General features: G+C 37.1%; 1 protein-coding gene across 2 annotated transcripts; it reads right to left on the bottom strand.

Moving 5' to 3' along the window:
- Window positions 1–81,091: 81,091 nt before the first annotated feature.
- GABRG1 (gamma-aminobutyric acid type A receptor subunit gamma1) lies at window positions 81,092–124,331 on the bottom strand. Of its 2 annotated transcripts, XM_080677122.1 has the most exons (10): window positions 124,065–124,302; window positions 123,865–123,915; window positions 108,838–108,986; window positions 105,567–105,634; window positions 97,228–97,448; window positions 96,448–96,530; window positions 94,493–94,630; window positions 94,226–94,378; window positions 90,446–90,657; window positions 81,092–82,027 (listed from the first exon to the last, which is right to left on the bottom strand). In XM_080677122.1, exons 2-10 carry the CDS (start codon window positions 123,879–123,881, stop codon window positions 81,758–81,760), a joined length of 1,311 nt encoding a protein of 436 aa, XP_080533248.1. In that variant the 5' UTR covers window positions 123,882–123,915; window positions 124,065–124,302; the 3' UTR covers window positions 81,092–81,757. The 2 variants fall into 2 exon arrangements, with proteins under 2 accessions (XP_080533248.1, XP_080533247.1); XM_080677121.1 differs by lacking the exon at window positions 123,865–123,915 and having other exon boundaries at window positions 124,065–124,331.
- Window positions 124,332–144,179: the final 19,848 nt, after the last annotated feature.

Raw genomic sequence — 144,179 nt, 5'->3', positions numbered from 1 at the left:
TCCAACATCTGAATAAATATCTTTATTATAAGGTTTCAGTGAATCATACATCTTTCATTCAGAGCATTTACTTTAGCATATACTAAAATATTCACAAGTATGATTGCATTTATTGATGCTTTTTTTCCCCCAAGGTAATCTATAAAATTATTTAGTGCAGGGGTTCATTTGCTTCTCTACACCCTTTCATCTCTAGAACTTAGCATATTATCTAGCACATACTATGTGTTGAATAAATATGGCTCAAATTTCAGAAAAAATATGGATTTTCTATTTTCATTTTTAGAAGGTATTGGGAATTATTTATTCTTTTATATATGTTCCTGTGAATATTTTAATGGTATCAAGTTTACTGGGTACTCCTATATCTTGTCATGTTAAGCCATCAGTAAAAAAGGGATTTTTAAAGTAAATTGATCTGCAATAACCACAAATTCCTTACTTGCACTTAATCCACAAGAATCATAGGGTCAAATGAAATATTAAGTTGGCATCCAATCTAACTTGAGTCTTAAAGCACAATCTAATATAAAGTAAGTCATTGCAACTTGAACTATTCATAAAATCCAACCACTTTAGATGTAGAATGATGGTCATTTTAAAATCTTTATGGAATTAGCTATGGCCAACCTAGGTATAGTTCAGGGAAAGAATTAGATGGCTTAGATAAACATAAAACACTAAACAACAATTTCTGAAAACATTCACCATTGTTTATGCTTTTAGATCCTTCATTTGGTTTAGCAGCTTTCATCTTCTATGTTTCTCAGAGCACAAAACTAGATGGTTCAAACTGTTATCTGCTACATCCCATGAATTTTTTAATGTCCATTGTTATCTTTATGCCGCAAATGTGGGTGTGTTTATATTTTGACAAATAAAATGTTCATATTTTATTGTCATATAAACCTTAAGTAATTCTTACCAAGTAAAGAAGGAAATTGATAAAAGGCAAAATGAAAATATACATCACAGTGACTTAATGATTGATTATCAAAATTTAAGTGTAGTAATCTGGCTTTAACCTACTTTATTGTTCATGAATATTTAATCACCAATAAATGAGACTAGAAATGTGTGTGATACAAAATTTATGTTCAAAGTGGTGAGATGAAACAAGCTTCCTTTTATAATTTTAAATTCTGTTCATGGTGGGTATCATATAAATCAAGTTTTATATGTGATATATATATGCCTCAAGAGGGGAAATAAAGACAATATATAAGTAATCGTTTTGTGTCCTTATCCCCTGGGTACCATCTTACTCTCTTATTTCCTGTGCTCACAGCTTGATAGATATATAAATTCTAGATGTAGACTAAGAAGGAATAAATCTTTAAGTTAGATGTTGAGCAGATGACTAAGGAAATAACCAGGCATGTCTTTCCCATATCAAAACCTCTATTCAATGTTTATTTAGAAAGAAAATTAAATTTTAGGGTAATATGTTTCTCAAGCACATGTGGATCTCTGGATCAATAGTCAACATATTAAGACTTTTTTTCTCTCATGAGTATTATTCAACACATTTCAAATTGTTGCCTTGAACTGTTAGATTCAATTGTTTGTGATAAAGTGATGAATTCAAATTAGTTGAGATCATTACTTTCTTATAACAAGATGTCAGAGTAATTGAATTTCCATTCCAACATCACCACCAGGCTATGTTGCACATTATTCAAATATTTTTAAGAAGGTCAACTTGCAAACTCCCATCTACATCCACAACCTTAAAGAGCTAGATTTTAACTTCATTATTAAAGGGAACTTTGCTGGGTCTCACTCTATATTCCAAATGTTTTGCACAGTAGCTAGCATAATATAGGTTTAACAATTACTTGTTATATTAATCAGTAAAAATGACAGAGTAACAATTGGTATAACCAAAAGTGTGACTGAATGAGAAACTTAATAACTAAAGAAAAACAAAAGCTGCATTGAAGAGTAACACAAGTTATGGAAGGATTATGAAAATTTTTAGCAATTCCCCGACTTAAAATCCCTTTGGCAAAACATGAGTTTTGAACAAAAGATGTCAAAGAAAAAATTATCTCATGTTAATCATCCCCAAACAAGAGAAAGATTCTGAATTATTTCTTGAATCTAGGATAGATATCTAGCAATTTGATTTTATAATTAAAGGAAAAATAAACACAGAAATGTGGAAATTTGGAAAAATTTAGGTTACAGTGTCTTGGATTAAAGTATCACTCACTATTATTCTATCTATCCAGCTGCCATCTTTCCATCGGTCCAGGTAGTCAAACATATAACATAAATGAAGAAGAAAGCAAAATTATATGATGCTTGTCTCTGGGAGATGAGATTAGTTATTATTTATTTCATTATAGTATTGACTATTTTTCAAGGTGTATAAAATTAAAGTGTATTGCTTTAGAATCATAAGAAGTGCTCATGGTTTTCTCACATAAAAGAAATCAATAACAACATTCAAAACATCAGATTATTTTTATAATATAGAAAAAAGTAGGCATATGCTGAAGGGATAAACAACCCCAGGAAGAGTTGACAAAAGAAGAATCAAAATCCCACAAAATTTGACTAAAAAGTCACATTTCATCTTGTTATAAACGAATCAGCAGTGACATATTCTTTTCTAAGTTAAGAACATAAATATTTTCCAAGGTAGGCAGCCTGCATGCAAAAGGAAATTGTGATATGAACACCAGAACTCGTCATAGCTCACGGGCAAAATTTGATATGGGGAGATAAATTAGAAATGTATCTTATTCAACCACTATTTCATGCATTTAAATATTTTCATCCTGTGTATATGCCTCACACAAAGACAAGTAGTTTAGCTGAGTATGTCTGGTTCAGGGTCCCTCATGAGGTTGCAACATAGCTATTTTCTAGGGCTACAGTTTATGAACATTTGACTGGGATGAAAAATCCACCCCAATCTCACTCACCTGGATATTGTCAGGGGACTTGAGTGAATCATCATGTGAGCCTATCCACTGGGCTTATAGCAACATGGGAACTGGGTCTCCTCAGAGATAGTGACCTAAGAAAGAAAAAGAGAGTATAAGTAACAGAAACAGATGTCACAGTGTCTTTTATAACCTTAATAGAGGCCTGGTGCACGTATTCCTGTACTGGAAGGGTCCCTTAGCCTGGTCTGTGGGGATTGGGACAAAACCAGCTCTCTGACATCCCCTGAGGGGTCCCAGATTGTGAGAGGGTGCAGGCCAGGCTGAGGGGCCCCACCGGTGCACAATTGGGGCTGGGGAGGGACCACAGGAGGGCTCCAGGGCATGTCCGGCCCATCTCACCCAGTCCTGATCGGCCGGACCCCAGCAGCAAGCTAACCTACCAGTCGAAGCATTTGCCCCCTGGTGGTCAGTGTGCGTCATAGTGACTACTCGAATTGTCGAATGAACAGTCAGACACTTAGCATATTAGGCTTTTACTATATAGGATCTTTGAGGTTACATACTATCACTTCTACAAAAGTTTACTGGTCACACAGATCCACCCTGATACAATGAGGGAAGGGATCACACAGGGTCTGAAATATAAGAGGCAGGATCACCAGGACTATTTGGAGGCTGGCTACCTCACTGCTCAAGTGTTTTCTCCTTCTGTCCCTGCTTATGTTAAAAATCAGATGTAATTTAAGGGGTGGGAGGCAATGGGGAGATAAGGACACATATGTAATACCTTAATCAATAAAGAAAAAAAAGTAAAAAAATAGTTATTGAATTTAAACAAATCAGATGTAATTTAAAATGCTAAGCATGTATTTTCTTATGATTTTGTAGAATGTACAAGACTCATTTCATGATGAGTTTTGGATGTATGGTCATTTGTTGTCCCAAGGTCAGTCAAGCCATCTCTATCAGGAACAAGTAGTATATCAGGAGCTGACTTACTAAAGCATTGAATTTTCTGCAGCAGATGTATTGCACTTGCTTCGGAATCCTAATGTTCTCAATTATGATCCTCCAAGTAATCTTGTCTTACAATCTACATACTATCTGTTTTCACCACTGAAACCACCAAAGCTAACCTATCTGCCAGGTTCAGTGGTCCAAAGGGCCTCGCTGCTTGCATCACAGCCTAGACCTACTACAGAACAACTTTATACTCTAGGCTGCACTTACAGCTTTTGTAAGACCATTATCCAGGCCAGAGGATTTTTCTCTAGGTTTGTGATATACTTTCTTCAGAGCTCACAGAGGTCTTCCAGGAATTGAGCGTCTTTCCTCATGGTGGATGACACACAATGCAATGATCTGTCTTTTCATTTGGAGGAGACCTTCCACTATGCCCCTGACAACTTGCCCCCTAAATATGTTATGACTATAATATCTCCTACCATTGTATTTTTTCAGGGGAGAGGTATTCAGGTTGTCTCTTTAGTTCATAGGTTTCCAGATTGAAAAAATATATATATTTGTGAGCTGAACTTAAACAAACAAAATCTGAAGATGGACATCTGCACCTGAACCTGAAAAGACTCTAGACTTTGATAGGATTCTGTAATGAGATAGAACTTCTGTGGTCTGTGAGAGTGGATAAATTAATTTGCATATAGGGAAGAGCATGCATCATTTTGGGGGGTCTGAAGGCAGACTGTAGTGGTCAGAGTTTAACATGGCCCTTAATGATCCCACTCTCTTGCCTTTATTCTTTTGTGTAGTCCCTTGTCACATTAAATAAGGCTGACCTGTGTAACTACTAGGATACTGTACAAATGAAGATGTGTGTATTTTGAGGCTAGGCCATTGATAACAGTGTTTTTTTTCCCCTTGCCCTTTTGAATGTGAGACCTCCTGCCCACAGCCAGAGATGAACTGAAGCCTTATGCCAATAGCCACAGGAGTGACCCATCTTGAGTGCAGATGCTTCAGTCCCAGTCAGGCCTTCACAGGACAGTAACTCTGGCCAACATCCTAACTGTAACCTTTTGAGAGATGCTGAGACAGAACTATACAGCTATTACACTTCTGAATTCCTGATCCACAAAAACTTGAAAACAATACATTTGCTGTTTAAAGCTGCTAAGTTGTTAAACATCAGTAGTTAACTAATAGAGCCACCTAAACCCAGCCTGGAAAGAAAATCAATAGACTTTACATTCAGATAGACAATCTGTAATGCTTGGCAGCGCATCTAATTCTGAGAGTGATCTAGAATTCAGCAAAAGTCACTATATATCAATATATATTGATTGAAGACTCTCCAAGTAAGATTATAAACTATGTGATCTACTGCCATTATATGTTAATTAAATCAGATCTAAAGTTAGAATTGTTTTCTTGAGAGATTCCCCCCCCCCCCCCCGCCCCCCGCCATGGAATAGACATAAGCAATAAAGTTGCTTTTTACACATAGAATTTCTAGGGACTAGATACAAAGAGCAAGTTGAATTTCAAAGTTTCATTTTTCTTTCTTTCTTTCTTTCTTTCTTTCTTTCTTTCTTCTTTCTTTCTTTCTTTCTTTTTTCCAGGATAGAGAGAAAAAGTGAAAATCAACTCTCTAAACAGCTGGATATGAAAAATATAAGCTTAGACTATAAGGCCAACTTTTAAAAAAAATTTTATCAGGTCTACTAGCAATGCCATGAATACTACTGAAATACCATTAATTTTTGTCCAAATTTTCAGAAGAAAATTAATTTGAACATGTAATTATGCAGATTCTCCCATACTGGAGAGAATTTTGCTACATGATGTAATGGAGTCACAAAGTCTTATAATTTTTTATAGACAGATCCCTGAAGGTGAGTTCAAATCTTTCAAAATTCCTTTGTAGATTAAATCTGTACTTTGTATTTTTATTTTCTTTCTTTACAAAATGACACAGATCTTTTTTTTAAAAAAGAAAGACTTCTGTCTTTTGTTTAAAGGCAAAAGAAGTGATATAACTAAAATTTAATAGAAAGCCTTTGGGAAAGATTGGGGATTTTTAAATAAGCATTATCACCAGGCCTAGAACACAGTAGAGAGTCATCTGTTGTTTGTTTACATTTATACAACTAAAGCTCAATTTTCCCTCCCTTCCCTCATTTTCAGCTGAAGCAACAAAACCTGAGAAAAGAACACATATGACCTATAACCTACACATTCCAGAATGATGAGCTAGCCCAGTGGTTGGCAAACTCATTAGTCAACAGAGCCAAATATCAACAGTACAACGATTGAAATTTCTTTTGAGAGCCAGATTTTTTAAACTTAAACTTCTTCTAACGCCACTTCTTCAAAATAGACTCGCCCAGGCTGTGGTATTTTGTGGAAGAGCCACACTCAAGGGGCCAAAGAGCTGGATGTGGCTCGTGAACCACAGTTTGCCAACCACTGAGCTAGCACATCTGTGTGCTGAGGGTTAGGACTTCAACGTATCTTTTTGGTGGACACACTTCAACCCATAATAAGCACTCTACTTTTTTTTTTTCAGTTAAAGAAAAATAATTTAACCTGCAAATCTACACTAATAAAAGAAAAACATGCAAATTAACCATCACTCTGCTATACCCACAAGCCACTCCCACCAGCCAATCAGGAGCAACTATGCAAATTAACCTAATCAAGATGGCAACCGGCCATGGAGCAAACAGGAGGCTTGGGTTTCCCCAACAATGGAGGATGCCAAGCTTTCCGCCCTAGCTGGCCTTGGCCTCCACTCAAGGCTACAAAGTTTCAATTATAGAAAATAAATAAATCCCAACAAAAATGGCTGTGGCCATGGAGCGTGCAAGAGGCTTGGGTTTCCCCGGCGATGGAGGAAGCCAAACTTCTTGGCCTGCCCTGGCCTCTGCTCAAGGCTACAAAGTTTCTATTATAGAAGATAAATAAATCCCAGATCCCAGATCCTCCGCTTGGGTCGCCGGGGGGCATGGCCAGCCTGCAAACCACCACAGGCCCCTCGTCCAGGCCACCCCATGCCCCAAGAGAACCCCCACCCTTATCCGGGACACCCTTCAGGGCAAACCAGCCGGCCCCCACCCGTGCACCAAGCCTCTATCCTATCTAATAAAATAGTAATATGCAAATTGACCGTCACTACAACACACAAGATGGCTGCCCCTATGTGGTCAAAGATGGATGCCCCCATGTGGACACAAGATGGCCACCAAAAGATTGCCAGCAGGGGAGGGCAGTTGGGAGGGACCAGGCCTGCAAGGGAGGGAAGTTGGGGTTGATCAAGCCTGCAGGGGCGGGCAGTTAGGGGCAATCCGGCTGGCAGGGTAGCAGTTAGGCATCAATCAGGCTGTCAGGGGAGTGGTTAGGGGGTGATCAGCCTGGCAGGCAGAAGTGGTTAGGGGCAATCAGGCAGGCAGGCAGGCAAGCAGTTGGGAGCCAGCAGTCTTGGATTGTGAGAGGGATATTCCAGATTGGAGAGAGTGCAGGCTGGGCGGAGGGACACATCCCCCCATGCACGAATTTCATGCACTGGTCCTCTAGTCTATATATATAAAAGTCCAAGTGACCGAACGACTGAACAACCAAACAAACATTAGTCGCTATGTCCTGAACTGACCACCAGGGGGAAGATGCTTGATGCAGGAGCTGCCGCCTGGTGGTCAGTGCACTCCCACAGCGGAGTGGCGAGCTTACTGATCCATGGCAGTGGCAGGCCAGTGGGGCTAGGATAAGTGGGAGCAATGTGGTGCCCAGCCTGGGATGGGGCTCCACCCTGGCCGCCTGCCACTTCACACACTACTACATCCCACAAGGGGTCCTTGTTTGTGAAAGGGTGCAGGCCAGGCTGAATGACCCTACTGGTGCATGAATTCGTGCATCAGGCCTCTAGTAAGTCATATATTTGTACTGTATAATGGGTCCCTTCTCACAATAACACCAACAGCTAACTGTGATTTGTGAAAGAACATAAGTTATGGTTACATCCAACAGTAAGAATATACACAATTGGGCTGCATATGTGAACTTTAAATAGTCTTACCCAATGTTTTTATTTAATTATTTTACTTTTATGTAAAACTAAGTCTTCTAAAATTTCACAAATCACTCTCCTTACTACCTAGGCCCAGACTAGAGATGAAGTAGGTCTAACTTAAATAATGTTAATACATGTTTTGAAGACCATCATTTAACAATATGGAGACATTATTACTTTTCCTAAATCACATTTAATGTGGATGACATACTTAGTATATTGCCACGATCTATACTAATAATAACCTAGGTAGTCATCACGCCATCACAAGGAGGCTGCGTGTGCAGTGGGCGCGTGCGGGTGGGCAGGACCTGGGGGTCCCATGGCTGCACACACTGTGAAAGCATGACCCCCAGCTCTGGCCTACCTCTTTGGGGCAATCCATCGAGGAGCCCTGGGGGCCCGGGTCTCACACAATTTCGCGTGCCGGGTCACTAGTATATATATATATATATATATATATATATATATATATATATATATATATAAGCTTCTAATATTATGACAATATCTTCAAAGGTAATATGACAAATCAGAAACTTACATATACCAATCAACCTCACCATGCAGAAAGACAATAAATGAGTGCTTCTGCCCTTTTACATGAGTTTAGTGATAAAGTCTCATCTCTCCTTCCTGTCCAGTGATAATGTAAAGCGAGGTTTAGTCTACAGAATAAATGAGATTAAATGATTTGTCCAACACTCCATAACATGATTCTGTCAAAGTTTCCAGTTTTCTTATCAAGGTTGTCTTTATAATAATTCTTCCAATATTCTATTTCTTCCTGCCAGACTTGTCATAATTCAACTGGGATATATTGCCTACAAGGTAAATATAGAATTTGACATAAATAAAATCCTTCAAAGCAATTGACCTTTCACTTTACTTCAAATACCATCCTGTCTCTTTCCTAGTACTTTGAAAAACATGGATTATCAGCACAGGATTATTACATATGAGTGAAGTCTCAACCAGAGAACCTGGTTGAGTATTAGTTTCAACCAGAGAGCCTGGGGTTTAGTTCTGAGTTTTCCTCAACTAAGTACCTGTGTAACATTAAACAAGTCATGTAACTTTATGGATTTTTATTTTTTAAGTGTTACCTATGGACATTGATCAATAATCTCTAGAATGTCATTAAGTACCGACATTCTTTGTTAGGGGGAATGTTGATTTGCATAAGGGAATAAAAAACCTTTGGGGGTGATGGACATGTTATATTAATTGTTGTGATGGTTTCACAGTGTTTGTTTTTGTTTTGATTGGGAAAATTATGCTCAGAGACTAATTTGTGTTTGCCAGCCATTTATTTAACACTAGAGGCGCAGTGCATGAAAATTCATGCACTGGAGGGGGGTCCCTCAGCCCGGCCTGGCCCCTCGCACAGTCTGGGAGCCCTCAGGGGTGGGAGGCAACCTGGCGATCAGGGGAAGGTGACACCCCATCACACCTCTGCTGCTGCCACTGCCAGCAGAGCAAGCCTCGGCCGGCCCTGGTTACCTGAACCTCGGGAGGCCCTGGGCGGCTGGGCAGCCACCATCCAAGGCTTGCCTGCTCCTGGGGCCGGCCCTGGGCAGCCAGGGGGCTGAGGGGACTGGGGAACTCCTGAGGCAGGTGCACGGGATGGGCCTGGCCTTGTCACATGCCTGCCACCCTGGCATGGCTGAGGGGATCGGGCGCCGCCATCTTGTGGCTGTGGGAACCGCCATCTTTGAGGATGGGGCAGTCAATTAGCATATTCTCTCCTTATTGGCTGTGGGCACTGCCATCTTTGTGACAGCGTGAGGGTCAATTAGCATATCCCCTCTTTATTAGATAAGATTGGTTTTAAGAATAATTTTACAAGTCCATACTACATAGGATAATGTCTCTTAAGCCAACTTAATAACATGCTCCAAACAAATGACAGATTAATCACACTATTTTTCCAGGCAAGGGGAGATGAAAGGAACAAATTCAAAATTTATTTTTAAGTGCACTTTTTCAATGTGTTTGATTTCTCAGGAGAGTTGTCTTTACCAACCCAGAGCTGATTTTCAGCTGCCAGGGCATAAAGAAGTCCCTTGTTGCTAGAGCACACGTTGCTAGGGAACAAAGGTGCTGGTGTAGTGGGCAGGCTAAGCAGCTGGGAGGATGAACACTCCAGGGATTTTTGCATGGCTTGTGCCAATGCCTACAAGGGGTGCCTCCCCAAAGCAGAAACAGATGTCCCTTCTCTTCCTGTGACTGTAGCATAAGTCCAGAGTAGGAGCAAGTGTCTCAAGGTCTTCCAAGAGCTGTTTAGGTTAGCAAAGCATCACCTCGTCCAGACAAAAACTCGAATAGTTCTCACCAACTCTCAGGATTTATAGTTTAAATGCCCCATTGCCATAGTTACATCTTCACGTTATTATTCATCAACCGCCCGTGGGGCCTCAAAACAGCTGAGTTGCTGAGTGCTTATCAATGACAACAGATGAGATGACATCCTGATACAGCTTACTTCATTCTTATATCAGAACAACTGCACTTCCATAAATAACTTTTTTGTCTTTGTCATAAACAAGTAGATCAAATTTTTAAAAAATATATTTTCATTGATTTCAGAGAGGAAGGGAGAGTGGGAGAGAGAGATAGAAACATCAATGATGAGAGAGAATCATTGATCAGCTGCCTCCTGCACACCCCCTACTAGGGACTGAACCCAGAACACAGGCATGTGCCCTTGACTGGAATCGATCCCGGGACCTTTCAGTCCACAGGCTGATGATGCTCTATCCACTGAGCCAAACCAACTACAGATAAAGTTTTTACTTACGTCGTACACAAGTAGATTTGAAACAAAATTAAACCAACACTCAGCACACAGGAATATACATATGCCAAACACTATTACATTGTACATTTTAAACATAATGTGATTTGTTGTGCACACATTAGGCTTCACTGAAACTGTTTTTAAAAAGACTTAGAAAAATGGGCATGCTCTCAATGGATAGTTAGCAAACCCAAACCTGCCTGTGTTCAATGCTGAGGCAACATGTTAAGGAATGTGTTTCTGAGAGAGCCACCGGAACAAGGAGAAAGCCCGTTCCGATGGTAGGAGGCTTTATTACAGACTGAGCCCAGCTCCTTAATAGCTACGGAGATGACGGAAATCATAGAGGCGAAGTGGTGGCAGTTCATTATCAGAAGAAATACAGGTGTAAGGAGAGGCAAAGGTGGTAGCCACTAGAAAGTTCTCACTGACAGAGACTTATTGTAATAGTTAAAAGAAGAAAAACACATGTCATACATACGGTAGCCCCCTCAAAAGACCAGACTCATCAGCAACCAGGCAATGGAGACTTAAATACTATTTTGAGTAAAGAGAAGGGAGTAGGGTCTGGGTTTCAAAGGAAAAGACAATTCAAAGGAAGATAGAAGAGTAAATGTTTGGTATGCAAATGTGTGCCATGCCATGTAGATAAGTCTTTCCGATATAAAGAGTTATTTCTGGTAATAGCTCTCTTCCTGGTACAGATCCCTACTTAAATTCTTTTTAGGCTGTGAAAGGGGAGGTAAAAAGCTCTCTCTGAGTCTGCCGGGCCCTGATTGTCTTCAACTTAAAATCATCCACACGTCAAAGTGGCACATTCTGAGGTGAGGAATTCTGCTGCTCCTCAGCAAGTTAGACAACTGGAGAAAGCACCACAATAGAAACACTAAACAACAATTAGATGGAATGACTTTGCCAATGAACATAATCCAGTTACTGTCACTGGCCGCTCCAGGGCCAGCACAATGGGTTCAGGAAGCCATAGTGGCAGAGTTGGAGTAAGGCATAAATCCAACAGTACACAAGGCACATAACCATAGCAACTGATCCACGTGCTTTCCTTACTGAATGTCCAACCTGATAGCCAGAGAGACCAATATGGCACGATCCATCAAAGAAGCAAACTATTACTCTGTAGCAAATTGATTGCATTTTTCCCATCTACCTTGGAAGGGACAGTGATTTTATCTTGGCAAAAACTGGCTCTTTCTTTTCTTTCCAATAAGGCCTCAGACAGCACCACTCTTAGAGAATTACAGAGCGTTTAATGCAATGATATGGAATTAATACCTTAGAACAATGAACCCACTTTACAACAAGGGATATGTAGTGTCGGGCACAGGTCTATATGGGATCCATTGTTTCGACCATATATCACATCACCAGAAACCTGGGGAGAGATAAAGTGTTAAAAAAGCTGTTGAAAGGTACAAATAAGGTGCAATTTAGAGATGACATGATGCAAAGTTGTGACCCCATCCCCTAGAATGTAATGCACCTTAAATTAACGTTATATTGTCCTATTTCTGCAATAAATAGAATGAATGGGCCCAGAAACCACAGGTAGAAATGCAAGGGAATCTGCTTACCATCACTCCAGGGATCCACTTGGAGAATTTTTAATGCCTGTCTCCAAAACCCTGTCAGTTTAGAGGTTCTTGTCCTTAGAAGAAAGTGCTTCTACTAGGGCAGTGGTCGGCAAACTGCGGCTCGCGAGCCACATGCGGCTCTTTGGCCCCTTGAGTGTGGCTCTTCCACAAAATACCACGGCCTGGGCGAGTCTATTTTGAAGAAGTGGCGTTAGAAGAAGTTTAAGTTTAAAAAATTTGGCTCTCAAAAGAAATTTCAATCATTGTACTGTTGATATTTGGCTCTATTGACTAATGAGTTTGCCGACCACTGTACTAGGGGAATAGTTAATAACTTAAATTTTGAACTATTGCAACTGGTTTGTCACTTTAGTCTTTTGATATCAAGTGGCAAAAGGCAAGGAGAGAAGCCCCTTTCCTAGAAGAAGCAATTTACCCATTTCATTAGGAGGACTTTGGCTGAGCTTCATGTACAATGGAGAGAGATCAGCTTAAACTTGGCAACAGGTGATCCATCAAGTTCACCTTGGCACTCCCTTGACCTCCTATTTTGACATTAAATACACAAATACTGCCACCTTGGGCTGAGAAGCATGGAAACCAGGCATGTGGCAGACTACTTATGATATAGAACTGTAAGATAATAAATTTGTATTTCTTTAAGCCAATAAGCTTATGGTGATTTGTTACTGCATCAATAGTAAACTAACATACCACCTATTTCTAATTTATTCTGTAGAGATACTATAGAATGAAAGAACTGTCTTTGATGTTTTTAAAGTGTCTGCATTGTTTATGCTACCTAGGAGATGACTGAATAATGTTCATTTTTTATTTTAGTATAAAGAAAGCAGTGACAATGTATTCTGTGACTCTTCACTGCATACCTATGAAAAGTATCAGCGTCTAGGATAAGGATCATTGTTAGTAAAAAAATCCTTTCCTTTTCCTTTTTTAAAAAAATTACAACTTTGTTTATGACACACAATGGAACAATTATGTTTACTTTAGCATTGATCTTCCTTTAGATCCAAATATTATAATTATTGCTAAAATTTGCCCAGCAGCTTTGGCAAACCTCTACTATATGGCTTAGCAACCACACTTCTAGATATTTATTCAAGATACACAAATATATATGTTCATTAAAAGGCATATACAAGCATGTTAATAGCAATCATTTTTTAAATAATAGCTTAAAACTGGAAATAAACCAAATGTGCAACCAATGGAGACTGGATAAACAAATTGTATTGTATTTATACAATGCATTTCAGCAAGAAAAATGGAAAAAAATACTTACTCTTGCAACAAAATGGGTGAAATGAAAAAAGTAATTTGTTGAGCAAAAACCCACACTCTTACATACATGTATACATACACGCAAACATATACTGTTATTTAATTGATATACAATAGAAAACAAAAAAAAAAACTGATGATATAAATTAAGTGATTCCCTAAATGAAGAAGAGGTATATTGAAAAGTAGGGTGAGAGAACTTTTTGATTTGATTGAAATGTTCTATATTTGTTTGGGTAATGATTACACCATTACAATGGTATATAAAATAGCTGAATTTTGTGGAATTGAATGATTAAGACAATGAATTTTATCATATGTAAATTTTACCCCTCTTTAAATGATAAGTCTTGGGGACAGTGACTAGTAGGAGTCAAAGAATAGAGATTGAGGGACAGATAAGAATATTCTTTATCTTGGTTGGTAAAGGTTACACCTTGTGTTACTTTGTGTAAGTCTTTTTGTTTGTTTACTTTTGTACCATTTTCTATATATGTGTTACATCTCAACATATTCTCTTAAAAAAAATAAAATGTAGGCAGATGGTAACTAGAGATATTTTTTAATATTAAAATGTCTTGAAATAAAATGTAGACTCTTATTGTACTACTGAAAAGAAATTTAAAATAGTTACACATTTATAATAGGTACGTTGGTCAAGGATCTAAGATTTTGATTTTCATTGCAATGACAATATTTTAAGAAATAGTAAAAAGACACATAAACACCCAGATTCAGATTTCTCATGTGTTATAAAGAAAGATTGTAGAATGAACTGGTATGAATAAGTATAAGATTGGTAGGGTCAAAAGAGATCACACATATAAAAATTGTTTGAAAATTATAATGCACAATGTAAATGTAAGGTCTTTCTCATCAATGAAAATGGAAAGATTAGTGTTTAACAGTGAAGGTCACCAAATTTCCACCCAATGCCACTCAAGACAGTCAGTGAAAATAGCACTAACCATGCTGGCCTATTTCCCAGTCATCTGAGAAAAAGAAGGATTTGGGGCTCTGGGTATAGACTGAGACCAATGTGCAAATTAGACTGACATTGAGTATTGGGACTTCTGGGAACAATAACATTTGACAGCCAAATCATACCTGTCAACTGAAATTAGACTTACCCAGAATCTGTGATTAGGGACAAGGCTTTCTCTCAAATCACTGACTCTCTTTTTCACTCTCACATTTTATTCTTATGTATGTAAATTAATATTCATCATCATTATAAATATTGCCTTTTTATCACTATTATCATTCATCGAATACCTCATTTTACAGATGCTTTTCATGGATTATATAATTTCATTTGTATAATTTCATCCAGGGTGACAATAATCCATTTTTCTTAAATTTGCCTTATCCATTAGATTTAGACTGTGTCAATATTGTTACCAATGACATTTTGGGGTGGATAATTGTTGTTGGGGAGGCAAGTATCCTGTGCATTGTAGAATGTCTAGCAGCATCCCTAACCTGACCCACTAGATGTTAGTTGCATCTTACCCAGGTTATGACAAGCAGTAATGTTGTCACATTATTGCTAAATGTCTCCAGAGTAGAGAGGATGCAAATTAACATCTCACCCCCACCTTAGGAACTACCAATATTCATCAAAGTAACCACAACCTACTGCCAATTAGGTTTTATGAAAAGTCCATTTTACTTTTAGTCAAAAGATCTGGCCTTGATTCCCGACTTTGTCATTATAGAAGTTGAGTCACCAGGACAAATTACATAATTAGGTCCTTACTTCATTTGACTATAAAGTGATCATAAGAATTAATATATCATACCTTCCATGATTGACTGTTATTTTTCAGTCTTAATATAAAAATTTGTTCACATGTTTCCGTTCTACTTAAAGTAAACATTTACTTATAACTTTAAAATAAATCACAATATTTATTCTCTTTTTGAAACATTGCCCAATAACAATACACTTATTTCTTTGCTTGTTCACTTGTTATATTAACATCAAACTCACTATAATGTTAAATCCATGAGGAGAGAAACTTGTCTGCCTAGGTAAACACTTTTTGTCCAGTGTCTCCTTATAAGTGAAAAGGTAGCTACATGGGAAATGCTCAATATATATATTTAGTGTGTAATGGTTTATTGCAGTAATTTATGAGAAAGCTCCAGAATAGTTCTTATTGCATTACTGCTGTTCACTAAATTACATTTCCTTCTTCTCTTGTGTTATAAAGAAACACGTGTCCCAAAACTATTTCCCTGGTACAGGACCATTACGTTACAATCTGGAATAAGATGTATATTAGTCAAAATAATGGCTCCCTGAAGATACCCATATTCTTATCCTTGGAAGCTGTGGAAATATTCCCATACATGGCAAAAGGGACTTTGCAGATGTGATTAAATTAAGGGCCTTGATGTGGGAAGACTATCCTAGATTATTCACATAAATCAAATCTCACCACAAGGACCCTTAAAAAAGAAGAGGACAGCAGAAATGAAAGCCCAGACATATGGCAACATGGGAGGAACTCAATCCAAAATTTCTGGCTTTGAAAATGTAGGAAGGAGGCCAGTAGCAAAGGAGAGTGGGTGATCTTGAGAAGCTGGTGAGGCATGAGAATGTCTTCTCTTAGTGACACAGCCCTTCAGCTTGATTTTGTCCCACTGAGAGCCATTTTGGACTTCTGACCTCAAGAACTGTAATAATATAAATGTGTGTTATTTAAAGATGCCCAAACTGTGATAATTGGTTGTAGCAGTGAGATAAACCTAATAAAAGAAGATACCCTGCATATATGTTTGGTTAGCTTTACTTTTCTCTCCTGCCCTTTAACAGAAAACATATTTCTTCATTTATAACCTACTCGGATAGACTATTTTATCCATTTAGTCAATAAATATAATTGAGCAACTGTTTTGTACCATCATTCACTAAACAAAGAGAGTATCAAATGTATAAGACAGCCCTTTTTGTTTACACATTTTGACTAGGTGAAAAGAAAAAGGTACAGAAACAGGCACTAAAAGAGATAAGCACTGTCAGATACAATAACAGAAATGTTCATAAAGCTCTATAGGGACGTGTAACTCCTGTCTAGGACATTCTTTTAGAGAAAATAGATACAGACTGGCTCTCCTTTTAGTACATCCTTTTCAAGCTCATTGAAAAGCTGAGCAAAATCTATTCATAGAGTTTTAAATTGATTCACACCATACAAGGAAAAGAAACATCTCTTTTCAAGAGACATTAAATCTACTTTCCTTAATATAGAAACCAAGATTAAAAGAGGTGGAAAATGATGAGAATGACCTTTTTATTCTCAATCACACAAATAAATCAGTGCACTGGTGATGAATTCATTAATTTTGATTAAACACAGAAGTCATTTGAATTAATTCAGTAATCACCATCAAGAAGAGATGCTTTAGAGCTTGATATTGAGTAGTCCCTCTAATTTGCACTTTGACCCAGTCTCAAGGAAATCACAAGATCTTCAAGTGAGCAGATTTTATATGAGGAAGCATCAAGTTATGGAGTTGAACAAAAGACCTGTAGACAGTAATGAGGCCATGACCTGCCCCAATAATAAGGATAGCATCAAGGTTAGCCTAGTTTATGACAGGACCAATGGTTTCATATTGCAACTAACAGGGAGAGACAGAAACATCAATGATGAGAGAGAATCATTGATAGGCTGCTTCCTGCATGCCTTCCCATTGGGGATTGAGCTCACAACTTGGGCATGTACAATAACTTGGAATCAAACTGTGACCTACTGGTGCATAGATCGATGCTCAACTGCTGAACCACACTGGCCAGGCTAATATATTATATTCTTAATTAGAATTAGAATTAATTCAAAATTAAGTATTAAAATATTGGGTAAAACTCTCATATAAGATGTAAAAGGTTAAATGAAACTTAGAAAAAAGAAAAGCTATACTTAAGAAAAATAGAACTTTAATTAAAAAATATAAGCCTAACAAGACAGGGATGCCCTCTCTCACCACTCCTGTTCGACATAGTACTGGAAGTACTAGCCATTGCTATCAGACAAGAAGAAGGAATAAAAGGCATCCAAACTGGAAAAGAAGAAGTAAAACTGTCCTTATTCACAGATGACATGATACTGTACATAGAAAACCCTAAAGACTCCATCAAAAAATTATTAGACTTAGTAAATGAATTTGGCAAGGTAGCAGGATACAAAATTAACTCCAAGAAATCTATGGCATTTCTATACACCAATAGTGAACTTACAGAAAGAGATACTAAAAAAGCAATCCCATTTACCATCGTACCAAAAAAATTAAGATACCTAGGAATAAACTTAACTAAGGAGGTAAAAGACCTATATGCAAAAAAACTACAGGACACTGAAAAAAGAGATAGAGGAAGATATAAACAGATGGAAGAACATACCATGTTCATGGATTGGTAGAATCAACATCATCAAAATGTCCATTCTACCCAAAGCAATCTATAGATTCAATGCAATCCCCATTAAAATACTAATGGCATATTTCACAGACCTAGAATGAACTCTCCAAAAATTCATCTGGAATAAAAAAAGACCCCGAATAGCCGCAGTAATCCTGAGAAAGAAGAACAAAGTAGGTGGGATCTCAATACCAGATATCAAGCTGTATTAGAAAGCCACTGTTCTCAAAACAGCCTGGTACTGGCACAAGAACAGACATATAGATCAATGGAATAGAACAGAGAATCCAGAAATCGACTCAAACCACTATGCCCAATTAGTATTTGACAAAGGAGGCATGAACATAAAATGGAGTCAAGACAGTATCTTCAATAAAAGGTGTTGGGAAAAATTGGACAGATACATGAGAAAAAATGAAACTAGACCACCAACTTACACCATACACAAAAATAAACTCAAAATGGATACAGGACTTAAACATAAGGCAGGAAACCATAAAAATACTAGAGGAATCCACAGGCAGCAAAATCTCAGACACATGCCAAAGGAACTTCTTCACTGATACTGCTCCTAGGGCAATGGAAACTAAAGAAAAAATAAACAAATGGGACTACATCAAAATAAAAAGCTTTTGCACAGCAAAAGAAACCATCAACAAAATAACAAGAAAGACCACTACATGGGAAAACATATTTGCCAATCTTATCACTGATAAGGGTTTAATCTCCATTTACAGGGAACTCATACAACTCAACAAAAGGAAGATAAACAATCCAATCAAGAAATGGGCAACGAACCTAAATAGAAACTTTTTGAAAGAAGACAGAAGGAAGGCCAAGAAACATATGAAAACATGCTCAAAGTCACTAATTATCCGAGAGATGCAAATCAAAACGACAATGTGGTACCATCTCACACCTGTCAGAATGGCTATCATTAACAAATCAATAAATGACAAATCTGGGCAAGGATGCAGAAAAAAAGGAACCCTGGTGCACTGCTGGTGGGAATGCAGATTGGTGCAGCCACTGTGGAGAACAGTATGGAGTTTCCTCAAAAAACTAAAAATGGAACTTCCATTTGACCCAGTGATACCACTTCTAGGAATATATCCCAAGAAGCTAGAAACATCAATCAGAAAGGCTTTGTGCACCCCTATGTTCATAGCAGCACAATTTACCATAGCTAAGATTTGGAAACAGCCTAAGTGCCCATCAGCAGATGAGTGGATTAAAAAACTGTGGTATATCTACACAATGGATTACTATGCTACACTAAAAAAGAAGGAATTCCTACCATTTGCAACAACATGGATGGAACTGGAAAGCATTATGCTAAGTGAAATAAGCCAGTCAGAGAAAGATAAGTATCACATGATCTCACTCATTTGTGGAATATAATGAACAACATAAACTAATGAACAAAAACAGTTCCAGAGAGAGAGAAACATCGATCAGACTATCAAACCTCGGAGGGAAGGTAGGGGAGGATGGGGGTAAGGGAGAGAGATCAACCAAAGGACTTATATGCATGAATATGGGCCTAACCAATGGACATAGACAACAGGGGGGTGAGGGCATGTGTGGGGGAATGAGGGGGTAATGGGGGAAGAAGGACACATATGTAACACCTTAATCAATAAAGAAATTAAAAAATATATATATATGTAAGGCTATAGTAAAAAGGGGAAATATCTTAAAACAGAATTAAGCAAAAAGAGAATTAATGACTTGGAAATTCTATTCAAAGACATTTCTTGGAGTGTAAGGCATAAAGTCAAAAAGGATGAAAGTATAAAATAAAAGATAAATGACAAAAGATAGTACGAGGTTTAGTACACCTAAAATCATAATCCCAGAATAACAGAATACAGAGACTGTAAAAAAGGCAATATTTGAAGGGAGATGTTTCCATAAATGATGCTAGATTTTAATTTACAGTTTCAGGAAGTACAATAAGATCCAAAAAGTAAAAATAAAATTAAATCCATTGTAAGCCACATACCGTGTTTCCCAGAAAATAAGACATCCTCTGAAAATAAGACCTACTTACAGGTTTCCTTCTGAGTGAAATATAAGGCATCCATCAAAAATAATGCCCCCAGGCTCTGTCTCAGAATGAAAATTAATTTGCCGTAAACTGGTCGCTAGGGCCGCCCCGACTGGCGTCTAGCAACCAGTGACGTTACGCGGAGTCTTGAAGTCACTGCTGTGTGGAGGCGGAGCGGAGGTCAGAGTGAGCGGTGAGCGCTGGGCGGGAGAGAGGAGGAGACTTTCGCAGATGCGTGTAGAAGAACAGGAGGATTAGAGCGGACGGGACACGGCGAAGGTGGTGAGTGCTGGTCTGTCTCTGGTGACACTACCTGATGCTCGCGGCCGCCTTCATGATGACTGAAGGTTCTCAGTCAGTGGCAAACCCTGCTCCAGCCCAGATCCAGGCCCCAGCAAGCCCAGTGACAGTCCCCAGGCAGGCCCCAGGGGGTAAATTTCTGATAAAGGGGTAGGGGGGATGTCTGGTAAAGGTGTTCAGTGGCACAGGGGTGGGGGGAGGGGGATCACTTAAAATGACACAGGAGGATCAGAGGGGACAATCAAAATGACACAGGAGGATCAAAAGGGGTTACTAAAATGGTAATCGCCCCTCTGATTCTCCTGTGCCACTTTGATTCCCCACTCTGATCCCCCCTGTGTCATTTTGAGTGATCCCCCTCCCCCTACCTTGATACCCCAATTCCTTTTTTTTTTACCCCTACGGTAGAAATGAGCGCAAAAAGAAAAAGCTACTCAGTGGAGTACCAGAAAGGAATCGTGGAAGACTCTTGGGGCCAAAATCTTACTGCTTTCTGCAAAGAGAAGATGTTGAGTATCCGATTGGTCTGAAAATGGTGAGCAGAGTATGGTAACCTCATTGAACAAGTGGACAAGAGAAATGCTAAAAAGCGCAAGTGTGGATCAGGTCGGCAACCATTATTTTCCGAGCTGGAAGACCTGATCTGTGAATGGGTTGTTGACAGAAGAGCAAAGGCTTTGGTTGTGAATAGGGCTCAGATTCAAGAATTTGCCCTTGCAATGGCACCACAGTTTGACATAGCCCCCGAAGACTTCAAAGCATCACAACACTGGCTGGATAATTTCCTTCAGCGAAGTGAACTGTCTTTAAGAAGATCTACAACATTGTTTAGGTTGGAAGATACTCAAGTTATTAAGCGAGCACTTGCATTCAAGTCCTTTATTGATGATGCTGATTTCTCTAAATACAATCTTTCCAACATGATTGCTATGGATGAAACTGCAGTGTTTATGGGCCAATCAACTCAAACAACAATTGAACAGCTGGGTGCCTCCTTGGCGTACATTCCCTCCACTGCTTATGAAAGGGCACGTGTTTCCTGTATTTTGGCAATGCATCTGGATGGCACTAAAATCCCACCTTTAATCATTTCTAAGGGCAAGAAGGAAAAGATTGAACGTGTTTTGGGCGTTTTTATTCTTGAAACTGAAAAAGCCTGGGCCACACAAGCAGTTATAAGGAAGTGGGTCGATTTAATGCTGCCGCTTGTTATGCGAGGGAGCCAAAGAGGTCTGCTAGTCTGGGATGCAGCCAGCACTCACCGCGCTAAAGACATGAAGACATTTCTTCACGAAAGAAAAATAGATCAGATAATGATTCCCGCAGGAATGACGGCCTATCTCCAGACTCTTGATATTGCAATAAACAAGCCATTCAAAGACAATTTGCGCATGGAAATTAATGACTACATTGAAGATAGAATGGAGAGAAATCAGCGTGGAAACTTTGTGAAACCTAAACTGCAAGAAGTTGTGACTTGGGTGAAGAATTCATGGGAGAAAATCACTGACAGTTGCATTGCAAATGTACTGCGAGCAGGCTACCTTGACAAGAAGTACTCATTTAAAGACAGTGCTATTGCTAAACATGAGAGATTTGGTCCACTGATTCTGAAAGAAATGGAGTCACAAGAAATTCACCAGGAAATTTAGGAATTGGATATTTATGATGGTGTTCCAGAAGATGATGACATGATTGTCATTGAATAAATGAGTAAATTCTTGATACTGTAGGGTTCACAGTTTGTCTGGTTTGTGTTGACAACTACTGTACTACCGTACCGTATACAGGTAATAAATTTCCTTTATTTTCATTTAACAATAAATGTGTACCGTATTCTTCTTCATGGAAAAATAAGACATCCCCTGAAAATAAGACCTAGCGTGTCTTTGGGGGCAAAAATTAATATAAGACACTGTCTTATTTTTGGGGAAACACGGTAGTAATAAAACTACAGAATGCAAAATCAAAGATATCTTAAGATCAAGAATGTATAGACATTTTACCCATAAATAAGTCAATGAAAAAAATTAACAGCAACAGTGAAAGCTAGACGATAGTAGAATAATCCTATCTAATAAAAGAGTAATATGCAAATTAACCATCACCCCACTACACCCACAAGCCACGCCCACCAGCAAATCAGGAGCAAGTATGCAAATTAACCCAACCAAGATGGCTACAGCCACGGAGAGAGCAGGAGTGAGGCTTGGGTTTCTCTGGCAATGGAGGAAGCCAAGCTTTCTGCACACTCTGGCAAGCCCAGGCCTCCGCTTAAGGCTACAAAGTTTCAATTATAGAAGATAATTAAATCCCAACAGAAATGGCTGCCTCCACAGATCAAGTAGAAGGCTTGGCTCTGCTCCAGGCCACAAAGTTTCAATTGTAGAAGATAAATAAACCCCAGATACCAGGGCCTCTGCTTGGGTCACCAGGGGGCGTGGCCAGCCTGCAAACGACCACAGGCCCCTCACCCAGGCCGCCTCACGCCCCAAGGGAACCACCACCCTGATCTGGGACACCCTTCAAGACAAACCAGCTGACCTCCACCCGTGCACCAGGCCTCTATCCTATCTAATAAAAGAGTAATATGCAGATTGACCATCACTCCAACACACAAGATGGCTGCCCCCATGTGGTCAAAGATCCTGCCCCCATGTGGACACAAGATGGCCACCACAAGATGGCCAGCAGGGGAGGGAAGTTGGAAGGGACCAGGCCTGCAAGGGAGGGCAGTTGTGGGTGATCAGGCCAGTAGGGGAGGGCAGTTAGGGGTCACCAGGCCTGCAGAGGCGGCAAGTTGGGGGCAAACAGCTGGCAGGGGAGCAGTTAGACATCAATCGTGCTTGCAGGGAAGTGGTTAGGGGGTGATCAGTCTGGCAGGCAGAAGCGGTTAGGGGCAATCAAGAAGGCAGGCAGGCGAGCAGTTGGGAGCCAGCAGTCCTGGATTGTGAGAGGGATGTCCGACTGCCCGTTTAGGTCCAATCCCACCAGGATCAGGTCTAAACTGGCAGTCAGACTTCCCTCAAGGGGTCCCAGATTGGAGAGGGTGCAGGCTGGGCTGAGGAACACCCCCCCCTCGTGCATGAATTTCGTGCACCGGGCCTCTAGTATCATCATAAGTTTGAAAGAGAAGATAATTCTAACATTAAACATTAAAAGTCTGAAGTGATCTGTTGGTTAGGTGTAAATCATTTAATCCTTTAAAGAAAGGAGAATGAGAGAAAATTAAATGAGTCTTGACCTCAGTTATGTTACTAGTCTTTTTTCCTGTTCATAACAGACATCTTGATCTTGCCTAAATCCTATAATATAAATTGCTGGTTTTGATGGTGTACTAAATTTTCCCAATTTATATATTTAACCTTAAATCTTCCTTCAAAATAGATATCAGAATTTTCTCAATTATTTTATTCCATCCTCTTTTAAAAGGTGCCAAATAGAACATATTTGGTTAATTTTTGGCATAAGAGATCATACTTTTCAATGTAGATTAAGCTTCTTCAGAAATAGAGAAATGATTCATAGTGTTTTATGGACACATTTTTGTAGACAAGAACTACAAAAACACCATCAAAGAGTGTCAAATAAATAAACATGACTGCTTGTATACAGTGTCCTTTTTATTTAACATAATTATATATAAAGTTTTAATGCTGTAATATTTCTCATTTAGCCCCTTCCTAGTTCCACAAACTTGTCATATGGTTTGCCATTAACAAACACACATAATTTCTAGTATATGTATTTCATAATGACTTTTCAAGTTTGAAGGAGAAAAACATTTTTATTGGAATTTTTAAGTAGCTTTTTAAAAGTATCTCATGTTCTAAAAGTTAATTCAATAAATAAACCTAACAATAAAAAGTAAAATTATGTAAACTACATTTTAACAATGAATTATATATTCACAAAAGTGAAAGCTTCCAAATTAGCTAACATTAACAAATTAAGAGTATTTTTCCTATCAGTCAGCAATGAAATTTCAAACCTCTTAGCAAGATTCCATTATACACAGAATAAGTTTCAGCAATAATATTTTACCAGAATGTGCTTTTGAGCTCAAGATCACAAGATTTCTGGCCTTTAAAGAGCTCAAATCTCTGAGATAATTGAACATATGACGCCTTAGAATGCGCACAGATAGAGCCCTGTGGATGCAATGTTCCCAGGGTGCCTTCCTCTTAAGGTGGCCTATCTCCCTCTTGTTCGGCAAGATGATTGACACAGATGACACAACTGCAATTTCCTCCTTTAAATTGGATTTATACGGAAAAACTTTTTTCTATTCCCCAACAGAGATATTGCCAAGTAGTGAGCATGAAAATATTTTCTTTACACAGTTCAAGATAAAGACTAAAGATCATATTATACATTATTTTTTCCCTTTTAAAAATAGCCTAGTGAGAATAGATAATGGCTTTAGTCTGTCATGCTCTGACATATTTTAATTCTATCTTTTCAACTGACACATTTTAATTCTATTTGCACACAGATGAGAGAAGAAAATAGCAAATGCCCAAGGAATCTCCTTTAGCTGGGTTTATGGAACTTTCAACACTCACTACCCACATAATCCTTCTTCAGCAAAATGGCCAAACATAAAAATTTAGCTATAAACTTACTGATAGCCATAACAAAAAGGAAATGAATGTTATACATTTCTTATCAGAGAAATTAAATTGCTGGGGAAACATATTTTTAATAGGAGTTGTAATTTAATTTTCTTGTTGTCATTAACATTTTTAAAAAACTATTTTTATTGACTTTTTTATTTAGAGAGAGAAGAAGGGAGAGGGAGAGAGAGAAACATAGATGTGAGAGCTAAACATGTATTGGCTGCCTCCTGCATGCCCCTCCCTGCCCAGGGAATTGAGCTTCACAGACTGGGAATGCCCTGACTGGGAATCAAACCTGCAACCATTAGGAGCATGGAACAATACCCAACCAACTGAGCCACACTGGCCAGGGCATGGGAATATTTTCTTATGCTACTTTTGTAAGAATTTTTTTCCTTGGTAAGTTATAGAACTGTATGCTCTGTAAAGAAAACTGTGTAAATTTGACATTTTTCTATAAAAGCTACACATTTGTGTAGAGTTAGAAAAATAAGAGTTTAAACATAATATCAAAATATGTAACACATGAGGGTGTTTTGGGTTTAAAATTATTTTGGCAAGTGATCTGGAGCAGTTTTATCTTTGAAATTCCAATTAAAAAATTTGTAAGGACTGAGGAAAATGTGAATACAATTGACTATGGCACTAACAACTAAGAAAAATAAATAGATAACGAGTAAACATGACAAAAGGAAAGCAGGATTTAATTTTAATATCCACTGAAATAGGATTTAAGGAAAAAAATGGTCTGTGAAACAAGGATCACTTTACATTAATAAATGTTACAATCCAAAATGAAGACATAATGGTCATGGACATTTATACACTAAATAGCAGAGTAGTTATCTTTGGCACACTGCTATCAATCTGTTAGATCAAGTACATTAAGAAAAAATCAGTTAAGCCTTGCTTTGAAGGATTCAGATAAAAATTTAAATGAAAGAAAGCATACATGGCATATGTATTATTTTTAAATAGTTGAAGGATGAGATATGAAATCTGTATGGCCTTTGCACAGTTGAAGTACAGAGTGAGATAAAGACAGAGTTCTTCAGTTGTTGAAGATCATGTTAGAGGCTTCAAGACACTTAGCAGGCAAATTGACATTTGAGGGACATTCACACTGAGCTACATAGGATGGATAAGAGAAGACAAAGGAGGAAAGAAAATAAAGAAAGATTCTATGGCAATGGTGCTTTAATGAATAGTAAAGGCTGACACTGGGTTATAGAAGATCTGGAAGTTACTGTAAATAAATCAGTGATAGGTTGCCATGGACTACATAAGAGTAGGCAGAAAATCTTATAAATTAATGGGAAATTGAAATGTAATTTTGGTTCATAATTGGGAGATTATCTATATATATATAAAAGCCTAAGCGACCATTATGACCATTATGGCCAGAGTGACTGGAATGACCAGAATGACTGGTTGACCACTATGTTGCGCACTGACCAGCAGGGGGCAGACACTCAATGCAGGAGTTGTCCCCTGGTGGTCAGTGTGCTCCCACAGTGGGAGCACCACTCAGCCAGAAGCCAGGCTCATGGCTCGTAAGCGCAACCGTGGTGGCCGGAGCCTCTCCCGCCTCCATGGCAGCACTAAGGAGCAGCAATGTCGAGTGGCGAGCAGCGAGCGGCAGGAGCCTCTCCCACCTCTGCAGCAGCATTAAGGAGCGCTGAGCGCCAACCACCTGTGCCAAGCTGGGTGACACAGGGCCCGGCTCAGGCTCCTCCCCGGCCGCCTGCTGCTTCGTGCACTGCTACATCCCTCGGGGGATGTCGGACTGCTGGTTTTGGCCCAATTCCCCCAGGCTGGGGCCGGAACCATTAGTCCAACATCCCCCAAGGGGTCCCAGATTTCAAGAGGGCACAGTCCAGGCTGAGGGACCCCAACCCATGCACAAATCTGTGCACTGAGCCTCTAGTTTTATTATAATCAGCTCCAGCCAACCTCGGTTCTGATATCTGCAGATCTATCTTACCCAGATCCTGAAACATCTATGTCTGATTGATTTTTCCGTTAGAAATTATGCAAAAATGAGAAATGAATCTGGCTAGTAAATTCTTCAGGGTCCAGTTTATTTAGCTGTTAGAAAACCACATTATACATGATGAAAAGCATTTCTTATAACTTGCCATTGCTATTTTTCACCAATTATCCTGTAGACATTGACTGAAATTTATGTAGTTCTTCTAAATAAAAATATGAGATATGAGATGTTATTTTAATTATTTTAAACTATGAATTATTAATTATTATGCAAGCAAAAGCAAATATTCATGTAATTAAAATTAATTTCTTAGCTGAATTCAAACTTCTTTTGTGTTCTTGAATAATATTGTCTTACATAGTTTTTTTCCAAGCAGTTAAAATTTTTTATAAGGAAAAATAAACAAGTGTGAAAGCCACAATTTTCTGTCCTTGTGTTTAAAAACAAATCAGTTTCCAATATAATAAAATAAATTATGTATATAAATGTTCTTAACTATAATTTTTCTCCAAGCACTTATAAAATCTTTTTTTTTTTTTTAAGATTTATGTAATGACTAAAAGGTTAACTCTAGCTGTATGTGAGCTGTGTTCCTGGTTTTATTTTGTTTACTTTATTGGACTTTATTTTTCAGTTACTGAAACTGAGCACCTTGATATTCAGGACAAGCAGCCAACTTGTTTTTAATTTGATATGCTGATAACCCCTAAAATAAACACACATGAAAACAGCACATTACTAAATGATCTGATAAAAACATTGATTTAAAAATGTTACTTGTACCTGTTCAACAAAGAAGCATGTATCCAGGTACTATGACACAATAAACTTGTTTAAACCAAAAGACTCAAAGAATAGTTGTTTTTAATAGCTAAAAGTCATTTACCTCTAAGAATTTTTCAGACAATGTACTAAGTTCTTTTCAGTTATTTCCATATTGATTCTTCATAACAATCACATTAAAGTAGTGCTATTATAACAGCCATGTTACAGATAAGTAAAATGAAATTCAGAGGTCTTAAGTAAATGGCCCACAGTGGCACATTAGTTAAGGTGGAGCCAGAATTCAAACTGTGTTACTCCTGAGTCTGTACAGATACTTAAATCCAAAACAGGAAATCACAGATCCACCCAAGGAATTACTAAACCAATAGTAGTATTGGAATACCACAAATGTATGCTTATACAATGGTAATTATGGCTTTGGGATGTACTATGTTTACAGTGATAGTAGTAGATACTGGCCTTCAGCCATTCTTCTCAAACTGACATACCTAATACAAGTAAACCAGTAAGTACTTGATCCACTTCCATTTTTTAGAGTTGATTTCATGAGAGATTATTCAGAAGAGTTGTATTAAACTTTGATAATATCTAAAATGGCTTAAATTGCTAACCTTGTGAGCAGAAACAACTTATTGTACTGTCATTAGACCCTACATTCACACTTTTTAAACCAAAGTAAGAAAATCTGAGCTCTTTTACACATCACTTACATTTGTAAGTTAAGTGAAGAGTTATTATACATGCACATATACACAAAGAATATTCACTGCATACCAATTCTAATCAATGAGTAATTGACAAAATAAGATATAATTAGATTGGAAGGTATAGAAAGCAAAATATTTGCAAAGAGAAAAATTATTTGTTGAGGATTTAGGTTGTTTCATGCTTTCAATTTTGGAAATATTAAATATGTTTCCTTACTAAATACCCACCTTTCTCTGTAGTAATATGACAATACCACACACCATTTGTTCTTGTAATTTGCACTCAGTAATTATTTATCTGAGTAATTATCTACTATATGCAACATAGACATTTATCTCACAATATTCAGCTGTGCAGGATAATAAGGGCAGCTATTTTTGTGATTTTTGTATAAAACAATGATATTTACTAATGGGGATCACGGAGACCTCTGTCTCTACAGAAATAAAAATGATAGGAATTCAGGCTGCCAAGACACACTTCTCCAAAAGGAGGAGGATGTCAGCATTATTAATGACCAATCAATCTCCTGAAAGCAACCAAAAGAAAACATTTTAGGTGTGTACCATCATCTCTCTCCTGCCAGAGTCCAATGACCCCAGGGTGCAGGTGCTAGCTGACTGCTTTAATGCAGTCATGAAGAAGAAACAGTGGGGAGAGAGAACCAAGCCCTCCCAAATCAAATGTAGTTGGTCATCTTTTAATGAAGAGAGAGGCAGTTCACATGCAAGTGTTTATAATGACAAGATAATTAAGATGTAAGCAGGTATTTGTTTCATTCATTTTGAGCAAATGTAGATCAAATACTAAAGTAAAAATCAAATTCCCTCCCACTAGTAAAATGTGAGGCAAGATTTAGTCAAATCTGCTCATTATAAATTCCCTCTTTTGGGGAAGAGTTTAAAAAGAGGATGGAGACAAAGAAAAAAGCCAGGAGCTAATTCAGAATTTCCTCACACGGGATGAGGAATAAAACTTTTAATCTACAATAAACTGAGAAAGAAAAATAGGGGAAGAAGAAAAATAGAAAATTCTCCTAAATCTATGTAGTACACTAAGATTTATTTAAATCTCAGTAATTTTCTTTCAGGAAAACAAACTATTTGACCAATTTCACACATTCTATTGATTGGCTACTGATTTATTGCTTTCAAACATGTGATTTATAGTAATAGGTTATCATAAAATATACCTAAAAGTCAGGTTACCAAAATAAATTTTAATCTTGTATACTAAGAAAATATGTTTATGTTTTATTTATTGACTAGAGGCCCAAATGCACAAAGTTTGTGCAAGAGTAGGCCTTCCTTCCCCTGGCTACCAACATTGGCTTCCTTCTGGCACCTGGAACCCGGGCTTCCCTCCCAGCCCTGGATTCATCCAGAATGTTGTCCAGAAGGATGTCTGGAAGGACTTCTGGTCTAATTAGCATATTATGTCTTTATTATTATAGAGGCCCAGTGCACGGAATTCATGCATGAGGAGCCCTCAACCCAGCCTGCACCCTCTCCAATCTGGGACCCCTTGGAGGATGTCTGACTGCCGGTTTAGGCCCGATCCCTAGGATTGGGCCTAAACCGGCAGTCAGACATCCCTTTCACAATCTGGGACTGCTGGCTCCTAACTGCTCACCTGCCTGCCTGCCTGATCGCCCCTAACTGACCCCCCTGCCAGCCTGATCACCCCAACTGCCTCTGCCTGCCTGCCTGATTGCCCCTAACTGACCCCCCCCCCCCACCAGCCTGATCACCCCTAACTGCCTCTGCCTGCTGGCCTGATCACCCCAACTGCTCCCCCTCTGCTGGCCTGGTCACCCCCAACTGCCCCCCGGCAGGCCTGGTCACCCCTCACTGTCCCCCCTCTGCTGGCCTGGTCACCCCACTCAGCCTGCTGTTCAGTCATTTGATCATCCCTCACTAACCCCCCTGCTGGCCTGGTCATCCCATGCAGCCTGCTGTTCAGTCGTTACTGTGAGGGTGTCCTGACCAATTTGCATATTACACTTTTATTAGTATAGATATGTGAATATAAGGAAACTGAAGAGAAAATTAAAGAAATAATAATGCTAATGAATAATCAGGAAAAAGAAAAAAACTAGAAAATATTAATATTGAACTGATTGCCTAAATATAAGAAAAGTAGAGGTCAATGTGTCCTGAAATGTTTGCTTCAGAAATTCCCTCCAAAATCTTAAAATACTCATTGCTTCCTAGAAATTGTAGTGAACCTTCATCAAAAATACTTCAAAACTTATACGAAGACCAAAAAAGAATACTAAACAGATTTTATTGATAGAATAGGTTATAAGGGGAACTATTAAATTTCATTTTAATGAAAGGTAATCTCAGCAAGAAAGCAAAATGTGCTAAGAAGTGAATAAAAGGAAGTAGTAAGGAAAAAAGCTGTATTTGCATAATAATTGCCATCTATCTGCTTCTGCCTTAACATCAAAAAAGCAAAGCTCACTATTTAAGTATATAATGAGGGACATTTCAAACATATCAATTCAGTCAGTGTTTAAATTTCTTTTTCAGATAGCAAATCTTATCAGAAACTACTATTTTCCAAGATGATTTGGAAGATATGATGACTTTAAAGATGCTAAATCAGTTGCTGTATAAAAGTGGAAAATTAATGATACAGAAAGCAATGTTCAAAAAACATCTTCTCAAGGAAAAGGTATTTCATGGGTGTATGAATTCACTTTTACTGTGATATTTGTAAGGGGAAGATATGGAAATCAAGTGTCTATTAATAAATGTCCTGTTGAAGTAACCATAAAATACCTGCAGAAGGAAATTCTATTTTGGTATTTTTTTTGAGGAACATGTACTATTGTGAAAAGAAGTCCACAATACATTGCTAAATGAACACAGGAAATGGTTCAGCATATCTTTGCATTTAAATAAAAAAGAGTCAGAAAAGAAAGTAGCTAGATGATAGATGAATATGATAATGAGGATGAAGGTGAATTGATAGATCTATAGATACTAGTAGATTATAGGTAGATTGATAGAGTTAGAATTGTGTAGAGCAAGATTTGAAGCAATGGAGGTACTAATTTTGAAAGTATGAAGGAATGGGATTCATTCAAATATCATTAGAGGCTTCCACAGAAGAAATGATATTAAAGAGAAATTGGTTAGGGTTGAAGACTTTAATATATATCCTATCTAATAAAAGAGTAATATGCAAATTAATCATCACTCTGCTACACCCACAAGCAATGCCCACCAGCCAATAAGGAGCAAGAATGCAAATTAACCCCATCCAAGATAACTGCAGCCATGGAGCGAGCAGAAGGCTTGGGTTTCCCCAGCAATGGAGGAAGCCAAGCTTTCTACACACCCTGGCGTGCCCAGGCCTCCACTCAAGGCTCCAAAGTTTCAATTATAGAAGATAAATAAATCCCAACAGAAATGGCTGCAGCCATGGAGCGAACAGGAGGCTTGGATCCACTCCAGGCTACAAAGTTCCATTCATAGAAGATAAATAAATCCCAGATACCAGGGTCTCCACTTGGGTCACCGGGGGCATGGCTGGCCTGCAAACCACCACAGGCCCCTCGCTAAAACCACCCCACGCCCCAAGGGAACCCCTACCTTGATCCGGGACACCCTTCAGGGCAAACCAGCTGGCCCCCACCCATGCACCAGGCCTCTAGCCTATCTAATAAAAGAGTAATATGCAAATTGACCATCACTACAACACACAAGATGGCTGCCCCCATGTGGTCAAAGATTCCTGCCCCCATGTGGACACAAGATGGCCACCACAAGATGGCCAGCAGGGGAGGGCAGTAGGGAGGGACTAGGCCTGCAAGGGAGGGCAGTTGTGGGCGATCAGGCCAGGAGGGGAGAGCAGTTGGGGGGGACCGGGCCTGCAGGGAAAAGCAGTTGGGGGGGACCCAGGCCTGCAGGGGAGAGCAGTTGGGGGGAACCAGTCCTGCAGGGGAGGGCAGTTAGGGGTGACCATTGCTGTAGGGGAGGGCAGTTGGGGGCAATCAAGCCTGCAGGGGAGGGCAGTTAGAGGAGGGAAGTTGGGGGTGATCAGGCCTGCAAGGAAGGGCAGTTGGGGTGACCCAGGCCTACAGGAGAGAGCAGTTGGGGGAGACCAGGCCTGCAGTGCAGGGAAGTTAGGGTGACCAGGCCAGCAGGGGAGGGCAGTTAGGGGCAATCAGGCTAGCAGGGGAGCAGTTAGGCATCAATTAGTCTGGCAAGGGAGTGGTTAAGGGGTGATCAGGCTGGCAGACAGAAGTGGTTAGGGGCAATCAGGAGGGCAAGCAGGCCAGTGGTTGGGAGGCAGCAGTCCTGGATTGTGAGAGGGATGTCTGACTGCCCGTTTAGGCCCGATCCTACCAGGATCGGGCCTAAACGGGCAGTCAGATATCTCTTGAGGGGTCCCCGATTGGAGAGGGTTCAGGCTGGGCTGAGGAACACCCCTCCCCACCATGTATTAATATATATATACACACACTGAGTGGCCAGATTAGTATGACCACCTGACATTTGTAGGCAAATTAGCCATGCACTGCATCGTATGGGATATGGAAGCCAAAGGCCTGTTCGAACATGTTTGCTGTCTGCAGTTATCAAGATAAAACGTCTCCAATTCGCACAGGAATACAAGGATTAGACTGTTGAGCATTGGAAAAAAGTGAATCACGTTTCCAGTTGCATCATGCAGATGGCAGAGGGAGAATTTCAAAGAAGCAGCATGAAAGCATGCACCCCACAAGCAGGAGTACAACCCTTCAAGCTGGTGGGGGCAGTGTTATGGTTTGGGACATGTTTTCCTGGCATGATTTGGGCCCTTTAATTCGTGTGGAACAATGTCTGAGTAGCACAACATACCTAAGTATCGTTGCTGATCAAGTTCATCCTATCATGTTGATGGCGTGTCCCAATGGAGATGGCTTCTTCCAACAAGACAATGCGCCATGCCATGGTGCTCATATTGTGCAGGAGTGGTTTCAGGAACATGAGGGAGACTTTACCTTGCTTAGGTGGCCCCCACAATCACCAGATCTCAATCCAATTGAGCATTTGTGGGACGAAGTTAAAAAAAACCATCAGGCAGCTGGCTCCACAACCATCAACTCTCACAGAACTGGACAGTGCTATTCATCAGGCACGGTGTCAGATTCCTTGCATCACCTTTCAATATCTCGTGGAGTCAATGCCAAGAAGAATCGCCGCAGTATTGAAGGCAAAAGGTGGCCCAACGAAGTACTGATGGGTGGTCATAATAATCTGGCCACTCAGTATATATACATACATACACACACACACACACACACATATATATATATATGTGTGTGTGTGTGTATATATATGTATGTATATATATACATATATGTATGTGTGTGTGTATATATATATATATATATATATATATATATATATATATACATATACACACACACACACACACACTGAGTGGCTAATATGCAAATTGTCCCCTCGACCAGGAGTTCAACCAGCAGGCAGGCCAGCCAACCGCCCCTGTCCCCTCCCCCTGGCCAGGCAGGCCGGACCCCACCCATGCACAAATTCATGCACCGTGCCTCATATATATATTCAGATTATTATGCCAGATTATTATGCTTTCAGAGATCATATATATCTACACTAATAAAAGAGAAACATGCAAATTGACTGTCCCTTCTTTATGCCCACCAGCCAATCAGGAGTGAGTGTGCAAATTAACCCAACAAAGATGGTGGCGGCCATGGAGCTGGAGTGTGCAGGAGGCTTGACTTGCCCCTGGCAACGGAGGAAGCCAGGCTTCCCGCCTGCCCAGGTCTCCGCTGAAGGAGGGGCTGGAAAAAAAAAAGAAAAAAAAAGGAGGGGCTGGGAGCCTGGGTTGCCAGGGGGCGTGGCCAGCCTGAAAACGCTAGCCCCTTTCCCAGACTGGCCACACTCCCATGGGGTGAGGGTACCCACTGGGAGGCTTGGCCAGTCAGTAAACAGCCATCAGCCCCTCATCCAGGCTGGCCAGGCACTGCAGCGGGACCCCCCACCCTGAAGAGGGTGCGGCCAGCCTGAAAATGGCACTCAGCCCCTTACCTAGGCTGGTCACACTTCCATGGAGTAAGAGTCCCCACTGGGGGGCGGGGCCAGCCTGCAAACAGCCATCAGTCCTTCACCAGGCTGGCCACGCCCCGCAGTGGGGATCCTCACCCCATGGGGGCGTGGCCAGCCTGCAAACCACCACAGGCTCCATGCCTAGGCTGCCCCATGCCCCAAGGGTACCCCCACCCTGAACCAGGACACCCTTCAGGGCAAACCAGCCAGCTCCCACCCATGCACCAGGCCTCTATCTATACTAATAAAAGGGTAATATGCTAATTAGACTGGGATACCTTCTAGGAGACATTCTGGACAAAGCCATGGTGGCGGGGATGAGGTAGAGGTGGTTAGAGGCCAAAATGGGATGGCAGTTGTGGGTGATCAGGCCAGGATGGGATGTCAGTTGGGGGTGAGCAGACCAGCAGGGGGGCCAGTTGGGGGCGAGCAGGCCATCAGTGGGGGTCAGTTGGGGGTGATCAGGACAGCAGGGGGTCAGTTTAGGGTGAGCAGGCCAACAGGGGGCAGTTGGGGGAGAGCAGGCAAGTAGGGAGGGCAGGTGGGGACAAGCAGGCCAGCTTGGGGTGCGGGGGGAGTTCGGGGCGAGCAGGCCAGCAGGGGAGACAGTTGGGTGCAAGCACGCTGGCACAGGAGACAGTTGGGGGTGATCAGGCTGGTGAGGGGGGGGCAGTTGGGGGCCATCAGGCTGGCAGGCAGAGTGGTTAGGGGCAATCAGGCAGGCAGGCAGGCAGGCAGGTGAGCGGTTAGGAGCCAGCAGTCCCGGATTGCGAGAGGGATGTCCGATTGCTGGTTTAGGCCCAATCCCTGTAAACTGGCAATAGGACATCCTTTGAGAGGTCCCAGATTGGAGAAGGTGCAGGCCAGGCTAGGAACGCCCCCCCCCCCCCCCGCCCCGTTGCATGAATTTCATGCAGCAGGCCACTAATATATATCTATACTGAGTGGCCAGATTATTATGACCACCCATCAGTACTTCGTTGGGCCACCTTTTGCCTTCAATACTGCGGCGATTCTTCTTGGCATTGACTCCACGAGATATTGAAAGGTGATGCAAGGAATCTGACACCGTGCCTGATGAATAGCACTGTCCAGTTCTGTGAGAGTTGATGGTTGTGGAGCCAGCTGCCTGATGGTTTTTTTTAACTTCGTCCCACAAATGCTCAATTGGATTGAGATCTGGTGATTGTGGGGGCCACCTAAGCAAGGTAAAGTCTCCCTCATGTTCCTGAAACCACTCCTGCACAATATGAGCACCATGGCATGGCGCATTGTCTTGTTGGAAGAAGCCATTTCCATTGGGATACGCCAACATCATGATAGGATGAACTTGATCAGCAACGATACTTAGGTATGTTGTGCTATTCAGACATTGTTCCACACTAATTAAAGGGCCCAAATCATGCCAGGAAAACATGTCCCAAACCCTAACACTGCCCCCACCAGCATGAAGGGTTGTACTCCTGCTTGTGGGGTGCATGCTTTCATGCTGCTTCTTTGAAATTCTCACTCTGCCATCTGCATGATGCAACTGGAAACATGATTCATCGGACCACATGACTTTTTTCCAATGCTCGACTGTCTAATCCTTGTATTCCTGTGCGAATTGGAGACGTTTTATCTTGGTAACTGCAGACAGCAAACGTGTCCGAACAGGCCTTAGGCTTCCATATCCCATACGATGCAGTGCACGGCTAATTTGCCTACAAACGTCAGGTGGTCATACTAATCTGGCCACTCAGTGTGTGTGTGTGTGTGTGTGTGTGTGTGGTGTATACATATATATATACATACACACACACTGTATATTATTGATTTCAGAGAGGAATGAAGAGGAAGAGAGAGATAAAAACATCAATGATGAGACTCATTGATCAGCTGCCCCCTACATGTCCCATCCACCCTCAACTACTGAACCATACCAACCAGTCAAGACTTTAGCTTTTTATATGATACTAGAGGTCCGATGCACAAAATTTGTGCCTGAGTGGGGGTGGTCCCTCAGCCTGGCCTGCACCCTCTCACAATCCAGAACCCCTCACGGGATGTCTGACTGCTGGTTTAGGCCCAGGACCACTGGCTCCTAACCACTTGCCTGCCTGCCTGCCTGATCGCCCCTAACTACCTCTGTCTGCCTGCCTGATCACCCCTAACCACTCTGCCTGCCTGCCTGATGGCCCCTAACCGCTCGCCTGCCTGCCTGATCACCCTTAACTGCTTGCCTGCCTGATTGCCCCTAACTGCCTCTGTCTGCCAGCCTGATCCCCCTAACTGCTCTGCCCTGCCAGCTGGATCCCCCTAACTGCTCTCCCCTGCTGGCCTGATCACCCCTAACTGCCTCTGCCTCAGCCCCGCTACCATGGCTTTGTCCAGAAGGACGTCCAGAAGGTCGTCCAGAAGATACCCCGTCTAATTAGCATATTACCCTTTTATTAGTATAGATTTAACTTTGAGTCATTTACCTTTATTGCAGATGTCTTCACATTTCTGAAATTCAGGTACACATCATTCCCCTAATATTCATGCTTACAGTAGCATTCATACCTTACAGAGAGGCCATGTATGTAGGCAAATGTTTTTTCAGTGTAACTAAACTATGCATAAGGCAGCTGTTGCTCACTGACCTTCTGCTATCTTTTTCACTCCTACTGACACCTTCATCTCTCAAAATACATGCAAAATAGTAGCAAAAATGGCATGTGAATTTTGCCATTTGCCTTTTGGAGGTTGGATTTTTATATTCCTGACATGCTTTACATTTAAAAGAATTTATACATACAAACTAATCTTTCTCTTTCTCATGCTACTGCACATCTTAGCATCATAATGGCCAGATGAATTGCAGGATTTTCAGCAGACATGGGAATAAGGGGATAATAACTTCGTTCAATTAAATTCAAAAATAGATCCCAAGAACCTGCATATCATAATTGTTGAACCTGTTAGATGTATAATTATTTTGCCCTGCTGCATCAAATAGCATCCCACCAGTCCACTTGATTCTATATTATTACATGCCAATTTTTAGAGTGTGGTCCCACTGTCCTGTTAATGCATTTTTCATAACTATAAAACCCTTAATATATGCTGTCTGTTAATGAATCAACAGAATGGTTTCCATGGCAGCCTAGCTTCTAAAGCAAACCTTGTAAATACGTCTTTGGAAAATGTTTACTGGTATGCACTGCAATGTGTTTAAAATTTTTGACACACTGTCTATTGAACGATGTGAGAAGGAGTGGAAGAATTTATTTATTTGAGATTTAAATAAAGGCACTATTTCCAAATGGTTAGATTTTATTCATGGTTGAGTAGATGATTTGCAACTGTAACAGACAGAGGTTTTATAAAATATTTGTGTAATATGCCATCATAATCTGAATAAAAAATAGTTCAGATTTTTGTGGGATTGGGTTTATGAAGTAATTAATTTTTGTGGAGGATAAAATTGACCATTAGTCAAATTATATTTCTATTTATTTATCAGCCCCTGATCTTCCTGGCACCTTTGGTTTTGGTATGGCAATCAGGGGAAGATACTTCAGAATGCCTTATTTTTTTCACAGCAAGAGTATGAGTTATATATATTCTTGTCATCCATTTTATGAAAACTAGTTTCTAGCTGGAGTACACACAAAATCATGTATTTGATATTAACTATTTCTTAAGTTATGTTATGGTAGTACCTAGTCTTGTGCTATGATAATTGGTATGTTTGCCGGGTGAATGTTCAAGTGCATGCATACATTAAATTTTCATAAAACCAGCTGTTCATCCTCATTCTCCCCTCCAGCCAGGCTTATCAAAAGCACTTGGAATATGAAGAGGAACAAAAGTACATTATTTTGGCTTATTACCCAGACTACAGAGTTAATTCTGGGCTAATTCAAGCTTCTGCAATAAATCTTTAAGAATTCTCTAGATTGAACCACTTCTAGTCTTACTTATGTTTCAGCAAATCTATTTCACCAAAAAGTGAATATTAATATATTTATTTAATAAAATCATTACTGCTATGAATATACAGCAAAATTCATTGTAGGGATAACTTATAGATTAATACTAAAATATCCCATCAACTCCTATGTATTCCATTTGACTCATTCCATTATTCAGATTAAACTGAAGACCAAGTATCCTTAATATTCAGATAGCAATGCTTCATAAGACACAACACAGTGTGGAATCTGGCTATTTGAAAAGATAAGTGTGATTGCCAAAATCTAATATAGCCCAGAATTAACACTGTAGCTTTCTCTACATCAGCTTTCTTACATTGATACTAAAAAAAAAAGTATCAGACTTTACATGACTTACATGATCCATTATCCTTATAGTGACCAAGTAGAAAATAACATGAATGACCATAGTAAGGTAAGTATTGAGGTGTGTAATTTTATCCAATAACAATTTATGAACAGTCTTTAACTCATTCAAAATATTGAATTCAATTGAAGGAAAACCCCATTCGATTTATTTTCTGCACACTAATTTTTCACATGCAATTATCCTCTTATTTCTTTCTTAGAATCTTAACAAAATATTATAAAATCAGGGTGAGGGGAGTATCAAGTTGTGAGAGCATATAAATGCAGATGTGCTCTGATTCTCTAGTTGGTATTGGGTTCCTCATACCCGTACGCTAAAGAATTATGACATATACTACGATGACTAAATTGATGGCATTCAATCTCTTCGCTTCTTCAATAACTCTTATTGCTAAGAATGGAGAATATAAGCTGTGTTTAAGCATTTTGCAGTATTGTTTAAGCCAGACATATGATCAAGAATATGTATGTGATTAAGGTGCTTTTATTTCTATTATTTGCATTATAAACTACTTATAAAATATAAACTTGGGAAACATTTAATTGTTGCATTTCTTAAAGTAATGTTAGTTTCTTAGAATGACAAAGAACTGTATATTCACATCTACCCATGTATAAAAGAGTAAATGTTATATATAAGTGCTGAGTACTAATGAAAAGACCAATTGTGACCAGTGCTGTGTCAGAAATGATTGCCAGATGGAAGAGGGTAGGAGGACATAGAAGAGGGTAAAGCAGGGAGAAATGGTGATGGAAGGAAACTTGACTTGGGGTGGTGAGCACACAATACAATAGACACATGATATATGGTAGAATTGTATACCTGAAAGCTATATAATTTTATTAACCAAAGTCACCTCAATAGATTAAATTTTTAAAAGTGTTAAGGAAATCCCTGTCTTATGTAGTGACATTCTGTTTTCTAGACAGCTTTAGGAAATCTACTTGATCTTTTCATACTTACAGCACCAGGACATCTATAAACTCAATTTTCAAGCTTAAACAAAAGCACATTTTATGCGATATTACTATTCTTTGAATGGGGATTCTATAGTTATGTATCTAAAATAGCTCAAAACTGCAAGTCAGTGTTAACTGCGTTGTGTACCTCTGAGAAGATTTTCTGGCAAACCAGAAAAAAGGAAATGGTTTTCTAGATTGTCTATTCTGCTATCCAGATGTGAAAAGCTATAATAATAAGAGGGTAATATGCTAATTAGACCAGACGTTCTTCTGGACAAAGCTGGGGCCGGAGTGAAACCCGGGTCCTGCCCGAGTCCTGGGTGCCTGCCGGCAGCCGGAGGGGGGAAGCCTGGTCCCGGGTGCTAGAGGGAAGCCGGTGCAGGCAGCCAGGGGAAGGAAGGCCTACTCTTACACGAATTTCTGTGCATCGGGCCTCTAGTATAACTATATTTTACTAACCTGGGTTTATTCATGAGAATAGCAAATAAGATATTTTTCCGACTTTATGAAACATCATATTGAGAAAAGAACAGTCAGAGTAACTGATGGATATCACCTTTTGAATCATAATCAATGTCAGTGATTTTTAAATAATATTGTACATTTTAGAGAGCTTAAGCATTTTCTTTCAGCATATTTTTCTTTTTCTACAATAATATAATACTTTTTCCTCAATAATAGTCCCCTTTTTTCACCTGAAATAAAAAGAATGTGTGGGTAAACATTTTAAATATTTTGTTAAAACATCAGTGACCCAATCTTCTGAGGTAGCACAGAATAGAGCTTTCACATCCTGTGACAGATGTTTCAGAATACACCCCCAGCTCCCTAGCCCCCCAACACACACACACACACACACACACACACACACACACACACACACACACACACACTGTTGTCCACAAATTTAGTTTGTATATATTGCTTTTATCTTGTCCTTTACTTAAATCTTGCAAATTAGCCCTCATTGTTATATATAATGGACTAATTCTTTTCCAATGATACATTTTATTCCATTGTATAGAAGTAAACAATTCATTAGTCTTTCACTAATGAGTATATATTTATTCTGTACATGGGTGTTTCATGTATCTACAATTATGTCTGATAAATTCCTTCAGTTTAGTTTCAAAATACCCTCCAAAGAGATTGAATAATTTACTCCATCCTTAATAATGTCTGAGAATATAGGTTTCTCTCATTTGTGGTCTTATGTGATATCTAATATTTACTAAAGAAAAACATGTAAGAAAAAATATACTGTGGTTTCAAACAGTATTCTTATATAGGTGAAGTTCTACATCTTTTTACATGTGGAAAATTGTATTTCTTTTTTTACCAACTCTCTGATTATGTCCTTTGCTTATTTTTAAAATTGGGTTTGGGGTTCCAGATATCTATTCTTGTAAAAATGCTACTTGTAATGTACAGACTATAATGCTCAGTTTCATTCTTTTAGTTGAACAAAAAATTAAAGAGAACTGCAAAATGATCTGAATGCAGAATTTTGATTTAAAAAAACCCTCAAATACATACAGAGAAAGGATCAGTATAATTAAATCTATGTATCCCCCCCCTCATATAGTTTCAACAATTATTTATACTTTGCCAATCATTTATTCTTTCTCCAAAACACACACACATTGTAACCCCTATTCACATTTTTTGGAGGTTTTTTTTCTTCCTGTGTGTTTGTTGTTGTTGTTTTGTTTTGCTTATTAAAGGAAAATCCTAGCACCTATCATCACATCCTCAATATACATTGGTATGCTTAATAAAGACTAGTTCAAATAAACTAACAAGGCATTAAAATTTATTAAAATATACATGCTTAAATTTTTCCAGTTGTTTCAAAGATATATTTTAGTATTGATTTGTTCAGATCAGGATCCATAAAGAACTCTTGTTTGGTTTTTGTTGTTATTGTTATTGTTTTGGTATGCCACTTAATTTTTTAGCAATCCCCTAATTCTTTATTTTTGTGATGTATGAATTTTTAGAGACAAATACAGAATGCCCAATTGGCTGGATTTGGCTAATTCATTCTTATTATGATAATTAAATGATCTACTAAACATCACATGAATTCTTTCAGAGATCTTTACATAAGACTCAGTTTTTCCTCGGTTCTTTATTCTTAGTTTTGAAATCTAAAAAAAAATACATTATATCTACACTCCTGACAAATTTATAGCCAAATACTGATTGCCAAAAGCAAAAGAAACACACCCCTAAACTATTAGCTATAAATTTAACAGAAGATAATAAACACAATCTTAGGAAGAAAATTAATATGGTATCTCAATAAAGAATAACAATAAAAGGATATATCTTATGAATGAAATAACAAATATTATAAAAATGGTAATTATCCTGTCTAGTAAAAATTCTATTTAGATATTTTTCCCACATAAACTTGTTAAATTGATCCTAAAATTTATATGGAAGAATAAAGAACAACTAAATAGGCAAGATAATTGTGAAGAAAAGAATTTGCTTCAATAGTAAAACACATTATAAAGCTATAATAATTTCATCTGCTGATGGACATGGATTAGAAAACTGTGGTACATCTACACAATGGAATACCATGCTGCTGTAAAAAAGAAGGGATTCTTACCATTTGTAACAGCATGGATGGAACTGGAGAGCATTATGCTAAGTGAAATAAGCCAGTCAGTGGAAGACAAATACCACATGATCTCACTCATTTATGGAATTTAAAGAACATTATAAACTGTTGAACAAAAATAGATAGAGGCAAAGAAGCATTGAACAGACTGTCAAACTACAGGGGGAAGGTAGGGGAGGAGTGGAGGAGTGGGTAAGAGATCAACCGAAGGACTTGTATGCATGCATATAAGCACAACCAATAGATGCAAGACACTGCGGAGGGCTGAAGGCAAGTGCCAGGATGTAGGGGAGGTCGCGGGGAGGTCAATGGGGGGAAAAAAAGGAGACATAGGTACTACTATTTGTAATACCTTAAAAAATTAATTAATTAATTAATTAATTAATTAATTAAAAAAATAAAGCTATTATAATTTAACACATGGCATCTGATAATGGACTAATAGATAATCATGTAAACCTGAGCCATGGATAGCCACTTATATGGAACAACTGGAAAATTATTAATAAATAATTTTGGAGAATCTGTTATTTATGATGCAAGTATAAAAATTAGGACACTAGAAATTTAAAAACACTTCTACCCTTGACTTGGAATTTATACATAACTGAAAAATAATATACAAAAAGTACAAAAATTATAGTGCAATTTATATACAAAAGACATACAAGTATATTTGTGTATTGATGTATATTTACAAAAATATATTTGAAATGTAAGAAAAAGCTAACAAAATTTTTACCTCTTAAGAGATATAATATTTTAGTGAATAGAGGAATAGCATAGGATGACTGTCACTTTTATACATTTTTTATTGTTGACATTTTCACATCTACTTAATAAAAATTAACCAAATGAATATAAAATATTAGAAAATGCAGGAGGGATGTTTTAATACCCCTGGAAAGGAAATATTCTTAATCAAAACATATAAAGCTGAAATCAGAGAAATCTGTGTCTTAAGGAATAAATATGAAATTTACCTTAGTGATGGTTGGTGATTCTCTTAACTTGCAGTCACTGTGCTTAATACAATTATTCCCATATCTCTTCTTAATTAATAGTCCTTGGAAATATCCATTCAGCTTCATACTTTTGATTGCCTCTTTAAAGCACTACTTCAAAGTTTGATTGATTTCCATCAATTTTTAATTTACATTAACTTGAAGATTTGCAAATAAAGAAGAACCACATAAAATGCATCACGTACTCACAGGATTAGTACAGGTTAGTAATCCAGACCTGCTATATGAAACCTTCATTGCTGTGCCTTTTCTTAAATTTTCAACAAATTGTGTTTCATACAGAAAATTGCTTCAAAGTTAAGAATGATTTTTTAAGAATATGAAAGCATATTTTATGCACAACAGACCAGAAAATGTCTTAATCTGCCAACAGTGATAATTACCAGTATACAATCAGGAACCTATCTAAAAAAAGAGTAATATGCAAATTGACCGTCACACCGAGACACAAGATGGCTTCCACAAGATGGCCACCACAAGATGGCCTGCAGGGAAGGGCAGTTGTGAGAAGTTAGGGGTGACCAGGCCAGCAGAGGAGGGCAGTTGTGGGGGCCAGGCCTGCAGGGGAGGGCAGTTGGGGGGACCAGGCCTGCAGGAGAGGGTAGTTGGGAGCCAGCAGTCCTGGATTGTGAATTCTGCTGGCCAGTGGGATCGGGCCTAAACGGGCAGTCGGACATCCCTCAAGGGGTCCCAGATTAGAGAGGGTGCAAGCTGGGCTGAGGGACACCCCCCCCCATGCATGAATTTCATGCACTGGGTCTCTAGTTATCTATAAAACCCAAGAGCAGTGGTTGCAAGCCGCAGTTTGCCGCTCTGTTGACTAATGAGTTTGCCGACCACTACTGTAAGGCATTACCCTTACCCAGAAGTTTTTTTTAAATATATTTTATTGATTTTCTACAGAGAGGAAGGAAGAGGGATAGAGAGTTAGAAACATCGATGAGAGAGAAACATCAATCAGCTGCCTCTTGCACACCTCCTACTGGGGATGTGCCCACAACCAAGGTACGTGCCCTTGACCAGAATCGAACCTGGGACCTTTCAGTCCACAGGCTGACACTCTATCCACTGAGCCAAACCGGTTTCGGCTACCCAGAAGTTTTGACTTCAGGTTAAGACATTAGTGCATTATTAAAATGTTTTTTAAGTGTTTTTTCCCTAAGGCAGTGGTCGGCAAACTCATTAGTCAACAGAGTGGCAAACCGCGGCTCGCGAGCCACATGTGGCTTATGAGCCGCAGTTTGCTGACCCCTGCCCTAAAGCAATATTTCAGGTAATGAAGAACAACGATAGGACATTAGCACAATGAGGTTCATTTTTCAATGGAGCAGTAAAATATGTAACATGCATATATTCTAAGAAACTATAGTGTCAACAATCCTCTATTTTATGAGTGACAGTGATAGAAGTATATTACCTTTTCTGTTTTATGTGTCAGGGAGATCCCTGTAGTAAAACATTATTCTCAATTCCATATCTATGTATGTAAAAATTCTCTTTGTATAGAAAATTTCCAAAGAAGCTGTAAGATCTAAGCATTTCTGCACTTATTTAAGTCTTCAAATGATATTGGTAGGTTAGACAAGCATGATTTCCTTTGTAGGAAAAGTTCTGCAATCCTTCAAATAGCAGGCTTACTGAAGTGGACAGGGATCCAAATCTCATTATACATTCCACAGCCTGTCATTTAAGGACATGATGTGTACTGGGCTATAGTTCCCCAGGGCCTCTCTTCAGTTTTTCATTTAAAATAATTCAATTTACTCCAAAGCAATTTAATACATATTTATTAAATTTTAAACAAGTTTTAATGGCAATTTGTCTGACACTGCTCAAGTTGGTTTCTCTTGAGCCTATTATTGAGCAAGAACAAATGATGCAAAGGGTACATAGGGATAAGGATAGAAGTGAATAGAAATAATTCTCTGGTATCTCAAGAGGTCCTCAAGGATACAGAGTGGAAACCAGCCAAGTACTGAGGGCCACGTCAGTATTCAGTCTCAGAGATCTCCCTACAGATATGTGAGGCAACCCCAAAATAACTAATTTCCATTTTTTATTTCTACTATATGTGGGTTTCCACAATTTAGAAAAGAAATGCTCGTAAGTTCCTGATAAATCTAAAACCCTCTTTTATAGCAATACTAGAAGCCCAGTGCATGAAAATTCATGCACTGGAGAATGGGTCCCTCAGCCCGGCCTGCCTCCTCTCACAGTCCGGGAGCCCTCAAGGGCAGGAGGCGACCCAGCGATCAGGGGAAGGCAACGTCCCATCACACCTCTGCTTCTGCCACTGCCGACAGTGCAAGCCTCAGCCGGCCCTGGTTACCTGAGCCTCTGGTGGCCCTGGGTGGCTGTGGGGCTGAGGGGACTGGGGGACTCCGGAGGCAGGCTCCCAGCCTTGCTGAGCTCCTGCCACCCTGGCAGGGCAGAGGGGACTGGGTGCCACCATCTTGTGGCTGTGGGTGCCACCATCTTTGAGGGCAGGACAGTCAATTAGCATATTCCCTCCTTATTGGCTATAGGAGCTGCCATCTTTGAGGGCGGGGCAGTCAATTAGCATATTCTCTCCTTATTGGCTGTGGGTGCCGCCATCTTTATGACAGCATGAGGGTCAATTAGCATATTCCCTCTTTATTATATAGTATGGTAGAGTAAAAACTGCAGTTGCAAAATTCATAAAATTCTGGGTTCAGTTGCCAAATTAGTCACATTTGTTCACTGTAATCTTAGGTTAGATTTCTTAGGGTATTGTAGCACTTTCAGATTGGTGGGGTTTTTTAAAATCTATCTTTATTGTTGAAAGTATTAAAGTTGTCCTCTTTTTGTTCCCCATTGTCCCCCTTCACCTCACTCCCATTCCCCCCCCACCCCAGGTCTTGACTGCACTATTGTCTGTTTCAATGGGTTATGCATATATGTATATAAGTTCTTTGGTTATCAATAAGTTACATGCATTAAGTCCTCTGTCTTTTTGATAGCTCATTTCTTTTTATCACTGAGTAGTATTCATTTAATTAATATACCACAGTTTATCCACACACTTACTGGGGTATATCTTGCTTACTTCCTGTTTGGGGAAATTATGAATAAAACTGCTATAAACATTCACAAGTAGTCTTTTTTGTGGAGACACATTTTTAACTCCTTTGGGTAAATACCTCAGCGAGCACTTTTGAAACATATGCTAAGAATATGTATAGCTTTCTAAGGAACTGCCAAACTACCTTCCAAAGTGGCCACATCATTTTGCATTTCCACCAGGAATGAGTGTGAGTTCCAGTTGTTACACATCCTTGCCAGCATGCGGAATGTCCGAACATTTTTACACATGCTCATTTGCCATCTGTGTTTCTTAATTGGTGAGGTATATGTCTAAATATTCTCCCAATCTTTAATTGGATTGTTTGTTTTTGCATTGTTAAATATTAAGAGTCCTTTGTAGCCTGGCTGAAATGGCTCAGTGGTTGAGCATTGACCTATGAACCAGGAGGTTACAGTTCGATTCCAGGTTAGGGAACATGCCAAGGTTGTTGGCTGGATCCCTGTGTGGCAGCCGATCAGTGATTATCTCTCATCATTGATGTTTCTATTTCTCTCTCCTTTTCCCTTCCTGTCTGAAAGAAATAAAAAATATATCTAAAAAAAAAAGAGTTCTTTGTATATTTTGGAAACAAGTTTTTATTTAACCAGATATGTGCTTTGCAAAAATTCTTCCCCCCCCCCCGCCCCATTCTGTGGCTTATCATTTTATTCCCTTATCAGAATTGTTCCCACAGCAAAAGTTTTCACTTTAATATAGTCAACTTTATTTCTTTTATCGATCTTGCTTTTGGTGTTTTATCAAAAACACATTGCTAAATAGTGGTTCACCTAGATTTCTTCTCTTTCAAAAATGTTTACATTGCTACCAGCAGTGTATGAGAGTTCGCTTTTCTCCACATCCTTTCCAGAACTGGTTATTTCTTATTTCATTGCTTTCCATGTCTTGACAGGGAACACCTAGCATGGGTTTATGGAAGACAGAATAGTAGGAAGCCTAATTTCCTATTTCTATGCGTGAATATCTAGATCTTGTTCTACAGTTGTACCTCCCATAGAAACCTTGCATATCTTTGCATACATTTGCATTAAAAAGTGCCCAACATGGATAGATATAGATAGACTAGAGGCCTGGTGCATGAAATCTTGCACTCGGGGAAGGGGGGGACTATGGGGTCTTCAGCCCGGATTGCGAGAGGGTGCAGGCTAGGCCAAGGGACCCCATTGGTACATGATAGGGGCTGGGGAGGGATGTGGGAGGTTGGCCAGCTGAGGAGGGACCACGGGAGGGCTCCAGTGCATGTCTGGCCTGTCTTGCTCAGTCCCAATTGGCCGGACCCCAGCAGCAAGCTAATCTACCGGTTAGAGCGTCTTCTCCCTGGTGGCCAGTGCATGTCATTGCAACAGGTCGACCAGTTGACTATCTGCCCTCTGGTGGTCAGTGCACATCATAGTGAGTGGTTGAGTGGCCTTAGCATAACATTAGCATATTATGCTTTGATTGGTTGAACAGATGACCAGACAATGGACACTTAGCATATTAAGCTTTTATTACATAGGATGGATAGATTAGATGATAGATAGATAGATAGATAGATAGATAGATAGATAGATAGATGGATGATAGATAGATGAAGAAGATAGATTGATGATAAAAATAGATAGGTAGATGTATATCCTGTTTTCCCTAGTGTCATTTTGCCCACATCTATTTAACTGATTAAGTTCTATACATCCTGGGAGACTCAGAATAAAAACTTAAATATCTCATAAGCATTGCAATATATTCTAGAAACCTTCACTGTTACCCTTCTGACTCTGACACTGCCTCATTATTTCAACTGATGTTTGCAAAGCTCTATAATATTTTTTCATACATTAAAAACATTATCTTATATCTCTGTTTTATACTCTTCCCCACCAGAGTAATAGCTTTTTAATGACAATATTAAAAGGGACTGGCACCAAATAGGTACTCAACTTTTTCCAACCCATGCTACTCTCTACACTGAGTCATCTATTATGTTCACATCTGTTTTAGTACTTTCTTATATATAACGTTTTATTATTATCTAAACATTTTATATTTTAGTCTTTTTTTAAAAATATATTTTAGGAGAGACAAAATGGAGGCGGAATAGACGGACGTGTCCTGAGCCTTGTCCCGGAGCAAATAGAGTGAGCTGCTGAAACGAGTGGAATTCAGCCCAAATTGGTGAAGGAGACGCAGCTGCCCAGGGCACTGCAACCACATGAACAGCAGACACATGAGCAGCTGCTCCTGTCCAATGAGCAGCAGCCCTGCGAGCAGCCCACCAGAGGCCTAAGAGCAGCAGCTTCACGTGGCCTGCCCCTGTCCAAGAAGCAGCAGCTGTGTGAGCAGCCAGTTCCCCCGTCTGAGGAGCAGCAACCACGCGAGAAGCTCACTCACTACTGAGGAGCGGCAGCTGCGTGCAGCCCACACCCTGCACCTGTCCGAAGAGCAGCAGCTCTGCCGCATGAGCAGCCAGCCGCCTTCTAAGGAACATCAACCGCATGAACCACCTGCCCCCTTCCAAGGAGCAGCAGCTGTGTGAGTAGACCATCCCTTTCTGAGGAGCAGCAGCCACATGAACAACATGCCCCCATCCAAGGAGTAGCAGTTGTGCGAGCCACCTGCCCCCATCCGAGGAACAGCAACTGTGTGACCAGCCCACCCCCTTCTGAGGAGCGGCAGCCACATAAGCAGAATGACCACATCCAAGGAGCAGCAGCCTGTGCAGTCCGCACTGGTCTGAGGAGCAGCACCCACACGCAGCCTGCACCTGTCCTACGAGAAGGAGCCAGGTGAGCGGCCCGTCCCTGTCTGAGGAGCATCAATAGCATGAGCAGCTCACTCCCATGCGAGGAGCATCAGCCACATGAGCAGACCACCCCCAGTCCGAGGAGAAGCAGCTGCATGAGAAACCCGCACCTGTACAAGGAGCAGCAGCCCTGAAAGCAACCTGCCCCTGTCCAAGGAGCAGCAGCATCATGAGTAGCCCGTCCCATCTGAGGAATAGCAACAGCACGCAGCCAGCCCCCATCTAAAGAACTGCAGCCACGTGAGCAGTCCACCCCTGTCCGAGGAGCAGCAGCCATGTGAGCAGCTGGCCCCCGTCCAAGGAGCAGCGGACATAAGCAACCCGTCCCCATCCGAGGAGAAGCAACCTCATAATCAGCCCACCCCAGTCCAAGGAACAGCAGCTATATGAGCAGCCTCCCCCCCAACCAGAGGAGGCACCACTGCTGCGAACAGCACCCACCAGAGGAGCTGCTGCCAACTGAGAAGCAGCTGCTACCCATAACCACCCAAGGAGCAACCACAGCCAGAGAAGCCACTGCCACCCAAGGAGCAGCCCCTGCACAGCTCAACATCTAGATCAGTCAGTGAGACCAAAAATGGGTAGACAAAGATACCCCCAAAGGAAAGAAAAGGAGAAATCGCCAGAAAAGCAGCTAAGTGAAACAGAGGCATGCAATATGTCAGAAAAAGAATTCAGACTAAGGGTCAGAGTTCATAAACCAGATGGAAGAAAAAATCAACACCTTATGTAAGAATAAAGAAGAAAGGGATGAAAAAATCAACAACTTATATAAGAATCAAGAAGAAATGAAGAGTGATATAACTGCAATAAAAAACACCATGGAAAGTTTCAACAGTAGACTAGGGAAGCGGAGGACCAAATTAGTGAACTAGAAGACAGGGAAGCAAAACACAGCCAACTGAATTGCAACTGGAGAAAAAAATTAAAAGACAGGAGGAGAGCCTAAGGGAGCTATGGGACAACATGAAATGAAGCAACATATGAATAATAGGGGTGCCAGAACAACAGGAAGAGGAACAAGGGTAGAAGAACTATTTGAAGAAAAAATGTCAGAAAACTTCCCTAATGTGGCAAAGAAAAAAGTCACACAAGCATCGAGTCCCAAACAGGATGAACCCAAAAAGACCCACACCAAGACACATCATAATTATGATGGCAAATATTCAGGACAAAGAGAGAATCTTAAAGGCTGCAAGAGAGAGACAGAAAGTTACATACAAGGGAGCTCCCATTAGATCATCAAATGATTTCTCAACAGAAACACATCAGACCAGAAAGGAATGGAAGGAAATTTACAAAGTGATGCAAAGCAAGGGACTGAATCCAAGAATACTCTATCCAGCAAGGTTATTATTCAAAATTGAAGGGGAAATAAGGAGCTTCACAGACAAAAAAATGCTAAGGGTGTTTATCACTACCAAGCCATCAATGCAAGAAATGCTAAAGGGACTGGTGCAAAAAGAAGAAATAAAAAGGTAAGAAGGAACACAGTCACAAAAAATAAAAATGGCTATAAATAGGTTCCTTTCAATCATAACTTTAAATGTAAATGAACTAAATGCTCCAATCAAAAGACATCAAATGGCTGAATGGATAAAAAAAGACCCATATATATGCTGTCTACAAGAGACCCACCTCAGAAAAAGGGACTCATATGGACTGAAAGTGAAGAGATGGAAAAACATCTTTCAGGCAAATGGAAATAAAAAAAAGCTTGGGTAGCAGTACTTATTTCTGACAAAATAGACCTCAAAGTAAAGGCCATAGCAAGAGATAAGGAAGGCCACTTCATAATAATAAAGGGATCGATACAACAAGAGGATATAACCCTGATAAACATATATGCACCCAATGCAGGAGCACCCAAATATATAAAAAAACTCTTGGAAGATATCAAGGGAGAGATCAACAATAATACAATCATAGTAGGGGACTTTAATAAACCACTGACATCACTGGATAAATCCTCTAGACAAAAAAACAGCAAAGAAACAGCAATTCTAAATGACTCACTAGATCAGATGGACCTAATTGACATCTTCAGAGCATTTCACCCCAAAGCCACAGAATATACATTCTTCTCAAGTGCACATGGGACATTTTCAAAAATAGACCACATATTGGGTCAAAAACAAAGTCTCCCCAATTCAAAAAGATTTAAATCATATCAAGCATTTTCTCAGACCACAATGGCATGATATTAGAAATAAACTACAATAAAAACATTCCAAAAAATTCAAATACTTGGGAGCTGAATAGCACGCTAGTAAACAATGATGGGGTTATCAATGAGATCAAGGAAGAAATTAAAAACATCCTGGAGACTAATGACAATAAAAACACAACATTGCAAATACTATGGGACACAATGAAAGCAGTCCTGAGAGGGAAGTTTATAGCTCTCCAGGCCTACCTCAAAAAACAAGAAAAATGGTAATAAATCATCTAACTCAACAACTCAAAAAATTAGAAAGAGAGCAACAAGAAAAGCACAGAGTGAGCAGAAGGAAGGAAATATTAAAGATCAGAGCAGAAATGAATGACATAGAGACCAAAAAAACAAAAAACAAACAAAAAAAAACCCAAAAGATCAATGAAACCAAGAGCTGGTTCTTTGAAAGGATAAACAAGATTGATGAACCTCTAGCCAGGCTCACCAAGAAGCAAAGAGAGAGGACCCAAATAAACAAAATCAGAAATGAAAGAGGAGAAATAACAACAGACCCCACAGAAATACAAAGGATTGTTAAAAAATACTATGAACAACTCTATTCTAACAAACTAGACAACCTGGAGGAAATGGACATATTCCTAGAAAAATACAACCTTCCCAAACTTACTCAGGAAGATACTAAAAATCTCAATAGGCTGATAACCATGGAAGAAATTGAAGCAGTCATCAAAAAGCTTCCAGCAAACAAAAGCCTGGGGCCATATGGCTTCACAGGGGAGTTTTACCAAACATTCAAGGAAGAACTAAAACCTATCCTCCTCAGACTATTCCAGAAAATTCAAGAGCAAGGAACACTAACAAGCTCCTTCTATGAAGCCAGATATTTGGTATCACCCTAATACCAAAACCAGATAAAGATAACACAATGAAAGAGAATTACAGACCAATATCCCTCATGAATATAGATGCCAAAATCCTCAACAAAATTCTAGCAAATCGGATCCAGCAGTACATCAAAAAGATCATACACCATGACCAAGTAGGATTTATCCCAGGAATGCAAGGATGTACAATATCCGCAAATCAATTAACGTGATACATCACATAAACAAATTGAGAGATAAAAATCACATAGTCATATCAATTGATGCAGAAAAAGCATTTGACAAAATCCACCACCCTTTCTTGATAAAAACTCTCAGCAAGGTGGGAATAGAAGGATCATACCTGAACATAATAAAAGCCATATATGACAAACCCACAGCCAACATCATACTCAATGGGCAAAAACTAAAACCATTTCCCCTAAGAACAGGAACAATACAGGGATGCCCACTCTCACCACTCCTGTTCATCAAAGTACTAGCCATTGCAATCAGGCAAGAAGAAGAAATAAAAGGCATCCAAATTGGAAAAGAAGAAGTAAAACTGTCCTTATTTGCAGATGACATGATACTGTACATAGAAAACCCTAAAGACTGCATCAAAAAATTATTAGACTTAATACATGAATTCGGCAATGTAGCAGGATACAAAATAATGCCAACAAATCTATGGTATTTCTATACACCAATAATGAACTTACAGAAAGAGAGACTAAAAAAGCAATCCCATTTACCCTCGCAGCAAAAAAATTAAGATACCTAGGAATAAACTTAACTAAGGAGGTAAAAGACCTATATGCGGAAAACTATACGACACTGAAAAAAGAGATAGAGGAAGACATAAACAGATGGAAGAACATACCATGTTCATGGATTGGTAGAATCAATATCATCAAAATTTCCATACTACACAAAGCAATCTATAAATTCAATGCAATCCCCATTAAAATACCAACGGCATATTTCACAGACCTAGAACGAACCTTCCAAAAATTCATCTGGAATAAAAAACGACCCTGAATAGCCACAGCAATCCTGAGAAAGAAGAACAAAGTAAGTGGGATCACAATACCAGATATCAAGCTGTATTACAAAGCCATTGTTCTCAAAACTGCCTGGTATTGGCACAAGATCAGACATATAGATCAGTGGAATAGAATAGAGAACCCAGAAATCGACCCAAATCACTATGCTCAATTAATATTTGACAAAGGAGGCGTGAACATACAATGGCATCAAGACAGTCTCTTCAATAAAAGGTGTTGGGAAAATTGGACAGATACATGCAAAAAAATGAAACTACCACCAACTTACATGATACACAAAAATAAACTCAAAATGGATTAAGGGCTTAAAATAAGACAGGAAACCATAAAAATACTAGAGGAATCCATAGGCAGAAAAATCTCTGACATATGCCGAAGGAACTTCTTCACTGATACAGCTCCTAGGGCAATGGAAACTAAAGAGAAAATAAACAAATGGGACTACATCAAAATAAAAAAACTTTTGCACAGCAAAGGAAACCATCAACAAAACAACAAGAAAGCCCACTGCATGGGAGAACATATTTGCCAATGATATCAATGATAAGGGTTTAATCTCCAACATTTACAGGGAACTCATGCAGTTTAACAAAAAGAAGATAAACAACCCAATCAAAAAATGGGCAACTGATCTAAATAGACACTTTTCGAAAGAAGACAGAAGGAAGGCCAAGAGACATATGAAAACCTGCTCAAAGTCACTAATCATCAGAGAGATGCAAATCAAAACAACAATGCAGTACCATTTCACACCTGTCAGAATGGCTATTATCAACAAGTCAACAAATGACAAGTGCTGGTGAGGACATGGAGAAAAAGGAACCCTGGTGCACTGCTGGTGGGAATGCAGACTGGTGCAGCCACTGTGGAGAACAGTATGGAGTTTCCTCAAAAAACTAAAAATGGAACTCCCATTTGACCCAGTAATACCACTTCTAGGAATATATCCCAAGAAACTAGAAACATGAATCAGAAAAAGTATATGCACCCCTATGTTCATAGCAGCACAATTCACCATAGCTAAGATTTGGAAACAGCCTAAGTCCCCATCAGCAGATGAGTGGATTAAAAACTGTAGTACATCTACACAATAGAATACTACGCTTTGGTAAAAATAAGGAGTTCTTACCATTTGCAACAACATGGATGGAGATAGAGAGCATTATGCTAAGTGAAATAAGCCAGGCAGAGAAAGATAAGTATCACATGATCTCACTCATCTGTGGAATATAATGAACAACATAAACTGATGAACAAAAATAGATCCAGAGACAGAGAAACATCAATCAGAACCTCAAACCTCAGGGAAGGTAGGGGACAGTGGGGGTAAGGGGGAGAGATCAACCAAAGGACTTATATGCATGCATATAAGCCTAATCAACGGACACAGACAACAGGGGTGTGGGGGCATGAATGGGAGGTGGGGGCTAATGGGGGAATAAGGATGCATATGTAATACCTTAATCAATAAAGTAATTAAAAATATATATTTTATTGATTTCAGAGAGGAAGGGAGGGAGAGAGAGAGACAGAAACATCAATGATGAGAGAGAACCATTGATCAGACACCATTGGGGATTGAGCCCCCAACCCAGGCATGTGCCCCTAACTGGAATTAAACCTGAAACCTAGGACCCTTCAGGACCCTCTCTAGCCACTAAGCAAAACCAGCCAAGGCTATATTTTAGTCTTTTAAATAACAAGAATACAAGCTCTTGAGGTCAGGAATTTAACTCTTACTAGTATGTTCCACACAGATGTTCAGTGTGTAAATATTAATAGGAAAACTTTCAATTATTTCATATATATATATAGTTTAAATTAAAAAAACTATTACATTATAAAAAGGAAAATGAGCTATCTATTTAATCCATTACATGAACCAAGCATAAATACAGACATATTAAGTAGCTTTTAATTTTTGTTTTGTCTTTTGTTTCTTTGTTTTGTTTTAAATCTCATGGACTGGTTGTGTCTTTGATAGAGAAGGAAACAGGTTGATTAAAGGAGTGAACCTGATGTAGCAGATTAGTGTATGATTTTTCTCTTTACTCCTTCCTTGTTATAGAATTACATCCCACTCTCTTGCAAAGTGACTTTGCAGCCATTCCCCCAAGTGCAGGCAGGATATAGTTCCCCACATAATTGTTGTCGGACTCGCGCCTATCTGGAGGCAGTTCTTCAGCTTGAGTAATGGAGATTTTATCCTTTATTGCCAACTAGACACACATCTCCCAATTTTCTTTTCAAAGGCATGCTTCAATGATTTTTTCCTCCATCTCATACAGTATTGTGTGTGTTGCTCTTTATTTGATCATATCAAGCGATATACAAACACTAATCCTGTTAATTTGAAAAAAGATAAAAGGGATTTAAAACTTTTAAACTACTAATTTACAGAAAATGAAACCCTATGGATAAAATGATATGAAAAGACAATTCCTCTAGTAAATAGAAATAACACACATTCAGCCCAGAGTGACAAACCCTCAATCAGACTGACATAGATACATATCAAGGGTTGAGTTTTAGGTGACAAAACAGTAACCAGAATGAATTTGTGGGAATGAAAACTGGCACCACTATTTGGTAGAGCACTTTAATAGGATGTAGTAAATTTTATGAGCATACGAAGCATGACCCAACAAATCAGCTCCACATCCAAACATACAAACAGGTTCAAAATAGATTTTTTCAGAACGTTAATGGCAGAATTGTTTATAGAAGCAGAGAGTTTGAAATATTCTAGGTGTTTCTAATGAGAACAGTTAAATAATATGCAGTTAATATATACTATGAAATAGTATGCGGCAGTAGCAGTTTGAAACAATGAATAAATAAAATTTTTAGACTAATGTGGACAGATCTTTAAAATATAGTGTCAACTGAAAAGTTAACGTGGAAAACAATCTAGTGCACAATGCCATATATATATATATATATATATATATATATATATATATATATAGAGAGAGAGAGAGAGAGAGAGAGAGAGAAGAGGAGAGAGAGAGAGAGAGAGAGAGAGAGAGAGAGAGAAGCAGCATACATACCATCAGGTTAAAACTTACAGATTCTAGAGTCAGATAATATCTGGGTATGACTTCCTGCTAGCTGTGTGACCTTGGAAAAATCACATAACCTCTCTGTGCCTCAGTTTCCTCATTTGTAAACACCGGAAATACTACTGCTTACATCAAAACATTGTTGTAAGATTTAAATGAGTTAATATATAAAACACTTTTAAGAGTGCTTGACTCATATTAAGAGCTACATAATTCTAGAAATATTATTTATTTTAAAATGCATTTAAAACATATACATACATCCCAAATACTACATATTTTTAAGAAGACCTATGTATTTTTCTGATGATATATAAAAGTAAGAACATGTGTAAGGGCAGGAAAGCTGCAAAAAATAAAATGTGGAGAATAAATAAAAGATAAAATAAAATATGAGCAAGGACTTGCAAAAATTGATGGCAGTCTAATGAATGGAAGAGCATGATAAACAAAACTATCCTCAGTTGAGATTTAATCTAATCTAAAATTAGTCTATTTATCTTATGCACTGTTTTAACTTCAACTGTGGCCAGGCTTTTTCAGGACAACCTGGTACAATTCGTTGGAATTCAATTTTTGCACAAATCTTTAGCAGCAAAATTCACATTAGATTATGTGTATAGAAAATGGTATCTTAAAACCTTAAAGGAAATCATATAAAGAGACTCCATCAGAACTCAGTGTTCCTCAATCTCACCACAACAATATATACACACAAAACTTCTGATTGAAAATAAATTATTTTCTGGTTTGTATAAAAGGAAAGGGAAATTGACTTTGCCCTGCTAGAGTGTCAACATCTACTATTTTTTAATAGCTTTATCCCTCACACATATAAGCATGCCTGACATTTAGCCAATTCTCAATTATTTGTTTAGTTAATCAACCGATATTATAACCAGATATATTCACTCCTCTCTCACTGGTGAATTTTACTTGCAGATTTAAGATCTAAGTCTCTTGCAGTAAGTACTTCACCAATAATAAACGTAATCATAATGATTGACGATCTCTTTCTTTCCATGCCTGAACTTCGTTGCTCAATTAATGAGGCCTGACAGATGCAGATGCTCTGCTCTCTGTCCCCAGGCCCATGAAAATGACCCAAGGAGCATATTAGAAGCCTTTGGATGCAGTAGACAGAGCCAGCATTTTGTTTTCTGTTTTAAGCCCATTGTCTAAAATGAATTAAGAGAGGCCCCAGGCCTGAACTGCATTACTCCTCCCCCCCCGCCCCGCCCCACACCGCCCCGCCCTCTCCAATGTGTGTGAAGTCAGTGTAGCAAGAGTTCTGCAATAGCATTTTGATTTTGCCCTGATTTCATCCTGAATTTGTTAGGAGGTATAACAGCTTGTTCAACCCTCATCAACTTCTTCTTCATGATTCAGAAGACCCTACTCACTATGACCTCAGTAGGACTCAATTTTGCCACCCCCTCACTTGTACTTAGAGACTCCTATGGTGGGCACCACCTCCCAGGCCAGTGTCCTTAGATATTCAGTGGATGTAAATCAGACCAAAGCTTATTGCACGTCTGTGGTGCAGTGTTCTTGTTCCTTGTCCTGTCAGTTTCTCAAATCTTGGCCATGTCAATTCCCAAGCCACTTTCCGCTTCCTGCAGGCCTGACTCCCATACTGATTTGTGATTGGACATCTGCATGCTAACATGACAAATTGTGTAAATGTGTTTACTAAAGTTTTCTTTTCAATTATCCAAGAGGAGCAATATAAACAGAACTCTGGTTAATTAAAAGAGAACATATGTCAACGAATATGTTTATGTCTTGATCTATAATTTTAACAAGCAGCTTTTTTGTCCCCAGTATCTGAAGGAGATAAAACTTCAGAGATTCTTCCCACTAAAAGTAACTTCAATGATATATAGAAAAAAATGTTATTTTGTACTATGTAAAATATGTCAATATTCACAATATCTTTATTTCCTCTTACTCTTCCTATACATTTATTCAAATTTTTGAAAAATGATTTTGAAATTTTCTCATGGTATAAATTTGATTTAGTAATTAAATATACCACCTAATCCTTCAAAATATATCAGTTAATAATTGTGGAATGATAGCAATTGTGAAAATAAAATAGTAATAATAGGTTTTAATACTTAAATATTATATCTTAGGATCAATAGAAAGTATCTTAATTTCTCTCACAGTAGAGAGTAGCACCACAAACCACACTGAGTTGCTACGAGAATTGAATTTGGCACATATTAAGTGCTCAACACATGTTACATATGATTATCAATATATACTCTGCTACTATATAATCCTTTATCTAATGGAAGGGTAATATGCAAATTAACCATCACTCTATCACAAAGAAGGCGGTGCCCATAGCCACAAGATGGTGGCGCCCAGTCCTCTCATCCCTGCCAGAGTCCTGGGGGGGGGGGGGGGGGGCGGCTGCTGAGAGCGGGCAGCGTGAGCGGCCTGGCAGAATGCTTGGGTCTCTGGGCCGCAGAGAGCCTCTGGGAAGTGGGCACGGAACAGCCAGGTCCCACAGAGAGCTACTGGCGCACAGATTCATGTGCAGGGTTACTAGTGTAAAAGAAAATATTCAGCATAGCTTTATATTAAAATATCAGAGCAAAAGCGTGTAATGTACAGATAACTGTATTCAGGAATTACATTATTGATAAAAGTAGAGGAGAATATTTTTAGTTTCCTATGGGTTTTCCTTGAAGCTGGCTGATCTAAATAGTTCTTTTATCTTTAAAGACACTAATTAGGGCTTTAGAGTTGACATTTCTCCTGACATATCCTGTGGTGGAGATTACTGCTGCTCAGAAAACACAATGCCCATCATATTATGCCATGGAGGAAAATAGCGAGACACATCATTCCCCATGTTGATGGGTTAATGCAGTTAGACCCTTTATTCAAAACCAAGGTCAGCATTTTCAGTAATTAGGATAGATTTTGCATTAGTGTTTGTTTTTCTTTGACTTAGACAGCTATAAGTAGTCTCTTGTGTATTGACATTAGTTACATAGCTTTGTTTTGTGTACAAAAATTGAAGGTTTGTTTTATGCACCCCTGTTTATTTAATGTGTATTGTGAATTATTCTGCCACCATAATATCTCCTAAATCATACTGTTTGCTGTTTACAGAGTACTTGCTATCTCAAGATTAAAAATTCGTTCTCAGGCAACTCCTGGGAAATAGGAGAATCTCTATGAAATAATACACCCTATATTTATAAATGACATTTCAAAAAATACATAGTCTTTTTTAATTCCATTCTTGAGAGAATAAACATTAAATGAAAATTCAACAGGTTATTTGAATGGTTTTAGTTTCACTTTATCAAAGCCAGATCAGTATGTCTAGTTGGAGTGCATGGTGAATTTAGAAGAGATTATTTTATTCAGATCCCCAGTATTTAATAAAAGATTTTTGCTTTTCCATAGTCATTTAAATTGTTGCTGACATACAAATGCTTAGCAATTGTATATTGAGACTAATAGAAAGAGCTCTGAATTGGGAACTTGAGTGCATTTACCTTATATACTAATATACAATCATCTAGGTTGGTGAAACAACATAGTTCACTACTCAAAAAAAGTTAGATTTTTTTTTAGTAATATTAAGAATAGCAACAAGTTGTAAAACAAAGCATACCTCTTTAAAAATAATTACATTTTATAATTAATTTAGATCATACTGCCAAAGAGCATAGATTCTGCTGTCACATCATCTGTGTAATAACTCTTTTTTTAATGTATATTTTTATTGATTTCAGAGAGGATGGGAGAGGAAGAGAGATAGAATTGGTTGGCTGCTTTCTACATGACCCCTACTGGGGATCAAGCCCACAACCTGGGCATGTGCCCTTGACTGAAATTGAACCCGGGGCCCTTCAGTCAGCAGGCCTACACTCTATCCACTGAGCCAAATCACCTGGGAATAGTTTAGTATTCTAACTGCCACTGAAAATTATTTAACTTCCTTGAGCATTAGGTTCCATGTATTTAAAGCATGGATAATAACAGTAGCCGATTGGATGGGCGTTTATGAAGATTAAGTGTGTTAATATAGGTAAAGCATACGGAAGAGTGATAGTATGCAATAAACACTCAAATTATTATTAATTTTCTTAATATAAAAAGTCAATATAAAGAACAAAATAAGATACATATTTGCAATAAGTATGATATTTGGTTATACCATTTTTTTTATAAATATATTAGAAATAATTAAAATAGATCAACAGAGAAAAGACATAAATAGATCTTTTAAAAAGAAGGACATGTTATTTAGGAGAAGGGTAAACTTCATTGATAAACAAAATAATAGATATTAAAAACTGAAATATAACTTTAATATTTTAAATTTGCATGGATAATGGGGAAATAAGAATTCTAGAAGTCCGGTGCACTAAATCTGTGCACTCAGGGGGTCCCTCAGCCAGGCCTGAACCCTCTCGCAGTCTGCGAGCCCTTGGGGGGTGTCCAATTGCTGGCTTAGGTCCGCTTCCTGGGGGAGCGGGCCTAAGCTGGCAGTCAGACATCCTTAGCTGCCATGAAGGCAGGAGAGGCTCCCACCACCGCTTCTGCTCTCACCAGCCCTAAGACCAGCTCAGGGCTTCTGGCTGAGCGGCGCTCCCCCTGTGGGAGCACACTGACCAGCAGGGGACAGGTCCTGCATTGAGCATCTGCCCCCTAGTGGTCAGTGCACATCATAGTGACCAGTCATTCTGCCCTTTGGTCAATTTGCATATTAACCTTTTATTATATAGAATTATGCCAGAAATTCATACTTAAAGGACATTTTTGCATAATGCTATTGGTAGTGTAAATTTGTATATCCATTTTGAAAATGAATTTTGCAATATCTATAACTGAGTATTAAAATGATCTTATTATTTGACTTAAAAATTACATTTTGTAATTTTTCTTTTAGGTTAAAAAGCTTTAGGCAAAATTATACTACAACATACCCTGTAATTGTAAATTTTTGGAAAAAATAGGAAAGTACAAAATTAACTGTTAAGTATGTTAATTTAATTTTAATTATCAAAATACATTTTGTAAAATAGAACATACACTATGCTTCAGCTTAATTTTTAATTTAAAGAAGAATTCAATGTAGGATATGTGATATGATCACAGTTACGTAAAACAAGCAAAAAAAGTACACATAGATAAAAGGCTGAAAGAAATACATCAAAATATAATTAAAGGCTATTGTAGATAAATAAATACATATATATTATATATTTCTAAATGTCTTATGTTTTATAAATTGAGAAAATACTATTTACAAAATAAAAAAACAAAATTCAGAAACTTTAAAAATATTCCCTCTGTTTAAAAAATATATTTTATTTTGATTTCAGAGAGGAAGGGAGAGGGAAAGAGATAGAAACATCAATGATGAGAGAATCATTGATCAGCTGCCTTCTGCACACCCCACACTGGGCATAGAGCCCACAACCTAGGCATATGCCTTGACCTGGAATTGAACCATGACCTCCTGGTTTATAGGGTGACCACTGAGCCACCCCAGCCAAGCCTAAAATATTTTCAAATTAAAGAATAACTCATAAACATTTATATTACTAAAAAAAAAAACCACATCTGAAATAAAGTCAATGCTAGAGGAAATATTCAGATCTCATTTTAATTTTGTATATTTCTAACAATAAAATATAACACCAAAATATAATTTCACTGATTGAAAAACACTTTGTATTCAATTTTATCAGTCACCATGGATTCCATGTAAATATCTTAATTTTAACTTTATTTACTTATTCAATTATTTTTTTTCTATCATTTTATTGATCATAAAGTTGAAGTTAAGAATGGTAACATGATTTGCCTTTGGTAACTTTGCTCATAGGTAGTAAAGCTGGAACCATGGGTATCTGACATTTAATGTAGGTGTCTTACTTTATACTCTGCAGGGTGCCTCTCCTCTCTTATTTGTAGAAATTGAAAGGACAAGCAACAGGTAAAAATATCTAAGTAGTTTTGTTATTTATTTAACAAGTGTTTATTGAGCATAACTTGCACTATATTGTGTGATAAATACTGACACTAAAAAACAATTCATTCCTAAATCTATAAATCTTGAAGTAATTAGGGTGACAATCATATAAACAAATATGGAAAATGTCATCTTGGAACTATGTCACAAATATATCCAAGAAAACTCATCTTGGAAGTGTGTGCCAAGTACAATAAAATAATTTGCTAATCATGTATTTACTCAAAAATCCTAGCAACCAAATAAATTCAAGGACAAGTGAAAGCTCTTCCTTACAATAGGATGTTAACTAGTAATTATCAAAATAATGATGGAGTTAGAAAAATGACTATTCCACAAGAAACATAAAAATAAATTTAGGCAAGAATAATCTCTTCAAGAGTGTTTTAGTCTACATTACCTGTGCCTTAATACTTTGTAAATGAATAATAATTGTAATTTTTAACCTACACAAATATTAAAGAATAAGGTTTTATAGAAAAGTTTAATAAAAGTGTGAATATAATGCTGATTGTTTTCTTTTTCCCCAAACTATTTTTAATTTAGTGGTGTGACCGAAATAATCCTTAGCAACATTTTGACCCATTATCTAAGTTTGGTAGTTTTTTCTCCATTTCTGTTTCTAATCTTCACAGTCAATAACTCTTTTCTTGATGAATTCTAAAGTACCATATGTTCTTTTCCAATTTTCTTTTTCATATCATTTCAGCAAACTACAGTTAACATCAAAGTATAAGACTAATCATTTTAACTACACACTTTATATTTTTTCTTTTCTATAGTTGTTTTGTTTACATATTTTATTACTGACCATCCAATGTATAGTACTTTATAGTTACTTTAATTATTAAAAAACTAGAGGCCTGATGCACGAAATTCATGCATGGGTATGTGTGTGTGTGTGTGTGTGTGTGTGTGTCCCTCAGCCCAGCCTGCACCCTCTCAAATCTGGGACCCCTCTCACAATCCAGGACTGCTGGCTCCCAACCACTCACCTGCCTGCCTGATTTCCCCTAACCACTTCTGCCTGCCAGGCTGATCACCCCTAACCAATCCCCTGCCAGCCTGATCAACACCTAACTGCCCCCCTGCTGGCCCAATTGCCCCTAACTGCCCTCCCTTGCCAGCCTGATCACCCCTAACTGCCCTCTGCTGCCAGCCTGGTTGCCCCCGACTGCCCTCCCCTAAAGGCTTTGTCCCTTCCAATTGCCCTCCCCTGCAGGCCTGGTCACCCCTAACTGCCTTCCCCTGCAAGTCTGGTTCTCCCCAACTGCCCTCCCCTACAGGCCTGATCCCCCTCAACTGCCCTCCCTTGCAGGCCTGTTCCCTCCCAACTGCCCTCTCCTGCTGGCCTGATCGCCCACAACTGCCCTCCCTTGCTGGCCATCTTGTGGGGCCATCTTGTGTCCACATGGGGGCTGCCATCTTTGACCACATGGGGTGTCTATCTTGTGTTAGAGTGACGGTCAATTTGCATATTACTCTTTTATTAGATAGGATTTATATTGAGAAAAACTGGTAATGTTGATGGAGGCAAAAAAAAGAAAAGCTGAGTCCAATGTATGTGTTTGTTTGTTTGTTTGCAGGTTTTGGTGGCTTGTGAAAGAAATCATACTTAAGTTGCAATCAATTTGAATAGGAATTAAAACAAAACAAGATTCCTCAACACTCTGTGATCATCACAGACAGGTTGATTACTTATATTTTGTACAGTTTATTAGAAAAACGTAAGTTTGTTGTTACTTGTTTTTAAAATTTTTTTATTTTACTTTTTATTTATTTTCATTTTTTTAATGTGCTTGGGGGGAAGGAAAGGAGATAAGGATGGGGGAGAAGAGGAGAAGGGGAAAGGGGCTTGTATGCTCCCCAGAGAGAAAACACCTAATTTTTTCAGTCTTATTTTATTAGCACTGCTCTCTTTGATCCTGAGGACAATTTGGCTTCAATTTATTACTTTGTTAATTTACTTTTGAGAGTATGTTTAATTTGCGGAATTTTAATAATTTAGAAATAAGGTATTGTTCTAAAACAGTATCATTTGGAAAAATATCCACGATGTTTATAATATTTCACATTGAGATCCACCATTCCTAGTGTTGCTGTAACTTGATTGTCCATTTATTTTGCTTTGTTTGTTTGTTTTTGGTTAATCCTCATCTGAGGATATTTCCACTGTTTTTTAGAGAGAGTGGGAAGGAGTGAGACAGAGAGAGAAACATCAATGTGAGAGACACATGGATTGGTTGCCACTCCAACCAGGCCCTGGGATCGAGCCTGCAACTGAGGTACATGCCCTTAACCAGAATTAAACCCAGGACCGGGACCCTTCAGCCCATGGGCTGACACTCTATCCACGGAACCAAAGAGGGTAGGGCCATTTATTTTGCTTTTTGTAGAGGTAACCCATTTGTCTTATCCCTCTTCAAATCAAGCCATGAAAAAAGAAAGCACACGTTCACATGCGCAAGTGCATATGCGCGCACGCGCGCGCACACACACACACACACACACACACAAAATAGTCAGGCTAATCTAAGTTCAAATCTTACTCTGCCATTTACCAACAGAATGTCCTGAAAAAATAAGTCTCTTCTCCAAACCTTTAGTACCTCATTTAAAAATAACTACCACATAGGGAGACTGCAGGAATTAAATGAAATAATGTACCAAGCATTGTAACTATTTAAGCACATGTTGACCATGAATTTTCTTCCCTGACATGGCTCCATTTCCTAACCTTGCCTCTGTCCCTAGCCAGGAATTTTTCAAATAGCAGAACTGAAGCATCTTAAAGTCATTTAATATGCTTTTCAAGCTGATTGTGAATACAATGCGCTCTATTAAATTTTCTTGTGGAAAATAAGATTATAGAGGGAGATTGTGTAAGATTAAAGTATTCAACTTGATATTGGTTTTTGTAAATTGCAAAAGCACTATGTATGAAAACTCTTAGTACATGTTCTCATTACTTTACTTGGTTTGCAATTTCTTCAGTAATGTTAAAATTGCCTGAAGAAAAATAATTTATAAATTCTCTTCTGAAACTTATTTTTCTTGAAATATTAAAAGTATACTTGTATATGAGCACATCTATATTACTAAAATTCTTGAGCTTACAATATTGTTTGAAATTGTCCTGCTATGATTTGTCATACATTCAGCCTGCGGAAATGGAAATGTAGCTTCTAGAAAAAACTCTGTGAAGCTACAGCTTTGTGATCTCTGTGAAGTATTGCTGATCACAACCCTCCTACATTATCATTTCAAAAGATCTTGGCAATAAGCAGCCAGCAATATTCTGTGTCAGCCATGGCACTGTGATTGCTGAATTCGATTTGCTAGAATTTTATGTAAGATGTATTACCTACATCATTAAAATGTATTGCTTATACCTATGCAGCAGGTCTATAGTTTTCACAGTTCTCCTTTTTATTTTTCAGATTTTGAAATAACATTTTTTGAAAAGTCAAATTGAAACTCTTTCAAAACTTATTTCCAGTTTATTCCTTGAAATGTAAGATAATTCCTTTTTATATTTCTCTGGATCCAGTGTCTTTCTCCTTGATTCATATTGTTGTTATAATAGGGAAAGCTTTCTCATCAATCATGGATAGTCCATGCTGTCTTGTTACCATTGTGTAACTATACAAAGTATTCTCAGATGTCTCAAGTCTTTCTCTATTTCATGTTTTATCTTCCTTACATTTCCAACTTTGGTTACAAAAGCTATCTTTTTTTTCTCACTTGTTTTACCAGTGATTTTTCTCTTTTACTTTTTAATTGTTTGCCTGTGTTTAGCAATTCAACTCATGTCATGTATATCAATTTATATACTTCAGTATGTTGTTTTTCTTTTCTAGTTTTTCTTGCATTTGAGTGAATTTTAAATCACTCCATTTTCAGTTTTCTAATCAATAATGATTGTATTAAATGTTGCCCATTTTTCTGATTAAGTATATATTGTGCCCCATGCTTTAAATACATTTTTGTAAAATCGTTGTATTGTAATTATGGTATAATTATGATTTTTTTCTTTTGAACCATTATTTCAATGATTCTCTTAAATAATAGCTATTGATTTCCTCTTATGTGGTATCTATTTAGGCCCCTGACTTTCTGAGGTTCACGACAAAGAGGACAGACAATCAATCACATTAGCAATCAATCTGTATACATATATTATAGAAGTTACTAATATAAATGCTACCAAGTGAATAAACGGGGCTCAGATCAGTTAGATATGGAGAACAAAGAATACTTGTGGAGGTTCCACATTTAGAGAGTAGTCAGAGGATGCCTCCTTAGGCTACAAATAAGCTTAGATCTAAAGTAGAGAACGAAAGGACCAACGAACCAAACTGTAGGGGAAAGAGTAGTCTAAGGAGAAATAACAAATGCCAAGGTTCTTAGTTGTGAATACCCGAGAGTCTTTGAAGAGGCACTAGACAAACTTGTAGATGTTGGCAAGGCCTGATACTGCAGGACTTTCTAGGAAATGAGTAACTGAACTAATTTAAATTAACAAACAAACTTCAAACTTCTATGTAAGTTAGAAGTATAGATTTAATTTAGGAGTTCAGTAGAAATAATGAAGATGGCATTCTCTAGCTCACAGTGGAGCTGGACAGAAATAAATCCTGAAAGTAGAAACAATAGGTATGTAGCAGATACACGTTTTCCCAGAAAATTGAAATAGATATTGATTTAAATACCTTACTGAGAGTGTGTACTTCTCCATATCTACCAACCCACCAGTCTTAAGTAGGCTGCTTCAGAAATTGTATATTTAGATAATGTACTTGGCTTAGAAGGCATTTAAATTAAGGGATAAATATATATCCCTACATTCGTGTAGCTCACATTTATTCAGAATAATTGAAGGATGCTATAATAGACATATATAGGTTATAGTATTATTACCACTAAAGAATCTTGAGTTCCATCATTCAGAGCTCTGTAACTTCTAAAGAAGAAAAGCTGCAACAGTTAATATTATTGCATAAAGTACCCCAAAATTTACTGCATGAAATAATAATGTTAATATGTTCACACTGTTTGTAGATTTGACTTTGGGTTGTGCATACACTATGCGATATATAGATGATGTCTCATAAAATTACACCCTTGAAACAAAATTTAATTAACCAATGTCTCCCCAATAAATTTAATTTAAAAATGAATCTCAGTATGGCACAATAGGAATGGCTTGTCTTAACTCTGCCACATCCGGGGCTTCAGCAGGAAAAGAGTAGAGGGCTAGAAACGATTGAGTGCCTGAAGACTGAAATTTTCTGGGCTCATCTTCAGTCCCATGTTGAGTAGTTTGATACTGGTTGTCAGCTGTGACTTTAGCGATTCTAATAGCTAGAGACCAGTATATTATTTCTCCATGCGATTTCACTGCTTGGCTATAATAGGCTTACTCACAGCAAACAGGCTACGTTACAGGACCAAGGGCCCCAAGAGAGCCAGACAAAGGTTGTGTTACCTCATATGCTCTAACATTGGGTTGCTCACACTGCCTTGACTAGAATCACAAGCTAGCCCCTTTTAGAGGAATAACGTAAGTCCTACTTCTTACCTGGAGGAAGGTCAAAATCACATTGTAAAAAGATCATGTGTGTTGGGAAATGTTGCATCCATTTCTGGAAAACAATCTACCGTGCAACTGATTCAATAAATAATGGAACTCTGGAATTATGATTTGATTCATATACTTTCAAAGAGCCAGTCACATCTTTACTTCCTTGAAATGTATCACTTTAAATGTTATTTTAATTTTCATCTGGATCATTTAAGGAAAGCAGGTCATGGTTGAAAACGACACCATTTAAAGACCATTAGAAACATACATTTTTCCAAGATAGTAGAAAAACATTTCAACTTACTAGCTTTTCCTGTCATGAATCACAAACTGAATCGGCTTTACAGTAGGCAGTCCGCACGGCTCAATAAGCTAATCAATGAACTAAGGCTTGAGCATATGCTATACACATTCCCCTAAGATATTTTAAGCCCAACAAAATAGTTCTAGCAGATGCACATCAAATATTTTTAATGCAACAGTAAGATCCATAACAAAAAAACTTTTTTGCAAACCCTTTGGATTCTTGACTGTCTACTTTCATTGCTGTTAAACTAATCTATCGGGTTACATTGAAGACTAGATCTGAAAAAAATTGAGGACCCTGTAATACAATTGCCATTTCAAAGTTATTATGTATTATTGGCAAAGGTTACAAAATTGATAAAAATATTGAATTATGACCTCCATGTAGATTGACACCAATGCATTCTTTTTCTACCATATGCTCACCACTAGAGAATAAGAAAGAGAAGGTGTATGAGGTTCACATTCAACTAGGCATATATGTCTGCCAGTAATAATTTGCTGCCAGGAAGTCATGCAATTATTATTTTCTTCCCTTTGCTTCTTTTAATGTTTGCAATAAGCCTGTACAGTGCCTTAAGGAATAGAGTGTTATTGTTTTTAAAACCATAAATACATGAAAATTTGGAGTCCAAGGCTTATATGGAAAATTGACAATGATATAATAACTCTCATTGTTTCTATACATTAACTTTTGCATCTCCAGGTCTTATATCTGAATTCCAGAAAGAGGGGGAAGGCCAAAAGCTGACAGGTCTCAAGACCTATTGCACACAGCAGCCTAGTATAGTTCGTAAGAAGAAAAAGAAAAGCTTGCTGGAAAGAATACCCAGGCACTTTCTTACATCTAATTAATGGGAATTTAATCAAATGGTCAACCTTAAATTATAAGAAAGATTTGGAAGACAAATATTTATTTTCCTCTTTTGCTTCTATAGTAGAAAAAGGCTAGGGGATAAAGGGACTGCAAATAGATATATACATTTTTAAGCACCTTCTTCAGTGTCTGCTGAAGCAGCCGTGGGCAAACTACGGCCCGTGGGCCGGATCCGGCCCGTTCAGCTGTTCTATCCGGCCCACGGAGCTGAAAGAGCAGAGGGTTCTCTTGCTCTCCCCTCCGCTCCTTTACTTTGAATTTATATTTGTTCACACAAACACTCCATCCATGCTTTTGTTCCGGCCCTCCGGTCCAGTGTAAGAACCCATTGTGGCCCTCGAGTCAAAAAGTTTGCCCACCCCTGTGAGTCAGTGCATTTATTATCCTCCATATTTTACCATTGAGACAAATAAAGGTTGGGGATGGTTAAGTAGATTCCCCAGTGCCATATAGACCTGAGCAAAAAACTGGGCATCTGAATTCAGAGTCACATTTTCAACTGCTCTAAAATGCTGTTTTCTATAATAACCCTGGATCAAAAAGTCATTATTTCAAGAAATCTCTCTTTCATGAGCTTTTCCCTTCCCATAAATGTCAGAGGCCAATATAAACAGTTCGGGAGCATCTATAAGATGCTAAAACTTTATATAAAAGTTATCTTTGATAAATATTTTGAAGTATATATTAGCCCCAAGTTTTAAATTAAAAACAAAACAAAATACCAAGGCTTCTAAATTTAAGTAATTTATCTACAGCCACCCCAAAATAAGGGAGAGCTAGGATTTGATTCCAATTCTGCATAATTTTAAAACCTTTTTCTTTGTTTTTGCTGTACAAAGCTTGTAATTTTCATAAATATAATTGTTATTCCTCATGCCATCCTTCTATGCCCAGTCTGCAAAGAAGATTGTAGAGGTAATTATAGTAGATCCTTGAACAGCACAAGGGCTAGAGGTGTCAATCACCACATAGTTGAAATCTGTATATAACTTTTTTATTTTATTTCATTTCTTTATTGATTAAGGTATTACATATGTGTCCTTATCCCCTATTGCCCCCCACCACTGCACTGATGCCCTCACCCCCTGGTGTCTGTGTCAATTGATTAGGCTTATATGCATGCATACAAGTCCTTTGGTTGATCTCTCACCCTTATCCCCACCCTCCCCTACCTTCCCTCTGAGGTATGATGGTCTGATCGATGCTTCTCTGTTTCTGGATCCGTTTTTGTTCATCAGTTTATGTTGTTCATTATATTCCACAAATGAGTGAGATCATTGTGATAGTTATCTTTCTCTGACTGGCTTATTTCACTTAGTATAATGCTCTCCAGTTCCATCCATGCTGTTGCAAATGGTAAGAACTCCTTCTTTATTACCACAGTGTAGTATTCCATTGTGTAGATGTACCACAGTTTTTTATATAACTTTTACCTTCCCCAACACTCAGCCTTCCTTCAATCTCTCCCCCCCAACCCCCCATCCCTAACTTTCCTCTGAAATACATCAGTCTGTTCCATGCTTCTATGTCTCTGGATCTATTTTGTTCATCGGTTTATTTTGTTCAGTATCCATGGTAGGGCTATTTAGATATTTATAATATCACCAGAGGCCCGTTGCATGAAGATTCGTGCAGTATGCCTTCTTTCCCCTGGCTGCCGGCATCGGTTTTCCTCTGGCACTTGGGACCCAGGCCTTCGCTCTGGCCGCTGCCTTCCGTCTTCGCTCCGGCCAGAGCCTTCAGTCTTTGCTCCAGCCAGAGCACCGTTCCTGTAGCCTCCTCCGCCCCGTGCCCTCCCCCTCATAGCAGGTGTCCTGCCCCGCCCAGATGCTCTGTGCCTGCATGCATGCTGCCCAGAGGCCCGGGTGGCTGGGGGATGGGGCCACCACCATCTTTGTTGGGTTAATTTGCATACTCACTCATGATTGGCTGATGGGTGTCATGAAGAGATGGTCAATTTGCATATTTCCCTTTTATTAGTGTAGATTCGCAGGCCATACAAAATTATCAACTTAAAAATTAGCCTGCTATAATTGGTCAAACATTTAATTAACTCACCCCTAATGCCTTGGTGGGGGCCAGAGCAAATGATTTTGCAGACCTGATACAGACATTTCCCACCCCTGCTGTGGTGAGAATATATTTTCTTATCTTCATTACTCATCCTCGAGGAGACAAAGTAAGGGAAGATGAGAGGGATTAGTTATGCAGTAAAAAATATTTAAAATTTTTCATACATGCCCGAAGACCCAGAGTTTATGTTACAAACATGAAATTTATAAGCAAAAGGGTTGAACTTGAGATATGGTATGTTGTATAAATCACCCATGCTCTCTGCTGTCTTCTTATTTGTCAGATTGAATTGCTTACTATTGGTCACTTTTATACCACAGGTTTTGCTACTTGCCAGCTGAGATTATTAATATAAAAATGCTTGTATAGTTCAGCTATATGCTAATATTAATGATTACTATTAATGCAAAGTGAGGTTTTCATTGTTTCAAAAAATTTTAAGTCAGAATAGATAATTAAAATTTTAGCATAGTAATTTGAAGGTTAAAAGCTAAAAAATCAAAATTAAAATTCTAAATCTTAGTATTAATGTAAGAACATTGTAGTAGTATACTTGATTTAGATTTCAGAGACTTGATTATGTAAATGTTGAGTATCATTACAAAAGTTACCTATTGCATAATATTATCTTAAAGAACTTTCCTGTATTATTCAGTGTGAAATTTTTAACAAACTATGTTTTGTGACTATTTGAAATGTAATTTTAAAAAATTAAAGTGCATATACTGAGATGCAGAGGGAAAGTACATGAGTAATGTGCAAAGCAAATTAAATATTTATCCCAATAAAATTATTCAGGAAGCCCTGCTCGGATTTTAATACTGTGAAAAATTTTAAAAATAAGATTTCATATTGAAACAAACAAGTTTAATGAAAAAACATACTTTAGGCTGTCTCAAGGGGAAGAATATTAAAATATTTTTAAATTTGCATTTATTACTATTTTTGCTTAAAGTGTATGTCCATGTTAATGTTCATTCATAAAATAGATTTACAATAACTTTTTTTACAGATTCTAAAAAAATGAACCTAGGGTCAATTAATATCTCTTTGAGAGGAGTTGAGAATATAAAGTACAGTGTAGAGTAATTATTTATATTATTTCACATGAAACTCTTTTCAACTAAGATATTTTCCTTTATTTAAAATGTATCTTTATATATTGTTAAAAGTATTACAGATGTCCCTTTGTTTTAGTTTTTTTTTCCCCCACTGACCCCCTCCACCCTGCACCCGCCCCTCCCAGGACTTCACTAGACTATTGTCTGTGTCCATGGGCTATTCCTATATGCCTATAATTTCTCTGGTTAATCTCTCCCCTCCCAAATCCCTCACCCTACCTTTTCTCTGAAATCCATCAGTCTGTTCCATGCTTCTATGTCTCTGGATCTATTTTGTTCATCAGTTTATTTTGTTCATTAGATTCCATATATGAGTGATATCATGATTATCACAGAGATGCAAATTAAACGACAATGAGATATAACCTCACACCTGTCAGAATGGCTATCATCAACAAATGACAAGTGTTGGTGAGGATGTGGAGAAAAGTGAACTTTAGTACACTTTTGGTGGTGCATCCACTGTGGAAAACAGTATGGAATTTCCTCAAAGAATTAAAAATGGAATTCCCATTTGACCCAGTGATCCTACTTCTAGGAATATATCCCAAGAAACATGAAACACCAATCAGAAAGAATATATGTATCCCTATGGAAAGTGCCAGAAAGTAAATATTTAGGCTTGATTTATGTTGCACCTACTTAGCTCTAACATTGTAGTGCAAAAGCAGCAGACATATGCAAGTGAAAAGGTGTTCTTTTGTTCTGATAACCACTGCTGTGGCCATAGGGCATCAATTCTCTTTCTAAAAAAGTCAGTACTTAGCTTTTTCTGTCTGGCTTATTTTGCTTAGCATGATATAATCAAAATCCATCCATGTTGTAAAAAATGGAGTATTTCATCTTTTCTTATGTCTGACTAGTATTTCATAGTATATATGTACCACACCTTCTTTATCCAATCATCTATCAAAGGGCACTTTGGTTGTTTCCATTTCTTGGCCACAGTGAATAATACTTCAATGAACATAGGGGTGCGTATATCTTTGTGAATAAATGTTTTCAAATTTTCCAGGTAAATATTGAGCAAAAGGGTTTCTGGGTCATATGGTAACTATATTCTTAATTTTTTTGAGGAGATTCCATACTGTTTTCCATAGTGTCTGTACAGTCTACATTCCCACCAGCAATGAATGAGGGTTCCTTTTTCCTCATATCTCCAACACTTGTTATTACATGTATTGTTGATAATAGCCATTCTAACAAGTGTGAGGTGGTATGATTTCACTCATTCGAGGGATATAAAACTGAAAGCAACAAATAAACACACAAGAAAAACAAACAAAAACTGAGAGACACCGACAACAGTATGTGATTACCAGAGGGAAAGGGGTGGGGGTAGTAAATGTTAAAGATGATATGCTGAGACAAGATTTGACATTGGGTGGTGTGCACATAATACAATATGGAGATGATGTGTCATTGAATTGTATATGTTAAACCTATATAATTTTATGAACCAATGTCCTCCCAGTAAAATTAATTTTTAAAAGTCAATATTGTATTATATTTTATTGGACAGCAGGAGTAATTTTTCAGAACACTTTAAGTACATGTTTAAAATGTTTCAGCTGAAATTAAGTTTACATTGCAAATAAGGTGCTAAAGATTATGCTCTTACTGAATAATATAGTGTTTCTGTGCTTTACACAGAATTGAATAGGTCATTTATTTAGCCCTAAATTTCTATTTTGTGAAGGAAACCTGTTCTAGTGTTGGAATATGAAGAATCCCTTTGTCATCAGAGTACTTTCACGTAATTGAAAGAGAATGATCTCAACAGATAAAGGGACTTAAATTTAATTTCCAGTTACAGCTATATGAGCTTAAAGAATGTACCTAATATACTGTGTCTTGGTTTATCCATCTGTTAAATAGGGAACTTTGCTTTGAAGAGTAAATTATTAATACACTAGAGGCCCAGTGCACGAAATTCATGCACTCAAGGGGGTCCCTCAGCCCAGCCTGCACCCTCTCACAGTCTGGGAGCCCACAGGGAGTGGGCCTAAGTTGTCAGTAGGACATCCTTAGCACTGTGGTGGAGCTTCTCCCGCCACCGCAGCTGCACTCACCAGCCTGTGAGCGGCACTCCCCCTGTGGGAGTGCACTGACCACCATGAGGTACCTCCTGCATTGAGCATCTGCCCCCTGGTGGTCAGCACACAACATAGTGACCGGTTGTTTTGCCATTTGGTCAATTTGCATATTAGCCTTTTATTATATGGGATGATGCATTTAAAGCTCCAGACACATGGCAGGTACTCAAGAAACATTAAACTCTCCCTCCATATTCTTCAGCTTTCTATGAAAACAGTATTGGACTTGAAAAAAGTATCACTTTTTTTAGTACTGTGCTTTGGTGGCAGAGAAGGGAGACCTAAAGGGTTGAGGAAGAAGATAACCTTGATCCTGATTTTTTGGTTCTTAATTTTCCTTCACTAACTTTGTTCAAATGGAATAAGATATCTTCATAACACAGGAGATTTGGAATGGCCTGAGTATTAATCCTAGCAAATATATAGTGTCCTCAGCAACTCACCTGGGGAAGAGTATCTGACAGTTCAAATTAGGATAAAATCATAGATTGTTAGAAATCTATACATAGTCTTTGCAGTGAAAATCATTCATAAACTTAACTATCTTTACCTAACCTTTGATAGTTCAACTAGAGGCCCAGTGCATGAAATTCGTGCACAGGGGGAGGTGTCCCTCAGCCCAGCCTGCACCCTCTCCAATCTGGGACCCCTACCAAGATCGGGCCTAAACGAGCAGTCGGACATCTCTCTCACAATCCAGGACTGCTGGCTCCCAACTGCTCGCCTGCATGCCTTCCTGATTGCCCCTAACCACTTCTTCCTGCCAGCCTGATCACCTCCTAACCACTCCTCTGCAAGCCTGATTGATGCCTAACTGCTCCCCTGCCAGCCTGTTTTCCCCTAACTGCCCTCCCCTGTAGGCCCAGTCACCCCCAACTTCCTTCCTCTGCTGTCCTGGCCACCCCTAACTGCCCTCCCCTGCAGGCTTGATCACCCCACAACTGCCCTCCAACTGCCATCTTGTGGTGGTCATCTTGTGTCCACATGGGGGCAGCAATCTTTGACCACATGGGGGCAGCCATCTTGTGTGTTGGAGTGATGGTCAATTTGCATATTACTCTTTTATTAGATAGGATAGAGGCCTGGTGCAAGGGTGGGGGCCAGCTGGTTTGCCCTTAAGGGTGTCCCGGATCAGGGTGAGGGTTCCTTTGGGGCATGGGGCGGCCTGGGCGAGGGGCCTGTGGTGGTTTGCAGGCCGGCCACGCCCCCCGGCGACCCAAGTGGAGGCCCTGGTATCTGGGATTTATTTATCTTCTACAATTGAAACTTTGTAGCCTTGTTTGGAGGCCTGGGCTGGCCAGGGTGTGTGGAAAGCTTGGCTTCCTCCATTTCCGGGGAAACCCAAGCCTCCTGCTTGCTCTGTGGCCACAGCCAATTTCATTGGGTTAATTTGCATACTCACTCTTCATTGGCTGGTGGGTGTGGCTTGTGGGTGTAGCAGAGTGATGGTTTGCTCTTTTATTAGATAGGATTTATTTTCAGAACTCTTTAACAAAGACAAATTGTAAATTTATTTTCATAATTGGAAAATTGTGAAATAACTGATCAAAAATTCAATGCTAAAATTATGATTATATACTAAGAACAAAAGAACATGTCTGTATGAAACTATTAAAAACACATTTAAGAGAGTATAACCCTTTATTTCATAACAAGTTTCCAAGTTTGTTTTGTACTTATAATCATGAAAGTACAGAACACTTTGAACATTTGAGATACTTTTGTCACATTCACAAAATGCTCCTAGAATGATGAGGCAGAAGCAGACAACATAGCCATTGCAATCACAAGCCATAAAATTTTATTGTATGAAGCATCTATATACACTCAATGAACACAAACAGCTGTTATTACAGTGATTTATTAAGACCCAAAATATATCCATTTAGGTGAACCATGTCTTAAAAGTCTGTTAATTAGCCCTTTCTTCTCAACTGCATCACAGGTTCTTCTTAGCCATCCACAGACTCAAAGGTTCAATATAGATTTCATTGTCCAACAATAAAAATTTATTTATTTTGAGACAAATATTTCAAAAATTGTTTGAGAGTCAGAAATCAAATCCTGGATTTGTCTGGTTCCACAGCAGCCTATTTCTATTCACAGTTCTTTCTTTCCTCTCTTTGTCTAAATACACCTCTATCCCCTCAGTTAGAAAGAAAAAAAAGTTTTTTTTAAGAGAAAGACCTTTAATTAATAACATTATTTAAAAAATAATAACCTGGACAGAACTGCCTTATGATTTTTACTTTAGGATATTTTTTTCTTTATCTCTAATGTGGGATAATCAAACATTAATAGAAAAAAATAGCATTTGATTAACAATGTTCAAAGTAACAGCAAATATTGTAATATATCCAGAATTTCCTTGCTGTAGTCTAGTGTCTAGTACACACAAATGTGTACAATACAGGACCTCCTCTCCCCTCAGACACTCCATGTCACTCAGTTAACATTCTCTATTAATCACAGCTTCATGTATGTCACTTATACTTTCTTATTCAGGGGTTATCGTTCCTCCTTCTCCATTGAACTCCTATCACCAGAGTACTGACCTTCATCCTCTCTTACCTCATATGGAGCTTCCAAACCGGAAGCTTTTCTTACTCCAAACATCACACACTGATAAGATGAAACTTGTGCAGTATCACTGATGGCTCTTTTGTACTCAGGCATCTTCGTGAACTCTTCAAATGTATGGTATTACCCAACCTCCTGAAGATCATATGCTTGTCTCTCTACCATAGGCCTCTTTCTAGCGTTATCTTTGATCGTCTCCATATAAGTCTTAACCTCCAATAAATCTTAACCTTAAAATAAAATTTTTATTTAAGCACTTGCTTCTGTTTCTTTTCCAAGCTGTTTACACAACTGGAAAGTGTGAGCTCTGTTAACTTCACCTATTGACATATTGAATCTCGAGCTCCCATCTCTAAACACATATCCTCCAAGAAACTTTCCCCAAGTTCTCTTCCTTAAATTGTATAATCATCTGATTACATGTTCCTTGAGAGTTCATCTTTATGTATTCCCTACTTTATCTATGCACCTTATACATAAAAACTGCATAATATCTGAGTTAGGTTATGTCACTTTCAAAATGCAAACACAAACGCGGCAGAACTGACCTTACATTTCTAGAGCAATTTGGTCAATAGTGTTTGGAAACTCCATTTGGAAAGATATTTTGCTTTGTTTTTGTATTCTTTTGTTTTTATAGAGACTTAGTAAGGGTTTCTGTGACGTTACAGTGGCTTCTCAAGGGCCTCCTAGCAGTGAAAAAAACAGTGACGACCAACAGAAATATTATACAAGTATGTCTGGACTTTGTGTTGTATGACATTGAGGAGTGACACAAATTTGATGATGTAAAGAAAAATACTAGTAGCTTGGTCAAAAATTATTTTCAAATGTTCTGGGTGAGATAAATGCTAAATCATTGAACATCTATTGTATCACTTCAACTCTAGCACTATGATCCATGAAATAATCGCAAAGGTGGTATCTTGCTACAGGAAATTTAGCAAGAGTCAAAATAGTCACTGGTATAAAACTTCAATAATTTTATATATGTATGTATTCATTTGTTATGTGATTATTAAATCTCCTTCTATATACTCAATACACAAGGTGCAAGTACTCTCAACCACTTTTTCTTTAGTGCTAAATCATTGGCAAGCATGCTGCCCTCAGTTTTGGCCTTGCTGTTTAGCAAATATATAGCATATTTTATGACTATATATTGATGTCAGAATATGGGAACACATTAAAGTAAAAAAGAAAACCTGGTGATTGTCCATTTATTTACACAAATTTACTTTGCTTTAAATTAGAGTTCATCCATTTTAAAAACTCCTCTATAAAATATGTCTTTAACTTAAAACTAATCCAATAAATTGTGGAATTCCTATTTAAAATAAAACTTTGTATTTAGATGGATTTACTGAGGAATTTGTCCCTTTCTCTAGTAAATCCCCAGATAATCTTAAGTGACTTTTGTTTGTTTGTTTATTCTTTTCAGAAACTATTTGGTATTTTAGGAATTAATTTCAAGTGAGTCTAAATTTAAATATGCAGTTGAAGAATAAATAAAATATTATCATGCAATTGTAAATCCAAGAGAATAAAGGTGTATCAGTGGCAATATTCCTTCTCAGAATATCTAGATCCTGGTCACTTTTTAATAAGGTAGTCTATGTGAATTAACTTTTCCCCAAATGATTCTAGATCCTTCTGCTCATTATTCTTCCCATCCTCTGTATCCAATTTTTTAGGCTAGTGTTAAAAACATTTAAAGTAGCTAAAAAACACAAATTTCAGAATCCAATAAATTAAGACATAACTTACAGGAGAAAGAGGAGGATTTTTAAACAATTATTTCTCAAATGGCAAAATATTTTAAAGAGAAAAGAATAGGAATTCTACTGCAGTCCCTTTGAAAATAAGCTCTACTCGATTTCTTGTGAAAGGAGTTGAATTGCACTTTTGCCTTTTTATTCTCACTTTTAGGAATAACATATGCATACCTCTGTTTCTCATGTACGGGTTTACATAAAACTGCACAAAGTTGCCCTAGCCAGTTTGGCTCAGTGGATAGAGCCTCGGCCTGCGGACTCAAGGGTCCCAGGTTCTATTCCGGTCAAGGGCATGTACCTTGGTTGTGGGCACATCCCCAGTAGGAGGGTGTGCAGGAGGCAGCTGCTCGATGTTTCTCTCTCATCGATGTTTCTAACTCTCTATCCCTCTCCCTTCCTCTCTGTGAAGAATCAATAAAATATATTTTTAAAAAAACCTGCACAAAGTACCACTGGCCTTGAAAACAAAGTGTTTGCTTTGATGGTATGTACAATGAGTGGATATAGAAAAACATCCTTTACTATTTTTATCAATTTTATTTCCACTTATAAATATTGCCAACATTCAAAGCCAGGTTAATGGAACACCAATGAGAAAATCAAAGCTACTTATACTAAGCATGTTTAAGTATTTTAAAATATAATCATGCTCAGACAGTCTTGAAAAAAATCCCAGAATTAACTTTGCCACCATGATAATGAGCAAGTTAGAGCCAAAAACTGCATTCCCTTTGAAAATGCATTGTGGAAATGGCTATCATACATTTGAATGAAGTGTTTTATTCTTCATGGGTACTTTTTTATGTAACTCTAAATTAATGTTCACCTTAAGGATATCAGTAAATACTGGATGTTGTAAAAATGAATGCATGACTAACTCGTAAATGGATATATTACATGGCCAAAGTTTAATTTGGCTCTCCATTCAAAACAAGCAGTGTCGGTGGATAAATGGGCATTATTGTTCAATTTATGCTTTTTTTTTCCAGAAGTAAATAAGCATAGTAAAAATTCAAACATATCTGGGAGCACACAATGACATACGTTTAGATTTTTAATAACTATACTCTAAAAAACATAAGTATAACATGACTGACCCTCACTCATGTATTCATTAGCCATGTGAAGGAGTTATTGTATTAAAAACTAGAATGTCAAATGTACAGGAGATAGCTTCATCCACTTAACAAGATAGGCCTTTATCAAAACACTTCATCCTGATAGTTGCTCTTGGCAATGGAAACATTTCTTAATTTTTATCTCCAAGATCACTCTGGAGATTTTCTAGAAAATTAGGTGATAACGAATGAATACACGTTTTTCATAAACAATTGATATACCAAACTAGTTACAAGAATATAAAGATTAAAGCCTACAGTTAACTCCCTCTTAACAAAAGACATGTTTTGGAAGCTATTAACCAACAGGCTTTACATTAGAGTGAAACGTTCTCTGCTCCTGTGTCTAGTAACCTAGAGCCCCCACACTCATGCTCATTAGAGGTGCCTCTAACAGTACTCCACCTTTAACCTGACTTTTGGGCCTGCGACCATCTCCTAGAAAAGAGAATATTATAAGGATTTATAACAAAGTTGTAAAACTGACAGGGTCCAAATTTAGGAGATGGAAAAGGCAATATATGACAGATTCCTAAAACGGTGTTTCCAGAACTTTTCTAGTCTGAAAAATGTTAGTAGTTCATATTTAAGACCATGCCCTCAATATGAACTGTTACTCAATTTGCTAGGTAATAATTCTTTAACCACAAAGCACAGTTCCTCAGTGTTTTTGTTAATTTAGGGAATGTAACACTTGCAGAGCATACAGAAAAAAATCAATTCTTTCTCCATTTAATTCCAGTGTTGGGAGAACTAAATATTTCAGTGTTAACTCCTTTTACTACATAAATGCTAAGAAACAGAGCATAAAATGGTTAAAGGTAACATTCTTATATTTTTTACCTTGTATTTTAAAAAGATGACTTTGGTGGTTTCCATCCTAGTTTGTAAGTCATCAAAAAATTCTATATAATCTTATTAACGAATGTCACCTCAATAAATTTAAGTAAAAAAAAACACACAATAAATGTAACTAGAGTTCTATTTAATACTGTGTCAGGAAATAGACTTCACTAAAACATAAAAAATTGGCCTTTTGATTATGTAAAATTGGCATATTATTATTTAATTAATAAAGGATTTATAAATAAGTTAATTTCTTCCTTGGAGTCAAACATCTTGAAAATAAATCCCAGGAAATCATGGTTTTATGTTTTAAAAATCCTCTATTCCAAATAGGGCATACAAATAAAAAGAAAGAAAAAAACAATTAACAATATTTTCTAGGTGAAAAATTACTACATAAATATTAGGCATTAGAATAGGCTCACTCATATATAGATTGCATTTAAATAAATTATGTATTAAAATTATTATATCTTTAAAATATGAATCCAGGAACATAGTCCAAAATCCTAATGTGATTTAAGTAAAATAAATAAAATTTAAGTAAAAATATATGAGTATTTTAATAGACTGCATTTTACAAGTAATCTGTGTTACACAAATTTAAGTAACTTAATATGCAAATTACTACTTTACCTACCTATGAAAGTCTTAAAATGATTACAATAATATTCACATTTTGGTCATCGGTTTCTCTGAATTTTAAATTTAAACTTCATGTTACTGAAATACAATAGATTATATTGGATTTAGTCAAATTTCTTATGCTTTTTCTTAGCAAGTAGAACTTATAAGTAAAGATAGGCAACCCAATAAACCAGATTGAACAGAGCAAAGGCTGTTGGGAAAAATATTCGAGAATAAGAGTCGATTTTGGCAATGCGGATGTGGATCCTTCCCTTCCTCCAGGACCCTGTCCTGCAGTCTTCAAAACAGCAGAAGAAGCTGGCACAGTCTTTGCCCTCCAGACACTGGTACCCGTGATCATCTTCTCCTTGTGGCAGAGAAATGCTATTCATCGGAATCAGAGTGGATCCAGGGTGGAGTCCAGGAGATATCTGTGTAAAATAATAAATGAGAAAGAGAACAGCATTATAAAAAAGATCAACCTGTCCCCGCAAGGTGAACTCTAAAAGAATGCAGTGAACATAACCTTGGTTTGAAAAAATCAAAGAGGACCCATGGACACGGGCAATAGGGTGGTAAAGACCTGCAGGGGGTTGGTAGGGGTTCCTTGGAGGGGGGTAAAGGAAGGGAGGGAAAATGGGAGACATCTGTAATACTGTCAACAATAAAAAATAGATATATTATTTAAAAAAAAGAAAAAAAAGTATTCAATTTTAGTGTGTTTTATATTATTTACTTTGTTACACACAACTTAATATTATCTTACATCTCAAAGATTTTGCATAAAAACCCCTCAAAGATGAAATATATGCTATACCTTCAGAAAGATGATCCACTAAAATATTAACCATAACTGTAATTCTAAAACAAACTATATTTCTATGATATTTTACTCTGAAACATTTACAATGCCATAAATGTCTACTTGCTATAATATTATATTATGCAAGTTATTTATTTTAGTAATATTGAGAAAAATAGCAAAGATGACATTTTGATAAACAAGTTTTGAGAAACTGTGAGTGAATTAAAAAATGATATAATGGGGGTTATAGTAGTGGATAAGCTCAAGGCATCATACTTTAGGGAAAGAATGGGCAGGAGTTAATAACTCAAGAGTTCAAACTTTGTCTCATTTTACCAATGTAGCTATCCACAAAGCTAAAATTATATTAGTATCTAATTTTTTTATAGCTGTGATGAGTATATTTCATAACTTATGTAAAATGATCAGGCTTCCTCTTGCCCATCTTACTATTATTATCAGGATTATTTGGGATACATATCAAATTAACTTTTATGACAACAGGTTCTGAATAATAATTAAATAATAAAATATTTTTAAATATAAAAATTAAGCAATCCAGGATACTATGATACATTAAAACAATCACGTTGGAGTCAGACCAGCTTGGGCAGAAATCCCAGTTCTGCCAGTGGAGTTGTTTTTGACCTTGAACAGGAAATGTGACTGTTCTTATGCCTCTGTGCTTTCTGCTATACAAGTTACAATGACAATACATGGATCTATTTGGTAATAAGATGAGATAATGTACATAAAGCACCAAGCAAACCATTTGAAACATAGCAAGCATTCAGCTGCCAATAGGCAATACTTATTGTTGGTATTGTTACTGCTCGTATTGATTCCTGAACAGCATCGATATAAAAGCCTAAGTGACCATTACAACAATGACTGGAAGGACCAGAACGACCGGTCCTATGATGTGCACTGACCACCAGGGGGCAGATGCTCAATGCAGGAGCTGTCCCCAACCCGCAGACCCTGATCGCTGGATGGGGCCTGCCGGCCAACCTTCTAGTCCCTCCCTCCCTCCAGCCAGCAGGCCCCTATAACCCAATTGGGACCAGGCCCCCGTCTGGGACAGGGAACCAGGGTGGATGGTGGGGGACATGGCCCCTTTCCCAGGGGAGCTGAGGGCTGGCTCCTTCCTTGGGGCTGGCGGCCAACCTCCTGGATCCCTCCCTATAACTAGTAGGCCCTGATAGGCCTGCAGCCTGCCCCAGCATGGTGGCAGTTGGCCCCTCCCCCAGCCAACAGGCAGGCCCTGGTCTCCCGGATCCGGGCCGGGTCCCAGGCTGGAATAGGGATCTGGGGGTGGGTGGCAGCAACCAACCTCCCATGGTGCCTGGGCAGGAGGCTTTGACCTCTTGCTGGCTACCTGGGGGCGGGGGTGATGGGGATGAAGTGCTGTAAGAATGCAGGGTGTCCACCCAGCTCACTCTCACTCCCCCGCCACCCTCCCCCGGGACACCGGGGCTCGCCCACCAGGGAACCCCCCGCGCTCAGGTGCTGGGCGCCACGAAGAGCCCACCCCACACCCGCGTGGCCTCTTCCAGGTGAGCTGGGCTGTAGCCACTGAGACCACAGGGGACAATTGGGCTCCCCATGGGTTCCTGCAGGAGCCAGTCTGTGAGGCTGGCCGGGAGAGAGCACGCTGATCACCTGGCTTCCCTGTGGTGTCACTGAGTGGCCTAGAAGCCCATGATGCACCCTGGCCTGTGGCGTCCGCCCCGCTCACCACATCTCTGCGTGGGGACTCAGGCACCGTGACTCAGGTGGAGTGGGACGCGGGGACCCGGGGGCCCAGGTGCTGCTCTGGGCCCAGAGGTCAGCTGGGACCTGCCCTTCCATGCCAGATGCTAGCACTTGGATTGCCGGCCAGGCCTAGGGACTGCACCTGTGCACAAATTTCATGCACAGGGCCTCTAGTATATCATAATTGGCTATAAAGTATGTTAAAACAAGCAAGAACAAAATAACTACAAAAACCCCAATCTTATTAAAAAAAGGGTTATCAAAAAAATTAATAACTCCTTGACTAAAATGGCAAGTAAAATATGAACGGCGATTGCAGTTTTAGTAACACTTATTCTTCAAAACTTCTGCATATTTAGGGTTTATCTTAAGATGAGATTTTACAGCTTGTTATAATCAGTGGTTTTGTTGTCTAAACAGCAAGTACAATGCTGACATTATTAAAATTGTTTTAACCTTATCTAAATTATTTCTAATGAAAATGTTCATATATTTTTAGTATTAAATTTAAAATAAATATATCACAAAGCCATGACAAATAAATATTGTACGGGAAGATTTTAAAAGTGAAAAACAAAAACTTATAACTTCTTAAAATAATGTGGATTTACATTGAAATCCATTTTATTTCTAAAGAGGAACATCGATTCCAATCCACTAAATTATAAAAATTCAGTGTATGCAAACAGAAGCAAATAATCACATTTTGTGATATTTTTAAAAGATAAATGCATCAGACAAGTCATAATATCCATATTAAAACAAAATGTGCAGCCTGGAGATAAGGAGAAATACCCTAAATACAAATAAATTCATGACTCCACCAGCTTAGATGTATCATAAAAAGCAGAGACAGCGTTTATTAAATGTTAATGAAAGATGTTTTCAGATTGACACTTGGGGATACTTTATGAGACTTCTAAATTTTAGTGGAGCACTGAAATGATGTAAAAAATGGAAACATTTGTATTCATTTCCCTGTCACTTAATACTTAAATAGTTCAAATGCTCATCAGAGTGAAAAGTGATTAAAATACAAGTTTGTTATTTGGGAATTTCAAGGTTATATGGTATAAAACATATTTCATATATCACTCAGAACTGCCATAAGTGGAAATATAGGGTGTTTGGCAGAAAATATCGATTGTATATGAAAGGGAGATTAAACACTAAAGTGCACAAAGATAGAGAAAAATTGCAAGTGAGTCACTTAAAAAATGGATTAATCTCTAGTGGTCAAAATCATGGAGACCTCCTATGACAGTGACACCTTATACTGACAATTTTCTGGTTTCCTGCTGTCCCCCCAAAACACCAAAAATTCAGAAATTGAAAGAAACTACACTTTAATGATTGGTTAATGTGAATAGAAATAGACATTGTAAGTGCTGAAAAAATAGTCTAAGAGCTGATGCAATATCAATAAAATGAATATTTTGACTGGCAGATCTGTCATCCAAAAACTACTGAAAGATTAATCTGAAGAACACAAACATTTCAAACCTTATTTATCTGAAGTGCAACTATATTACCCAGCTTGTAACTCTTCAAGTAAATATGCTCTTCCCACCACCCCCCCGAATAGCAAGGATTGAAAAAATATAAATAAATCAGTTTAAGTGATAAAAAAAAGAAATAACAAAATTAAATAAAATTTACTCTTACTTTGAATGATAAAGTTTTGAGAACATACCTTTTTTTGTTATTTCAAAAATCACTAAGAATATAGTTAAATGTAAATTCATTTTGAAAAATGAATTACATTCTTCTTATTACATATGCATATTATCTGGTTGTATATTAAATACTATATTACATATATTAGTAACTTGGTTAAATATACAAAATATATTTTAAGTACTAAGACATACTTCTATCAACTAAATATTATTAAATAGTAAATAAAACATTTATGTACAAATTATATATATATGTGTATTCACATGATATAATTATTACATCATATGTTAACATCATTAATTATATGTTATCAAATATTAGTAATATGAATAGAATACATTATTAGGTCATGTTATTGATATTATATGATAGTGACTAATATTACTATTATTAAATTTTTTATTTAAAATGTTGTACTTGAAAATGCTAACCTAAGCATATGTTTTCTCCTCTCACAAAATCAGGCAGAAATTCAAAACTTACAAAATGCACTTCAGTGTTAAAAACACATAAAGGTGAGTCTTGGTGATGCTGAGCTGCCCATCAGCATGTCAGAATTTGTGATGAGTTTATAAAAGGTAAAGAACAGATGGAAATAGGCCAATGGATAAAGTTAACTCAAGGAAGCCACATTTCAGAAAAGGTTCAGAACATAGGAACAGGATGTGGGATTTGTTCTGTCCATCGAAGTGTCAGAGTGTGGGAGTTGTTTTGCCCATCAACACTGACTTTAGGCAGGAAGAATGGAAATGATAAATAGGACCACAATACGGCCTTAAATGTTTTACATGTCCATCCCCAGAAGAGCTGCATATAGCCTCGTCTAAGGACTACACACTTGTTAGTCAGTTTCACTGTGTTGGAACATGAAATCAAGATATTTCAATAAAACATATTCTTTAAAATATATTTTACTTATGCACATCATAGAAAATATTCTGCGTCTGAAAAAGTATTTGAAACCAGTCGTTTAACTGCTAATTCCCTTGGAGTATCTGTTTACTTTTGACTTTTACATTGGACTGTTATTAGTATTGTACTTTGTTATCTGGCAATTACATGTCTAATGTATTTTTCTACAACTAGATTTAAAGATCCTGAAAGCAGAGAACACATTCTATCATTTGTCTCTCCAAAGTGTCTTGTTCATGGCTGGTGAAATAAATCTCTATCATTTTACATTTTAATCAAATTGAGAGATTACTAGTAAGTTCTGTCCTCTAATGGGTATAACAAACCACTGGTGTGAGTATAAGATGGTTTCCTGAGATTTCTAATCATCTATAGGCTGAGTATTCTAATTTCATAATTAACTACTCTTCAGTTGTAATGACTAGTTTACTACTATTGTATTTCTGTGACCTTTACCTGATTCTTATATCATATAATATATCATAACATATTCATAAATAATGTAAATTACATGTTCCAACATAGTTAACTTTTTAGTTTTGGGTGTGGTTTTTTTGGGAAAATATATGTTGACACAAACATACACAAATCATATTTTAAATGAGTAGAAATAAAAACATAATGATATATATTGGATGGGAATATGGACCAAATCAAAATGTCATTGACATTCACAATGAAAATGAAAGAAGAAAGGAAAAAAATATGTTGAAAAGAGAAAATAAGAACTTAAGGAAGAAAGGATAGAGGAAAGAAGGAAGGAAGGAAGGAAGGAAGGAAGGAAGGAAGGAAGGAAGGAAGGAAGGAAGGAAGGGAGGGAGGGAGGGAGGGAGGGAGGGAGGGAGGGAGGGAGGGAGGGAGGGAGGGAGGGAGGAAAGAAGGCAGGGAGGGAGGAAAGATAGAAAGAAGAGAGGAAGGAAGGGGGGAAGGAAGGGCAGACTAATATATCATATGGCTAGTAAGTAGAAAGCATCCTAATTGATTTATGTTTTTCTAAGAGGGTTCATTGAAACCAAAAATCTATTGTGTTAAAGTATCACCTGTTTCTAATGAAAATAAATTGGGGTACTCTGGGATCCTCATTTAAGTAGTCATAGACACATCAACAAAGGGGATTTTCGGTTTTGCTCAATAACAGACTTATTGACCTTTCACTGACTCTAGTCAAAGTTTTTGGTCCTGGTCTGACTATTGTCATAGTAATTTAAGGTTAAAAAAAGGAAAAATACTGTACTTTAAACTACTCAGAATTTTGACCTTATTAAAAAAAAATGCAGGGAGATGGAAGGAAGGTGAAAGAAGGAGGGAGGAGAGAGGAAGAAGGGAGAGGGGGAGAGAAAGAGAAAAACAGAAAGATGAGAGAGAGAGAGAGAGAGAGAGAGAGAGAGAGAGAGAGAGAGAGAGAGAGAGAGAGGACTTCTCTGTCTAGGTTGTGCATTTGATTACTGTGGCTGAAACAGAAGAAAATCAGATACACAAAGCTCTTAGACAGGACATTTGAGAAAAGAGCAAGCAGAGGTGTCTATTCTTTATAAAAGTGTACTCATATTGATTTATCTGATTAGCAAGAATATATTACTGAACCAGGCAGGGAGTCAGATTTGATTACTGATCTCAGTTTTTCACTCAAAGTGACATTTACTATTGAAAGAGTGCATGAATCACAGAAAGTAAAGACTATAGAACTTTCTTATGGATAGCTCTAAAGAAAATAATTTTTGTACCCAGGTAGTCAGTTATAATAGGTCAAATTTAACTTTTATCTGGCTTTGAAATATAGTGCTTCAAAGGGCTCATTTATTTTTTTAATGTGTTATATGTATTTTTTTCTTTATTGCTTAAGGTATTACATATGTGTCCTCATTTAATTTTTATTCCTTATTTTTTCATCTTTAGTATTTTGTTTCCTGGGTCTTATGCTAAATTTTGAATTCTCATCATGTATATTTTGTATTAAATAACTATTCTAAAGCAGTGCTTAGAACAAGGGTGACTGTAATAAATATTTGGTGAATGAATGATTAAATAAACATCATAATAGTACAGTTTGCACTCCAGTTTGTAGCTTCCTGAGTAAATGTGACATGCAATGTGACTGGGAGTGCATGATGTAGAATCAGAGTGATAAGCTGCAGCCACTTGTTGGCTGAGTGTCCTTAGATGCTATAAAAATAGTACCTACATTATATTCTTAGAATGAGATTAGAGAATGCATGTGAGATTGCACACTGATTGGCTTTCATTCCCGATTTCCAAAAGTAAAATTTCAAGGTAGTACCTGAACATAGCTATGGATGAATATATGATGAAATGGAAAAATCCAGAAGAGGACGATTGGCTTTGATTCAAGGAAAATGATAGGAAACCTGCATTTTTCCTTTCCTAAAATTTAGCAGTTCAATATTAACATTGACATCATTGTCCTTTGACAATTTGTCCATTTAGGGGCTATAATATGTGCTATGCATAAGTTAAAATAATGTTAACTTGAGACACTCATAGGCTAATTCTACAATGTAAGTTCTCAAATGTGTACAGCAAGCTTATCCACTCTGCTTTCTTGGAATGTTGTGGGAATCTGAAAACAAATTCACAAAGATCTGTGCCTTAGAGTATAACATGAAAAGTAAAGTATAATTTATAAATATGGCAAAGCTTTATAAAGAAACTAATGAAAAAGGGGGAGGGAGAAAAATCATCGAATCCTAGAACTTACAAGTTTAGGAGATAATATGGAAAAGTCTATGCCTTACTGTATAAACACTGTGGTAAGCTTATCATGGCTATTTTATACAGTTGTCATTTATTTGGGTATTTTGGAACAAATTCACATTAAAAACATTTTCTGCAGTCAGCAACAAAGTGCCTTTTTAAATTAATATTGGAGAAACGGATCTTTACTTTCTGAGTTCTCTGAGAAAAGGTAATAAGGGTTACAAACTTGAGCTCTGGCACTAAAAAAGACCTGGGTGTGTGAGTCATGGATCCTTCACTTCCTGCGGCTGTCCTTGCGCAAATTACTGAACTTGTACTCATATGAGCATAATGAAATCACACGTGTAAAATACTTAGAGGAACAGCTGACGTGAGCATGGTTAGATATTACTTTAAGGTTTTAAAATGGCCATTATAACAAGAAATGATAGTCAATCACCCAACACTTGAGTATCTTAGAATCAATTATATCAACTTGATGTGACATAAGTTAAGAGAGAGACATGATAAGGAAGAGGGAGTAGTAGATATAAATATGCAGGAACCAAAAAAAAACAAACCAAACTGTATGGCTATGACTTTCAAACAGCCGAATACCAATGTTAAGGAGGAATCTTTGTCTCTAAAAGGTAAGTTAATTTTGTGAGCCACCTGTTTTTCAAATTCTAAACACAAACGTAGGATCTCTTTAAAGAATGATCTTAAACAATTTTTTAGGTATAAGAACCTGGCACTTGGAGAAATTCACAGCACATGAAACCAGCCTTTACAAAGGTGATCCAAGAGTCTCCTCTAAGAGGAAATATACTAGTAAATGCACTTTCCTTGGTGGGCAATGTGAGGTACCCCAGTTTCATTTTATTTGTGTTTATATTTTGTCAGGGTACCTCAAGCACCCATCTTTGTCTAAGTATAACATGAGCATTTAAACAGCACTTCTAATATTAAATTGTCATTTATAAAATACAGATGTTTAACATACCGAGGCCTTGGTTTTTAGCTTCCTGTCTCTAGCAGCCTTTGCTCTTTCGTTGCTGGTAAAATAATGCAAGGTGCCATATTCCATCAAGGCTGCAAAAACGAAAATGAAACACACAGAAACAAAGAGATCCATCGCAGTCACGTAGGAAACCTTAGGTAAGGACTTCCTGGCTATGGTACTCAGGGTGGTCATGGTCAAAACGGTGGTAATACCTGCGGAGGGGGGGAAACAATAGAAGATGAAAAATAACCTAACAGACCATTTTCATCCTTTCTTCTGATTTTGCAATATTGTGAGCAGCAATAAACAATGGACACAAAAGGGTATGATTACTGTGATTTACAGGGGGAAAAAATACTGGTAACCATAGCTACATTATGTTCAATGTGTTCTCCTGTCTGTGTGTTAGTCATCTAAATTCTGTGGACTGCAAGTACTTGACTCCCTGTACCCATCCTTCCCTTAGTAACAGACTATTCAATTTTTAACCATCACAAGGCTGCCTATAAACCTACTTTTACCCCATCCTGCAAAAAGGTATTTATTTTATTTGTTCTTAAAGGGGATACTTAGACTATAGACTTTAAATCTTTCTTCCTTTCTAATATCAGCATTATAAAGCTATAACTTTTGCCAGGCTGGGATGGCTAATTGGATTAAGCGTTGTCCCATGGACAAAGTGGCCTTGGGTTTGATTCCCAGGTCAGAGCGCATGCCTTAGTTATGGGCTCGATCCCCAGGAGGGGCATGCAGAAAGTAGCCGATCTACGTGTCTCTCTAATCGATGTTTTCATCTTTCTCCTTCTCCTTCCCTCTCTCTTAAAAATAAATAAAAACATATTTAAAGCTATAATTTCCCTTTAAGCAATGCTTTACCTGTGTCTTGCAAATATTTATATATATTAAATATCTATTAAACTTATTTTGAAATATTTTCTACTTTCTCTTTTGATCCAAGGGTTATCTAAAAGGTCATGCCTTAATTTCTAAATATATGAGGGCATTATTATCCATATTATTTTTAGAAATTTTTTAATTTACTTCTATTTTGGTCAGAAAATATACTCTGGAAAATTTTAGTCTTTTGAATTCTATCGCGTTATTAAGCAGATTCATTAATGTTTCCTCTATGGCTTTCCTGCTCAAAATCCTATAATAATCTCCTACCACATTTGGAATAAAAACCAAAAAGTCCTTAAAGTCCTTAGAAAAACCTACTAAACTTTATGTAATCTAACCACTGCCCACCTCTCCAATCTCATTTTTTTTTTTTTTTTTTTTTTTTTACCACTTGTCAGTCAGCTCTAGCCACAGTTATCGTTCTGAACTCCAAGCATGGCATGGTGAGGAAGATCCCACTTCAGAACCCTCTATTCTCCCTGCCTGCACCATCCTTCTACCAGTTATCCACCAGCCTAGCTCCCGCACTTCCCTAAGTCCCTGCTACTTCCTCAGAGAAGTCTAGCCTGACTCCACGTGATAAAATAGCAAACATTATGTCTATCAACCTCTAGTGCTATTCTCTAGCCATTTTTTTTTTGCTTTCTCTTTATAACCTTTATTACTCATTGACATTTTTTCTATGATTTTTATATCTGTACATTAACTCTATGTGCCACAAAAACATAAGTGCCATAGACATGAGGATTTTATAAATATCGTTCACTGTTAATACTAAAGCACCCAGAACACTGCCTCTTTTATCAAAAGCATTTGATACAAGTTTGTAAAAATGCAATCCTATATAATAAAGAGCTAATATGCTAATTAGACCAGCTGGCAGAATGACCTTCTGGGCAACCTTTCAGAATGGCCAGTGGGCAGGGCCATGAGGCCGGGAGGCGGCTGGGCTGCAAGGGCCGAGGCAGCCAAACCTGTGAGGGCTGAGCCTCTTGCACAGATTTCGTGCATCGGGCCTCTAGTGTTGAACAAGTGAGCTCAGGGAATTTTCCTTCAAATATAAAAAACTTTATATTCCAACTACATAGGATCCATAATTATAAGATATCCTTCAAGTTAGATCTATCATTTATCTTTACACTTGATATACTAATATTAGAAATATTAATTCATGCAAAAAAATTCCACAATTGACTATTCTCTTTCATGAAACTGTGGAATATGATTTTTGGCTTCAGACAAACCCAATAGTATAATTAATTTATTCAAATCCTTTTTGGATAAATACAATAATAATGTTAAAAACAAAAATATAATATTTAAGTTATATTCAAAGTAGCATATAAAAAAATCATTTCTTTTTCCTTGACATGAAATGTAATTTGAAGTTATAATTATTTTAAATAGGAAACAAATCTCAGGTATGAGTGCATTTTATCCACTAGCTATGTCTACACTTCTGCTTAGACTCCCAAAGGAAATGCATTTTCAAGCATAGAGCTGGTTGCCTCAGGCTTTATCTTGCTACTTTTATGAGATTTGCATTTTACTGTATTTATGAGTAAAGTTATTCACTGCTATCATAGAAACAAAATGAAAACCTCTTTGCTGTTGAAAAAAGCAAAAGCTCTAACTTTCTTTGTAAGACACAATTTTCAGTAATGTGATTCACTTCCTGCACTACTGTATTCTTGGGAACTAATCAGTGAGTTGTCTTTGTATATTAATGCATGGATTTAAGGTGTCATCTATAATAATAAAAGCATAATGTGCTAATTAGACCAGACAGCCTTCCAGATGACCTTCCGGATGAGCCCACGTCCTGGGTGCCTGCTGGCAGCCAGAGAGAAGCCCGGGTCCCGGGTGCCAGAGGGAAGCCAGTGCCAGCAGCCGGGGGAAGGAAGGCCTACTCTTGCAGGAATTTCATGCATCAGGCCTCTTGATTTTAAACAAATGTATAGTAATTAGAAAAAAATTTTTATATGATGTTGATTATTGTAATGGGTTGCTAAAGAATGAAAACAAGAGTCTATTATATCAAGTGTGAATTACAAATTACCTTTTAAATCAGTATTATATTATAGGAAACTCTCAGAAGTATTCACAGACTATGTAAACCGTCTATAGATTACCAAAGCCTTGTTTCTATCTTGTCCAGTATTGCCAAGTGGAGCATTGACCTGTACACCAGTGGGTCGCAGTTTCATTCCTGGTCAAGGGCACATGCCTGGGTTTCAGGTCCCATCCCCGGCCCTGGTCAGGGCACATGTGGTACACATAGATATTTCTCTCTCTACCCCCACCCCCACCCCCGCAGCCTCCTTCCCCCCAAGAAATAAATAAAAAAATAAAAATCAATGGAAAAAATATCCTTGGGTGAGGATTAATAAAACCACAAAAATATTCTTATTCCTTTCAGCAACCTGCCCTTTAGAACAGTTGACTATTCATTAGCACCATTGTAAGAGTAAGGCACTTCCAAGCCTTCTTACCACACACTAGTCAATAAATGTTGGCTGTTAGTGATCCAGCTAAAAAAGAAAATGAAATCTTGATGAAAAGTGATTGAAATTGTTGACTAACTTAAACTCAGTGATTATGTATTATTTTTATGTGTTAATTCTTGCTGTGTATGCATGCTTTCCTTGGCCTCTAGTAAAGGAAACAATGAAAATATTTTTTGAAGTTTTAAGTTCTTTGCATTTCTATTTCATTTTGTTTTTCATATATGCATTTCCACACTATATTGCAATAGAGTAACTTAATTTTTGGTTGATTGCAGTGTAGAGGAATATTCTAATGTATTCAAGAATAAAGTTTATCACATTAAAATATTTGTAAAAGTCCCATGACACTATAGCATAATATTGTATGACATACCCAGTGAGGTTCTTGCAGGTACTGCATCTTTATTGATCCAAAAAGACACCCAAGAAAGAACAACTGTCAGAATACATGGGATGTAGGTCTGAATAGTGAAATATCCCATTCGTCTGCTCAGGTCAAAAAAAATTGTCATGATAACATAATCCCCTGAAAGAAAAAAAAAAGTTTTATTTTTGTTATAGAATAAATACAAAAGTATAGATTCCAACCCATAGATTGAAATTCAAATGCTATTTCACTAATTTTGTGTTTCTTTCTTACCAGACATTGTGTGATAAATTTCAGTTGAGTTCCGCAACCCTACAAATGCAAACTGATATAATCTCCAATATTTAGGATCAGCCACTTCTACAGAAGGTTTTTTCCACTTATATTCAATTTCATTTTTAGGGTATCCATCTGGATAATATATTAAAATAAAATATATAAATTAGCAAGATCCAAATCTGTTACAGTTGCCATACCAACATTATCCAAAGACCATTTTTTTGAAATTCTCCTTCATCTTCTACTATACTATATGTCAAAAAATACCCCATAAAATTTATGTGTATATTTTAAAGAATAATGATAATTCATGTAATTCCACATAAATTAGGAAATAGAACCCTGCTAGCATCCAGGAAATCTCATATGACAACCCCAATATAGCCTTTCTTCTCCCAACTAGAGATAAACACTAACCTGCTTCCTGGGATAATTCTTTAATTTTTTTGTAGTTGTTATAGATATTTTGGTATGCATTTCTGAAAAAATAGTTTATTTTTTTAACTCTACTTGATTTATTGAATGTATTATTTTATATTTTGCTTCTTTTAATATATTTATGCAGTGGATTTTTTGTATAATGATTTTGTATCCTGCAACTTTACTGTATTTGTTTATTGTTTCTAATAGTTTTTTGGTGGAGTCTTTAGCGTTTCCTATATACAGAATCATATTATCCACAAAAAGTGACAGTTATACTTCTTCCTTCCTTATTTGGATGCCTTTTCTTTCTCTTGCCTTATTGCTCTTGTTAGGACTTCCAGGACTATCTATATATATAAAAGACTAATATGAAAATTATCCCCTTGGGAGTTCGACCGGGAGACCGGGAGTTTGATCACTTGCTATGATGTGCGCCGACCACCAGGGGACAGTGGGTAATAGAGGAAGGCCCCAGCTGGCAGCTGGCAACTGGGGAAGGAAGGCCCCAGCCGGCAACCAAAAGGCCTTGATCGGCCCTGATTGCCTGCCAGGCCTAGGGGTCCTACCTGTGCATGAATATTGTGCACTGGGCCTCTAGTGTTGAATAAGAGTGGTGAGAGTGGACATCCTTGTCTTATTCCTAATCTTAGAGAAAAAACTTTCAGTTTTTCACAATTGACTATGATATTAGTTTCCTTTCTTGTGTTATCTTGGCAATTTTTGGTATTAGCGTTATGTTGCCTCATAAAATGTTAGGAAGTATCGCCTCTTCTTTATTTTCTTTGGAAAAGTTTGAGCAGGATAGGTATCAAATCTTCTTGAATGTTTGGTAGAATTCACTGGTGAAGCCATCTGTTCCTGAACTTTTATATTTTGGGAGGTTTTTGATGGTTGTTTTAATTTCCTCTCTATTGACCTATCTATTTAGATTTTCCAATTCTTCATGATTCAGTCTAGAAAGGTAATAGATTTCTAGGGATTTACCCATTTCTTCCAAGTTAATGAATTTGGTGGGATATAGTCTTTCATAATGTTCTAGTATGAACTTTTAAACATCTGTGATGTCTGTGGTAACTTCTCTTTCATTTCCAATTTTGTTTATATGAGTTTTTCCTCTTTTTTCCCTTACTGAGTCAGCCAAGGGTTTGTCAATTTTATTAATCTTTTCAAAGAATCAGATCTTTGTTGTTGTTGTTTTTGTTGTTTTTTTTGTTGTTGTTGTTTTTTTTTTGTGTGTGTGTGTGTGTGTAGTACTTTTGTTCTCTATTTCTTTTAATTTGGCTCTAATTTTTACTATTTCCTTGCTTCTGTTGATTTTGGGTCATTTTTGTTCTTTGTTTTCTAGTTCTTTAAGGTTTTTTACTTGGGATTTCTCTTGTTTCTTGATATAGGCTTGTAATGATATAAACTTCCCTCTTATTACTGCTTTTGCTACATCCCAGACATTTTGATATGTTGTTTTGTCATTCTCATTAGTCTCCATATATCTGTTGATCTATGAAATCATTATGTATTTTATCACTTACAGCTTGAAAATTCTAGTGGACAGGAATGTTCATCCATAGGAAAGTTATGAAGCTGAAGATAACATTCTGCATTAATTGTCAATCTATTTAGATGGAAAAAATAAATATTAAAAATGAGAAGTAATTTCAAGTATTGCAAATATTTTCTCTAATTATCAAGCATAATTTTGGCCTACAATAATGAACTTTGATATACTAGGAAATAATAATTCTATAATCTTGAAGTCTTATGTGGCAATATTATAACATTCATAAATGAGTTAGACAATTCTAACATTTCCCTCTATAGCCAACTAAGCTACCTCTGTATCCCTTTAGTATAATGTTTTTTTACCATTAAAAATTTGTGCTTCAGGAGATCAATACACATACATATGGGCTTGTGCATGTGCACACACACAAACAATTAGCAGAGTGTACATGGTTAAGTATGATAAGTTTTTCTCTTAATTTATCATGAACATCTTTCCATTATGGGTTATCCTTAAGAAGTAGATATGCTCATGACAATGAATTAGATAAACCCAAATCTTACACATCAGCATTCATTTAATCTTTTCTTAAGGGATTTTTTTTTTACTACATTTTAAAAAATCATTGTGTTACTCTGAGCTTAAACAAGAGTTGTGGTTTTTTAAATGTTACCATGCTAGATTTTAATGTATAAAAGGAGCATCATAGTTCTTACTCTGCAACTTTAAAAAGGGGAAATTCATGAGTTGACCAAATATTAGTATGAAAAATAAGTTAGAGCAATGACACTTTTTAAAACAGTACTACCTTAAAGTATATAGGACTCGTCCATCATTCCAAATTCGAAGCAGGCGGTTAGGAGTCGTTATCCAATGAGCATCAGATTTTCTTGAGTTTCTGAAGAAAGTGTCAGGGATCCAAATTTTTCCAACCATATTACTGTTAAGTACAAGCACTTTCATTGTACTATTGAATTTTAAACGACTATCAAACCAGGTTTGGGCAAAAATAATATCAATTGTGTATTCCTGAAAGACAAAAAGAATAATAACATGTAATAGTAAAGCCACTCTTTTACATGTTTTCTTTAGATGTTTGCATTTTTACATTAAAAAAGTTTCTTTAAGTTAATAGCAATTAAACTTGGTCTTTTGGGACAAAAAACAAAAAACAAAACATATGTCATAATCCAAACCTCTTTTTAATTGTTTACAAGAGTCATGTAAAAATAATCCAATATTTCTAGTAATCACTGCTGCTTAATGTGGCTTTATTTTTTGGACATTTTATTCAAGGCTTTATAATATGTTGAATATTATCATTAAATACAAAAGCAAATCATCTTAATGTTAACAATTATATTACTTTTGTGATATTCACATTGTGCTTAAGTCACAGAAAACAATATGAAGTAAAAAATTAAGATGGTAATTTTCACCAAATTACCTAAAAGCCCTGACATTGTTTTCTGTACAAAAAATTAATTACGATTCCTTAGATTACTGTTTTCAACTGTTTTAAAGCAAAGGCACCTAAACACACATACCGCGATATTCTTGTGTTATCTTCACAGGAGTTATCGTTCATCCTACCCTGACCGCCTGCTTCTCAGGCAGGCTGCATCTTCTTTGGGAGAAATTATACCTGATCCAAACAGCCTCTTCGACTGACACCACTGATTAACCATTCAGAATCTAACAGTGTAACCTGGGTTAATGACATGGTTCCTGGTTTTAATAGTAAATGAAATAGAAAGAAGGCTCATGCTCATTCTGATGAGTAGATCATCAGTAGATATGGTAGAATTTGTGCCAGAATTTTGTTGTTCATTGGTATGTAGTCAAGTGGCAGAAACAGCTTAAAATAATGGAAGAGGCATACATATGTGTGAGGATTATGGCTAGGCAAAGATCCAACATTGGTTGATAGAGGAAACCTCATGCTACTTGGTGGGGATACTTGGCTGCTGTATTCCAAGCTAAAAGGGCATTAAAAGTGACACTTGATAACTACCTAATCTAGGGGTGGGGTTTAGCAAGCAGCTGTGAATTTTCCTTTGTAGCAGCTGACAGGATCTTCTCTAGAATACCTGTTTATAAAAGTGCTAACCACTGTTGAAAGAGCTATGACTTCCAAAGGGTCACACTCTCCCAAGCAGAGTATTGAGGACATGTGAAAATTTTTCTATTCAAAATTATCCCCTCAATCCAGGATCAAGAAGAGAAAGATGTCTTGATACTCTGTCCTTCCCAAATCCATAACGGAGGTTAATAATTCCAAGGTCTTTTAAATTACTAATCCTTAACAAGTGTCTCACTAAGATAAGAAGGTCATTAAAGTTTGTGCCATTTTATATGTAATCGAAAATACAATTTTGTTTACTCGTTTGTATTAGTGTAATTTCCAGAAAATGATTAAACTGTTCTTGTACTTCATGTTCCCATTTAGAGGTTATAATAAGCTGCATAATAAATAAGCAAAAGAAACATGAAAAGAAAATTCCATTTATCCAGAACAAGTGCAATAGCTTCTAGGATAGACATTTGGAGATAAGGAACAGGGCTTTTAACATGTGAGAGCCAATGAGCATTATGAAATTTACTTTGCTTCCTTGAAAGTTAGCTGAGAACACAGCATTAGTAAGTGAAGATGAAGAAGTGAGTCATTTGATTTCTAACTCCATTAAATCAAACCGTAATTGATGGAAGTTTATGTAGTGTAGTCTTCCCATTACACTGTCAGCTTTCCAATTATGCATGTGTCTCATACTTAACTAGCTAATTCAATATTACTGTCTTTTTAGTAATGAAAGAAAACTTCATATAAAATGCAGACCTGCCTAAGAAATTATTGTAGGTGAATAATTTCATTACAAAATTTGGTTGATTGTGATCTGGTTTTCCCACCTGGAAATTAATCTCTCCCTAAACTTTCTATTCACATGTCCAGTTATTATGAGGGGCCAGGTAATGGTTAGCAGTAAATCAAATCTAAGGGCTACAGACATGTTGAGAAAAGGTACAAATGTAGTTTGCAGGGAGGAGATGAAGTGTTAGTCTTGAGTCAAATGCAGTCTACAGAAAGAATCACTCTTCCTCAAGGGACCTCACTCAGTCCTTTCTCTTAAAGCTTTCATCGGATTGGATGATATCCGCCTACCTTATAAAGGATAATCTGATTTACCTAAAGTCTAGTGATTTAAATGTTAATTGCATCTAAAAAATGCCTTTACACTACAGCAACATGCAGAATTTATTTGTCAAGCCAAGCTTGATGTCAGAACTACCAAATAGTACAGGTCCATTCTACCACATTACCATGTCTACAAATCTATAAAGACAAAATTGTAACTAAACTGGGACTCTCTATCTTGAAAATAATTCAAAATAGACACCTCTAAAATCTAACTAAGATGTATCAGAGGTCTCAGAGGTGTAAGTGGAATGACAGTTGTGATATAATGAGTGAAAAGACACAATACTATAAAATATTCATAATATTATGGTATTTAGTAGAGCTATCTACATAGAGTTATTAAATTGGAAGTAACAATGGTGAATCCTGGATAATAACAATGTAGAATATTTTTTTCTTTCACTTATATCAAATTTCTAACTTTCCCATATTGGACATGAATTTCTTCTATAATAAACAGATAGATTATTTTTATGAAATTTGTTTTCATAAAAAACAGCATAAAGTCATCATTTGCAACTTAAAATATATTTGGGCTCATACACAGCCTTTTCTTGGCCTTTGACCTTCTGTATTTTTCATTGTTTAGCCATTCTCCCCACTAGGTTTTAGCTTCTCTGAAGGAAGGAAGCAATATATTTTAGTGGGAAATAACCACCTGTAACAATATAGGTAATAAACACATGTAAGGCAAACAAAACCATGAAATAAGAGAGAAATATATTTGTTTATATAAAAAAATAATATTTTTATATTATTTGAAGATCAGAGGTTAATTTAATTTCACATTCTAAGATCTTTAATGCCATATATATATATATATGGGTAAATGAGCATACTGAGTAAAGAGGCATAGAAATGAAAACAACACTATTCATTTATGATTTCTTATTTGATCTCTTGGTGTTGAATCAAAATGTAACTATATTTTATATTGTTTTAAAATAAAGCCTGTGAAAAGAACTAGATTTAAGTAGCTAATGCCAAAAGTAATATATTAATGCAATATAAAAAAGTAAAGAAATTAAAACTATGGTAATAAGCTTTAAAGTATTGTACAAACCAAGAAAATAAAGTTTAAACTGTTAAATATAAATTCTTTTTTTTTCAATTACTTTAATTCATCAGATCCAGAAAGACTAAACTCCTTCTCTTCCCCTCCATTAGCATATGCAGGTCAATTATCCAGATAGGAAAAAAAATCTTGTTTTTTATGGTTTTGCTAACTCACAATTTCTCAGATTAATATACCTATTAAGAAGTAACAGTTTCCTGTTAACAGAGTATAAGGAATAAACAGGGTTTCTTTTATATGTACAAGCTATGCTTCAGATTCTATTTTCTTAAATCTAGACGCTGCAATAACAAAAAACAAGAGGGAGGAACAAGAGGTCCGAGCAGAGAAAGAGAGAGAGAGATAAACATATTGAACATTAGGACCCAATGCACAAATCCTGCTGAAGAAATGTGTTCCTTAAAACTGAAGAAATTCATGGAGAAAAATTTGTCTGTGAGCACCAGCTTCTCTGGTATATTTAGGATGTTTGAACACAGTTATATGTCTCAAGGGTTTATTACCAAAAATGAGGTTGATATAACAAGAGAAAGCAAAAAGGACTTAAAAGTCATTTCTCACCATATTTAAACAGATTATTAAACTATACACCTACCACACACACACACACACACACACACACACACACACACACACACATTTGATACATGGCCATCCCACTTGTAAAACCACCCTCTTGCTTGCTTAATTATTCTCACGTCTGCCTGCTTGATTGCACTCACATTCAAAGCAATTTAGTTCATTTGATGAAAACTGAATTTTAATTTTTCTGTATTATTTAGTTAAAACAGTTTCTATGTAAACTGCTCCTCATTAATCCCTAATACTTCTCTTTTAATAAACAGTATCAAACATTCTTAATTTTTCCTGTATGTACTTTAGTATCACCAGTTTTAATAACAGTTTAATTTAATTAGCCTTTAAAAAAAATGATCACTGTTCCAGGTCATAAGTGTGTAATTATGTCACTGGGAAAATGGATCTTCAGTACTACGAAACTTTTATATAGTTAGATCATCATAAATGGCTCTTGGTACCCATTCTTGTCAAATATCTCAGGAACACTAATACAGTCTTGAATCCTATTTCTGTTTATTTTAACAAGTATATATTTTTCTTTAATGAATTCATTAAAATTTAAAACAAAGGACTAGAGCAAAAAATACACAATTCATGAACTGTAGACTTCCATATGCTCTAACAGGCCTATCTCCTCTAAGCATAAGTTAATTAAAAATGAATATTTTAAGATTCTCCTAAAAAGAAAATTAACATTTCAGTTATATATTGTTTTATGAAATCTCATATTTGCATAATGTTAAATAATATACACACAGATATATAGAATGATTTGTCTTTACAATAATCAATTGGTTGTATAAGAGTTCGATTTAAACAGAGCTAATATTAAAAATTTCATTGAAACTTTCTTTTTTCTTGGCTTATTTGCCACTGTTTTATCGTAATTTTCTTGCCAACCTTGCTATTTTGTTTACTACATCAGCTTCATATTATGTACAGCTTCCTTAAATGTACATATTCCTTAAAGTCTGATACTCATTTCTTTTTTTCTTCTCTTTACAAGATTGTTTTCTCCATGTCTCAGGCTTTAGCTAATTACTGACAGATATTTGCTCCAGTGTTAACATTTTCCTGAGAGTTAGTTTCTAATTTCAGGCAGTCAAATTCAACTTCTCCACAGCCTATTCATATTCACTTGCAATGAGGTAACTAAGATGTCCTGGTGTGGCCGCAATGCTCTCGGTACAACAGTCAGTGCAGGCAGCTGTGAAAGTTCATGACAATCATATGAACATCATATTGAGAAAGAAAAAAAACATATAATACCATGAGAATGAGCAGACACAGGCACTTGTTAGGTATGATGATTATGCAGATATAAAGGGGTTAAATCCTTGTAATAAAGAAACAAGTTGACTGCTGTAATATTGAATACGTAAAGTAAGGGAGCAAATCAGCAAAATCTTAGAGAATTCTATTCAGATGGTGTTATGGTCTGAAGTGTATTGCCACAAAATTCATATGAAGCACTAACCCTCAGTACCTCAGAATCTGAAGTACTTGGAGCTAAGTCTTTTAAGGGGGTTCTTAAATTACAATAAGGTTATTAGACTGGGCCCTAAGCAAATCTGACTGGTGTCCTTCTAGAAGATAAAATTCGGACACACAAAGAGACACCAGGGATGTGCTTGCAGAGAGAATAGTTCATGTGATACTTTTAGGAAAAGTGGGTGGTAGGCATCTGAAAACAAAGGAGAAAGGGTTTTAAGAAACTAAACTTGCTACAATCTTGATTTGGGCTACTGTGTTTCAGAACTGGAGAAAATAAATGTCTGTTGTCTGAGCCATCTAGTCTGTAGTGTTTTTTTGTTTGTTTTTTTGTTTTTTGTTTTTGGTGTTTTTTGTTTGTTTATTTGTTTTTTGTTTTGGTGTCTTGAAAGACTAACAGAGATGACAAAATCAAGGGAGATGAGTATAAGACATTATTGAGTCCACTGAATGGGTCCTAGTAAGTAATTTGACTCACAGAAATGGGATTATTAGTGTTTAGGGTAGATCATTTTTAACGTATTTTTAAAAATTTCTATGGGTTCTATTTGAGGAGTTAATTATGTCTTTAAATCAGTAATAAAATGCTATCCATTCACTTTATAAAGATAAAACATAAATAACAGCCCAAGCTGGTTTGGCTCAGTGGATAGAGCATTGGCCTGTGGACAGAAGGGTCCTGGGCTTGATTCCAGTCTGGGGCACAGGCCAGGTTGCAGGCTCGATCCCAGTAGGGGGCGTGCAGGAGGCAGCCGATCAATGATTCCCTCTCATAATTGATGTTTCTATCTCTCTCTCCTTCTCCTTTCTGAAATCAATAAAAATATATTTAAAAACCACATAAATAACACACTTTATCATTTTCCATCCTAAATGACCTTCCTTTGAATTTTCTCTCCTTTCATCTCTCTCTCCCATATCTACCACAACACTCATCAAATTCTCTTCTAAGTAAAGTATGTCAAAATCATAAAAGTAAACTACATTCACACTATGGACCCATCAACACATGTTGCATGTCTATTCCTATAACCCATATTATGTCTTCAAGGACCTGTGACAAGAAGTGGGATATGAGACCAATTTTGAGGATGGAGGAGGGATGTAAAATTCAGTTGTTATTTCTTTTCTACCTTCACCATTCCATGGAATTTAATCTAGCAAAGATAATCAGAACCACCTAACTGCCAACAGCAGTGGGCCCAATTTAATCCATTTTTCATTGGATTATCACGTACCTTGACAATTGATTATTAATTCCTTCTTCTTCTTGCTCTTTAATTTTTCTGATTATATGATATCAACTGTTCCTGGTTCTTCTCCTACCCCTCTCACTTTTACACTTCCCTTTTTTGCACCCCTCTTTCTTCCATCTGTATTTTATATACATTGATTTCATTTTAATATCTGGTCCTTAGATCTGTGTTCATCTTCATTTCCATTTTCTCTTGGATCTTTTCATGTAGTATGGAGGTTTTAAGTATTCTGTATTCTGCTTGTCCCTCTCCCCTTCCCATTTACATCTATATTCACTCACAACCTCTTCCCTGACCAGCAGACTTAAAATCCAAATTATTGCTGGACAGCTCTTCTGGCACATATCTATATTCCCTGTTTCAAATAGTAACTCTACAGTCTGCAATGTCTTCTCATTTATATACCTTGGAGTCAGCCTATGCACAACCAATGAAACTCTAAAGTCTGAAACCTTCACTCATCTAATATTTCTTAAATGTACTAGTGTCTCCTCCAGCTCAATTGCTACTACTCTAGGTAAGGCCTTCATGATCTATTGTCCAGACTAATGCAAAAACCTCTTAAGTGGTCACTCTAATGCTGGCTTATCCCCTTACATCTATCTTCTATGCTTTTGTAAGAATGGTCTATGAAAAATATAAATCTGTAGACCTGGCTGGTGTGGCTCAGTTGGTTGGAGCACCAATCTGTATGCAGAAAGTTTGAAAATTCCATTCCTGGTCAGGACATAACCTAGGCTGTGGGTTCATTCCTGGTCTGGGCCCTTATGAAAGGCAACCAGTCAATGTTTCTCTCTCTCCCCCCACCGCTCTCTTTCTCTCCCTCTCTCTCTCTCTCCCCCATCCTCTCACTGTAAAATCAATAAACATATCCTTGAGTGAGGACCATATATATATATATACACACACACACACACACACACACACACACACACACACATACATACATACATATACACACATATATATTATATATCTGCCTATAATATGCTCATGATGAAAAGCTTCCAGTCATTTCTCTTATCCAAGGGGATATAATTCATATAATACATAAACTTCCTATTATGGCTTACATGACCATCCTTAATAAGGCATCTAAACATTGTTTTAATCCTTTTCCTTGTATTTATGTTCCAGGCTTATCAATTTGCTGAACATTCTCCTGATCTTATCAGCCTGCTTTAGTCCTCTATGACTCTGTTCATGCTCCGTCCTCTGCCAGTCAGTCCCTTTCCTTCTCCGACTACTTTCCCCTCAGTCCTTCTGGTTATCTTCTCCCAGATTTCTTCAGGAATCCACTCTTGATGGCTCAGATGATAAGTTTTTATTCCCTAGCATAGTTCCTACCATTGAAGTAAAGGGCTACACATTCTTAGATATGGGAATATTTTAGCCCCAGTGGTTCATACCTGGCACATAGGAATTGGAGGTATTGCCCTCAACTGATTAAGAATTAATGATCAGAAATGCTTGCATGTTCATTCCATTACTGAGGTATATACTCCAGAATTCCATGCCAGAGTTTTGGTTTTTTAATGTTCATTACTCACCATATTTATGGGATCAACTGGTCCAATGCTGTTTACATAAATATCAGTTTCAATTACTGTGGGCCTCACTGCAAAACATCAAAGAAAAAATGGTCAAGGACATGACCAGAGTTTTCATTAAATAGAACTTAGTTATAAAAAATCTAAATGAGTATTATTATTTATTTTTTAAATAATAAAGCATCCCTCACTAGAAATGAAGAAACATGAAATTTTACAGAAACATAAACACCTTTCAGTTTACAAGTTGATTTTATGATATATATTTTTGACTGAAAATATCCCAGTGCGCAACCTAAAAATATTTTAAAAATACCTAAATAATTTATTAAATCCAAGGAAGTGAATTCAATAAAAATTACTAGATAATTTTCTCTATAGCAGTCATAGAATTTTAGAATTTGCATGGATTTAAGAGCCTATTGTTTTCCTAACCCTGTTCCTCCCTTGTTGTTAACAATATTTCTGTAGGTTGTTCATAATTGGCTCCAGTTTAAGGTAGATTTTTACTTAATTCTCACAGAGTATATGTTATGAATGTCACTATGAACTCATGTTTATACATTCCATTTGTGTTTTTTAGTATGTCTTTAAGTCATATATATAGTATTTTATATTCTATCAAAATGTGTAGCACAGGTCAGCATTACAAATGTCTATCAAATGATATGATTAAAGAATATCTATAATCATGCCACATTTGATTATGATTTAGGCTTTCAACCTTTGCCAGGTATTTTTGGTTCCTATAATGAGATTTACCATAATAATGATAATTTCTACTCATAAGATTTTTTGTTTGCTATGAGAAACATTCTCACATACTTCTTTTATCCCCCTTTCCCCACAAAATGTGATATACATTTTTTATTCTATGATATATCAAATGCTTCTTGAGGAATATCTGTAAAAGTTTCACAAAGTAGACAAGAAGGAAAAATTATATATATAATTATAAAAAATTATATATATATAAAAAATTATATATATAATTATAAAAAATTATATATATAATTATATATATAATTATAAAAATTATATATATATAAAAAATTATATATATAATTATAAAAAATTATATATATATAATTTTTCCTTCTTGTCTACTTTGTGATATATATCACTGAGTTTTTTAAAGAGAGTGCAAATGAAATAAAGCAGAAAAAAATAACTTGTAGTATAAAAGTTTCTAAGGTAGCATGTTATTGGTAATGTTTACTCCGTTCTCCTTTCTAAATTTTGATTTCTCTTCCTGGCCTAGTATTTCCCACTCTTACAATTCAGGTGCTGTGTTCCCCCTGCAGGATGCTCCTCCTCCTCTAATGCCTGGCTGAGTCTGCCTGTCTGAGTCTCTGTTCAGTCTTATGTCTCCTGTCTCTGTACCTTCCAGGCTGGCTGTGCTCCCAGGCTAGCAAGCTTCAGTGGAAAACCTGAAGCATTTTGAAACACAGTGCCTGTACAATTATATAACAACATTTAATCTTACCCTCTGCAATTAAAAAAACAAACAAACAAACAACACTACACTTGGAAACTCATAACATTGAAATAGTTTGTTTTTCTTCAAGCAAAGAAATTATTTTATGGCATACATATTTCTTAGCTAGAAAAATAAATGCTATGTTAGAAATAGTTTTAGTACAAAACTATAGGTTTATAGACCTATACATGACAGTGTAATTTTATTTGCTATCCAACAATTAGATTTCTTAAATAAAAGTAGCTCATATGATTTATAGAAGGTTTTATAATTTAACTTTGGCTAATGACTGCTGAGAGGAGGTGCTTTAACCACTTGCCATTTATTTTGACTAGCTATGAATTGCAGCCAATAACTGTAATGTAATTAAGCAAATTATAGCTAGATTTACAGAATGGTTCTTATGAAAGTCAATTAATAACTAGGCAATAGGTTTATTAGTTTCACTCCTAAGTATATTCCTTACCATTTATAAGCAATTAAGTGCAACATACCAGTCTTACTTAATTAGACATTTTTAGTTCATTTGATAAATCAACAAACACTGATTACCTGTTCTTTATTTCATGATACTAAGGACTGAATAGTTCTATGCCAAGAAGTTAATGATTCCTGAGGACATTTTTATATGTAGGACATACTTTTCCCAATTACAGTGTAGAAAGTTTTAGATATGAGTGATATATCCTGGTTTTCTGATATCAAAAGAAAGTATTTATACAATGTATTTACACTTGCATTGAAACTCCAAATATAGAGAATTAAATCTAGTAAAATATATTTAATACTTCTTTACAGGAAACATTAATAAGAAAGAAATATGTACATTGAACAACATATAATGCTCATGAATTTGGTACTATAAAAATTCAATAAAGTAAAGATTTCAATTTCCCTATAATTGGCCATATATTAAATGCAATCTCAAAAATAATATTTGCTGTTTTATATATTTTGTTTGTTTTAAGGATTTGTTAGAGGGGTTTAGAAGTTAATTATGTTATAAAATTTACATATAAAGGCAAAGGACCTAGGATAGCAATCTTAAAGTAGAACAAAGTAGGATTAGCTATACTAAATACTAGAGGCCCGGTGCATGAATTTGTGCATGGGTGGGGTCTAGCCAGCCAGAGGGAGGGGCCCTGGGCAGTTGGGGAACCGGCCCCGCCCCAGGTAGAACTTTGATTGAACTCCTGGTTGAGGGGACAATTTGCATATTACGCTTCTATTATATAGGACTAGAGGCACAGCACACAAAATTGCTCGAGACCCAGATCTGCCGTGCCTGCGGGAACCTAGGCCTCACCACTCAGAGCCGCGGGACCCCAGGCCATGCTGTGTGGAGCCGCGGGCCCTGCCTCCACCGCGCAGCTCTGACCGGTTGTTTGGTCATGAAGCCATTACGGCCTTTTATAATATAGGATAATATCAAGGATTATAATTCTACATTAATTAACACAGTGTGACTTTGGCACAAAATTAGAATTCCTATTTCTCAAATATTCTCTTTTATAAAATATCTCTCTAATCCTCAGATGTTTCATTAAACTTTGCTGTTGCATCTTTCATTGTAGTAGTTGTAAAATAATTACATCAGAAATGTTTACATGCCTTTATTCTCACATCAGACTATGAACCTCTCAAATTAGTGCTATTCTAATTAATAGTTGCCAAACCCAGCACTCTAACATACATCCAACACTCAAGAAATATATGATCTAAAATTAAAATAACATCAGTAAATATGGTTCTTACAGTCCCCAAATCTTAGAAAGATAACTGAAAACTTACCTCCTATATCTGGGCGAAGTTTATTATCATAGCCTTGCAGCAATGAATTGAGAATTTGTGTTATATCTCCTTCATGAATCTTTGGTGCCAAGACCCAGGTTTTGTTCACTGTTAAATCCTCATCATCTTCATCATCTGCTTTATCAACACTAAATAATTCCGAAAATAAAATGGATAATAGGAAGTTAACCAAACTGGGTATTTAAAAAAATAGTTCAAGATTATTGTACTTTTGTTAGGGAATAGTAAGTAAGAGGGGGAAAAGCATTAGAAATATTTTATATTCAGTAAGACTAGTGTATTCATTATATGAATTCTACTAATATAATAGCACTCAAATGTTAAAAATGTATTATAAAAAATATAAAATAATATTAAAATAAAACGACATTAAAATAATAAAATAATTATTGGTCATCCCCACAACAGTCATTAAAGGCCGTAGAAGTTATGCACTGAAAATGTGAATGCTGGCCTTAGACTTGTGCAGGACACAATCTGGACAACCATAGTGGTGACACTAAATAACCACACCCCAAAATAAAAATGAAAAGATAAATGAATACAGGTAAAGTTGTAACATTAGTATGATAAAATGTATAAAAATGCATGCATACAAAAGAAGAATTGAGGAAAGATGAGTGAAGAAAGGGTTGAAGTAAAAAGAAACAAGTATTGAAAACATCTATGTTTTTTTCCTCTTAGAAGAACTGAGACATCTTTTTCCAAAAATTTCATCAAAGGTTGTCGTATCATCAGATCCAACACGGGTGACAGCCTCCACCGTATATTTGGGGGGCATGACTCTCAAATTTTAAAACGAGAAGTTAGAATTTAGGGACCACTAACCAAGCACAACCCTGAGAATCAAGCTCTAACTCTCCAGCTAATGCTTCCTGCTAAGCATGCAGCTTCCTTCTGAATCGTGGTAGAAAATGAAGTGATATAGATATTTATGTACAATTCATCATAAGTAACAAGCTACTCTTACTTTATTACCTGTAAGTAACTTCATCTTCCTTTGAAGAAGATAATCTGGGACTTAACACACCCTACTTTAGTAAACCTTAGTCCTCCAGTGAAAAGGGTCAAAACACAAAACACTTATACTAGTAAAATCAGGTAACTTCATACTATAATTGTTATTTACATATATTTTGAAGATTGGCTTCTGTCCAATAGTGAATATGCAAGTTTATGTTACCTTCAGTTAATCTTTCTACATTATCCATTCAAACCTATTTTGCTTTGGAACTTAAAACATCTTATCTAATGCAGCTCCCACACCATTTAAATTTTTTAAAATTCCAGTTTTATTCAGACATAATTGACATAGAATATTGCATAAATTGAAGGTATATAACATAATAATATAATATATGTGTGTATTGAAAAAAATGATACCAAAATAAGTTTAGTTAACATCCACCATCTTCATCCTTAATGAATACAAATTAGCATTAGAAATTAAAACTTAAGTTTACATTATTTGCTATCTCATTTGATCTTCACAATAAATCTACTGATAGTCATTATCAACAGATAATGGAGTGCATTATTATTCTCAATATTTCTCCTCTCCTTCCTCTCCGTCCTGTCAGAGAATTATACTTTCCACTCCACTGACTTCTAACTTAGACATATGGCTTGAAATGCTCCTTTTTGCAAGAGAATTATACACCCCTGTCGCACTGAACTTGTGTGGCCCTGTGATTTGCTTTGACTAATAAAAAATATGTGATATGTGTCACCACTGAGAAGGAGGCTTAATGCAAGTTCATGATTCACAATATATCTCTTGTCCTTCTACCAGAAGACTAGCCATACTGGCAGAGGCTACTCTATTACTTCACTCTGGGAGGGAAGGTAACATGGACAGAGCCACAGTTAACACACAATGAACATATAGACTAGACAAGAAATAAACAATTAGTGTTGTAAGCCACTGAGATTTGGGGGTAGTTTATTACTACAGTATACAATTTTTATTCCTATGTAAACTACTAGGGTGCATTTAATTAACAGAATTCTGAAGTGCTTATTTATATTAATTGTTGTGACATATTTAACTTCAAAAAGTATATACTACTGGTACAGTAGTATGATTTCCTTTTACATATTTGTATTTTTACAGTATCAACATCTTTGTATTCCAGAAAGCACATGCTCATAGTGATTTATATTCCCCCTTTCCCGGCTAGCTCAGAGGTAATATGAAAATTGACCTCAATGATATCACAAAGCTATCTTTTCTCATTTTTGGCAGTAACAGGAAGACATTTATTAAGGTTAACTTTTCCCCATCTTCCTTCCAAACTCTTACAATTATCTTCAATCTGTTCATTAATTACCTTGAATATCATATTAGTATTAGTTTGGTGATTAAAGAGTAGTTATCATAATTTCTAAAATAGTTCATATAACATATCTGACATCTCCATGTTCTTTCATAGACTGAAAGACTTTTGTAGCATTTATATATGTTGAGTGAGTGTTCAAACCATTTTGGGAAAACAATTACGATTTTAAGTAATATTCTGAGAAATTCTACACATGTTCAAGGACTTCTTTTAAATAATTTGAATACACATAATCTTACCATTTACATTTAAGCTCTTGAATATTTTAATTTACTAATTGCTTATTTTAAAGATTGATGTATTGCTGTTATTACCTGCTACTGAATGCATATAATGCATCATTAAGTGCCTGCCATGTTTCAGAAACTGTGTACTAAGTTCCTTCCACATGTTATGTAATTTACTGCAGAGTAACGTATTGAAGAAAATATTAATATTTCTATTTTACAGATGTAAAATGGGTTTATAGATTTCCAAGGATATACACTATTAAATAATAGCCAGGATTTACAACAATATTTAGTTTGAAGACTTGTTTCCTCTTTCTTTTGAAGTTTGCACAATATAATTTCATTTTACCTTTATTATACAAACCAAGGTGGTTGGATTTGGAGTTTTCTAATCCATAAACACATGTCTCAATGATGGTAAGTAATTTGAAGTGCATTAGTATTGTGCATGGGTAGGATGCTTTGTCTCTGCCTTTGAGTTCCGAGAAGTTAAAATAATAATCTCAAGGAATCACACACTCTCTCTGTTGAAAATGACTATCTAACGTGTGTACGTATCCAATCCAATGCTGTAATTCACATATGGAAAAAAATATTATATACTACAAATGTGGTAAGTGCTGAAATACAGAGACAAATAACATTACATTCATGATCTAGACCCGTGGTCGGCAAACTGCGGCTCACGAGCCACATGCGGCTCTTTGGCCCCTTGAGTGTGGCTCTTCCACAAAATAGCACGGCCTGGGCGAGTCTATTTTGAAGAAGTGGGGTTAGAAGAAGTTTAAAAATTTTGGCTCTCAAAAGAAATTTCAATCGTTGTACTGTTGATATTTGGCTCTGTTGACTAATGAGTTTGCCGACCACTGATCTAGACTATCTTATTTTTTAATAAAGGAAAAACTAATAAAATGATACATAACTCATGACATGGACAACAGTGTGGTGACCCAGGGGAAGGGGGGATGGAGGTAGAAGAGGACATAGAGGGGATAAGTGGTGGTGGAAAAAATAAAATAAAATAAATGATACAGAAAACCATCACATACAAAGATGCTTCTTACAGTATTATCTGTGGCAAGCAAATCTTAAACATTATGAGTATGTTTAAGTAAATTATGATTTATTCATATGATGCAATTAATGTTATCTGAAAAATAACCTGTAGCACTTAATTTTTATTAAAACTGATTTATAAAATGGCTAAAGATTTAATGGAGCCCTTGCCGGCTTGGTTCGGTGGATAGAGCATCCGCCTGTGGACTGAAGGGTCCCAGGTTCGACTCCGGCCAAGGGCACATGCCTGGGTTGCGGGCTTGATCCCCAGTGGGGGCCATACAGGAGGCAACCGATCCATGATTCTCTCTCATCATTGGTGTTTCTATCTCTCCTCCCTTCCTCTCTGAAATCAATAAAGAAATATATTTAAAAAAAAGATTTAATGGAAAGCAGCCTAATGAATACACTAAGTATGCTAAAATAATAGAAACATACAATATTTATTTTTTTGGTATATTAATAGCATACTATAAGCTTTCTGTATAATTTTGAAATATAAATACACAAAAATGAGATAATTTGACATTCATTCCTATCTTTTCCTATACACCACCAGATAGTGCTCTGAAACACATTTCTAATCATAAAAATAAATAATTAACTAGAGCCTTTTATAAAGAGAAGCAGAGCTTTATAACCTGCCAAGGAATCGATAGTGGCAGCTCTGAAAATTTGCAACTCGATTCTCCTGCCACGGGGACATAGCTGATTGACAGTCCCGTCGCCAGTCCTCTGGAGGAGCACTGTGTTTGCACCAGACCCCTAGCAAGTCAATCAATTAATGTAAATGATTTTTCATACATACAACAACCATTCATCGAGTTTTACCCAGGGTGACCTGGTTTACACCTGTTTTTCCAGAATAATTATTAATAGCACCCTTTCACCGGCAAAGTGACCTAATTTGGATGATAAATTATACAGTCACCCTGAGTATAGTCCATACAAAAGTGAGTGTGAATGTCCTGGTTGTGACTCCCGGGAAGGCTCTTTCATTAATCTGTTACGAAAAGGCAGATGAAACTCCAAAGCCAGGTCTCCTCTGTGATCTATTGGTCATGGCAACTTACATTGTGTTTATTTATAAACATCAGCTCCTATAAGCGTAGTCGTCAAGTGACACGTTTCAGTAAAGAACATGCCAGTTATTATGTTTCGGAGGTGAAGATACCCTAATGTCAAGGCCTCGAAGTACCAGCATTTAAAGAGTAAGTATAAGCACTGATTTTAGATCTAGAAGTCAAAGAAAATAGAAGTAAAATAAGAAATTTAAGAAAATATGTTTGTTATTTTCTTTTCACCTTTATATTGCATTTGTTAAATTCTTTTGTATAAAAAATTCTTTGTAGGTTTGTAGTGTTTTTATTACTTATAAAAGTTGGTAGGGAAGTAAAATAACTAAAAAAGTGATATATAACAGACTTATCAATTTGAACTTGAAGGGTTTTAGGGAGGTAAAATAATAGTCCACTAGATGTGGTGATTATTGTATTGACACAAAGGAATACGGCGCCCATCATTTGACACACAGAGAGAGGAATGACTTGAAATTTAGGAGGGAAAAGGGAGCCAAGCTAAGAAAGTTAAGTAGCTGTTCTCTGCTATGTGTTTCCAATCTGTTCAGTGCTTAACTATACCAGTAAGTTGATCACAATGCATCTTTTTAAAAAATCCTTTATTGTTTAAAAGAATTACATAGGTCTCCTTTTTCCCCGATTGACCTCTCCCCAGCCGTTCCCACCCCCCAGCACATGCCCTCACTCCCCCTGGTGTCTGTGTCCCTGGGTTATGCTTATATGCATGCATGCAAGTCCTTTGGTTGCTCTCTATTCCCCAGCTCCACTGCCTTCCCTCTGACGTTTGATGATCTGTTTGAAGATTCTATGTCTCTGGTTCTATTTTTGTTTATCAGTTTATGTTGTTCATTATATTCCACAAATGCGTGAGATCATGTGATGTTTATCTTTCTCCAACTGGCTTGTTTCACTTAGCATAATACTCTCCAGGTCCATCCATGTTGTTGCAAATGGTCAGAGTTCCTTCTTTTTTTTTTTTTTTTTTACAGCAACGTAGTATTACATTGTGTAGATGTACCACAGTTTTACTATCCACTCATCTGCTGATGGGCACTTAGGCTATTTCCAAATCTTAGCTATTGTAAATTGTCCTGCTATGGAACTCTCATTTTTAATTTCATATTGTACCTTTTTTAAAAAAAAACGTTTTTATTGATTTTAGAGATGGAGAGAGAGATAGAAACATCAATAATGAGAGAGAATCACTGATTGGCCGCCTTCTGCATGCCCCCTCCTAGGGATCGAGCCTACAATCTAGGCATGTGCCCTGACCTGGAATCAAACTGTGACCTCCTAGTTCATAGGTCCATGCTCAACCACTGAGGCACACCGGCTGGGCTTTTTTTTTTTTTTAATATTTCACATCACATCTTAATTGACTACTTTATTTATTTATGGCACTAATCTCCTTGAAGCCATTCAATGTCATTTCATTAGTACTTAGTCTACTCCTTGACAAATAGCAGGTGTTCAATAAAAAATACTTACTGAATAAATGAATAAATGGAAAGAATATCAAAGCTCATCTTGTTATTTGCAGGTAAAATTACAGTGAATAAAAAAACAGCTAAAAACTATTATTATTAGTCTTAATAAGATAATTAGGTTATTGTAGCTTACCTAATATAAAATTAGCTTTTAAAACACAGTAGCTTTCTGATACTATTACTAATTCATCATAAACAAAAATTGATTTCTTTCCCAACAAAAATAATTTAAAAATATATAACAGAGAAAGTTTAAGTCAATGTAAAGAAATTGAAAAGTGAATTGAAGAACATAATAACAGAAAAAAAATAAAGGTAAAATAAATGTTTTAGCTATGAAACAATATTGTTAATATATAATAACCAAATTAGTTTATAAATTTAATGAAATTTTAATCAGAATCCCAGAGTTCATATACTATATTAGGTTAAATTCAGTATACTTCACTAGAAGAATCAAGATGAGGGGTTAGAATAAATTATTGAAAGAAAGTTTTGTTAGATGAAATCAGCCGGTGTGTGGCTCAGTGGTTGAGCATCATCAACCTATGAACCAAGAGGTCACAGTTCCGTTCCTGGTCAGGGCACACGCTTGGTTTTGGGCTCAATCCCTCAGTGTGAGGCATGCAGGAGGCAGCTGATCAATGATTCTCTTTCATCATTGATGTGTCTATTTCTTTCTCCCTCTCCATTACTCTCTCTGAAATCAATAAAAACATAAAAAATGTGCTCTGCCAGAATACAAGGAAAACAAAGTTACTGTATTCCATACCATATTGTAATAATACAGAAGGAAATTAGTGAGAACATAATCTAGCACTCAAGTTCAGATCCAAGTGATGTGAAATTTACTATATGATAAAAGTGACTAGCTAGTTTGGATATGAAAAAAATAAATTATTCAATAAATTGTATTGAAATGCTTATTAAGCCACTTAGAAGAACATAAATTAGAGTCCTACTTATATAAGAAATTACAGATCATATAAGAAAAATCAAAATGTAATAAATAAAGTATGAAACTATTAAGGAAGATATTGAGGAAAACATTGACCTGTGGGGTAAGGAGACCTTTCTGGGTAGCATGTAACCAAAATAAAAAAGAAAAAGAAAGATATAAAAATAGAAAAAGAATAACTTATGGATGACATGACACAATTTAGAAAAAGACTAGAGACACAGGATAGACTGAGACAAAGACATTACTACATAATTGGTATACATTATTCACAGGAGGGAAAAGACAAAAAAATTGATAAAATCATGCTAACATTTATTGTTACCTAGGGAAAATAAGTTAGTTAAAAATGTGACAAATTTTAGCCATCATATTGGCAGAACATTAAAAGATTCATTACTTCAAGTATTGATGGAAGTAGCATTTTTGCAACCATTAAGAGAAAACTGAATTACTTTATGGTAAGTAATTTGAAAATATTAATGAAATATTGAAATTAAAGAGATGTACATATGTATGTATGTACACAAAATGATGTGTGATTAAATAAAATAGAATGTATTATGAAATAATTTAATAAGTTATGATTCTTCTATAATATAGAATACCACATTGTCATTGAAATGTAGGTACAACTGATTTCTAGATTAGTATACTAATCAAGAAAGCTATCTCTAATATTAAATATGTGCCAAAAACAAGTGTTAGATTTCATTTACATAAAAATTTAAATATACAAATGTGCATACACATGCCAGTTGGTGATTGATCTTAAATATCACAGTAAATATTAATAATAAAACAATATATTTTGCCAAGTTTAGGAGTATTGTTTTTGTTTTCTTTATTTACTTTGTTGGGCAGGCCTACTCTGTTCTTTAAAAATGTTTAGCGCCCTGGCTCAGTGGATTGAGTGTCAGCCCTTACACCAACGGGTTACAGGTTTGGTTCCGGGTCAGGGCACATACTAGTACCTGGGTTGCAGATGATCACTGGTGGGGGCATGTGAAGGCAGCCAATAGATGTTTATTTCTCTCTCCCTCTTTCTTCCTCTCTCTCTAAATATAAATAAAGAATATTTTTTAAAATGTTTAGAAATTGGAAACCATGAGTCCGATGAATAATCTTCAGGTAGTTGGTAAATATCCAAAGATTATAAATGTTCTTTTGGAACCATTTTCTTGTGTGTTTTTTTGTTTTGTTTTGTTTTGAGGATGGTAAAGAAACCTTAATTTTTATTATGGTCTTTAAAGAAATGACAACTGGATTGAAGGACTTATATGCATGCATATTAGCACAACCAGTGGACACAGACACTGGGGCAGTAGGGGCTTGCCTGGGGTGGGAATGGCTGGGGGGAGCATCAGTTGGGGAAAAAGGAGACATATGTAAAACTTTAGACAATAAAAAAATGAACATCAAATTCTCCACTGTTCCAATTTATATCCATAGAAATTGACAACATAAATTGGACTTAGAAACAATACAACTCTTTATGATATTCACATTCTCTGTTTTATATGCTCTTCCACATCAGATAAATTCTACAAGGTCGCTAAAAATTCCACAAAGTGGAGGCATAATATTGACATTTGTTACATTATAAAATTTATTAAAAGATCTTGAAATTAAATGATAGAAAGTAATGGGAATTAGATCCTCTAAATGTGGAAAGATATACCTTTCCCCCTAAATCTTGGGGTCATCAAATTAGAGATAAAATATTTTCATTGACATAAGGATCCTTTCAGATTATTCACTTCAAAATGGAGAGAATACAAATGAGTAGAACAAAAACAGCAAAAACACTCTAGTTAATTCTAGTTATGACAGTTTGAAGGTTTTTCAAAACAAATTTTAACTAAGGAAATGGCAGAAACAAATGCACATTCATATGCCACCTGCACAGAGCAACAAATTGGTTTAAAGAACACATGTCTGAATAACACAAATGTAATCCAGAAAAAAAGCTTTGTGCTAGTCAAATATGGCTATTTTGTGGAATAGGTAATCCTTATCCAAAAAAACTCTACTGCAGGTGTTGAAAATGTTTTCTAATAATTATATACATCTAGAAGGACTGAGAGGTGAATGCTGTCCTTGTATTTAAGCAATTCACAAATTGTACAACCATAAGTGATGGTTTTAAAAATGTGGCCAAAGATTTAACTCTTTGGCCAGAGCCCCTGATTCTAGCAGGCTTGGAGAACCAAATCACACCCTGATCACACCAATATTAAAATACTTGTAGCCTTTAATAAGATGTTACCGTTCTATTGTCATATGTTAAATGACAAGAGTAAAGGCTCTCCTAGAAGGTATAGGTATATTGTTTTCAAAAGAAACTACCAAATTTTGAGACCATACCTAGGCCACATAATAGGAATGCTATCTTTCTATCTCTCTGTTCTTCAGTAACATTGACCCAAATTATCCCACTGAAAGCTGAGACTATTCAACCTTTTCCCAGAGTTTGCAATTCCCAGCCTCCTTGGTGTCCCCACTATAGCTCATCTAGAATTCTGAGTAGAATTTATAGCATTTTATGTCTTTGCTTGTTTATATTAATAAACAAGTCTCAACATACACTTCTAGCGTTTATGTCCACTGGGAGCAGAGACCCCGCCCTCCTTGTCCTGTGTATCTAGCATATATACAATCACATATATGTCTTATATACATTGTACAAACACTACGAGGGCAAGGATTGTGTCCTGATTACCACTGTTTCTCAGGTTTCAGAACTCAGCACATAGTAGTCACTAAATGAATGCTGAGGTGGACTAAGGGAAGAGGGGGAAATGGAGGACATCTGTAATACTGTCTACAATAAAAAATACAATTAAATTTTTTTAAATTTACTGAGTGAATTAATAGCTAAAAGTACTTCCTGAAACATAGGGCTTCGGTTGGCAAAACTATTTGCGTACCGACAGAATTAGGTTCTGAGATATTTAAAAGTAGAAAAATACCATATATTGTCATTTGCCTCCCACAGAGTACAAGAATTCTAACAAGCTTTTGCTTGAATGAGCCTAGTGATAAGGCATCCTTGATTCTGTTACAGAGCATTTGATTTAAAATAAAAATCCCTGCACACAGTTTTCACTACTTGGTTATGGTGTGTCTATTTCACATAGTCATAAGAAGTTTAACTCTGATTTTACGTAGCATCCTTAAAAATAAGTAGCCATCAGACTCCTCAACAAAACTTAGCTAAATTCCAAATTTCTTGCTTTTAACCCTTTATCTTATGATTTTTTTTATAGAGCAAGTACTCCGATTTGTTAGTTTTACCCAAATAATTAATCTAGTACTATACATAATATGTCAGATCATGTGATTGGTACACAATAGACTTTTATACTTCCTGTACTTCTATCGATTGCATTAGCCTTCCTTTCCTTTCTTTTCCTCCTTCTCTCCCTTCTTTTTTGTTTCCTTCACCCAGTCAATGTGTGTGTGTGTTTAATTTCTTTATTGATTAAGGTGTTACATATGTGTCCTTATTCCCCCATTACCCCCTATCCCCCCCCCACTCATGCCCTCACCCCCTGTTGTCTGTGTCCATTGGTTAGGCTTATATTCATGCATACAAGTCCTTTGGTTGATCTCTCCCCCTTACCCCCACCCTCCCCTACCTTCCCTCCGAGGTTTGATGGTCTGATCGATGTTTCTCTGTCTCTGGATCTGTTTTTGTTCATCAGTTTATGTTGTTCATTGTTTTTTTGTTGTTGTTTGACTTACATAGCATATGTAATCTGAGAGTTGTGCTGGTTTAGACTGAATACTCTGGGCATAGAATACGTGGATTTGAGTCTTGGATTCAAAACTTATCAGCAAGATGATCTTTAGTGAATTTCTAAAATAATGTTGTGCCCCTGTGTTCCCATCTGTAAAATGGGGAGAATGACAGTATGTAGGCTTTATTCTTCCTTCATATTTGATTGGTAACTTTGCTAAGTATAACCTTCAAGGCTGAACATTTGTCTTTAGAATTTTAGAGACATCTCCCCCCTAGTTTTCTGGCATTGCTGAGAGACATCTCATGGCTCTCTAATTCTTTTTCCTTGATTGTGATCTACTCCATCACCATTCTCTATCCCTAAAAACTCAGAATTGCCAGTTTATCTTTGAAGTTCAAAAGGTATATTTTCTTATTTTGACTACAAGCTGTTTTCTTTTGATGCCATAAATCTAGGTTTTTGCAGTGAATATAAGTTCTCTCTCTCTCTCTCTCTCCCTCTCTCTCCTTCTCTCTCTCTCTTACACATGAACTAAACTCATGTCTACTTCATTCACCACTGTAAACCTAGCATGATGCAAGTTTTCAATAAATATTTGTTGTAAAAGAATGATCTATTTTAAATCCAAAAGATATTAACGCACAAGAATCCAAGGACTTCACTTTATTGTACTTAAACCACTGTAACTAGGAAAAATAATACTAGAATCGATGTGACTCCACTGAGTATCTGCTATTATGTTTCTTCAGTTAACATTTTCAGTGTTATGTTCTTTCCGCATATGTTTTATCTTGATCTTGAAACAATCTGGAAAGGTAGATGTCATTTTTATTTTTCACAAATGAGGACTCTCCACCTCAAAGATTGGCCTGAAATCACCCTGGTGGGAAATGGTAGAGCCGAAACCAGAATTTATATCTGATTGGAAAGTTTAGGGTTCTTTATAGGTACCATGCATATATTGAGTTATTCTCCTGAAGCCAGTACGTTCAATTTATGTCCACTTTGTATTTTTTCCCCAGGGTAGTGATTTGTCATATTTTGATAATATCGCCAATTTTTTTCAGTTTTCCACCCTGCTATTTTTTCTCTCCTTTGGGACTCCACCTTCACATATTATTTTCTTAGACAAGTTTCAACCACCTTTATATAAGTACACAATATTAAATTAGTCTTCTCAATGTTTGAATGAAAGGTCAAACAGTTTCTTTCATTAGTTAGTCAAGTGTGTCTCATAGTATAAAATAAAACAAAATAATGACATACCCAAAAGAGTCTATACACAGGTGATTTATCAATTATAGCATTTGAATTTTAGCTTCAAAAATCTTTTTCTCAGTCTTTTGAAAATTTAATTATCATGAAACATCATAGTTAGTTTTTTTGCCCTCAAGTTTGAATGGTTATCATTAGTATCAGAAAATTAAGCAAATAATCTAGATGACTAAGAAAAAATTCATTGACAACCATCTCCATGTATATAGTCAATATACTATATGACTAAAATTACGTTGAAATTATATATGTTATAAAGCGAGTGTATTTGAATATTTTTATTTGGGCAACTGAATACTACATTGTATATAATTGATTCATAAAATTGTTTTAAAAAATGAAAAACCTGTTATTTTCCTTGCGCTCTCTCAAATATAGCTTCTTGGTCAAAGCTTACAATAAATTACTTTAAAACAGCTGATATATCAAAACACTTCTCAACTCTTTTAAAAATCTGATTATAAATAGATTTTTTCCCAACATTAAAAATAAGTTAAATCAAGCTTAAGAGATTTTAAGCAACTTGTCAAGATGCCATGTAGTCTTGTGGAGAATGAAATGCAGGAACCATAACTATAGCTTCAGTTACAGCAATGAGACAGGTTTTCATAGTTCAGGAATATAAAAATCAATATACTGTCCCTCCTTTGTGCTCTTAAGAGAAACTAACAAGGAAGTAAGCTCTTGTCTCTGCTGAGATACAAGAAATAATAGGCCCTAATTTGGTAAATCTCAAAATAGATGACTTTGATGATTTATTTTAGAAACCAGCATAAGAAACCAAAATTCTTACACACAGAAACATCTATGGTTAGTTTTGAAAAGGCTCCTCAAAAGACAAAGAAAGGGAGAAAATACATAAATGTAAATGGTTTATATATGATGACATTAATTATCTCGAACTAAATATTATAAAGATGAAAAGTTCACCACACCGTAACTACTTTAAAAAAAAATAAAGACATGAACTCTCATAATTGAGGCCTTACGAGTTCATTATAACAACAAAATATAGTTTTATTTTTAGAATATTTGTCCACTGGCTAGAATAATCCAGATTATCTATAGTACTAGGATAAAATGAATCATTTTTAGATTTGAACAGCATAACACCTCTATCTGACTCACTAATACAGATGGTATGAACAGCATAGGGAATTTCCTATTAGAACTTCCTTCTTAAAAAGTACTAAGAAAAAGACAGTGAAACAACTATTGAGTTATTTTTATGTTTCAGTTAAAATCATGTGAAAAGTTAAGCAATCATAAACGATCTACTACTGCCCTTCCTAGATGAAGAAACTCTCCAGAGGTTAAATCATGTCTCCAGGCTGCCAGAACCCATCTCTGTCCACTGCAACACACAACTTTTTAACAACTCCCAACTTTTTAAATTATGAGCAGCTAGAAGAGAATTCTGGGGCCAGTTATGATGATCACCACATACATATTGTCAAACACAAAATTACTGTTTAAAACAACACATCTCTTGATGCCCTTAAGTAAGCACTTGCCTATTAGGTTGTAAGGAAAACTTGCACTTCTAATGATAATGGAGCACACAGGTTGTTATTTCAGAAAACCACTGGCTAAATCTGCTTTTATTTATGAAAACACAGATTCCATTTGTAATATTGTGAAGATGCATGAGAGCCCTGATACCTATTTTATAGAAATATTTTCTGTAATTTTCCCATAATATATTCAAAGCAGTAAGCCATTATGACAAAACTTATATATAAGGAATAATTAATCAACTAGTACATTTGTGTCCATGCAAAATGTTTTAGTTTCTAAAGAAAAAGTATAAATAAACTAAAACTAAAAAAGAAAAAGCATTGAGTGCCAAACATTTTCTGGCATGTCTAGTATTACTTGGCATAATTCAATCTATTCTCTATTTTCAGAGAGAAAATATAGTTGTTCTATCTGCTGGTATTGACAAAACTATTCACTGTTGGTATATACTAAAATCAATCATAATAATAATTCATTTTAACAATGATGCAAGTAGTTATAAAGGCATATTTTTATCTGCATAGCAATCGTGTTTTACTCTTGAGGATCACATCATACAATAATGTAAGTTTAAATGTAGATTTATATAAAACAAAGTCACACAATATACTCATACTTGGACTACTCAGTATGTCCAAGATCTTTATAGGATCTAAGTCCTAATCTATATATTTTAACTTCATTCATCAACTGCTCCTATAGCTAGATACAATACCTCAGCAGTTTATTTTTTTTTTTCGGAATGATTTAAAAGTTTTATTGAAAGGTATTACAACCCAAGCAGACCTATTAAATTGGAGACTTGGGGTTGATATTCTCAGACTCTCTCTGTCTTTCTCACACACCACACCACACACACACACACACACACATACACAGAGCCAGAACATCATTTATATCATCATACAATTTTTATTTTCATGTAGACAGCCAATTAAAATAAAAATCTTTGGAATCTGGCTTAATAAAATATGCATATTTATTTCTAACATAAATATAACACATGAACTTGGTAGATTTAGCCATATTTATAATTTACTTTGATGTAAAGCCCTCCCCCCATAGCAAAAAAAAAAAGGGGGGGGTAAGGAAAACAAAAACATTTGTATATAGAAAAGCATCATACATACCATGCTATGAAACTCGTTAGTTTCTAAAATAATCATTTCTATAAAATGCGGAATTATTAGAAAGTTCATCAATGTCATCTATTCACTACATTTAGTAGGAAACCCATTTCTACTCCTCCTCCCCACTCCCAGTAACTGAGTCTTTACTAGTTTTGACCACGTTTCCAATCGGAAACAACTGGACTAACCTCCATGCTCCACACATAGGTTCATGTCATTCTCTCTGAAAATGGGTAGACCTAATCAGAAAAGAAAATGATGGTAAAATATTGCACAGGTACCTGGGGAAACGCAAATGACTTAGAATGGTTTTTGGAAAGAAAGAAAAAGCGAGAGGGAAGGGGGCAGGCACGAAAGAATAGTTCTCCCAGTCCTTGCATTTACTCACCAGTTTCCCAAATGCAGGGTCAGCAACAAGAACATCAGCCTCACCCCTCTACTTTGACTCCACAGAAGAAAAGGGGAGAAGAGAAAAGCTTTCCAAGAACCCATCAGAATCGCTTTTCTCCGCTGTCTTCTTCAAGCCGGGACTTTCTCTCCCACCTAAGCTGCAGCCCAGGGAAGGAGCACCAGAAGGGAAAGTGTGGGAAGGCGATACACCTCCCGACCAGGTAGGATGCGACTCCCAGCGGAATGGAGCCGGGGAGCCAATCGGACCGAGAGGCTGCTGGCATAAATTATCTGAAAAACGTTTGGGCCAATCAGCGACCCTGAGAGGCGGGTCTCCCCCTACTAGAAATCGAGCCCAGTGGGGAAAAGGGCTCCGTCTTTCTAAAAGAAAAACAAACCTCGACTCCCTCGCAGCCTCGGGAAGCGTTGGAGTGGCCTAGACAGATTTCCTCCCGAGGGAAGGAGGGGTCCCTCTCCCTCCTGGCTGCCCTCCTGCCTGACGATTGGGGCGCCGCTGCCTCCTTCCTCTCCCGCGTCTGGATTCCGAATCTGTCTTCCGAGACCCGTGGGAAGATTGCAGTCCCTAATTGGTTTTCCCCAGGCTCGCGAAGGTTCTGCTAATTGTTGTTAATTATCATTCATTTGGAGTGTAGGATGGTGTCTCATTTCTCGAAGCAGCCCCAGCACCTGGCACAATGCCCGGCACAAATGAGTCCCTAAAATTCCGAATGAATGAACGGGCGTGCTCAGTGCATTCCTGGTAATCGCATTCCCTAACTCCTTTTCTCCGTCTTTATGAGTGAGATGATTTGCATTCTCCTCTCCCAGGGCACCAGAAGATGATACTAATGAATAATGCCAGGCACGAACTATCTCGTTTTATAAAAACGTAAACAAAAATCCGGTTTGGAAAAGGTGCGAGGATCCACAGGAGTTATAGACCTAGTACATGGGTAATGTTGTTCTCTTATTCCCTCCCCAGTTGCCTTTGCATTTGTTGAGCTCCAGTGTTTGGTACCCAACTTCAGAGGCTCTGCTTTGAGTTTGCAGCAGAGCTCAACAGTTGCCAGGGCAACCAGAAAGCCTCTGGCAGCTTGAACAACTGTACAGGCGAAGACAGTGATGGTGGTGGAAGCAGGCTCGCTGCCCAGCCATTTCTGCTTTTATGCCTTCCTAAATCCCTGCTTCCCACACATGACGCTTGGGGTTGGGTCTTTGATGGTCTCGTTAATCACCACGCAACCACGTGGAATTGGCCAGATTCAGGGGTGAACTACAATTTACCACATAGTTACCCAAGAGCATTTGTCTCCCCGCAAACAGTTCAAGGCAGAAGTATTAGTGTCTGCCCAATCTTCTGAAATCACTTAACTGGCTTGGCGGTAGCAACGTTACAGATATTTTCTTGCCCGGGATAACAGATGGTGCAATGCTGGGCTTTTCCTCCCTCTCTTTGATTGATTCTCCATCTTTTCATTCTCTTCTGAAAATAGGTATTGACCCCCTTCTGATTCTTCTACTAAACGTTAATTAGGCAGCATTATTCTCTTCCACAAAGCACGTTAGTCAAGGCAGCTAATACCAAATAATTTATATAGCAATAAAGTTCCATTATCATTGATTTTGAGGTGAATGAATTAGTTAAAGGCGATGCCAATATAAATTTGTATTGTTTTCTTTCTTTTTTTCCTGCCTCCATTAAGAATGTGCTTTGGATAGCTAGTGCAACTGTTTTATTGGATGCACACACTAATTCACTGATCTGATTAGCCTAGTGAACTAGGAATTAATTCACTAAAAGTACATCGTGAATAACAATACTTATTTAATTATTCTTTGTGTTTTGATAAGATTTTTGCATATATTAATGGGAATATGATATTGCATAGTGTTACACAATAGTAATAATGGTTCCTCAATCAAAAATATGTGCTAAGATTTTACCCTGAAAGATACTGGGAACAGTTAAGAGAAGTTAATGGAGAGGAAAAGTGAAGGATATACCCCCTTCGGTAGTTGCATGTTGCCTGCTTATTCTTATAAATGATAAAGAATTAGAGTAATTTTCAGAATGGGAAATTTCCTGTATTTTTCAAAATCTAGTTGTTGGCCAGTTTTGTGCTGAACTTTTTCAGGTTTATTTCATTCCTTTCTTTCAAGCACTTTTATCTGACTCTTTATTTCTATGTCTCCTCTTTGATTTTTCTTTTCTTTTTTACAATATATGTCTCCTGGGAAGCTGATCTTATTCTGCTGTCACAGTTAGTTACAATTCCCTGCAAACTGTGTAAAAGGACCTGAGCCCTCAAGAACCTAAAGAAGGAATGATGGTTTGGGGTCTCAGTCAGATGTCTTGACCCTGACAGTCTGTCTCATTCAATGTAATGAATCAGCTGTGTGGGGGTGGAGGGAGAAGGATGACATATATTATGAGTCCTGAAGAAAGCTAAGAAGGTACACTGTACTTATCAAACAAACCATAGTTTCTCATAGAGGGAACACTCACCGGGAAACATCAGGTGTCTTACACGATTCTAGATTAGAAGGCCAATGGCTGCTTATAAGTAAGGGACTGGAGGAAATTCTCTCTCTTCCATTGTGGTAGTAGATTCCAACTACAGGTAATTTGACAACATTAATCAATGTCAAAGATATGTTCAGTATCTTGGGAAGTGGGCTAATCTACTGGCACCTAGAGGGTAGCGTCCAGAGTTCCTGATGCACAATCAAAAATGCAAAAGCAAGCTGTCACACAACAAAGTATTATAAGGTTCAAACTTTCAACAGTACCGACGTTGAGAAGCCTTGCAATATGGATGGGTAGCCAGATTTCCTTGCAGCTGAAGATTTCCTTACATTGTCACTGAAGTCACCATTGCTCTTCTCCTTCCTTTGAAAGACTGAGCCATAACCATTATCCAATAGTTTTATATCTAGCTGTAATTATTATCAAATCATAGTGAACAGTAATGGTCATTTTTTGCAAAATTTGTACAGGTATCACCTTAAAACAAAATGCTTGGGGTACCTATTAAAAATGCAAAGTAATGAACTTCTCTCTAGATCTAAAAAATTATAATTTTTAGTAATTATAATTTTGGAGATTATCATGCCTCAGAAAGTTTGAGAAATATTGTCCTATAAATGTCTTACAAAATGATGAGTGAGACCATGACCTGATTCTGAATGTGCTATCCTGGCCCTAGCAAAGTTGGATTTTGGCATGATTCATCCGTCTATTGTTAATTTATTCATCCAAAATATTAATTAAGAAACTCTGTGCCTGATATTAGAAATATAATGGTGAGCAATATTTACCTCATTGTGCCTCAGTTTCTTCATGTGTAAGAGGGAGATGAAAATTCTACTTAGCTTCTAGAGTTGTTTTAAGGATTAACTGGATTAATACAAGGGGGTCACTTAAAATAGTACATGTATAATAGGAATTACTCAAAAAAGGTTTGTTGCCATTGTTATTAATTCATTGAGAGTAGGTTTCAAATCTAATTTATTCACTCTAACCCTTAGTACAATATCTGGAACAGAATAGTGAGAATGCAGTCTAATAGGGAAGATGGAGGGGATCATGAGACACTGGTGTTCTCATCCACCCTCAACATTATCCTGATAATGTTGACCTGAACAAGAAGATATTTTGAGTCATGTTCCAGTTCTCCCAGTGCACTTCTCTTATTTTTTAAAATAAATTTTTATCGATTTTTAGAGAGAGAAGAAGGGAGAGTGATAGAGAGATAGAAACATCAATGAGAGAGAAACATCATTGATTATCTGCCTCCTGCATACCCCCTACTGGGGATTGAGCCTGCAACCGGGCATGTGCCCCCACCGGGAATTGAACCAGTGACCTCTTGGTTCATGAGTCGATGTTGATGTTCAAACACAGCAACAGTGACTGAGCAGCACTTTTTTTCTTATGGCCATAGCTATATACTTCAGTCAAAACAACAATTGCAGGTTTCCAAACTTATCACTCACTGTCATATTTTATTGTCTTGTCATGCTACTCCCTCAGCTTAGGAGGCCCTTACCTCTTCTTCATCTGTTTAGATTCTCTTCATTCTTCCTGATTAAGTTTAAGGGCCACTTTATTTTTTCCTTTATTGATTGTTTACTGCATGCTAGCCTGTGGTATAGGTCTGTCTATTAATAATAATTGATATTTATTGTGTTCACTATGTGTCACCAGGCATTATTCTTAATGGTTTCAAATTATAGGTACATATAGTTCTCTTTTCACTTATAACTACCACTTCATATTTATATCATAGAACATATCATTTTTTGAAACTATCTGTATTTCTTCTCAAACTGTCAGTTATGTGTTTTTAAATTTTATACCCTAAACACATGAATGTTTTTAATTACTATATATATTTCTATAGCCATTAAGGGATCTCTTTTACTAGCATAGGTCTCAAGGGCTCATATCTAAATAGACAAATGTCAGATCTTATTGCTTGATTTATTCCTTCCCAACAGTACATGGGAATCAATTATTTTTCCAATTTCCAGGTTGCCATGATCAAAACTTTAAAAGCCCAGGCACCTTAGTTTATGCAATCAAATTATTATGTAATGTAAACAGAAGAAAGGGCCAGCACAAAGAGATTTCAAGACTGAAGGCACACCCCTTTTTTCGTTAATCTGCTCAGTCTCAATCTTGTACTTGACCCCTCGAGTGCAGCCAAGAAAGGGAGTCCAGAAGCTGGTCCTTGGTGGCAGGTGGCATTGGATCTATCTATAGCTTCTAACCTTAAGTCAAACCCTTTTGTTGTTGTGTGTTTCTGTATTATCCCTTCTGAATCTGAACCTTTGCCACTTGTTCTCTCCACTCTTTCTTGTATCTTCCATATTTTCCTTCGTACACCAGCATGCAAGTGTGCTCATGCATAACATCAAAATATACATAGATATTGTATTAACCTTCTTTCTTTTATGCCTATCACTTACTCTCATTAACAGTAGTCTTTCTCTACTTGTTCACCACCCAAACACTCATCAGTCTTTGTGGTCTGACTTGTGTCCCCATGACACCAATGCCTCCATGTTGCTAAATCCAGTAGAGGATTTTCATGCCCACCTGTATGGTCTATCCTCTGCATTCAACTCAGTTGACCATCCCCTCTTTCTCAAAACACTCCTGGAGGTTAGGATGCAATGCTTTCCTGGCTTTTCTGCTAAGTCTTTAGCAAACACTTTTTAGGCTGGTTCTACCCAATTTCAACATTTGGGGATCCCTCAAAGATCAGTTCTTTCCTTTTCCATCACACTCTCACATTGTGCAGACTCATCTATATCTCAAGTTACATATGTTATTTTAAAATGGAAATATAGTCCCTCAAATAATAACGCAATCCCAGGAATTTCTCTTGGGCTTTAGGCACATATATCCAACTAATACCAGCCAGCTAGTCAAACCAGAGACCTCAGTTTTGCTTAATATATGTGTTATCTAATTTACCATGAACTCTTTTGATATTTCCAAATATTATTTCTAATGTACCCAGTGTAAATAGATTGCAGTGATCATGGACTCATAAATAAGATAGCCTGGGTTTGAACTCAAGATCCTCTACTAAGAGTAAGAAGCTTATTTTTGCAATGTTTTAATTCCCATACGATTGTGTGAAATAAATTAGTCAATTTATATTAAGCTCTTAGAACAGTGCCTCACACATAGTAAGTGCTCAGATAACTTTAAATTAATACAAATAAATAATGCTATTGTTAGTATCATTATCCACCTTTCTATCTTACTGGCACATAATCCAAACAGCCATCATCTCTTACTTGGATTACTAAAACACCTTCCATTTCTAATGTTCCCTCCCTCTAATTATTCTTTATATAAATATCACAATGGTCTTTGTAAAAGGGTAAACCTGGTGATGTTCTGCTTAAACCATTCAATGATTTCCTATTGTACATAGGACAAAAATTGAATATTATTATCATGGTCTTTGAGACACTCCAGTTTCTGACCCCTATCCCTCCCGCCCCACTCCACCTTGGCAGTTCTTTTTTTCCTCCTCAATATGTTTCAACCACAACGACCTTCCTGCAGTATTTTCATTGCCATGACTCGTTGATAGGGGCTTTGAAGATGATTTCTCTCTACCTGGATGACTCGATCTCTTCACCCTTGATCTGGCCATTTCCTTGTCCCCTGTTAGTCTCAGTTTCACTGGCTCATCTTCAAAGAAAGCCCGATTTCCCCAAATCAATTTAAGTCCTCATTATGCCATCTAGAAGCACTCAGTATTTTCTCTTTCTTACTCTTGCTATATTTTATAATTCACTGATTTATTTAATTCAAGAAATAGTCACTGAGCCCTGGTATTTCAAGCACGTTTCCACATACTACAAATACCATAATAAACTAAATTTGCATTCTATTGAGATTTCTACAATATAAATTATACACTTTTATTTTTAAACATATTTTTAAAAACCTTGTATTTCATTTTTTGTCTCTTATCTGGACTGTGATTTTTTGAAACTAAGAGAATTGGTCCTTTTTTCTTTTTCCACACTTTACCAATGTCTGGTATACTGTCTTATTATAGCCATTTGTTGAATGAATAAATGAATTAAGGAATGAACTAAACTGTTCATGTACTTACTATCTCTATAACTTTGATTATTATTTTTCATTTCTGTAAGCTTACATTTATTCTCTATAAAAGTATAGGATATTGATATGAAGTTTGTTGAGTTGATATGATATTATTAGATAACATAAGAATACTTAACACATAATAGCCCTCAATAATTGGCAAGAATTTAGAATTAGATGGGTAAATGTTTGTAAGCTTATTAATTATGTAATTAAGTTATATTAGAAAAAGGAAGGAATGTAAAGTCGGGCAACATAAATTTAAATCCTGTCTACAATAATTATTTTTGTGACCTTTGGCAAACCACAATATCTGTCTGAACCTCAGATTTCTCAATTACAAAATGTAAATGACAATTATTTCTACCAAAATGGGTATAAATAGCAAATATAGTAACCCTAGTATAACTCTTGATAAACTATTAAGTGATATAGAACTATCAGTTATTGATTTTATTATCACATTTTGATGATCAAAATGACAGTAATTCTAAAAGTCATGACAAAGAAATACAAAATATCAAGAGCTAACAATTATGTAGTCCTCACAGTTTTCTAAATGTTGAGTATCATAATTGATTTAGTTATCTTAACTTATTAAAAGCCTCTAACAATCCATTACTTTACAGATGAGAAAACTAAAGAATAGAGATTTAGTAAATTCCCAGGTCACACAGCAAGTAAGTGGCAAAGGGGGATTTCAGTCTAGAGAATCAGGTTTCAGAGCTCATTTTAAAACCTGCTATGTGATGTTGTCTTTTGGATGACAGATGAGTCATGATTTCTGCTTTGAAGGAAATTGTTCATATTTCTGCCAAGGACATCTTTCCCCACTCAGGTTAACCAACGTTGTTATATCAGTGACTACATACCAGGGCATTATTGTCCCGAACACCTGTCATATTTTATTTTAAAAGGCCATCCCATAAAAATGCCAAAGGTGGGAAAGGGTGTTTGAAGAATGACCCTTAAGCAGCCATGTTTCAAAGGCATAGAGTCCTGTTTAGGATATGAGACACATACAGGAAAGAGGTCAAGCACTTGAAGATTTATCAGAGCCTGACATTTAAAAACAACCTAAAGGTCCTGATGAAGCTTTATTATACCAATTATTCATTTGCCTCATATATAGCCTCATATATTTTATTTTAAAATGTCTCGCTAACAGGAGTGATATTGAAATAGTAGCCCCCTCCAGTGTGTGTTGGAATGGCTCCTATCTAGTACCCAGCTCCCTAGTCATCCAGTTCATAGCCCACAATGTATCTATTTATATGGGTTTGGCTAACAGCTAAAGAATAATGTAATTTCCTATGGCAATTAAAGCCCAGAGAGAGAGCCTCCTTCTACTTGCATTTTTCCAATCTCACTTTCTCACTGTAGCTCTTGGTTCAACAAAGAATGCAACAACTATGTGTAAATACTGGGAAACCATTTATAAATTTAGAATCATCAGGTCTCCTCTTAGCCCCATGAGGAAGTGCCATGTGCACTAAGAGTTGTTTTATTGACAGCCATCTGGAGCTTATTTTTATAAGAATGAATTCTAAGTATGTTGGATCAGAGTATCAGGAATATAATGCTATGTTATCAAAATGCATTGAAATTGAGTACATGTTCTAAGCAAAGATACTGGATTCAATATGTTTAATCAAGGAGTTAAGGGTATTTGCTTTGATGGTTGATTAAACCCTGACCCAAAGGTAACAAATAATAAAGTTTAAAAAAAATCTGTGATATTAAAAGTGTCCCAAAGTTTTAGAAAGAAATGCATGTTAGCATGGATTTGTCCTGCTCACCACCTCCAATTTATGCCTCTAACTTTGTCCACGTTCATGTTCTTAACCTTCATGTATTCATCAAGGAAGCCCCAGCAGCCTTGAAGAGCTCCCAGGTGCCTATGACCTGTAGACCAGGGACAACAGTAGGAAGTGCTGCTATCAAAATAGGTTCCCCAAATTCCATGGACAGCAGAGGCAATACCTTCTTTTTAACCTCTAACCAGATTGCAACTACTAGACAAGTAAATTAAACAAGAAAGTTAATTCAATATTTAGGTTGTTTTCCTCAAGTGTGGGTTATTTTGAATTTCATATTTCACTCTTCCTCTGATTTGTAAAGAAATTTTCCTTAATCTAAATAAACTGTTACCATAGGTATGAATTAATGAGTGTGAAGTCATATAGTACATATTTTCTGTTAAAAACACCTTTAATGTATTAATGGGAAGTGATTTTAAAATTGCTGTAACACATTAATTCTTATTTGAAAATGGTACAGGTTGTGTTTTACATCTATGTATGATGACATAGAAGCCAGTAGTACATACTCTTGGCTTCTATGTGAGCATACATATTTAGTTCTTCTCTATTAGTGCCCTTTATATTTGACCACCTTTACCCTTTACTATTGCCCCCTTTCCTCTAGCAACCTCCATACTGTTGTCTGCGTCTATGAGTTTTTGTTTGTTTGTTTTTCTTGTTTGTTCATTTGTTGCTTTCAAGGAAAAATAAGAAAAATCTTCCAGAACTTAGATAATCTGTCTGAAGGAGATATTTAGAGGCACATTTAATGTGTTTTACTTAAGAAAAGAAGAAAGAAAATGGAAGAGAAAAAAAATGCATGTTGCTGTCCTTGTTTTGTTATTGTTTCCTTCTTCTTTTTTTTTTTTTTTTTTAAGGGAGAATTTCTCAGGAAGTAGTCCTCAGATTGAAGATTCTATTAAATTATTTCATTTTAAATGAAAAAAATTTATTTCATTCTTTCCTTGAACTCTGACCTATTAGCACACTGGGAAAATATAGAAATCTTAAAATAAAATAAAATTTAAAAGCTTTAAAGAAAAAGAAAATAGTAACTTTACAGTAATAATAAAATTTGCATCACATTTCTCTATTTCATTCAGGATATTAGAAGTAACATATGTCTCTAAATTTCTAAATTAAAATTTTCAACTATGAACTGTGTTCCCAGTAATACTTTAAATTTGGAAGATAAACAGTGATCGTCAGTCAAAAATTACTCTCCAGATATTGTAAGTTCATCATTTTATTATTTGAAGAGTTTTGAAATAACTACATGAGAATGTAAGGCAGGTTTATTTTTTTACAAAGTGACTTAAATAAACAGAGAATACAATCAATGTTAGCTACAAAATAAAATGATTAAAACAATATTGCCCTGACCTGTTTGGCTCAATGGATAGAGCGTCGGCCTGCAGACTGAAGGGTCCCAGGTTAGATTCTGGTTAAGGGCATGTACCTTGGTTGTGGGCACATCCCCAGTAGGGGGTGTGCAGGAGGCACCTGATCTATGTTTCTCTCTCATTGATGTTTCTAACTCTCTATCCCTCTCCCTTTCTCTCTGTAAAAAAATTAATTAAAAATATATTTTAAAAAATATATTTAAAATCTAAATCATTTCTTTTGCATAGTGAAAGACATTAAGTTATCAATCATGGTCTATATTTTAAAACAGTTGATTATAGTATGAAATGTAGACCTGATTAACGTAATAATATATTACAATAATATGGTTAATCACTGGAATAAAAAATGGTTTAATTTAATTATCTGTAATGAATAAAGATGAAAAATCTTATGATAATACTAGAGGCCTGGTGCACAAAATTTGTGCATTGGGGTGGGGGGGTCCCCTTAGCCCAGCCTGCACCATGTCCAATCCAGGATCCCTTAGGGGGAGTCAGACATCCCTCTCACAATCCTGGACCACTGGCTCTTAATCTCTCACCTGCCTGCCTGCCTGGTCGCTCCTAACTGCCCCCTGCTGCCAGCCAGATCACCCCACACTGCTCCCCTGCTGGCCTGATCACCCCACACTGCCCCCCCTGCCTGCCTGGTCGCCCCATGTAGCCTGCTGTACAGTCGTTTGGTTATCCTTCACTAAACCCCTACTGGCCTGGTTGCCCCAAGCAGCCTGCTTATTCAGTTATTTGGTCGTCCCTCACTAACCCCCCTGCCAGCCTGGTCATAGATAGCCATCTTGTGATGGCATGAGGGTCAATTTGCATATTACCTCTTTATTATATAGGATTGATAGATTTTTTTAAAAAATCATTCAAGTAATCTAACATACATTCATTATTTCAAAGAAATAGTAACACATTTAGATTTTAATCTTTACTTACTAAAAACATCTCTCAGAAATCTATAAAAATTTCAAACAATCATGAAAAAAGAGATATATTTTTAACTATAGACAAGAATGATACTGTTATACAACACTATGAGTATTTTATACTGGCTTTCTTTTTTTAATATAGTTTTATTGATTTCAAAGAGGAAAAGAGAGGGAGAGAGATATAGAAACATCAATGATGAGAGAGAATCATTGGTGAGCTGCCTCTTGCATTCCTCACACTGGGGATCAAGCCCCCAACCAGGGCATGTGCCTTGATTGGGAATCAAACTGTGACCTCCTGGTTCATAGATTGAAGCTCAACCACTGAGCCACACTGGCTGGGCTGTCATATATATTTTAGAAGAATACAAAATTTACTGTTCATCAGATTAAAACTTAGTTACAGAAATAACATGTGGACACAAATCAAAGAAATTAATAATTCTGTGCCATCTATATATATATAAAAAGCCAGCAGACCGGAATACTGGAACAACTGGAATGACTGGTCGCTATGATGCCCACTGTGGGCAGCAAAACACCTGATCAGGGTGTGAGGCCAGTGGCCAACTTCCCATGCCCCCCCCCTCCAGCCTCCCGTCCCTGATCAGTGTCTCCCACCCTGATTGAGGGAGGCATGACCTGCCAACACCCCCACAGCCCTTCCCCCCAGTCAGCCCCACTCTCGATGGACCCCCACCACCCAGATCTGCCCTGCAGCCCCTTCCCCCAGCTGGCCCCATCCCTGTTTGTCCTCCTACCCCAATAGGGGGCAGGGCCAGTCAACCAACCTCCTGAAGCCCCTCTCCCCAAGCCAGCCCTGCCCCTCCCCTGGCCACTGACCTCCAATTGCCCCCCCCACCCCATTTGGGGATGGGGCCAGCTGGCCCACTGCCCACAGCCACTACCCGCGCTGGCCCAGCCCTGATAGGGCCCCAATCAGGGACGGGCCAGCTGGACCGCACCTGTGCATGAATTTGTGCACTGGACCTCTAGTCTATAATAATTAAACGGTAATATGCTAATTAGACCAGATGTCTTTCAGACATCATTCTGATGTCCTTCCTGATGAAGCCAGGGCCAGAGGGAAGCCAGCCCGGGTCCTGGGTGCCTGCAGGTGACCCAAGGGAAGCCATCCCAGGTCCCAGGTGCCTGTGGGTGGACAGAGGAGGGAAGCCCGGGTCCCAGGTCCTGGGTCCCGGGTGCCAGAGGGAAGCTGGTGTCAGCAGCCGGGGGAAGAAAGGCCTACTATTGCACAAATCTTCATGCATCGAGCCTCTAATGAATAATAAACACCAAAGGAGGTTTACTGGATAAAAGTTATTTATGGATTGAATGAAGGCACAAATTGCCTTATGTGGAACTTAACTTGCATGTGGAAAGACAAGGACTTGCTGAGATGCATGTCAGCCCTGACCACTCTGGTTAAATAGGGATGTTTGGTTCATACCACAGTACTTGTACATAGAAATATTGAAAAGTTGTGAGGCTAGTCTTGGGAGTGTGAACTCCTGGTACTGTTGTGTTTATTTCATTTTATTTGTACAGAGTAGAGACAGGAGGTTTACTCTAGTGTTTTCATGTAGAACTAGAGGCCCAGAGCATGAAATCATGCGGGTAGGGTCCATAGGGCCTCCTGTGATCAAGGCCATCTTCTGTCTATTCACCAGTCCCCAGGCCAAACGCTGCCTCTGCCACTGGGCTGTCAGGCCTTTGGGATCACCAGCTCATCCCCAGCTGCTCAGGGGCTCATGCCTGAGGGAAAGCAGGAGCCAGCGACTTCACCTCCATGCACGTGCGCCAGGCCCACTGCTGATTGAACACACTGCCCGCTCAGGGGCCGCTCACATATGCACCGCCATCGCTGCCACCACTGCTGCTGCCGCCGCTGTTGCTGGGACTTGAGGCACTGACGGAAGCTGTGGGGCATGCCCATTACCTACCTGGCCCAGCATGAGTGGCCCAGAGCGGGCAGCGCGTTCCATCAGCAGCTGGCCTGGCCCACACGCATGGAGGTGAAATCGCCGGCATCCGCAGGCCTGAGGCCCTGAGCAGCCAGGGATGAGCTGGTGATCCCAAAGGCCCTTTCAGCCAGCCAGATCCTTCCACCACCCACCCCAGTTTCCCCATTCACCATTGCTGATCCATCAGAGCCTGCGGGCCGAGGGCAGGGACCCAGAGGTCAGCCATTCAACCCACTTGCTAGTCCCCAGTCCCACCCCACCACGCTCGCGGGCAAGGCGGGGGAGGGACTGAGAGGTGCTCAATGCTACCTCATGGTGACCGGCCCTTTGGTCATCATGGTCATCATGGACACCGGCTTTTTACATATAGAGATTATTAGGAAAAAGTGGGACTGGCTGCAATAAGTCAGTTAAAAGCTACTACAGTGATTTCTGTGAAATGATAAATATTAAAATTAAAGTGGTGACAGGAGGAAATGTGACAGAAGTTTGTCAGACTTTGGGTATTCCCTGATGTAAATGTACTTTCATTTTTGGAAAACATATAATATGGAAATAAGTTAAAACCCAATCAAGTTTACTTGCTACTTTCTGACATTTCTATGTCTAAGGCACAATTTTGAACATTAAAATACATAAAATTGTTAATGAAACCTCTTTCATAAATCCATAAAATCAGAATGTTATGAGAAAAATTAGTATATTTGGAAGAGCAACAATTATATTTAATCATTTAGTACAAGACACTTTATTAAGCACTCAGTGAATATGTGTTAAGCAGCATATGTTTAAAATTGTAGACATAAGAAGACAGCATATATCATATATCAATACTGACATGTCAAGCATTTTATTGCACATATACACATATGATTCAGGATTTGTAATAAGTTTTTAGAAACAACACACGAAAAGACATTTAGTATGGTTATTTAAACTAGGGAAATTAGATCACTGATAATTAGGGCTTTATGCTTTGATTAAAAACTATAAACCTTTGAAAACAAGAACTGAGATTTTACTAATGCAAAAATCTGGGAATTCAATAATTCAAGTTTTGCATGGCAAATACGTTTTGTCAAGTTTTACATTCTTGTTTAAAATAAACCATTATGGGTTAATAGCTAAAGGAGTAGAGGCTTGTCAATAGAAAGCCTAATATATTACTGTCCTGAACTAGATGTACACTTATTATCAGGTGGAATTTTATCAACCACCTAGAAGACTGCATTTTAATTAGTGTAGTCATAATTCAAAATGATTAATCACTTATGTGTCTAGTTTTATTTTTTACATAAATCTACTAATAATCCTTCTAATGTGTAACTGTTGCTATCCTTTCAAACACATATAATGCCATTTGTATACAAAAACAAACAAACACTTTTCCCCCAAATAACAATGTGTCACTCATAAGAGACTAAATTATACAGCAGAAACAAACAACAGAATGGGGCAATGAGTACACTTCTCATGTATGTTCCATGTGCCATAGAGGTCAGCAGAGGAGTTCTGCTCATTGTAGTCACTTAAAGGCTCAGACAGACAGACCCCCACCTCGACATCTTCTCAAGGTCACTGAAATATGACGAACCATGCACTGGATGTTAAAGATTCCATTGAGAAAATACACGTTCCATTAGCCAAAGTAAGTCACATAGCCACTTCAAACTTGGAAGAAGACCTAAATATAAAGCAATAGCCTTAAGGAGCTTTACAAAGATGTGTGAAATAATTTCACAACTTGATCTGAAAATGTTTCTGCATGAGAGTGGCTAAAAATAATTTGCCATGATGAATTAATGCTATAAAATACTTCAAAGATTTGTATTACATAAAAGCTTAAATTTATACATTTTCTCTCTGGTGGTGTGTTAGTAAACAGTTTGTAATCATTCTGAGCAAGACACTTTATCTAATGGATTTGCCTCTACTGAAAAATTTGTAAAATGTTCATTATTGGAAAAAAAAGATAAATCTGATTCCACTTTTTTTGGCCCAGTATTTAGCAAAAAAGACGATCAATCTCTTCTAAATGAGCATAAGTGATAATAAAATAGTTGAATTTTTTAAATAAAAAAATAAGTCCTGAAAATAATAACTGAAATTTCAATATGCCTTGCCAAATAACCCCAAAATGGAAAATGAAGATGCCTGTGTTTTAGAATATAATCTTCCATGTGACTTGATGAATACGTCCTCCAAGCATACCTGAAATTTTAAGTCATCATTTTTATGGATGCATTTAACCACCGTTTACATACTGACCTCATTTTCTGAACAACCTAAAGCCTCTGAACACTCATTCCATTTCAGAAGTAATTTTATTCAAAGTCTGTGGGGAAAGGTTAGCACAATCAAAATGAATATATTACTTTAAATTTTATGTCTCCTTAGCTCTCTGATTCACTGCATCTATCTCTTAAGCTCTTGGCCTTTACACATCCCTCGACACAAACTCAAATAATGTGAAAAATATATTACATTGTAATTTGTGTGAAATATAAGAAATGCCAGGTTTTTAATGGAGATGAATAAAAGTTCTGAATAAGTGAAGTGGCTAAAATTTTTGAGACACAAAAATATTTTTCTGAGTCATTGGAAAAGAAAACTTGACAAATCAATTATCATTATATATATGAGAAAACCAGAGAGGGCGGGAGGAAAGGAGGGAGAAGGGAATGAGGGAGAAAAGAGAGAGAAGGAAGAGAAGGAGGGGGAGAGAGAGAGTCAGTTTTGCTTTTTAAATCACCTCATGACCTTATAGTAATATACACTTCAAGATGTCATTAGTTCGCTTCAAAATTTTATTTAATATGCATGTTAAGTATAGGACCCTTAATAAGAGGAAAGGAGATTTGCATCTATTAGCATCCACTATCTTTAGACATGATGGTATAAGCCTATGGTCAGGTAGGTAACAAATAAATGATAGATATACAGGCAGATGCATGCCTATGTACACACATATCTACATATAATATCTATATAATCTATATAATAAAGAGGTAATACGCTAATTGGTCCTAATGGTGTCACAGTCATGACCAGGCTGTGCTCACACAGGAGCTGGTGGGCGGGGATGGGGGTTGGGACTTGTGCCACCAGGACATAAGGCTGCCTCAGGGGGCGGCCCCCCTGGCAGAGGCATGCACAGGCCTGGAGGGAGGCGTCAGGACAGGGGCAGGGCCTCGGCAGAGAGTTCTCAGTGCTCCTACACTGGGGTCTGAAGGCGCCGAGAGGAAGAGAGAGCACATAGGCAGTTAGGGGGTTTAAACCAGGAGGGGAGAGCAGATAGGCAGTTAGGGGGATCAGGCCAGGAGGGGAGAGCAGTTAGGGCCATCAGGCAGGCAGGTGAGTGCTTAGGAGCCAGTGGTTCTGGATTGTGAGAGAGATCCCAGATTGGAGAGGGTGCAGGCCAGGCTGAGGGACAAATTTCCTTCCACGCACAAATTTTGTGCACTGGGGCACTAGTGTGTATATAAATATATATAAATGTACATTTGGTGACATATTTTCTAGCTCTGCTTTAATTTTCTCATTTATAAAGTGAAGAATCTAATACCCACCTCATTAAGTAAGATAATTATTAAAAGCATGTATGGCCTCTTCTCTGTCCTCTTTATTAAATGTCCTATGTTATGGCCATTCTTAACTCATTCATGCTACATTTTGTTTTACTCTTTAGTGCATGCCAGTTTCCAGTTTGTGCAGGCACTGTGGATTCCTTGTGTAATAAAACATACACAAAGTAACTGCTCTTGTGGAACGTATATTCCACCGACACAGTAGCATTTAAAAAAAAAAAATTGCTAGTGAGACTGATTTCATGGTTGTTACCCTACACTTTTGAGAACTAATTATTTGAAGGTAATGTCCAAAGAATTGTTCCTTCCTGTGTTGTTTCAATGAAATAAGTACCTCATTTACCTTCTGCCTTTCAGAACTTTATAGATATAACCTCATTTTAATATTGAGTAATACCCAAGCATACACTGAAGTTAACATTAAAAAATATAGAAAAAAAGTTCTGTATTTGTCCACAGTTCCCATATATTATAGTTCAATACAACCACTTTCTTTTGGTTGTTAGTAATATCGTGTGGTTATGGCCTGTGTCTTACTGGGGTTCTTTTTAAATCCTAAAAACCAACATTATGCCTGGGAGTTATATAGAAAAACACAGTTCTTTATTGTGTCTGCTAAAATAAATTATTTCCAACATGTCAGGAAAAAAAATCTGTATTTTCTATGCACGATTTTGACATAATGAACCAGAAGCCTATAATACCAGAATAGAAGTCTGAAGCCAGAAGCTATAACAGAGTCCAGTGTTCAGCCCCTGTATTTGTTACTTTTAACCAATTTTAAATAAAATCCTAAGTAGTTAATATGAAGGTGTTACTATATCCTCTTCCTTAAATAGGAAAATATGGTCACTAAAAAATAAAAGCAAACTGAGGGATAAGTAGAAAGTGCTAACAATTAAGACATTATGAAATAAAAATTATATAATTAGGCTAAGAGAACAGTGGAAAAACTGTCCACAAAAAGTTCCACTTTTTATCAAAAAGTACAATTATATTGGGATTGTGAAATATTCTAATACTGATTTAGGTGATGGATGTATGTGAAGACCCATGTCCCACATGGTTCAGGGTTCAGGCTCTGGAGAAGGGCCGCGTGCAAATGACAGAGACGAGACAAGTAATAATAATTTGGAAATTGGGGGGCCAGGTGGGAGCCCATCCCAAGAGGAAGGACTCCGCTTATGCTCAGGCCTTGCCATCCTTTTATTCAGTTTGGGATACACCTCTAGCCCTTAGGCAGGCAATTTCCAGTAACAGACCATCTTATCAGTAAGGATTTACATGACTGTCTGGTTGGGAAGTTGCTTCAGCTACCATTGTCTGGACTAGACAGTGGGTATACAGCCCTGACCTTTGCCAGGGCTCAAGGGTCACCAGCATTCCGGGCTCCTTGTCCACACCTCTCTGCTAGTGAAAACAGTAGGTGGCTTCCCAAAAAATGTACAACATAAATTATTTCCAGTTAACATAGTATAGTTAATAATTGTTGAATTTTTACACTGGAAATGTGTGACTTTTATATATAAATATACCTTAATAAATTAATAAAAGGGTAATATCATGATGAGTTATAATTATTATGAGTTAACATTATATTATACTAGAAGCCTGATCCATGAAGATTCGTGCTAGAATGGGCCTTCCTTACCCTGGCTGCCAGCACCGCCTTTCCACTCTGGCCCAGCCCCGGAGCCGCCTCTTTCCGCTCCAGCCCTGCCTTCCCACGCTGCCCAGAGGCCCTGAGAGACCGGGGGTGGAGCATCCCACCCCCGTCACTCAGCGCCTATGTATGCAGATTAACCGCCATTTTTGGCAGGTTAATTTGCATACTCACTCTGATTGGCTGGTGGGTGTAGCAGAGGTACAGTTAATTTACATGTTTGTCTATTATTAGGTAAGACTAGAGGCCCAGTGCAAGAATTCTTGCATGGGTGGGGTCCCTCAGCCTGGCTGGCGGTTGGGGTCTATCGGGGCCATCTTGCCCAGTTCCAATCAGGGCCAGCCAGACCAGGGAAGGACCACAGGAGGGCTCCAGGGCATGTCCGGCCCTTTCACCCAGTCCTGATGGGCCGAACCCCAGCAGCAAGCGAACCTACTGGTCAGAGCGTCTGCCCCCTGGTGGTCAGTGTGCGTCATAGTGACTGGTCAGCATATTACGTTTTTATTATATAGGATGAGTTAAACACCTAATTCGAGGAATTAGAAAATAGCAAAGAAAAACTAAAGCAGAAAGTATAAAGCATAAATTAAGCAATTAGATTAATAAAGTCAAATAGACACAAATATTCTTAAGAGATGTTTATTTTAAAAACACCAAATAGACTAGTATAAATGAAAAAACTTAAATTCATAAAATTACAAATTGCAAAGTCTCAGAGATAGAGATTATTTTATTAGAATTATCTGAGGAAAGTTTGCTCAACTTTATTTTTATAGATTTGAAAACCTGATGTGAAAGGCAAAATATTTTATAAAAATACAAATTCTAAATTTAACCCCCAAAATTAAATTTAAATAAAATTGCACAAACCAGTTGTCATGAATGTAACAGAAACAAACTTCCAAATCTTGCCACTAATAGGTTGTTCTGAGGACCAGCTACATCAGCATGACCCGGAGGTTGTAGAAAATGCAGAAACATGAGCCCCATCTACACTTTCTGAAGCAGTCTGTATTTTCACAAAATCTCAGTGACTCGTATTTAACACGAAGTTCAATACACATTGTTCTAGAGTTGAGAAAAATTCTCAGCTGAATTTTATCAGACATTCTAGGAACAAATTATGTTAGTGTCATTAAAGTATTTTAGGGCAAAAGGAGATGTGAAAGTTTTCTCGATTGTGAAATTCTATGAAAAGTTATTAAAAAGAGGAGCATAAATTTTATGTGAAAATATCTAAAAGGTGGACAAAAAATTGCCTAATATCTTCTATACAGCCTGATGCAAAGTTCAATATCTTATTCTTTGAATGCAGCAACACTTTAAAAATAACACACCATGAACAAACAATGTTTAAAAATATTAGAAAAATATTTACTATAACATCAAATATAATAAACTTTATAGATTTACTAAAATGTCATTCATAAAACAAAATATCATATTCTGCTTTAAAGAAGTGCTTATTAAAACAAATCATATATTAATTTCAATTTAATTAATAGTATAATGTATTATACTTAGGTGATGCATAATACCTATGGTGAAATAACAATTCAAGAATTCTCACTATATGGATTAAAAAAATAGTGGTACATCTACACAATGGAATACTGTGCTGCAGTAAAAAAGAAGGAATTCTTACCATTTGCAGCAGCATGGATGGAACTGGATAGCATTATGCTAAGTGAAATAAGCCAGGCAATGAAAGAAAAATACCACATGATCTCACTCATTTATGGGAAATAAAGAACGTTATAACCTGATGAACAAAATGATAGATACAGAGGCAGTAAAGCATCTAACAGACTGTCAAATTATAGCAGGAAGGCTGGGGAGTGTTGGGAGGGGGGGAAGAGATCAACCAAAGGACTTGTTTGCATGCATATAAGCACACCAATGGACACAAGACACTGGGGGGATGGGATGAGGGCATGCGACAGGGGGTAGGGGAGGCTGTGGGAAGGTCAATGGGAAAAAAAAAGAGATATATGTACTACTATGTGTAATACTTTAAACAATAAAATAAAATTTAAAAAAAAGAATTCTCACTATAATTATCATTACTTAATATTTTTCTGGTTGCACTTTCCAGTGCCATTAGTCAAAAAGGAAATAAAAG

Source organism: Plecotus auritus (assembly GCF_963455305.1).
Source record: "Plecotus auritus genome assembly, chromosome: 1".
In the NCBI taxonomy this organism is placed as follows: Eukaryota; Metazoa; Chordata; class Mammalia; order Chiroptera; family Vespertilionidae; genus Plecotus; species Plecotus auritus.
The sequence above is the reverse complement of the archived record's forward strand: the minus strand, read 5'-3'. Positions and strand labels throughout refer to the sequence as shown.

Bases quoted from the DNA above. Each gene is read 5' to 3' on its own strand.
- GABRG1 (XM_080677121.1), bottom strand. From the start codon at position 124,168: ATGGGTTCTTGGAAAGCTTTTCTCTTCTCCCCTTTTCTTCTGTGGAGT. The intron at 105,635-108,837 runs GTAAGTTTTCAG...GATGTTTTGCAG, and splicing joins ACTTCGCCCAGATATAGGAG to TGAGGCCCACAGTAATTGAA. The intron at 82,028-90,445 runs GTATGTTAAACA...TATTTTACACAG, and splicing joins AGCTAAAAACCAAGGCCTCG to ATATCTCCTGGACTCCACCC.